Source organism: Pempheris klunzingeri, chromosome 24 (genome assembly GCF_042242105.1).
Source record: "Pempheris klunzingeri isolate RE-2024b chromosome 24, fPemKlu1.hap1, whole genome shotgun sequence".
Classification (NCBI taxonomy): domain Eukaryota; kingdom Metazoa; phylum Chordata; class Actinopteri; order Acropomatiformes; family Pempheridae; genus Pempheris; species Pempheris klunzingeri.
This window is the reverse complement of record NC_092035.1, coordinates 8,576,864-8,679,775: the sequence shown is the minus strand read 5'-3', so window position 1 is coordinate 8,679,775 and position 102,912 is coordinate 8,576,864. Positions and strand designations below refer to the sequence as shown.

Below are 102,912 nucleotides of genomic sequence, written 5' to 3'. Positions count from 1 at the left end.
CCCAGTCCCTGCAGCCCCCACCCACCCACCCACACTCCTTTTTCCAGTGGAGAGGCGTATGAATACATGAATGACAATAGCGTGTGGGAGACAGCTGAGATTTGCAGGCACAAGCACTGTCCGAGAGAGGTTTACAGGTGGGGGGAGAGGTGGCAGCAGTTCGTCTTGCAGACAGACAATTGGCATACAAAAATCCCCAACAGAGACCGACTTGTACAAATTTCATCTGGCGGCCTCCAGTCTGGGTGTGCTTTTTAATTAAGACAGGAGACAATGAACGATTTCCATACTTTTGCTTTTTGGATTCAGTCACGATTTTTCACTCTTTCACCTTCCATTGAATTTGTATTTATGCAAATATTTGGTAATCATCAAAATGGAGCCTCTTGTTTAATGAAATACAAACTGTTAGCTATGATTATTTTACATACTGAGTATGAAGAATGAAGATAAGCCTCTTAATGCTGAGTTGGTCTTACAAGTTAGAAAAATAAACATGTGGTGAAGCAGGATCAGGGATCTTACTACAAGAAGTTCAAGTGCAACTAATTTCCTCACTCACTTGAGTCACACTGGAGATTACAACTAGTCCAAAGTTAAGAAGCCTACCCTCCAGCACCTCTAGGCTCAATTATCATCATGTGACAGCTTGTTTGTTCCGTCAAAAAGGTGTAAAAATGGCAAGTTATGGTGTTACACAGGTATATTTGGATATTGGATATTCTTTTTAGTCTGTCAGGCGAGCTGTTTCTTCTGACTTCCAGTCAAGCTAAGCTACCAGCTGCTGGTTTTTCGCTAAATATGAAACTACAAAATTTAGATATGGATCAGACAAGTCAAATTCAGGTTAATTAAAAGGCTTTAGATGTTGTCATGAGCTATGTTACTGGGTTTGTTTTCTGAAACTATAACAGCAGAGGTGGTGAGTGCTTTAATGGACTAGTTTGGCACTTAAATCCCATAAACAAGCCAACTATCTGCTGGCTCTAGTTTCATTTAGCCTACAGACATGAAAGTGGCATCAGTCTTTTCATGCAACTCTTGGCAAGAAGGCATATTTCCCACAACACTGAACCATTCCTTTAAGGCTATACGGAGCACTTCCACTACTATAAGTCTCTGCTCAGTGTCCTGAAACATCGATTTTTACCATAACACAGTAAGTTTACAGACTCTTGCTGCTCCAGGGGATGAGAAATCTAATTTTTACCCTGTTCCCACAACAATACCTGATGCAAATTGAAAGCGAAATGAGATGGAGGCATGTGACAAGTTTTTCCTCTTATCTCTACCTTCCTCAGCAATCCCATTAGGTGTTTCAGGCGGCGCGAGGAGGAAAACACAGCAAACCTAATTTGCCTCCTTTGCCCCGCACAAAAAACGTGGAACACACTTTGATCAACTACAAAAAAAGTAGCGACAGCACAAACTATGAACTGCCATGTCATCTTTCACTTTTCTGGCTGTGAAATAGTAACCTCTGTATTTGTGATGACTCATTTGTGCTCTCTGAAAAGAAGCAGGCATGTCACACATACCTCTGTGCCACTTTCCAAAGCTATAAATCAAATTCCTGCTCATTTTATAGCTTCTACGAGCACAAAGTAATAGATTTGACAGAGAACGCGCTCCAAGGTGCTGATTATGATTTTGCTCACCCCTCATTTGGAGGATTTTCATGCTTTCTGTTTAACTTTCTGTGGAAAGCCTGCTTACCTTGAGCTTAGAAAATCCCCACTCACAATTGCTACAAGCAAAGCTGCTGAAAAGTTGAGTGCAGGGAGACACAAGATTTTTAGCCAGCAGCAAACAGTAACAAAGGCATTCATAAGTAAATTAGAAGTAGTTCATCAACTATTTATAATGGCTACCTGGAGGACGGCTGCGAGTGAAATGTGCCTCTGCTGGATTTTTAGTTCTCTTCTTCTGCAGAATAATTAATAAATTGCAAAGACAGATTTTTGTGGTTTCGCCTCAGGCTCAGAATGAAATATTTTGTTTTGGCCCTCAGGTTTTGCACTTGAGTATTTCTAAGAAACATGAGTTGTTGCTCTCATCCACTCCTTTTCATGTTCATTTTTCGCTCTGCCTTATAGAATACGTCCTTGTTAAAAAAAAAAAGGGAAAAATGTGTCTGAAGTGGCTTTTTTTCTGCTCCCATTCCTTCTCAAAAAAGGTTGGAGTTAAGGGACGAGTTGTTCTTTTCAACACCCTTTGAGGGAGCTTAAGTGTTCACATGTAAGTCAAGTCAAAGTGTCAGCTTTAGAGGGGAAAAAAAAAGAAACTGCACAAGTAAACAGAAGGCGAGATGCTGAGGTGAAGAGCAGGTGCAGAGATGAGTTTGTGACCTCGTACAGTATATTTAGCTCTTATTAGCATAGGAAACACTTCTGATGGTGAAGCTGTTTGTGTTTGTGCGTCTACATGCGATAAATGTTTACCAAGAGCAGTCTCCAGGTCTGCTGAAACCTTCTTAAACTCTTGCCACATCTGGTGCCTGCTTGTGCTACATTGTAATACTATAAAATGTGTAATTGTCTGTTAGTTGAAACAGGACCGGGAGGTCTGAAGGTTATTGATGTTTGTGATGTTTTGCTTTCACTGTATCTCCAGTATGTAATTATTATAACAGTCTTTTTTCATGGTTTGGGTCATGGTTACTGGCCACACGTACAGTATTTTACCATGCCAAATGTCCATTATTTAACAAAAATAAATAAATATTGGGGAAAATATTACCTCCTTATGTTATGTGTGATCATTTCAATGAAAAGTAGGTTTGTGGTATGAAATCTACTGGATGATAAGTAGCATTTGCCTCCATATTAGTCATTGCACACTGAAGTTTGAAACACTTTCTCAGCGAGCAGAGGAGAGCAGGACTGAAACATGAAAAATAATTTGGAATAATAAGATAGCAGCGAACAATGGCTAGTCCGCTTCCCCAGCGAATACACTCTGGAATGATTCAAAGTCCTCTGGGGACGAGAGGCCCCCGGGAAGTTCAAACTCACATTTCACGGACCGGGATGAGGAAGAGGCTGGATGCTCGCCATAGCAACGAGCCGGGCCACAACTAATATCTGTCGTCTTGGACCAGAGAACTGAGAAAATACGCATTTCTTTGTTTCCCCCCCAAAGTTATCCTTCAGAGACGAGGATCTTGCCCTGTGTGAAAGCAGCAGCACATTTGTTTTTCCTCCGGCGGTGCAGACGTCCATGAGGCTTTTTAAATATTTTACACAGTCAGTCAGAGCGCACAGTGAAATATGTCATACATTTCCTGAATATTAATGATAGCGAGGCTGTTTGCTGTTGTAATGGATATCAGTTATAGGCAGCTCTCTGCTCTGAAAAAAAAAAAAAACTATAATGGGTTTGAGGAATTGCAAAACCTTATATTTCCATCAGTTATAGATTTTAGTTTTTACAGCTTAAAAAACACATACTTGTCATTTTAGTCTTCTGGTTTTTCTTTAATCACCAGCCATAGCAAGAAGAGGTGTTTGGAAATGTCAGCTAATTAATACCAGGCGTGCTCAGACGCATTTCTTAAAAAAAAACTTAAGCAGCTAAATGGAACTCAGCCGCCATTAATTCTATCATTCACACCTATGCTTTTCTTTCTGTGACATCATGAGCTTAATTGACCAGCTGGCACATCTGGTGTTAAATAGCAGTTGACACGTCTACCTGCTTCTGATGATGGTTTTAAAAGCTGCTGTAATCAGCTCAGCTCAGTCTACAGGTCCCCTTAGCTCTGCAGAGCATTGGCTTCTTTCACCTCATTGTTTTCTGGTTTTCTGCAATTCTAATGTTTCACTTCACTCTCTCAGCATTGCCTCCAGATCTTCTCAGCATAGAAACACTAAAAACCCTGTTGTGGACAAAGGGAAGGGACCAGATTTGCACCATAAATCTTCTTGACTGCAAAATGGGATTCACTCTCTCATTGACTGCAAGCAAGTGACAGTACACTGATCACTTTCAGAATCAATGTTACTCAGCTATTCACCACCTGTGCGGCTGCAGTGTCATCTGTGATTCCAGCCAACAATGTGCTCGGTCCTGCACGCTGCACGCGCCCATACTGTGTTTAGTATGCCATTAGCCCCCTGTTTCCTGCGCCATTTGTCATGGCCGCCTTCCGCCACAGGGTTCGTAATGGAAGTCAACAGTGGAGAGAGTGGTAAATGGACCTAGCTTCTCCGGTGCGGCCCGCTCCGTCCCGTCCACCAACATCCCCCCCAACAGGGCAAACACAGACAGCTCATTTATCTTCTTTCAGGTATTCTAATGGCCTATCCCCACCGCTGGCACATTTCTCTTCATCCCCAGATCTTCCTCTTCCTTCTTCCCATATTGACTTACAGCACAAAATGGAGGATACGCTGGCTTTTCCCATGAAAAACCTGTGGGTCAAAGCTATGATGTGCCCTGTTGCTTCTATTTATATGGACAGGATTTATTTCATGTCAGACCCAAAAGAAAATACAGCATTAGACAGCACGGCAAAATCCCTGTATCCAATTTTATCCAGGAATAAAAGAAATCCTAGAAATGCATCTCCCTTTTACATTTCATCTTGTGTTGTACAAGGAATCCATGTGTGTTATGGATGTTGCTGCATAGGCTGACTCAATGCAGCATTTAAGTAATGTTTCCAGTTCCAGAGGCTGGTGCACATGTAGATATTTTCAGCTCCATGCAATGAGTAATTTTATAGAAAGAAGCCAATGTGAACTGCAAAAGCCTCCAGGCCATGTATTACTCTTTTCTGTGAAATTCACACACCTTCCAGTGCAAGCAAAACATGGTGCCATCAAACTCACTGCATCCTTAAAGGCTAATTCAAATCTAATGAGAGGGTGAGTGGTGCACTGTGAAAGGTCACCTGTCAGAGAGGTGGGGAAAGAATTTTTTAGTTTTAATGTGTTGAAAACTCCAACCCAGGCTGATAAAAACTAGTAGTAATAATGCGGTTTGTTCCATTTACTCTAATAATCACAGCATAGTGAGTCTTTGGGGACCTGGCTCTATATTACACCCTCCTCAAACTATTTGTCTTTGACAGAGATTGGGTGTTTATGTTTGAGAGTTACATTTTTTATTGAGAGTATCCTGAATGCTAGTGGCGTTTTGCAGGTAATGTGTGGGGGAGCAGCAATAGAGCGAGAGTGAATGGGATGGCTGATCTTAAATGCATTCTGGGTAGACTGGCCAGGTGCACCCAGTTACACAAATGAAAACTCCGCCCACCCGCACCTGAATTGAGTTGCAATACGTAACCCTACAGGCCACTGTGGAATCATGGTCACATCTCACTGCCACTGTGAATAAATACAAACAACGATGAAAAAAATATGTTTATTCTAGCTTCCTGCCAAAATAACCTAATGGTGCAGCACCTGGGTGTTAGGACTTGTCTGATCCGGAGCAGCAGGGTCTGTCATGTTGGAGGGTTTTTGGTGACAGCAGCTGTGTAGTTGATGGTTTACCATCCCAGAACCCCAGGAAGCCAAGATTATTAAAAAGCAGAACTGAAGCATGAACAATTACACTTGTGTGAAATACTTTTGCTGAGAGCTAAGATAAGGAAAAAATATCTTAAAGAATAATAAACATAAATAAAGAATAAATAGAAATAGATCATTGTCGTGCAAATAATAAATATAAAAACAATATCCTGTAAATATAAGGCAATACAGGTGGACCAACAATAAAAAGGTATAAATGCAAGAAAGATGTAGAAATAAAACCAACCATATTGCCTCAAATGAAGCATAAAAACAGAATGAAAGCAATAAAGCAATGGCTTAATCTATGTTATATAAGACCAGAGGTATGCAGGAATGAGGATATTGTAAACTAAACGCTGTTTTTAGTTTCCCATGGGGTTTGTTGCAGAAATAACAATCCTTGCTAAACAACTCCTCTCCTCTCAAGTTAACTCAATTAACATTCCTGGCTGGCACTGTTGGCGAGCAGCATGATGAATGGCAGTGGAAGATGCCAAAATTAATCAATGATTGACAACAGAGGTGTCATCACGTCCTGCAACTCCGAACTTTGATAGCTTTAACGACTCCCATTACCAAAAAAAGGAAAGTGCTAACAGCTCTTATGGTGGGAGGGAAAACCCGAAGTCAACACTCCCACCTTGAACACGTCGGCCCAGAGGAGACAGATTTATCACGACAATCACTGCGATGTCCTTCTGTTTTTCAAAGTTTTCTCACCTCTGAGGGTTCAGGATTTTATTTCTGTGATATGCCATTTAGTTGCTAAGTAACTGAACTGAAAAGAGCAGTCTTTCCACGGTACAAAAGCTGACATATTTCTTATAAAAAACACATGGGCTGGCTGGCTGGGTTTGAGAGCTGTGGAGAGCAGCGAGGGGGTGGTTATATTGGGAGTTATAATTTGGAGCATGTGGCTTGGGGTGCATGGGAATGAAACCCTGCAAGGCGTGTATGTGTATGCATATACCATTCCAATTTTCCATGTCACAGCCTCTGGACAGTACATGGACTCCCAATATGACAACTTGTGGGAATCCCCCCCCAGCAATTTTCTGCTTGCTGATGGGCTTGGCAGGGTTGCATTTTGCTGCAGAGAGTAATCACTTGGCCTATGCGATGGGAGCTAATAGTAATCGATTTACCTACTTTCATTTCGTGTTATCTGTCCTGGTCATCTCTGAGCCAGAACCAACAGCTTACTGTGCTTGGCAAGTGTTGTGCATTCATTTCCTTCACCAGAGGGAAGTGAGAGGAAGTGTCACTGTGACAGGTTTCTCCTCTCATCTTTGGCATGGCGCAGATCTGCTCCTTTCTGCGTCGGTTCAAGATGTTGTGTGTTTGCGCGGACTCGTGCCGAGCAGCAAAAGACAGTTCAACCTTACACCGTTTCTTTGAGAATCACACTTTAACTCTAATCATTGTGAGACTCTGCCTAACAGATGGGGGATGTCCTCTTGAGAAAATCTATTTATTTCTGTGATTGATGCTTTCCAGCTTGAGTCTTGAAACCAGTGAAAAATTAAATGGAGTGAAAATCTTCGGATGCACAGGAACCTTTTCTTACACCAACATTTCCCGTGTCAGACACGAAGCACTCATGCATGTGGACTTTGAAGTTTTACTGTGAAGGAAAATGGATTCAAGTGCAGCACTGTGTGGCAGAAGAAGGGAAAAAGATACTTAATGTAAAGAGCCCCAAGGGTGTCTAACACCCCCCCACTGTCATCCTGACTTTGCTATAAAAAAACTCATCATTCTGCTGTCTAATTCAAACCCAACTTTAAAACCAATCTGGATGCTTTAAGACTCTTTTCTGCATGTTTATGATCTATGAATAATAAAGCAAAGTGTAGTTTGTACCATATTGCTAACATGGCAAACGGAGGCTGCTTGGTTGGATATTGATGTTGAGGTTTTGGTTATTTTTCTAAATTTACAAAGCATAATCAATGCAAAGCATTTAAAAAGTCACTGGCAACCAAGAAGCATCAGAACATTAACAGAAACACGTAGATAAACATAGAAATATGTTTTAAAAAATCAGAAGAAATCAACCCGTAGATTCACAACATTCGTAGTTGCACAACATTTCAAGGACTTGTGTGCAATTTGTTATATGGTGCTCTACATTTCACGCCCAGTATTTTATTGTCCACCACAATGGAATGAAAAAAGCACCCATGGCCTACTAACAATGCCACAAAAAATACAGCTGGAGTCTGGTATGCGCTGTATAAAATTTGTATGCACCGTATCTCAAACCCAGCTGATACAGGGTCATGAAATGTGTTTAGCTGGTTAGAAGCAGTTTATCTGAAGTGTAAATCAGTCACTGGGGACAGTGTGGAGCTCAGTCGGTGCAGATGAAGCAAGGAGAAAGAAACATGAACAGGAAAAATCCAGTCGCTGGCAAACAAATCAATACTCATGATGGGCCATCAGCTCATTATACCCAAAGTAACTGCGCTCCGTTGAGGGACTATTTTGTCAATAACTGATAATAAGTGTTGTTGTCGATGCCTTCATTTATATAGTCATCACAGCACCGGTAATCATTGCCATGACAACAAGCGGCGCATCAGGGGCCTCATTTGTAAAATGATCTCCTGCTTAATTTGTTCATACTAATATTTCATTCGTAAGGTTCAGGAGCGTCATGTCTGTTATTCATGAAGTTACATTTAATTTCATCTCCATCCTGACATCAGGATGATTTTCTAATTAGGAACACCCGACTGGATAAAATAATTAGTGAACGCAGCTCCACACCCAACTCTATCACACATCTGAGTGTGAGAGACTGAGCGCACATCAAACAACACCAGTTCCTTCACAGTTCACAGTGGGAACACCTCCAGTTTATATACACAGCCATAATTGGTTAGTAATTTGATAATTTCTTATCTCATTTTGATTATCATAATGAAATTCAGGTCATACATGTCAGGGCTGGAAGCATGGCTGGATTCAAACTGGATTATTATTTTTTTATTATTTTGGCTGTGTTAACACTGCGATTTCAATTCTGTTTGTTTTAATGAAGCTGTGTGTTGACCCACAGGTGAGGTGGTGTAGCTACATCTGATTATTCACATGGGTGTTATGTTTCCACATAAGGCCACGACCCATTAGGAGCTGATCTAGTCACTGTGTAACAGCCCTGTTAGGGTATATCACTCAGTGAAATAATATCATTGATACAGTTTTAAATCCCTAATCACATTGCTTTGGATGGTTTGTCTCCGTGTGCTGTGTGGGCGTGTCTGCTCGTTCTCTCCACACCTGTTCTGCGTCACCTTTGTTAGCCTGCTTTGCTCCCAGTGTTTCCCCAACCAATCAGCTCTTTGCTCGTCATCTATTCTCACATGTTCTCCATTCCCACATTAGTGCAGCCTTTGTTCCTTTTGGTTCATTCAGTTTTTTTTTTACATTTTTTTATTAAGTTGTTCTTCATTTGAGTCTGAAAACATAGATACGTTTCTCCTCTGTCTTGCAATTGGCTCCATCTTCTGCAACTTACTGTGACACTGAAACATCACAACAACTCATAGCTGTGTAGTTTTGTACAGACATTCTTAATGTCCATGTCTCAATGAGTCCATGTCTCCTGCCTTTATAGGCCAAGTTGGCACCTTCAGTGCTGCTGACTATTTTAAATTAAAAGTAGCTGAAACCTGAGGTGACACTAATTTGCATGTCAGTAATATTGTTACATACACAAGTTTTGAAGTCAGGCCATATGTAACCAACTCCAATGAGCTTTATCATCAGCTATTATTATTATTTAGGCTCCTAATGCCAATATGCATCCAAATCAACTTAAATGCAGAAACTGCCCATATGTTACTTTTGAAAAACAAATGTCACTGAAGAGGTCTGAAAAGATGCAAAATCTAGTGCGAAATCAGCTACACTAGTAACACTGATTGGGTTTTTCTATACACTGCACTATCATGTTAAAATAAAGTAAACCTTGTACCTGCTAAACATCAGCATGTTACCTGCTGTGCCTTAGGACAGCCTCACAGAGGCTGCAGCATGGCTGCAGAGGCTGAGTGGTCAAACAGACCACGTATCCCTGGGCTTCATGAGGCGACATTCAGAGACAAGAGGAAAAGAGTCAAAGACTGATCACGGGCCTTTTTCTCTCTGCACCTTCGGAAATTATTTAATTATCATAACTTGTATTTTGTGTATGATATCTTTCTACATGGCATCATCATGCAACACACACCTGTAGCTAAAACATATCTGGAATTGATGAAAACATTTATGGAGCATGTAGTGACTCAAAGACAGCAGGGTGGTTGAGGAGTTGGCAGTGACACAGCATAATCTACAGTTAATTCAAATGGAACTACACATAATTATACCAGCCCACAGCATAAAGTAATCATACTAGAATTCAAGGTGTTGATTAATGCCAGTGACTTAGTGGGAATCAGTAGAATAGCACATCAGACAGATCCTGGCAGTAATATCTGGGACTGTGGCACTTCTTCGCACTTGCGTCACAGCTGATGTCTTTGTTAATGGGAGAGATGGAAAAACACGCAATTCAGTCACGCTGCCCACATCTCCCACATTTCCTCTGCTCGCAGATTTCCCTCTAGCTGCTGTTTGCCAAGTCTCTGCACCTTGGAGTCCAAACCGAGGAGGAGAGGACCGACATCATCCGTCATCCTAGTTGACACCTCGTTATGAAAATGGTGATCTCCGAGGCCACACCACATGGCACAGTGGCACGAGACCGCCTGCTGCTGGCTCAGATCCCTGAAAGAGTCTGTAAGCCAACGGAGGCGGTCAGAGGAGGCTGCTTTGGCCTCGGTAATGTGAAAGAATGTGTGTGATGACAGAAAGCAAGAGGAGAATATGAAAAGGTGAACAAACTTCTGCACTATTCAGTCTGAAATGACATGGCTGTGGCCTACAAATGCATACGGGCAGGCATAGAGGCTGAAAACATCACACATGCTTCCAGAAGATTGAGTCTAAGGCACCCCCCCCCCTCAATGCACCGAATGTGCCCTTCAATGTGACATCAAAGCAGTAGGATTAGGTGTCAATTAAGCTCGACATGAATGAAAAGAATGAAAAAGAAGCTTCAGTCTGAGCACATCAGAGATCTCTGACGCCACAAAAAACTTCAATGACAAACATACAGATGGAAAGATGCATTTTTGGGGGGATCAACATTGTTGAAATCTGTGTAAACTATAGACAATGATGTGGATTCTCTATTCAGCTCCATTGTATTGAGCTCTGATTCTGAAAACGCTGTTGGCATCACATATTCAGTTCCACTCATCTACAAACCCACAACACTTGGACAAAAACATAAACTATCTGAATGGATAGACACCAGTCCCATGATACCCCAAATAATGAACATATATCATTCCAAATACACTGTCTGTTGGTAGTAAAATCTCATTAGTTGAATTTATGATTTTCAAAACAAATAAATTATCCACAGGTAAAGATGATTTAACTCCAGTAACTGATGATTTGTGTCTTGTGTATGGGAACACATCCATATGCACAGTAATAAAACTAGTGCAGTTACTGTGAGACTTTTACAATTACAAAAATAGACATGGAACAAATGAGTGGACCTTTGTCAATAAACTTGGAAACTGTGTGTGTGTGAGACAGTTGGAAGTGTAGAAAAGTACAATTTGCAGTCAGATAAGGACAGAGCCTGTCTAATCATGAATAATTACAAGACATTAATGAAGTTAACCACTGCTGTGCCATGTGCTCTCCCACTGAGCCAAAGGCAGGGTGGGTCATCCACTAATTGGAAGATCAGCGGCTTGATTCCCGGCTCCTCCAGTTCGCATGCTGATGTATAGTTGATTTACTTACTGAACAGCAATTGCTCCCATGTGAATGTAGTCATGTGCAGAAGTCTTGGGCAGGTGTGGAAAAAATGCTATAAAGTAAAAATACTTCCAAAAGTATAAAATTCATTTGTATTGATTTACAAAATGCAAAGTGAGCAAACGAATGAGAAATCTGAATCAAATCAACATTGTGTGACCCCCTTCAAAACAGCATCAATGCATCTAGGTACACTTGCACAAAGTCAGGGATTTAGTAGGATCACAGTCAGGTGTAAGATTAACCAGTTATACCAAACAGGTGCTAATGATCATCAATTTCATATGTAGGTTGAAACACAATAATTATCTGAAACAGAAACAGCTGTAGGAGGCGTCACAGCTGCCTAAGACTGCACAGCACTCTACATGTGAATGTTTAGCCTGCATGTTGGTACCCAATGGGTATATGAATGAAATATATGAATGGGTGAATGGAGTCTTGTGTTACAGCACTTTGAGTGGTCAAAGAAGACTAGAAAGGGGTATAGTCCATTTTCTGGGCACACAACTCTTGATCACATGAACTGTGCTACAGTGTGTCATAAACTCAGAGGACAGAATCCTACAAATAGCTGTAAGAAACGAATAAAACGTCAGTGGGTCTATGAGAGATTACATAGACACCAGGAGACACTGCTGATGAGCCTCATTAGTCTAACCCTCTGTCTTCATCGCATTCAAATTTGTTTGTCAGACAAAAAATTGCAGCGCAAAGTGTCAAAGTTGCAATTTCGACTCTCACTCACTAAGTTTCCTCACATTAACTAACAAAGCATTAGCAGCACAACCACTGAATGTGCTGCGTGTGCGTGGGTGTGTTTTATTGCTCATGAATTTAGCCTGTAAGAGGGTGATCATGTTATTTCTTCTTTCAAAAGTTGCATTGTCTCACTTTAAAGACTCCCACGTTTAGATGGAGGACAAACTTGAACATTACAGCCCCAGTTTGAGTTTTGGACCCAGTAAACGAGACCAAACACAGACTGTTCCTTCTTAGTGACTAATTAGTTTTACTTTTAAATATGTTGATAAATCCCAAGTCCGTGAGAACATTCATATAACACCTACTGTAGTTCTTTTCTTATCCTTTGCATAGGAAAGTAGAGACCTTTTCAAGTATTTTTACCTCCCTTCAATGTCTCATTAAGTAAAATGTCACAAATATGGCAGTATGTCAGCCTGACTGAGATTTTGGCACTTTTCTTAGTGGCACATGAAATATGACAGGTAACATAATTTAAGTCCCTTGAGAGAAACGTCTTCTGTCTTTTGACATGAGCTGCCTGGTGGGATGCTGTCAATCATCCTGACAGGCACAGGGCTCAGGGGACTGACGGTGAGCAGGAGGCACATGAGCAGAGGGTGGAGTGTTTACTGGGTTCACAGCACCTGAAACGGCAGAGGGTGAAGGTGCAGCACTCCTTCCATCTTCTGATGTTCATCCACCACCTATTTATAGTTCTCTAAAATATCATACATTTGAATAATTGTAAAATTCCATGTGCAGTATCCCTCTTGTCTCTTATTCCCCTGAGAGACATGACAGGGTTTTCGGTAAATGAGTCAATCAGCTACAATCTCAGTTTTAGCAACAGTCTGGAAAACATCCTCTGAGATTCAAAGTCCAGTTACAGGAGGCTGAAACCATTCATCAAACATTTAGATTTAGATTTAATATGTACAAAACTACTGCTGAAAAAGACTGATGACACTCGTGTCTACAGCCAGTAGCTGGTTAGCACAGCTTAGCTTAAAGACTGGAAATGGGGCCAAAAAGAGAGCCTGGCTTTATCCAATTGTAACAAAAGCCCCTCTTAAAGTTATTAATTACCATGTTTTATCTCTGGACCAGTTCTTGGAGGGTAGGTGACATCATCACCTCAGGATATCACTGCACCCAGCCAAGAAATAGTCCGGATCATAGCTCTGCAATATTTTTCTTTTTTCTAGTGTGTTACTAGTGAGCTGTGGAGGCGCTGGTAGGAAAGCATGGCAAGCCGTTTCCCCGTTTCTAGTCCAATTGCTAAGCTAACCACCTGCAGGCTGTAGCTCTCAGACTAGCTCAATAAGGAATCAGCGTATTTCACAAAGTGTCAAACTAAAGAGGAGCTTTGCTGTTCTCAGCCTATTAGTTTCTCTCTGAGCGTGTTCCTGCTAACAGCAGTATTAGCAGTTGACACCTGATGAGTCACATGCCGGAGCTCTTGTTTCACTATGCAAATGCTTTTGTGCCTTTTAGCTTGAAGGAGGATGATGCCAAAGGTGAAGTATGAAAGCACAAACATTTGAGTTGGTTTATTATTCAACAAGTCATACAATGTGCAAAAGCCTTGAGTCAATACACCTTGTTTGCTTAAAAGATCACAGGTATTATAATTCTTCCCCAGTGGTCTTGTGGTTTTTTTTTTTCTACAACAAGCACGGCAGGTTACGATGTGTCTTAGTCAGTTTCTCCATTACACCACCACATAACACCAGGTGTTATATGCATGCCGTCCATACCTAACCAAACATAGTTCTGCATTTGATTTGTTGGGAGAATTAAGGGAAAGTTAAGTACCAGTTGCTGCTTGCTTTTTAATTATCTACGTGGAAAAAGAAACCTCTCAATGCAAATATGGACCCTTGAACTGCACTTTTTCATTTCTGCTCAATTTGCAACTTCCAAACAAGCTGCAGTGAGTCTTTAAACTCGATTTAAAAAATATCCAGTACTTTCATTTCTTTTAAAATGTTTGGGCTGCACCAAAGGTCTCCAGTGAAGTGAAGGCCAGAGTTAAAATGAGCCCAGGCTTCATAATTAGCTTTTTAGAAGATTTGGGTAAACGTGTGACAGCTTCACAGATGCAGGGAGATCAGTCTGACAATAACAAAGCATGAAATAAAGGTTGTAACACCCACTTTTTTTGTGAAACTCTCTTCATCTGCACCTTTTCATGCATGTAACTTATTGTCCTAAAACTGTTCAGTGCATTCAGTAATAAAAATTCAGTGTTACCTGTAGGGAAACTGGGTTTCCAGTGATAAGAGACAGAATATGAATATAGGAATATTAAATTGTATAATGGACAAGTGCATAGAGCAATTGTGTGCAGGCTAATGAGAAATATTAAGATGCAAGTAATTCACAATAATGAATGAGGATATGTTTTGCAATGTTCATTTTCAGCAGGCAAGTACAGGCGTAAAAAATGATCCATTTACCATGTTGCTTTGTACTCTATGTCCAGATACTGTATATGCATCACTCGCTGTTCACAAGCTCAAACCTCCAGATGGAAGTGCCATATGTAAAGGGACTTCTTTTATACGTGACGTCTCTTCAGTACAGGAGGCAGACCAGACACTGCATCCCCAGTGTCACTGCTGTCGAAGTAAAGTGCCTCTAGATGACTAGTTCCTTTCACAGTTCAAAGAAATATGATGATTACCTCAAATTTCAAAGAGCAAATAATGGCTCTGTCTTCAAATGTTTGCACAGTTTACTTGGAAAAAGAGACAGGTACACAGTCTGTATGGGCCTTTTCAGCTTGAATTCTCTCGCTTGAATCATCCTGATTTAAGGCTCCTGCATTCTGCTGCTTCCTTTTCATCTTTCTTCTGCTGTTCAGTGTTTGATTGTAAGCCTGGCTTGTTTTCTTCGCATCTTGGAAGAAATAAATCATAATCAGCCAGCGAGCTGAAACAAAGGAGAAACCAGTCAAGTGAGAAGCTTTGTTTTACTGTCAACTGGTTACCAAGCAAAGCCACAAAGAAGTCTCATTTGAAGCAAAATGTTTTTTCCTTCCTGCCTTTAGGAGACAAAATCCTGAGATCTGACATTTATTGCAGTGATTCACTGATGGGACTTTCATCAGGCAGGAATGAGACATCACAGTGTCGGGGGGTTATTGGTCATAAGTAGCCTACAGAATGCCTGATTCTAGCGATGGCCTACTTGATCACATGTTGACACACCCACAGTGTATCTTTTCCATCAGATGCACCTGACATGGACGACTGACCGACTGTGCAAACAGCCTCAGATTATAGCACCAAGTCTCACAAATGAATTAACTTGTTGACAACAAGCTAAGCTATCATGTCATGCTCACAACATGGTCAACCCTTCTGACCACACAGGACCCTTTGGTCAGTTACATTTACTCCCCCATGACCGCTAAAGATCACCGTCTAACATGTAACAGGTTAGTTGCAACGAGCAGCCTCACAGAGCCATAAACATGGCTGTAAGCTCTTCTCCTCTTTTAGCCTCTGAACTTTTGACCATTTCATATGTGGATTTCCTTTCTTATGTTTAAACCCCACAATTTCATAACACCTATCTCAAACCATCTGGCTGTGAAACACAGAAGAATTTCATGACAAAGACGCACAAGGAGGACATGAGGCTTAATTACAGTAAATGCTGTCGCCATCTGCTCCATGTGTGACTATGGCTACTGGCATTATTGCGTTAATTGTAGCTGTCCCATATGCTTTATTTGTAATTGCCGTATTTCAATTTATTCCTATGTTTTAGTTGTACACTGGCTGTGTGTGCAAAGAGCGTGGGAGTGTGAGTGTGTGTGTGTGGGGGGGGCTAATGGTTAAACCTGCCACTTGGGAGCAGCAAAGACGAGCAGAAACAACAAAACACTGCTAAATTATCAGCAGCAAATGGCTATCTGTTCACTTACATGCTGGCAGATGTGGGGACACAACAACACTGATAAGAATTTGTGTTTCTGGTGACCTGATGAATGTAAGTGGGTTTACCCTCCTTTTTTTTAGCTCTGTTTTGTTCTCCACCAACTCCTGAAGGAAATATCTGCCTGTTTAGCGGCTAAATGCCCCACTATGTTCAGCAGCTAGTTGCTAAATGTCTATCTTCTGGGTTTTCAGCTTTTTTGTTCGAATGTGCAGGTGAGAGACTGAAAACAAAAACCAACCAAAAAGAGCTGTAGAGCCAAAGGGAACTACAAAGCTGGTGATAATTCTCTGTGGGTTCATCACCAGAAGCACAAATTCACACAAGTTGTGATTTGATCAAATGTTATTATAAAAAGTATTATTAAATTGATTAGAGCAGCTTTAAATGACTGAATGTTTTAGTTGCACAAAATGGCTCCACACTGCAAGTCTTGTGAGGAATGCTGCTTTTAGAATGTCTCCATTGTAATTATTTCCACATTTTTACACATGTAAATTTCCCTTTTGGCAAATAGTTACGTCAAGTTCGAGTGTTTGTCCACATTTGTGATGGGCCAAGGTTTGTTATAGACGCCATCTGGCCATGCTGCCATCATGCTAATTTTGCAATAACACCTGCAACAAAGCAAATCCACACAAACGCAAAGGGAGGGAGGCATAACTCTTCAGTACTCACGCCTATAAACTCTGCACACCTGTTCACAAAAGGCTGTCAGGTTATCATGATGCTAATTCTCTTCAAATAGCACCACCATTATGGTAATGTCAGGGACAATTTCACCTGCAATTTAATGTCTTAGTGGATGTTTCTGTCCTTGAGATGCAGGACTTGCACTGAATGAATGAGGATGTGCTGAATCAGGCTGATGTTCCCGCTGTCACATCTCTTGCTTTCTCTGCCTTGACCTCAATAAATGCTGTTTTTATTTTCAGGTGTGTGTTTGCAGTAAAATATCTTTCAACAGGAAATGATTGTGGCTATAATACTGACACAAGTTCAATACGTCAAGAAGGAATTGGCTTTTCTAAGAGTCCTTTTCCCGAAATGTATTCATACCACGTGGCTCTAAAGAATAGGCCTTTATGGAAATGAGGCAGAGCTGAGTTTATTCCTCCATTACTCCACCTAACCGTGAAATATTCTGGTCTGAGAGTCGGGCCTGAATGAATTATACTCCACTCAAAGAAAATACTTTTAAACACAAAGTTTCTTAAGCCTTATGGCTCTTTCAACTTTGTCTGTCTGTCAGGCTGCTTTCATTACACATTTACATGACACAGAATTTGTGGGAACACAGTATTTAGATATTTCATCACTAAGAGACTATTTACAGTTTATTTATCCTACAAATAGACTTTATACCTGCTTGTTAATCTGTTTTCATTGCCTGTGTTTCATGATGCCCTCCTCTAGACATAAGGGTGCCTTCTCCTTTTTCATTCAGTTTTTCACGGAGGGCTTCAGAAAAGCATTGCCTTCCAAAGCCGGCCTGTTGTGTGATGATTTAATTTAATCTTATTCCTTTTGTGTCTTTAGACACAGTTTCATTAATGAGCTTCTTTTGAAAAAACACTAAGGCAGCAGCTTTCTGAGCCTCCATGCCTGTAGCACTACCAATAGTACCCCACTGATTACTAAATAATGATGACTAAAATCATTCTAAGGTGTTAATCTGAGTTAAGGGAGCGTGCTGGATGTATTGATACTGAAGGGTTGTTTGACACAATACCAAATAGGCCTTTCACCCTTGGTTACCTGTCTTTGTCTCACCTTCTTAAGCTGTGCTCTCACTGAAAGAGTACTCCAAACCAACCAGACTGTGACGAGAACATCCTCAAGGAAGAGCTTTTGGACCCGAGTGAGCCGCTTTGCTACTTTTACTTTGTACCTGAAATTGACTGGATCCTTCAGCAGAGCTGCTTTTAAACACATTAGCACAGCCAGGCTTTTGACATTTTTGTATATGCGCTGATTCACTGTGTTGCAGCAAGTTAGATGGAAACATTAACACCCAATAAATATGAAACTAGAGCAAGCTCAGGAAATTAGCTTAGCATAAAGACTGGAACTATTTAACTTGTTTGTTTTAATCCATATAAAACTTTGTATGGCTTGTAAATTGTCTCATAATTTTGGTTTGTGTTTGACTTAAACACAGTATATAATGCGTTGTGTGTTTTACCTCTTTGGATGGAGTCAGGTTATCCTCCTGGCTCTAGCCTCACATTTAGACATGATCAACTGTTTCCTCTAATTCTTAGCAAGGAAGTGAAAGAGCATAAATATCAACCTATTCCTTTAAGGGTTACTAGGTAAAAGCTAGAAACTTCAGATAGGTGACATTTGTCTGTTGTTCAGCGTTAAAGCTCATTGTTATCAGACTTCCTACGGTCTTCGAAGTTCTGCCTGAATTACTTTAGTGATGACTGTAAAATATCCCTAATGTATTCTCTGCTGTACGACTGTTATTAAAGAGAAACCATTTGACTGCGCCACAAAGAGGGCGCTGTGATTATTTTGGAGTTGAAGACCAATCTCCTCCATCTGCCTCGAGGCCAAAGAGCTCAGTGATTCATTTGGAGTCGGCTTTATTTTAGCCCTGAAAGAAAATTCAAATTATTTCAAGATTAATGGGTAATTTACCACCAGCAGTTATGTGGAGAAGATGTCATGGATGCAGAGAGCGGGTGAAGAATTTAAGTAACTCCACACACACTTACACTGACACACGTACTGTAGCTTCATATTCAAAGCACAGAAACAGCAGCAGGCTGTGATTCACAACAGCCACTTGACTCTCAGACATGAAAAAGGAGCTTTTTGTTTTTTTCTTGTCGTCTTGTCTTTCCAGAACAAACTACTCTTAAGTCCTTCCCTGATTATAATCAATGTGTGTGGGTGATGTGGGCTTTTTTTTTTTTTTTTTTAAAGTGTTTGCACCCCCTAATTTCTGCGTCCCTTCTAGGTAATCAGATAGCTGACAGCATCGATTCGCCCTTGGCACCACACTTCACGCTGTCCTGCACGCCGTCGCCCTCACTGTGTGGGAGGAACGCGTTGATTTGACATGGCCGGGGGGGGTGTGTGTATGTGTTTAATGCTGGTTTTGCCTTTTATGTATCATAATCACAGAAAAAGCTTTTTGCCATTTTGGAGACATTTTTCATTTAGTTTCATTTCTTGTACATGAATATAATAGCTGTAATTGCCCCCAAGTTACAGCCTGCTCATTGGCATTTGATTGGTGCGAGCCTGAGTGTTAACATTTCGACCAAAAGTCATTTACCCCAATTTCAAATCAAATGTCGGTTAACGAAAGCTGCTACAGGTGCTCATGCCAGGTTTCTTTTCATTCTCGCACAGACTGACTGAAGTTCACCCAGAAGTCTTAACATCAGTGTGGATTTTCCAGAATAAAACACTTCAGACACTCCAGGTGGACATGCTGAGTGGTGGTCTGGTCTTAACGTTGTGTGTATTTCTATTGTATAACCATATAAACTGACTGATTGGGAAATGTACTTTATATACTATATCTTTCAGGCAGAGTTGGATGAGAAGATCAATACCACTGTTTTGCTTGTATGCTCAAGCTTAGCTTTGCACAAGTTGAAACATCATGTCAGTTCATTTCATGATGCCTTGAGCAAATGTTTCACACAGTGATATTGCCTTTTTTATTGCGAGCTGTAAACAGTGTTCTGTGTATTTTGGGACTGAGCAACAGCAAAAAAAGCAGCTAGCCTGCAGAATTAGACCTGTCAGCCCTCTAATCAGCGAGGCGTCTGTATCACAGCAGAGATAAGCAACACGGCTCGTCAGGCTACCTGGGTTAGACTGTAAATACAGTAAGAGTCAGCCTGTAAAATAGTAAATGAGAGATATGTGGGGCCAAATGATGACGAGGAGAATATCACGGACTATTGTCTTATTATGCAAAATGCAATTTGTAATATTTTCAACATAAACATGTGTCCCCAGTTTGCCTACAGACTGCCAAACTGTGAGCACAGACCATCCCCTCCCTCTTTCTCCTGCTCCATCTTTCAGTAAATGTTGCATTTGGGATTTGGCTCCCATATGGTGCACATATATCTAGATATCTAGAGAGCGGATCAGCAGGTGGTTCTGTTCTTCTAAAACAGAGCGTTCAGACAGAGGATGAACAAAGCTGTGAAAAATAATGTGTTTTTTGAACATGTTTTAGTAGGACCTTCAAATACAAGTATGACCTTTAAAATGGGCAGAATATGGGACCTTTTTAAATGTGTTTTGTATAGATAACCAGTTATTAAGTGTGTTGCACTAGTGTGGGTTTTATTTAGCCTGAGGCCTTTTTAACTGTCCAAAACTGCATCCTGCATGTTGAAAATTAAATTAAATGTCACACTGGAAAAAGACATCAAAGCAAAGTACAGCTTGTCACTTCTGTCTGCCAGGCGATCTAACTCCTTGCGACTGACCTTTTATAATGCATTTCTCGCTGAGTGTCTTGATTGTGCGTATGCAGTTCTGCTTCTTAATGCTGAGATTTGCTTTCCCTGAGTAGGAGTTGGGTGATAATATCAGCTTTAATTAAGCAAAATGGCAAAGGGCTTAGTTATTTGTTCACAGCATTATGTTGAAGTGTAATAAATGTCACCCTGCACAGTAGATCAGACTGATTAACAGACACAGATGTGTGTTGGTGTCCTCCACTGTGGCGATGAACACTGGCTGTCCTGTTGTCTCGATGTTAGAGACAAAGAAAACAGCAGAGATTAATGGGCAATAAACCAAAGTGATAAGTGCGCATTCAAGGCAAACTTTCCTATGACGTTTCAGCGGCTCTTCCAGCTCAGCTACACCGTCGTAAATGCTTCATGTGGTGAAATGCTTGATGCAGACGTGAAGAATAAGAAGCTAGAGAGTGATATCTGCTAAATGTGTGATGCAGCCGGGAGCGTCTCACAAGCCATCTGGCAATTGTGACTTTATACAGATTCTTGGACACAGAAGAGAATGTCCTCCGTGCATTACTCACATCACATACTGCAGTCAGTTTACTATTTGGAGATTCAGAGAGACTTGTTCGCCTCAGAAATTGGAGCCAACGATCAGAAAGGGAATATTTCCAGCTTGCCAGATTTCATAAAGTCAGTTCATGTGGTGCTCATGTATCCACGTCATCTTTAACTGCAGTGAAATTAAAAAAAACATCCAATAGTTCATACTGTACAACACCCAGGCTGACAATCATTCTGTCGTCATTTAGCCTACATTTCACCATAATTGCTGCTTTAAACCGTCTAAAACAAAAAGGGGGCGGCTCCCTCATCAGTGAGACAAGGCACTACAAAGAAAGTTCAACCTCAATGTCCTCCTTTAGCTTTGTGACACTCACTGTCTGCAGCAATGAAGACAGAGTGACAACCATGAATTATTCATGCACATACTGGGTTTGAAATATTATTATCTGCTGAAATGCACAGCACTGAGGAAAACCTGCAGCTATTGAAGGAGACACCTGTGAAGCAACACTGAGAGAAAACCAACTGCCTTCAGTGTGTTTCTCAACAACGTGACCTCTGCCTGCTGCGAGGCTGCCTGCATCACAACCAACAGGAACAGCAGTGGCCCGAGGCCAACGCATCACACGTACCTCAGGGATGTCGCCAGTGTGTCAGCACGTGATCGCTTTGTATTTGTGTTTTTGTCTTTGTGGAGCAACTGAAATCGTGATTCAAGAGAAGTGAAGACGATATTACCTGTTAGATCTACTGATCCATCTGGGCTGCAGCTGTTCTAACCAAGACTTCAACCTGAAATAATGGAAGCACATGGAGTCATGATAATTAGAATCTTAAAAGCAGCTGAGAGGGAGGGAGGGAGGGGACTTTATGTAGATGTTGCACACTTGGACTCACTGGGACTGCCATGAGTGGGTGGGTTATGAACACAGATCACAAGCACACCTAAAACACACCTGTGCACCCTAAAACACAAAGCAATAGATGTACGCTGGCACACGTAAATATTCTACAGGCTAGCACAGTCACTATTAAAGCAGGATAAGTGTTACAGTTTCTGACCTCCTAGCTAGCAAACAGCACGTCGGCACTTCGTAGAGAATCGGCTAACTTCGACACATTACTTTATTTACAATAACAGGTTTCTCTCACACACTCATTACACAGTTGTGTCGCTACATCGTCTCATCACTTCTGCTCACCTGGAAGTACAAAGATCACAAACACACCTGCTCAGCGCGGCCGCGCACGGTCCGGTGTGCTGGGACACGTGTGCTACCTGTGCGCCCTAAAGACCCCTGAGCTGCCCCAGAGGTGCCTGAGTGAGCCAACTCACTATATCCTCCTATAGGCCTACTAAAACTATGACTGGGGGGGTCCCACATAAATACTAGTAGAGTGTATTTAAGTATTTTATTATTTATTAGTATTAAATTCTCCTCTTTATGTCTAAAGATTAATTAAATGTATTAAAATGGTCTATGGCTAATGCTAACATGGCAACATTCTCATGATCTTCATTATTCAGTGTTCAAAGTCAAATATTTCCCTGTATAAACTCAGGACAATTTAATTATCAAGTAATTAAGTTAATATCCAGTAGTGGTTAAATTTCAGCTCAAAGCTGCTGATAACTTCTTACTTTGGCTCTTATTTGCTTCCATACCATGTATCCCTGTAGGAAAACATACCAAAAACTATGTTTTCAAATGCAATTAAACACATGAAGGAACTCGTACTGTAGCATTAAAAGTTAATGTGGTTCTCCGGTTCTAGATTGAAAGCACAATGGCTCCAGGAGCTTGTTCGACACAGTGCACAAGACAGATGGGAAGTGACATGTGTGTCTGGAGGGCACCATACAAGACTGCAGAGTCACTGGACTCCATCAGTGGGAGCGTGTGTGTGTGTGTGTGTGTGTGTGTGTGTGTGTGTGTGTGTGTACCTTGCTCCTGCACTTCCATCAGACAAAAAGCATCATGTAAACACATTATTCTCCTTCACTCTCATGTCAAACTGCCTAACTCCTCATGTACAGTAGTAACTCCAGCTGTTCTCCCTCAGGCAGCGGCAGCAAATGCACCCTGTCAGGACTTCTCTTCATCAGCCCTCCAACTTGCAGAGGGGCCTTTGATACAGACGAGCCCGGGCGTCGGATGGATGGTGTGCTGGGCGATGGTGGCTGAGGTGTCAAGTCACTGAAGCGTTTCGGGCGAGCTGGATGCCAGTTTGTTCAGGAAATCCACTCCGACCGGAGAAGAAAGTGGGCAGCAAGAGGAGGAGATGTGGGAGGGATGCTGGCATCTCCGATTTGTGTGACAGCAAGAACACGGTGTTTTGGTGTTGATTGGTTGGTGGGCTGAGTTAACCACAAGCACTGCACGCACACACATGATCTCTGTTTGAGAAACTAAAAGGAGGAGGAAGAAGCATGTGTGTTTTGCTTGTTAGCATTTCTGTGTTACAATCTCTGTGTTTACTTGGCCTGAATAAAGTGTCCAATAACTTTGGTGCATTAAGACCTCAAGATGAAAGCTGCAATCTCCAAATGTTGTCCATCCTGTTATCTATTTCAGACTTTTAAAAGTAACAGCTGCTGAAATCTTTTTGTGAGAGTGCACAGCATAAGCAACACGTGTCACCACTGACTTGTGTAGCTGAATTTTAAAGCCTCTGAAAACAATCTTCTCAAACAGCTTCCTACTGTGGACACTGTGGTCCCACTGTCAATATCTTCTACCAAAGTTAGAACAGTTTGGTTATTTTAAATGAGAGATTTCTATATTTTCTATGTGCTTGTCCAACTGGTCTAAAGTGCTTATTTAATGTTATATAAGTTGTGTCACATGCTTGAGCCAGCATGTGTTGAGTTTCTGAGCAGTAATCTCTAAACTCACCACCCTGTTTAATCTCGAATGGGAATCCAAACAATGAACTTGGGACCCTGACTCAACTTTGAACTGTTAACTTAGCGTCAGCTTAGCGAGGCCTCAGAAAATGCAGCAGAGTGACAGGATAGGGGATGTATATGGGTGGTTATTCTAGACTGTAACGAGAGAATTATGAGAGGCTTGGTTTCTTTTGTTTTTTTACATACTGACTAAGTTTTGAAATACCAAATCAGATGAGCAGTATGTTGGCAAAAAGACTGTGCAGCCAGCCACAGTAATAAAGCAGATGGCTTTAAATCAAATTCTCATCAACAACAGAAATATATACAGTACATCTACTTAATTTGTTTGTTGTGTAGGCGTCCAAGGATATCAAACAGAAAAAGAGGGCATGAGAAAATGAATGGCTGCAGACCCATGAGAACGTTTTTAGCATAGGCAATCATAAGGCTAATCTTATTATACAGCGGATATGTGCGGTTTATTGTGTCTGACATGGTATGCAGGCACAGAGGCCATATAGCTGCAGTATTAAAGAGAAATGCATGAAGAAAGTTCCACATTGAAGTTTCCACAGTGGACACACAATTAGGATGTCTGATTTTTTTCCTTTTTTGTCAGAGTTCATGAAGTGTCTCCTCTCTTCCCACCTCCTGTACAAAGGTCTGACAGTCTGCAAGGCGAAAAAAAAAGCCCATGAGATGAGGAAATGTCAGGTCAGTTGACACGTAGTTCAGAGAGAAAAGGAAAAAGGAAAATGAGCTGTAAATGTGTGCGCTGTGCTCTGGGAGACTGCAGGAAAAGGCACAGAGAGGGAAGTGAAAGCTTGTTAATCTGCGGTAAAGATGAGCTGGCAGGTTTGTGTGTCCACGTCGTCACAATGTTACAGGCTGAGTATGAGGACATGATGTTGTTTACATTCTAGTGAATTTATATTCCTGTAACACCTCTATGGAATATTTCTTATTGTATTAGATGCATCATGTGGACACATTCTGCCCTCTGTAGACTGTAATAGGAAAACAAGCACACTGAGCTACATTATACTGTATAAATATCCTGTTATTTTCAGATGTTGTTCGATTTTACATTCTGACATTTCTCATCGGGGATCTTTGGGTCCTTTGTATGCAGTGAATTTTATTTTATATATTTTTCACCTTTTTTATTATTTTCTTACACTTTGTATTTTTCAACCTCTTAAAGGATTCAAGCCAGACTTCCCTCTAAAGACCATCTTTATATTTAAACTCTTCTAATTCTAAATATTAGTCACATTGGTTGTATTCATTTTTTTCCTGTGCTTTTAGCCATAAAAAGAGAAACTGGTCTTAGGGTGCCACCTTGTGGCCACATAATGGTATTGCTTCTCATCTCCATTAGGGAGGATGGCAGTGCACTCAGATCAGAGATCCTGCATTAGTGATGAAGATAATAAGAACATCTTTCATGTATATTGCACTTTTCAAAGAGGACACTGAGGGCTCTGAGATCCCATCACTTCAGTTTTAACAGCATTTCACATCAAAACATCCAAGACCTTTATTCTGCAGACATTAAACTGCATACCCAGGTTTGCATGTCGATACTGGTCGTGCTGCTCCACTCCTCATTAGACCTGTCAGGAAGTTCAGTTTTCACACCGACTGTGTTGCATCTGAGAGTTTCTCCAACAGCTTTATTTTACACACGACCATTACGCAGGGCTGTGGCTATTTATAGCGTCTAATTCATCACCTGTAAATCATCACTGTGGAACATCACAGGGATGATTCATTTATAGAGCTCGTACTGAAACAGGCTTTTTTTTGGGGGTGGGGGGGTGCCACATCCCAAAGCTCCAGAAATCACTCCTCCTGTCTGCCCCGGTGCCATCATGTCCCCTGCTCTTTTTGTCAACAAACAGGCCTTTTGTTCTTTGTTTCTTTGGGTGGCTAACCTGCACTCACAAATGTGTGTTTCTTGGCTCTGACGGTGTTGAACTGAATCAGTGTGATTAGTATTCCTTCTGCAACAGCATCAACAGTGTGTGTATGATTAAAACTACATTCTGTGAGGAGCATTTTCACATGACTACCAGCTTCACGCACTATGTAGGCCAGTCACTGCAATGACATGGTCGGTCATGGTCAGGACTTCAGAGAGGTGCACCCCCATGAGGAGAACTCACACATGAATCACATGGCCTCATACTGTCTGATCAGGGCCTGTCGGTGTGATCATCCCACTGCCACAGCCTCAACTCAGTACAGGCGGGGGCTCTGCTGCTGCAGCCTTACCTGAGTCTGTAGTTGCTGGAGTCAGCAGCTTAGCTTAGCTTAGCATAAAGACAGAAAACAGCCAGTGTGGCTCTGTTGGAAGGTAACAAAATCCACCTAACAGCACTTCTAAAGCTACCTGATTAACACATTGAATCGTGTTTGATTGATCTGTACAAAAATCAAAGAGTGAAATGTGCTAAGAGGGATTATAGACAGTGATTTGTGAAGGACAGACACAGTAAATCATATTCATATTGATCATATATTTTCCCAGTTTGCAGAAACACTTTCTGTTCAGTTAGGTTAGGTCTTGTTTAATAAAGTCAACCAGAGATGGTTGATCATTAAATTTGATGTTTTGCCTGTAAAAGTCATTATAACATCATCATGTTGATGATGCCCACAAGTCAAGTGAGAAATCAGCTTTCAGGACCCCACAAGACTAAATGATGTTTCACACTTGATGTAGCACTCGGGGTGAGAAAACACCTGACGAATCCTGAGAGGAAGAAAGAAAATGAGCCGTTTAGCTCCGGTCTGAGAGCAAACCGGATCAGAGAGCGAGTGGTAATGAGCCGTGACTGATGTTCAGGTTGAGAGGTGAGCGGGCATACACAGTAGGTGATCATCAAAGCGCTCCATGAGGGCAGTCAGGGGGGTCTGAGTCCTGGGATGTGATGCTGCCCTCCTCTGGTCAGCAGGAGCAGCTGCCTGCAGATCCTTTAATCTGTGGAGCTCCAAAGTGTTCAATGTTAAATGAACTAATGTGTGATAGATCATTAATACAGTTTGTAAAATATGTTAACTTTCCATCAGCATCTTATTTTCATAATAAAACTTCCAAAAGCACTTTTATTTCATGCCACTTTTGATGTCAGTGGTTTAACCAGTCACATGCCCACTGCTTCTCAGCAATTGCAATTAAATTTAGCCAGTTAGCTCATGAAACAACAACAACATGTAACAAGGCTGCACATGCTACTACCTAGCCGGCTAATTATTATTAATATATCTATTAAGAAAAAGGTGAGAGGGCAGTGACACAGCTACTGTCATGAAAAGTGGCGTGAAAAAAAAAAGTTAATCGAATTGTATCCATTAGATTTCAATTATGAAATGATGGAATAACATTTGATGAGTTGAGTTTTAATGGTTTCTAAATTTTCACAAATTGTTGGGTCATTATTTCAATGCGTTTACTATTTGACACTTTGGGCTTCCATAACTATCACTTTCTGAGACACTGAGTGAAAAAAACACAAACACCAGTAATGTTTAACATAATTTATATTTATTTTCTTTTGAACAAAATGTTAATAAATGTATTTGTTTTACGTCCAAAAAAGATCATGACTCGTGGGACGCATTTTATAAATAATTTCATCCAAGTCTTTTGTAGAAAAAAAAGAAAGTAAATTAGCAAACTAAAGCATCTCTAGTATGACAATATGACAACTTTATCATAATTTTTTCTCTATATTTGAACCCTTTTCTCAATTCAAGCTTCATTTTTTTGTATATTTTTCTGAAGACCTCTTTATCTCGTCTTTTTAACATCCAACTTAGTCCTACTCATCAACTCACACCACTGCTTTAGACAACAGAAAAATGCGGCAAAAATCTCAAAAAACAGACAAAAACCAAGGAGGCGAACAGAAAACACAGTGAGATTCCAACAGTGGGGGGTGGGTAGGGGGGGTCTGGGAAGGGCGGAGGGCAGCCATTTTGGGATCCCACATCCTCAGGACATATTTACAACAGAAAGGACAAGGGGGTGGTGGCGGTGGTTGTGGAGGGGGTTCAATTGCGGTGGGGTTCATCTGCATAGATCCACAGGACTCAGATCATGAACAGCTAGAGATAGAAGGGACGGAGCACAAAGCGTGGGCCCATTACATCCGCTGCTGTCTTCGAGGGAATGTAGTTCTCTTCATCACAGTTTGTCAAGGAAAACAAACGAACGAAACAACACGTCACAGGAGAATATCAAGCAAAAAGGGGCTGGAGAGGAAGGGGGGGTAAATTCGGAGGAGAGGGAGGAGGGGAGGCTTGAAAATCCAGAGGCAAGTGTAGACCTGACTTCCATGTGACATCCCACTCTGATGAGTGTGTGAAGAGCAAACCAGTGGTCGTTGCTTGATGTGAGGCGAGGTAAGGTCAAGCTGTTAATGGGGAAGGGGAAGTGGTAGGGGAGGGTGGGGGCACTGATACCACGTTTTCACAGCCAAGAACATTGTGGAGGCGAAGTTAAATCTCCAATCTGTCTTTGACTGACCATCTGAGGACAAAAAACAGCCTCATTAAAGAGATTTAGTGTCCTTAGCTTTAGTTTTTGGTATATCACTAGTTGCTCGTGGTATCAGATGTTGATACGGGGTAAATCTTGTTTTCTGTCCATTTGCGTGCTGAAAACTACCCTTAATCCCTGCGTGACCCGTCCTCGTGTCAATGTGCACTTTACGGACAGCAGCATGCAAAAAAACTGAACAAAATCAGATGGATCAGCCCTTGAAAACTCCTCACACTCCTTGCACGCTGACACTAGCACAGCCCTTTGCTAGTCTGTGAAAGATAGCAGTTGATCAGCTCGTCTAAGGGTACTTAAGAGTCGACGGATTGATTGATTGACTGACTGATTGGTTGGCCGGTCGATCACACCAACTCTACAATACAGAAAAGCCGAGCCTAAAGTAGTGAATATGCCACAAAGTAGGACATTAACACTGGCTGTTTGTTTTCTATATTGCTCCATTGCCAGTATCTGCCTCACTGGGCGTACGCAGCAGAGAGGCACTCAAAGATCTGGGGCCTCATTTATCAAAGCAAGCGTAGGACAAGTTCTAAACGTGTGTGTAGGAACAGTCTAAATGGACAAGAAGATTGGTACTTATCAACGTGTAGCTTACATTAGTATTCCTGTGTGTTCCCACATGGATGCTGGTTTTGTTCACGTTACATTGGGATGTATGTTTCCACAATTTTCACATTAAATGACTGAATATGATTAGACTGTGAGTGATGAGGAGCGCGCAGTCCATCAATATCTTCCTACCAACCAAACGTGTGTGTGTGTGTATGTGTGGTTGTAAGAGTATTGCGCCTCGGCTTGTGCCAGTTGACGATCAGATTGACTATCAATGTCTTAAGAGACGACAGCCGATTGTTTTTTTTCCCTGCCGATATTAAGGAATTTCAATCTTGTAGCAAATAAAGTCTAAAATCTGCTCCCCACTGTGCATCTACTGTACAGGAGATGTTTCTGGTGGCCTGACTCTAAAATCATCTCTCTCTCTCTCTCTCTCTCTCTCTCTCTCTCTCTGATCAGTTGTTCTCATGTACATGCTTTTCTGTTTCTGTTGTCAGACGTTGGAAGTGGTGTGAAATTTGATCACTGCTCATAAATACTACCTTAACCAGCAGCCGTTACCAAGCTGCTGCACTGCAGATAAAGTCATTACTTCATGATCACTAGGTTTTCAGACAAAATGAGCAAAAATACAGCTGCTGTGAGGTCGGCTTTATGGACGTTTTAAAAGAGAAAGTTAGAAAAAGATCTGATCCTGCGTCAATTATTCATTTATCTCCTGTTAAGTGCTAAAATTGTGTCAAAAAAAGCATGTAATCACTACATTCATATCAAAATCCTTCTTTTCCTACAAATAGTTTTAATAAATAATCTTCAACTCGGCAGCAGTTACATAGACTCAGCCATCATATAAAACCACACGACCGCTAGCTAGTGGGCAGCTGGCAGAGCAACATCTCAGTAGGAGGTGTGTGTTTGGATTTCAGCTGGAAAAAAAAACTTTGTTTACATTTCCAAAGAATGTGGTTGAGGTTTATTTTATTCATTTAACTTCTACTCTCCCTGTCCTGATGTAACAAAATGGGTGAGGGAGGTGTAGGTGGAGGCCGGCAGTCCGGTATCCCCCATCCTCCGTATTGCTCTGAGGCTAAAGACGGCCTTCAGGAATGATAGTGTGTAGTTTATCAGTAATGCAGTAGTGTCGATTTGTGTGTTTTTAGTTTAGGAGTCAGGGGTTTTGTTGGTACACGCGGTCAGGAGAGGTTCTAAATGTGCGCACATTCTCGAGCATGAGGAAAAAATCTGATTCAGTGCGTAGAAACAAGCTTACGCTCGTCTGATAAATGAGGCCCCTGGTGTTTTGGCATCATGCGACTGTTCTCTGGTGTCCCTGGGTTGTCCCTGCAGTCTACTCTAAATACTCTCCGTCTGTCTGTAACACCGCCACTACTGTACGAGGTAAACTGAACACTTTAGAGACCAGAGAACACCACTTCCTGTCCAGGAGCACTGCATGGCGAACCGTCACCACGTCTGCCACTTCATCACTCCTAACTTGCTCAATGGCCCAACAAGTTAGAAGAGTAAGCGGCCCGGTCTCAGAGCACTTAAGGTCCTAAAATGTGTAGGCATGTACCGTCGTAAGGGGTTGAAAAAAAAGATCTAGTGGGACGAAATACAAGCTGAACAGTAGAATATAGAAGAATCACATACATTTTGTTTTCAGAGAAACAAGACCCACATGAATGATGGATGAGCTGGTCCTGGCAGGCCCTCGAGCAACATCACATACAAGGTAGTAAGACGATACCTCAGAGGTGAAGGAGAGGAGGAAGGGGAACACAGCTGATATGTCAAAACATTCTGGCACCTGAAAAAGAATGCAGCAAAAAATGTCCATTTTTCCTCTGACGTGCCATCCATACACACACCGCAAACGTCAGGAAGAGAGGGTGGAGGGGAGGAAGGGAGGGAGAGAGGAGAAGAGAGGAGAGGAGAGGAGGGACGATATGCTAGAAAACATTTGGATGGAATAGAAACAATGAGCAGGTTTCAAGTGGCAAGAGGTCAGTTCTTTAGGGGGGTGGTTCTCAAACATCTCGGTTCGGTCGATGTCCAATCCCAGCACCCTTAGCTCCAGTTAAAACCCTCCCACTTCCTGTGGTTGATGGTTCATCGGCGGCAGATTGTAGAGGCATTTCCAGCATGTCTCGCCAGATGTGTCCCTGGCAGCCATGACAGTGTAAAAGCCATAATCCTCTCGAGCGACATCACTCTTTACAAGCACCAGATTCAACCCCAAGGTTCACTCCTCGTTAGAAGCACTCTCCTCTGGCGAGAAAATGGCAGCCACGCCCACCAACGTAGAATTATGGGAGGCTGAAATGATGATGACAGTGTGTAGGAGGACGAGGGCCAGCAGGCAGATCTTCAGTCGCCCGCTGCACAGTCTCGGGGTGGCAGCGGAGGTGACAGAGGCCCCCTCGGGCTGGCAGGAAGAAGCAGTCCTTTTTAGTGTCCCTCCTGAAGGGTTGTCCATTTTGGAGTCCCATCGGACGTCGCAGCACTCCGCCTCACTGTCTGATAGATGATCTTCGAGGAGCCCTGAGAAAGAGATGACACGAGAGAAAACTGCTGACTTTTCCCTGCTGTACAGTTTGTATCTATTAGGGAACCAGAGGTTTGCTGACAGCTGATACCAATAAATATCATTTCTGAATGAACCAATAAATAATGCTCATAGCACAGCTTTCAGATGACTCTCTGTAGAGCTGAAGAATATTTGAGTCGGCATTAAAGCAACACTGGTTACTAACAGGAAACTACCGACCAGTACAATTCTGGGATGATGGTAAATTTAGTGTTACAGTAGTATAATAGTAGGGCTTCCCCTTTGATGGTTGAGTACATTTTCATTGGCTCGTTGCTAAAACTCCACTCAGGAACTGTTCCTTCAGGGCAAAATCTAAATGGCTGGATCACGCATAAAACGATAAACGGCATTTATTTTGAAACAACGGATACAGGAAGTGGCGACACTTAGTAGAGTGTATAACCGGGTGACTGGTTCAGTGACGCCTGTTCTACACAAGTGTTGAAGGATTGTTTACGGTGTCCACTGGTCAAACAAGGCTGCATCTGCAGAGTGCAGAGTGCAGAGTGCCTTTAACTGCTCATGAATATGCTGTTCATTGGTGAGAGGAGGAATGTTAGTCTTCTGTTAAAAATGACATTGCCTCACTTTACGTTCTCCAGAATAACATTATACTTCCTTCAGTAAGGGTGCAGCTCTTTAAAAGCCCCTAAAACTTGAAATCTTAAAGGATAAGTTCACATTTTTTCCAGTCAGTCTTGAAACAACTGTCAGGTGCAGTTTGGTCAATTACAAAATCTGACATAGACAAATGTATATTGTGTCATTATTGTGTACGTGTACATCATTTATGGCTTGTTAATTTAGGTCCAAGACTGAATAACAATATAATCTAATACAGCCCGTCTTCAGGAGTAATGATGGAAGTAGGGCATCTGAATGAAGCCTGAAACACTCTACCAGTACAGTTAAAAACAGCATCTGTTAATAACAAGAAGCAAATCTGCACTGAATAGTTTAATTGCAGCACAGTGAAGGTCATCTCTTCACCAGTGGCCGCCCTTTTACACATTCTTCAGCTCTGTAGACAGATCAAGACCACTGGACCTCAGTTTGTAGCTGTTATCACGACGCCGAGGACCAGACACAGTGACCCACAGCTGAACTCAAATTAAAGTCCACGACCACACTGAGGGTGACGCATCACTGCATCAGTTGATGACTCTGGAAGTCTTAACTCGGCAGCGTGTAAAAGGAGCTGTCAGTGCACAGGGAGCGCTAGGCGGCTGAGGGAAAAGCTCACTTTGCTCTCACTGAACTAAAGTAGAGGGAGAGAGAGGCTGAGGGAAAAAATAACCAAAGCTCTTTATTTAACGACATTAAATTCTCAAATTCCCAGAATGGGAGACTTAGTAGGTCTTTGGATAAACAAAGCATGAACAGCTTGTTATTAACTTATTCAAAACCCCTCACACCCACAGCTCACCTGCACAGGTGTTTCCACTTACTCTGCCTAATCAGACCTCTTCTCAGGACTGTTTGGGCATGTACACACTGTCTTTGATACACACCTCCCTGACTCCCCTAATGGTTCTGCTGTATTTGGATTTGGGGCTGTAGGATAATGATTGGGGTTGAGGGTTTGAAATTGTATGTTCATTTCTTAAAAAAGCAAGACTCCTTTTCTTTGTGCCTTTTGTTTCACTTAGAGAAAAAACCTGCAAATTTTGTGTGGTCTAATAGAAAGCATTATCTATTAACAGATATGAATCATCAATTAATTCTCACAATAGCCATCAATACCTACGTTAGAAGTGAAATTATAAATTAAATTAAATAAACTTAATTTATAGCAAACGTAAAATAATGAATACTCCAGCGTCTCTCTGTTTTAGACTAACTAAGTTTTTGTTATGATGCAGACTAAAGTGAAAGAGGAAACAATGTTAACATGTAATCACTAATATATGTAATTCATAAATGATCAATATTCTGTGTTTTGTATAACTCAAATTCTGGTCCTATTACCAAGTTGACTGATAAGAAGAGTGACTGGATTACTGTCTTCTTTTAAAGCACACCTTTATAACCCACTGTGTATGCTGAAGCCATCTTTTGTGACTATTTGATCCATTTTTAAATTCATCTTGCTGAAAGCTAAAATATAAATCTTATAAAATAAATGCTGAGTAAGAACCAGAAATAAAACGGACCAAAAAAAGAAATTACCCTCCCTGATTCCTGACTACTCCTTCCCCAACACTAATAATCCTTCTACAGCCTCTTAGCTCAGAACATTTTCGTGGCCTCAGATAATTCCCAGCACAGGTCCACCCAGAGACACCAGCCAGAATAACTGAGACCACCGGTGTGGCTGTCTGTTATTGCGCTCAGCTCTTCCAGATAACTTGTTTGTTGGCGTGCAGCCAGCGTCTGGTCCTCTGAGGCTGAGTCCTTGGTGAGTACTACTGTATAAACTGCAGTAAATATTGAGAGACAAGCCAAATTCAATTCATCAATGCATTGTTAAAATGTCCTTGTCTGAGCTCGGCTGTGCTCAAAGACACCACTAGATGTCATCAGAAAGCCTTCGGAGGAGTAACATCCAGTCAGTACGGAGACACACACTGTGGATGAATTAATACTGTGCACCCTTTTCTAAAAAAAAAACGCTATGCACTGGCATGAATCAAATTAGGAGGTTTGCACAGAATGCAAGACCACACATGCAAACAGGCAGCCCTAAACAGGAAGTGACGTTGGACAGTGAGTCGGTATTAACCTGTACAGATGAAGCTGGGGCTGCCGCCGTGGATCAAGTCGTCATTGTCGGGTAGGATGAACGGACAGCTCTGCTGGACCTCCAGGCAGAACTGGTGGCACGGTACCCTCTTCTGACAGGATTGCTGGGTGGTGGGGAAATACTGAGCGCACAGCCAGGGCTTGTAGGCCATCTGAGGAGGAGGAGGAGGAGGAAGAAGAGAAGATGACATTAGATGCTGGTTTATGATCCACTTGAGGATTGGTGAGACTTGTTTGGCTCTGCTGGGTCTTAGGCCTCCCTCTGTTAGTAGTAGATTCATTTCTCATCCTAACATCTTGTCCTGTAAAGTAATTACCTGTATATTTAATCCACAGAGGATCAGATACAAACACTTTTCCAAAATGGAGACCCAGCACTTCATGCAATCATGAAAGCTCAGCACATATTGGGCAAGGCTCGTCTGCTCGCTGAGCCACTGGGATTCTGGATCAATCTCACTGCAGAGCAACAGCTAACGGAAAGTAAACCACGCCAGATACAGTGTAAAGATTTGCTTATTTATGGGATATGGATTATAACAGGCTGCTGCAGCAGGCAAATGATGCAGAGCTTTAGACCAAACCTTTCATAATGACGAAGGTTAAAGGTGCTTTAACAGCGGATCATATAAGGTAAATAAAAACGCCAAGTCTTTGAATGTGATGGCTGCAACTAACCGGAACTTAGTTTTTGAGTTTGTCCAGGTATAACAAACAATTCAACATCAAGTGGCACCAAATAACTTAATCAGATTCAGGTTTCTGTCCTCTTCCAAGATAAATTCACTGTAGTTCACAGAGAGGCAGAATGAAATATGAAATGCACAAACGTATGTGCATAAGGAGACAGATGGTGACATGTAATAGCCAAAGCCTCAGGCTTGGAAAGCTTAGCAAAACAAAATGAACCAAGGGCAAACCACAGTCTGGAGTTATCCTGATTTTTAGCTATTTCTTTGTGTGCTTTTACTAGGATTAACACCGGAGAAGGGAAATTACAGCAGAAAGCACAGACAATCCATCGCCCAGAGAGTGTAATCGGGTTTGTTTAGAAAGCCCTCCTGCTGCCAAAAACTCTCCGCCGTGGTGGGATGAAAGGTCATCAGAAACCGCCCGGCAAATAGCCTAAATTTAAGTTCATTTGACTTTTGCTCCAGGGGCTGGTTTTCTTGTAAATGAACAGCGTGACCCCAAATTAAGTTTATAAAAAAGGGCTACAAGCGAATAATGATCAACCACACTGAGTCAGGATGGATCAGACGAGAGGCAATCGATACTTTGTGCCAATAGAATATATGACCCCTAAAAGAAATTAGAGCCTGAGTGAAACCAATATGGATGGCATTTGATATTGATATGCTTTTTTTTGTTTTTTAAACTAGTATCCTTTAGTCCTTTAGTTTTTAAAAATGAAAAATATGTAATGGAAATGTAATATCATTCATAGCCTGTTAGCATGCTAACAGGCTAATTATGAACCACAAAGTACAAATGGGGCTGCTGATTGACAAACATGTTTAATTAGCATTAAAACATTCTAGCTTAGTGCTAATTAACCACATTTGCTAGAACTACACTGCATGCATGGATAAAAAGTCACCAACAACTGATGAATTTTTATGTATTCATTTATCGTTCCTTTACAAATATTTAGGTTTTTCTTATGATACAAACTACAGAAAATGTATGTCAACAGATTAACTTCAGCACACATTTGTGGTTACCTATTGGTGGACATATATAGAGGTATACAGTGTATATAAAGGCTAATGGCTAGTAATGTCATACATCAGTCATACTCCCTTTAAAAATGTTTGGGTTTGGACACTATCATCTGTTGCTGTAGGTGTCACATGTTCTGTGATGTTAACATGGAGATGGTACAAGGTTTAAAGTCAACACGTCATTCTGTGCCAACAAGTCATGTGCACAGTGATGCAGAGCCTCAACATGTGCAGCCCACACAAGGTTACTCTATTGTCAGCATCATCGACATCAACGAGTGCTTGCGTAGCAGCTCCTATCAGTCAACTGTGTCCCCTCCATCTGGATGGCAACACAGTATGTCACCTATTGTCCTGCAGAAGTCAGTAAGACGTGTGAGGGAGAGGTGTGTCCATTAAATAACAGCGAAAAATGTCCTGCTATTATGTGCTGGAGGGTGTTAAGAGAGTCATTACCTGACACATTCAAGCAATTGGGGCAAAACAGCCATTTCCAAGTAGCAATGAATCACGGACAAAACAAACCGTTAACTGCAATCAGGTGATTACCAAGTAGGAGAATGATGAAATGTTCAGCATTAAGAGAGATTTACACATAGAAAAGCAATATTAAGTGGCTGTAATAAAGTAAATTAAAAAAAACAATCAAAGTAAAATGTTTGAAAAAAAGATCTTATTCGTCAGGAGTTAAAGATTTGGCTGAAAGTGATCAAACCCACCAACTGAAGTCTGGTTGGTGCACTGAATCACCTTTTTCCACCTGAGCCCCACCCACTTCTAATACCCAAACCTGTGATGTGAAATAACCCAAACTTTGTCCAACCTTTGTCATAAGACTTTGTGTACATGTAGGTCGTTCGTAGATAGAAGATAACTGAGAAAACAGGATTTAGGGCCTTTATAGTAATAATATGAGAAATTAGGATGAAACACTTTTTTTCTTGCCGTTTACTAGAGTTTGATCACAGAAATTTTCCTTTTTGTTGCTAAAGTTTAGCATGTGCACTGCTATCCACCAACAGAAACAGGTCCCCAACACACATCCCAAGGAGAAAGACGTCACAGTAGAGAACACACTGAACACACATCTATGTCTTGGTGGGGGGAAGATAACTGTCATATTTTAAAAATGACTTGGTTATGCTTGGTTAAATTGCACCCAGGACCTCCACAAGGCTAAAAAGGTAAATCTGCACCTCTTCTGTGCTCCCCTGTGTTTTTAAATGCTGTAATGTCACATGGGGGTCTGATGTGTTTCCTGTTTAGAGCGACATACGGAGATAACTAACGCTGCAAAGGCAATTATAATAATTATAATAATCTGATTATGGTGATGAGAAAGATAATGATGAGAACAGTGTGGACCCAAATCAAATATATTATGAATATATAAATATATATAAACACGTATAACTTCATGTTATACAGTATGTGTGTAGAATAGTCTGTCCTGGAGGGGTTAAGTCCTCATACCTGTTTGCCAGGATCATCCTTCAAAAAAAGGTCAACACTGTGGTTTTAGTGCCTTGATGGGAGATCGGTCTCTATTTTAATCCAGGTTATGCTCATGGTGCAGTATGAAAAATGTTTTTCTCTAGATATTCTGTCATAATAAAAATATTCATTCAAACTGTAGTGGCTACACCTCTTTGTATGTTAGATGGTAATTTAGATAAATCACACCCACAGTTTAATTCCCATGATCCTCTGCTTTTGGCAGCAGTGCTCTCACCATGGAGGGGCTCTACGGCTGAATGCGTAGAGGAGAAACTGGCTCAAGGCCAAGATAAAAATCCCTCAGATCACTGATTACAGCAGTGTTTTTAAGAGTTTGTGGTATTCTGACGGAGTGGGAGGTGTTAAATCCATGACTGAGGATTTTCAGTGTGGCGGCTTCCTGTCTGCACAAATGGCTGCGGCTTCATTTGCGATGATTTAGCATAAATTTTTGCCAGCGGTGAGATAATCCGTCTAGGGATGCTGCAGCTATCAAAAGAGAACCAAAACAATACGATCGCAGTCAGACAGGAAATCTGGGTCCTCCTGAAGATGTATGCTGGCAGTTGCCAAGGTAACGGCTTTTTCTGCTTTTCATTAGAGCTCAATGGGTACTGCCCCACTCTCTGTTGGTTTTCTGTTTGTGCGCACATGTTTGAGCGTTCATCCTGGTCTGTGTGTGTGTGTGTGTGTGTGTGTGTGTGTGTGTGTGTGTGCGTGCGTGTGCTCAGCGTGAAAAGGGAAGCGTATGAGAGCAAATTGAGTTAGTCAGGAAGCAGGCCTGGGGTCTGATTTGATCAGTCTAATGTGTGATCAGTGTGAATGGGAACCTGGCACTCAAGATGCCTCTGTCGCCATGCAGCGTGGTCTGCTTCAAACAGCGTACTGAAGCCCAGAGACACCAGGCTGGCAACCGTTTCCACCAGGACATTTGTATATGCTGCGTTTCACCCCCCCTTCAGTTGTTACATCGGCCAACACTGCAAATTGTGATCTCAAGGATGAATTCTAGGAGACGTGGTCCTGATGTTTTGGACGTCTATATTAACGTAGAGATGTAAAATACGCCACTATCACATCTTCTGTCAGCGCCTGCATGCAAATCTTTTGAAGCCTAAAAATAAGATTTAAAAATTAAGATTCAAACGCTGACGCTTTGGCAGATAAGTGTCAGCAGCACTGGCATCTGAAACTCACCACAGTGATTACTATTATATAAGAAGCAGACTGTAGAACAAGCCAGCGACTGCTTCTTATTTTCTGTAGCTTGTAGTCCTCATGCTCTGGGGCCAGCTGCTACACCAGGCAGAACATACTGTTAACAAGTTTATTTAAAAGGGTAAATGACTCTTGGTTGGCAGCGTATACAGCTTTTTCTTTTATTTTCTGTTAATTAACATCAAACCTCGACATTTTGTCTCTCAGAAACACGTGAAGAATGTATCTGAACCAGAGCAGATGCATCAAGGAGGTGTGAAATGTTAAAGTCAAACTTGAATTCTCCTAATTTTTTGTGGAAAGAACCGTTGATACAGACTTTTTTTCAACAAGCCCACAGGGCTTTGTTGTGTACCAGTAACATCTGTTCCTTTGCAACATGCAACATTTAGGAGCACCTGTTGTGCTGCAGAGTTTGTATTGCACCAGTAAAGCTAGTTAGCACTGATTCTCACAAGAGAGCACTTTTTATTCACATTATCTAAACACACGCTCAGTGTTGTGTCTCTTCCACATTATAGAAGCTTTACTGTTCTTCAATGGATCCAGATGTGGTGACTGTCAAACCTCACAGCAACGTGTAGTCCTGCTTTGTACGTTATTCTATAATTCAAATGACAACATGGACGAACGCAGGGAGGGTTTGAATCACAGATGGCACTGAGCAGCAGCTACGTCAGCTAACAACCAACACCATGTTACACCAATCAAATCACCAGCACAAACATCAGTCAGAGCCACAGATCCATGTCCCCTGGAGAACACTACTACTGCAAAAAATGTGTACAATTTAAATTTCTTCCTTTTGGTAAATACAAATTCAATCAAATAACTACACACAGCTAACACCAAGGCTACGTATGCTGCTTTCTTTTTTTTTTTTTGCAAGACTGAATTTTAATTTCAGTTCAATTTAAATGCTTCGGATTTGTGTTTCTGTGAGTTTCTAAAATAATTGGCAGGTTGGAAAAGGTGCATTTGATGCCTTCGGGGGGTGGTAGCAGTGGTGGTGGGTGGGGGGGCGGGGCTTCCGCTTCAGCTGTGATGTAGCATCAATCAATCTGAGAGTGAAAAACATTCTCATATTGAACAGTGGAGCAAATGTGTCAACAGAGACATTGTGTGTTTGTGTGTGTGTGTGTGTGTGTGTGTGTGTGTGGGAGAGGGGTCACACTATTTCATTATATATTCGTTGCAACCAGCAGGTAGCGAGCCACATGTAAAAGGATGAGAGGGGCTATTTTGATGCTCAATGTAATATAAATTAGCTACAGCAGAGACACAAATGTCATGTTTAAGATGTAACAAGATGACCCTTCTTTAATACAACAAAGAATTTCTTGGCTTCAGGGGAATCCAAAGCTCAACTCAGACGGATAACAACCCCCCCTGTGGCTTCTGTGCTGTAAAAGAGGGTCATTTTTGGTCATTCCAGCAGCAGTTCACAGGCAGCAGTCAGGCTGACAGCTCGTGTAAATCTGACATGCAAAGCAGCTCTTCCTCCATTCTGCCTCGCCGCGGCGCAGGGCTTCCCCTCACAATTCCCATTCACACGCCTGTCATCTGACACAGAGGACAGTGGGAGAGCTTGTCTGCGGACAAGAGGAACCACTAAGCAGCAGAGAAACAGGAACGTTTGTTCATTCAGTAGCGAAATGAGCACCACCAAGAGGAAATGTCAAGCTAAAAGTGTGCCTACGCAGCAGCCATGACATGAAATCTCACAAGAATTATTAAAGTAATTCTGAAGAAACCCTGAACAACCAGAACTCTCCTGATCCACCCTAAAACACAAACGAGATGGGTGAAATAATTTGCCCTGTCAAGGCTGATTACTGGTTCTGATTATTTGTTTTGTATTTCATTTGTTTTATTGTGATATTTTCTTCCTTATCTAAAGATACTGATGTATTTCAAAGGCACAAGTTTCAGCTTCCAGTGATAATCTTTTAGTTTTTTCAGGGAAAAACCAAAATAAAACTGTGGACTTGAATGTTTGGCATGAATATAAATAGCGTTAGTGGCCTTAAACCTGCAATGATTGATTTTTTTTGGCTTCTTGGCCACTGGCAGCAAGCAATATACTGACATACAACCACCTTATAAAGCTTTAATGGCAAATACATTAGCAAACACTGGCCTACTTACTCATGCCGAAGACACAACATCGGCATTCAGCTGGTGTCGTGTTCCTACCCATCAAATGAATGTAGGTCCAATATTCACTCTCCTTTCAGCTCTGTTTTGGTCTTACATGCAATTTAATGTTTCTGTGTCTTGTTTTTATTGTGTATTATGTCCCTGTAAAGCACCTTGAATCACCTTGTGTCTGAAAGGTGCTATATAAATACATTTGCCTTGCCTCAGATAATAAAAAGGAGGTTTCAATATGTTCACAAACTATCAGCTAACTTCTGAATTAGCATGTGGTATCTCCACTGTTTATCAGTAAAAATCCAAAGCATAGACAGGTTAGCTGTTTACCCATTTCCAGTCTTTATGCAAAGCTCCGGCCGCCACCAACTTCATGTTTAGGCTACAGACGAAAGAGCAGTATCGATTCTTCTGCTCTAATTCTTGTCAACAAGGAGTTTGTGCTCCTCTGGTCTTTAAAAGACTGGTCCAAATGCTTTTAGTAAACTGTGTGTATTAATCAGAGGCCATAATTATGTTTATCACCCCTGAACTGTTCTTCCTAAATCAAGCGCCAAGTGAACTGTACTCATGTTGCTTTAAGCTCCCGGGTATGTAAACTTTAAGCCAACAGTATCAACACTCTTTTTTTTTTCTTCCCAGCAGGACTGTGTTGTCGCACACACACACACACACACACAGACACACACAGCAGCTATAAAGTGGAATGACAGAGACTGCTATAAAAAGCATATGAGTCAGCTGCAGAGTGAGATCCCAGTTAGAAGCTGAATGACACAGATCATTACCACTCACAAATCACAGGCTGCTGCAGAACAGGAAGCTGCTCTCACACTACCTGGGCTATTTTCAGTCGCGTTTCTTTGTTTGATGAGACGTATTTTTTTTAGCACCAAAATGTACTGAGTGTGCAAAATATTAAAAACCCGTGCCTTAAACTAAAACTGTCAAATTAGGACATTTTTCAGGTGGAAATCAAGATGGGGTCACCTGGTCTGTTGTATGGGACTAGGTGGTCCAAAAATTAAAAGAGCATTTTTTATTATTCTGCACACACAACATGAAAGACGTCCAGTCAATCCAGACAAAATGTTGTTGACAGGACTTTGATGCGCCCACAACTGAAATCTCAGTGGCCGCCTCAGGTCTCTGATGCAACCGTGGGATAATCCAGCAGGACAGGGGACACATAGTGGTGTCTGTCCTCCTGCACTGATGTCCACAGTTATTATATCCCATTCCCTGGTGATGTAACGTATCCAAGCGCTGTATGTGTGCTTCTGGAGAATGGCACTCTGAGGCAGAGCGCTCTCATCAAATTAGATGGTTTGCAATTTCAGTGCAACCCTTGTTTGTACGTTCACCGTGCCATCATCTGCTCCCAACGAGTGCGCTCTTGAAAAAAGAGGGTCAAAGAGGGGCTGTGGTGGAGGACTACAAATTTGACTGAGCTTAAAAATGGTTCCATGTGACAGTTTCTTTTCTGAACAGTATTCTGGCAAGCAAAGGACATATGAGGGCTCAAAGCTGGAGAGTGAAAGTCCAAGCTATAGCTGTCACTAATATGAATGACACCCCTAACAGGCAGGCTGACTGACAGTGAAAAGGGACGGCGTATGACGGTTTAGCCACAATAAGAGTCTGGGAAGCAGCAGCATGAATATGTGGCGATTCACAAATTTATTTACAGGTTCAATGTTATCTGAAATGGGTTTTTCTCAATTCTAACAGAGTTGTTTAAGAATTTTAGTTTATGAAACAGGCCAAACGGCACAATTTCAGTTATAATCCTTAATATTTTCATGAACTCTGACCACAATTTTAAACTATTTATGGTCTGCACGTTTTCTGCAACAGCCATTCATGTATTTGCGTTCTGTAATTACGTCTCTATGTGGTAGCTTTCATTGTTAGTCCACCACTATATGGAGGTCAGAGGTGGAGACAAATGTGTTTTTACAAATGTTTGACAATTTGTGAGCAAATCACGGTGTTCACATATACGTTTTCCTTCTCTTCTTGTAAAGACCTCAAGACTGTTAAACAACATAAGCATAAATGAAGCCATAAAATCCTTATTTTATATCATACTGGAACAGTATCTGTGATGCTAACTCAGTAGGAGACACTTATTTTTCACAAGCTCCCAAATAACAGATCTTTTGTTTTTTGTGAAGTGGTTATGAAACACATGCTCCCCTGGCTCCACAATACTAAAGCCCAGTGTCTGTGCAACCGTGAAATATTTTTTTTGGTCGACATTTCTTTGTTTCAAATCTCAGGTTCATAACACCAATCAGAACTCCTTTTATTTGTGCAAATTGCTATAAATAAATATCCACGATGCAGACAGCAACACAAAAACAACGGCCAAAGAGTCATGTCAATTTCCTTGAAGCAAACATGTCTGAGAGGACAATGTGTAACGGTGAAAACAGTAAACAGAGGCCTTGATTAGTGATCCATCGATGGTATTGACAAGCTTCCAGAACTTGTGTTGCTGTTACACAATGTTTTCGCTTTTTAAGTGCACCTTGTGGCCACAGTGGCTGCTGATCAAGTAAAGCTACACAGTTTTAAAAAGAAATTAATATGCTACATTTAAAATTATAATTTAAAATCAAATAAGACAAAAAGCTGCCATTTGTGAATTATGTCTAGAACCATGGCCATCAATGTGTACTGAAGGTCCTTACTGCTACAGTGATTCTTTAATTCTGTGTTTTTTTTTCTATTTGCGAACACTAAGACCAGTTTTAGATACTTGAAAATATTTTATATCATCTGTTGTTGAGTTTAATGTGTCATATAACTTTATTCATAAAGGTTTGGTTTATAATTAAAACGGTGAAAACATGAAGATGCACATTCTTATCTTGAGATGATTAGTGATCCATCAATAGTATTGACAGGCTTCCAGAAACCCTGAACCTTTTAATTGGAAATGCCCTGTAGAGCATGCGGCGTTATGGGACGTCATGAGGTCTGGCTGACCAAGTGGATCCACCTATCAGGACATGACGATAAAGATGGCATCATTTCCCTGAACCATGTTTTGTATAACAGTTCTGAGAAAACATGGTCATGAATGTGTATGGCAGCATTTGTTTTCAGTCTGGATTACCACGCAGGCGCAGCAATGAGTCGTTACATTAAAAAACACGTAGATCGAAGAATTTGCCCTCTGCTGTGGGAAAAGTATTTCTAGCACATACAAGGTTGTTTCCCAGGTTTTTGTTTCATGTTTAGTTGATTAAGCCCTGCTCTGGTCGTAGGATCCCTCTTGGCTCTGCTCCAGCTCTGCAGCTCTCTCCTCCAAACGTCAACAGAATTCATTTTCAGCTGGATCTCAGCTCTGGGGGGCTGCTGAATGGGTCAGGGTGGCTCTGGTTTCTCTATCGATGCAGAGCCTGCAGACTGCAGGAGGCCTGACCGAAGCCCAGGACATATTGACTAAACCCCAAATGGATGTCGCTCCATGATGAACACAGCCGGATATATGCTGAGTGGGGGCTTTGACACAAGAACCAAAACAACCTGGACTGAGCTCAGCTGTACTGCTGAAGTTACACATTTCATTCCCCAGATCATACTGAAATAAACCTGAATTCAAGGCCTCACATCATAGTACCAAACTGACGCAATGTAAATATGGTGCAGAGCAGAGGTACACATGACTGCTTTCCTGATTGATTTGTGCTTGCACTGGTGTGTTCACCTCACCTCATCTTTCAGGCCCAGATCACACCTGAAGGTCCAGAAACTTTTTTTTTCTATCATAATCCCACAAGATAATATTGAGTGAACTTTATAATCTTTTGCAACAAGATGACTTGACTTCAGGGGCTTTCCTGTCAGTATTGTTGCGAAAAATGACAACTTTATCTTCCCTCTTAGTACAAAGTGTCCTTACAAAGATCCTAGCATACGCAGCTTTACACAACTGCAACTGCCGCTCTAACTCAAAACACCTATGTGGGTGTACAGGACTTTAATCTATACTAATGCACCGTAACGAATTACGAAAGCAGTTAAACAAATGTAGTGGAATAAAAAGTAGAATTTCAGTTTCCCACTGAAATGTACTGGAGAAGAAGTAAAGCGGCATGAAAACGAAATACTAGCGTACATGTAGTTCAAAATTGTTTTACTTTTTTACAGGCCCTGATTCAGGCCTTGTGCCTGCCATTTTAAAGGAAATGTTTGACATTTTGGGAAATACGCTTATTTGCTCTCTTGCTGAGAGTTAGATCGATACACATTCATGTCTGCGCATGAAAGAAGTTGTTTCCCCTGCTGGAAAGATGGTCTTTTCATAAAACCAGGCTGTCTATGCATTAGAAAGGCACAAATACTTTTTGAAATTGGTGCTACATGACAAGAAGAAAACACAGAACGAGGGCTGTGGTGTGCCCTTTAGCTCAAATGGTAGAAAACGTACAACAACCAGAATGCACTTCATCTCTATCCTTACTGGCTGCCGGTGCTTGGCTCTGGTGTTCTCTTCCTGCTCCATGCACTGTAATTCCTCCAAACTTGCTCTAAGTAGGACCAAATGTCTGATTCCAGCATTAAACTATTAAAATCATGTTCTAACGGAGGGGATACCAAAAATTCTGATGTACAATCTGCAGTTCAAACAACCCCAGAGGTGGGAAATAAGTGGGGAGCTTTGGCTGCAGGCAAAATGGAGGAAAGTTAAACATTGTTCATTTGCATGTGTTATCATCTTTGTAATGATACAAAGCTGGTTGAAAACCTGCACAGTCCCTCTTTAACTATGAATTTAAAGCTGGGTTAGCTTAGCACAAAGACTCCAAACGCTTCTCTCTCCAAACTTAAAAAATACATAAAAAGAAATGTTTGTTTTCATCCACAGTGTGCTGGAAATAATATGAGGGGAATGACGTCACAAATGATCACTTTTCAGAGTAAAAACTGTGAATCATTATGAGCCAAGTGTTGGGTGATAATAACGGTGAGGGAATGAGGAGGAATGAGCGGCCAAAGGGGGGAGAGCAATCAGCATATAGATTTATTAGCCTGAAAGGGAGTGAAAATGTGAAGGGTCACTGTGCGAGTGATGGAGGGCAGATAACTGCGGTCAAGACTGCAATCCTTATGTAACGCTGTCAGAGTGAACGTTCCCCTTAGTGCGGGTGTCATTATCATTTATAAAGGTCTGTTCAGGAAACCGAAACAAGGGGAAAAGAGTGAAAGAGTAGTGTATAGGAGAAAATGATGTGTTTATTTAGAGGTATTCTTTGACAGAAAATGCTGTTCATGTAAGATTGTATCATTCACGGTGAGAAAATGTTATAAGTAGGTTATTCCCCTACTTGATTTTGAGATATTAGGACATTAAAAAGGTACGTATGATATGTGGAGCTCTGATATATTAGAGGTGTTACTGAAGCTATCCAGGAATGTAGGATTAATATACAAGGACAAAATGGAAGTTAAACAGCCAAGAGGCCTCCCAGTCCGCCCACTAGCTCCTCTGATGCTACACCCCCACCTCCTCCATCTCCCCCACCTCTGCAGTCAACATCACGGCCTTGAAGAGCAAACTCCTCGCATCACTGTAAAAGAACTCTCATATTGTCTGTGGGACATATTAGGACTGTTTTGGAGTGCGAAGCAGAGAGAGTCCAGGATTGAGCGTCCCCATTTGACACCTACTGTACTGTTCTAACAGCGCTGAACGCTGCCGAAGAGACGGCCTCTCAGTGAAACAGCTCTCAACTCAGGTGGCCACTCGGCAGATCAGATGTGAGGAGGATTTTGGAGGAGAGGTCACGCAGGAGCAACAGCAGGACCGTGGGTGTATCAGGTGGCTCGGATAATTGTTCAACATCCTTTGTCTCTTCTCTGTTCGCGCTAAATGGAGCAGCTCTCTTAGACGGATCACTGCAGACCACAGAACCCTATCGCCAGACAAGGACGCTGATATTATTATCACTGATCTGCTACTACATCACAACAGCCCTGCAGTTTTACACCAGAGTGCACAGACGAACTCGAGAGAACATGTTTTCTGATTCACCACCCAGTTAAACATAGTGGATTTGTATTAACTACACGTGTGATTAGACTAGAAACAACTAGAAAGTATAGTTTGATGTCAGATTCGTTCACATATTTTCCATTTTCCCTAAAACACTCAGGCTGATAAATCATTTCTACAAATTATGAGAAATCCTAATCAAAACCTGGATTATTTTTTAATGATTTAAAAAACAGGATATCGATAAATACAGGCTCAGGTAATTAGTAAATTAAAATACCTTCAAATGCCTCAAAGCCCCACACGCTGTGGTTGGACTGTTCTGTGCAGTCGAAAATGAAGAACGCAGGTTTGTGCAGGTGTTTGTTAAAAGAGTTTATTCTAACTCTCCACAAACCGCTGCTGTTAGATGTTAAATACTGCATAAAGACTCACTGTGAAGCAGCTTTTAACAGAAAGCCCAAATTAACACAGACTATATATTTCAAACACATACATGGGTTTGGTTTGGTTCCAACAATATGGTCTCTGGAGTGCAAGTCAGTAATGGAGAGATGATGCAGTTCAGGAGTCTGAATGCATCCGAGACACCAATGAAAGTCTTCACATTGCAAAGCTTTCATCATTGAAATATGTCCAACATACTTTGGATTTCATGTCATATTTTGAAAAGACCAAAGCCAACAATAAATGTTTTCTACCAACAAGTATTGTGTGTGTATCAAAGCCTGAGATATCTTCTTCCTCTGTGCCGCAGAGCTCCAGTGTTGTCCAAAAACTATTTAAAACACATCAGTAAGCCACACTGTTGCACTGGGTGACATGTTCTGTCTTTACTATGAACACAAACACACTGTTGTTTATTTTGACTCAGTCCTGCTGCCCCAAATACTCACTCCAGCATCAAATGTGGATTAGTCCGCACCTGAAAATAGTCCCCCAGCAGTGCACTGTTTCCTCCTGTTTGAGCAATATTTGTAAAAACTACAGTGACCAGCTGTTTTAGCTGAGACTTTTTAGACAATAAAGTTATGTATTTGTGAGCCATTTCCAGGGATTTATGTCTCAGTAAGAACCCGTGGGCTCAGCGCTGAGTGCCACACACAGAGTGGAGAAGTCAGTGTTAAGAGAGGCACTAACACATGGGATTTGTTGACAATATTGCTTACATGCACCCAAACATCAAACAGGTCGACTGTGGTGAACTTTCACATACAAATTCTCATGCTGGCCAATGACAAAGGGAACTGAGAGCCATAGACTCCAATCTGGAGTAAACTACCATAGATTATTAGCTGTGTTGCACCATTCACTTCTATTTAAACTCTCTCTATGGTGTGGCCTAAAATGCTCCCTGAACGAGGCATGGAAGGAGGATGTTGTAAATCTGATCACTCTGTGTGTGTCTGTGCACTGAATGTTTATTTCTTTCTATCATAATGTGTTATGTTGCTGCAGGTAGCAAACATAAGTTCATTTGGTTTTACAGTAGCCTGGGGTGGTGCATTTTTACACTAAAACGCTTAAACAATCCTATAAATCTTATGCTGGCAGTGCAGCAGACTGTCATACTGTAAATCAATTTATTGCATAAGACAGCAGCGTGCATCATGCATTAAACAACTTAATGGAAAAAACTGGAAGTGTAGAGCAGCTTTTTTTATCTTAAGAAGAGAGTGCTGTTAGGCAAACCGTCGCACTGCGTTCCCATAAACAAAACTCACGTCCAGAGACTGACAATTCATTTATCAGGACGAACATCATCCTCAATCATCCTAATGGGCCACATGGAGCTTAACAGAGATTCAAACATAACCTTTTACCTAGTCCACTGTATACATGCAGACCTAGTTTGAAAAAGCTTTTCAAAAGGGCACAAGAAAGAGGTGCCTTACTGGGGAATAAGGGGAAGGCAGATAATCCCATTAGTGCCAAGTGGTAGGGAATTTAGATGCGATCGTCTGAAGGCAGCACACAGGATATTTGAGTTATACCTAGTCATCAGTTTTCATATCTGACACCAACAGCGACAGCCAGCGCTGCAGAGTTCCCCCTGAACAAGGGCACAAACCTCCAATCTGCTCCTGTATTTTCTACATTAGTTAAATCCTAAAATTCAATACAGCACACAGCAGCTGGGACATGCATTCAGGCTTACATCTGTCCCTGTAAAAATAATCCATTCAAATACCTATGCAGACAATAGGACTGTTAGACTAATTGATGTCGTGCCCATGAATGAATGGAGATATTAGTCTGACCCTTAGGTGTTTCACAGAAAAAAAAAACACATCCTGCTTGCAACATCTTAATTTTCTCACAATTACAAAGCCAAAGTAATGAATGTTTTTACTATAATTAAATTTGGCTGGTTTCATTACTGCATAAACAGGAGAACAGCTTGGCAACAGCATGCAATTCATCTCCACGGAGGATATATGTTTTTGAAAGTGTCATTTTAACGTGTGTGTGTGTGTTCTTTGGGGAAACATACACTGTTTTAATTGCACAAAATAAAGAAAAAAGGGACACTTTACACATGAAGATCAGTTTCCTTGTCACAGAAACTAGAAAAATTTGAAGTCCACATAACCCTGATGACGTCATCAGGGTTATCGACTTTGACTTATCTGAATTGGGCAGCCAAATTTGTGTTACAAAGTTGAGGGTGGTGAGGACCGTTTGCAAAGCAGGAAGGTCTAATGAAAGAGACCAGTGATTTGCATCATGGGAAATGTAGGTTTGGCCTCTGATTATTTGCTTAAACTGCCTCTTGTGAGCCCCTAAACGTCATGGAAGTGCAATGCTAAATCACTGGAGTGCCCCCTTAACATGCACTGCAATAAACATACAGTATATTTAAGTGACATGATGACATGTGTTCATAAACACATTTTGATCAAATTTAGCAAGAAAGCAGAGGTGCACATAGGTGCTTATCATTGTCATGTGCTCTGGTTATGTGATAAGTGAACATACCCTGGATAGATGTGCATGTGCAGCCTTGAGAGACATTTTAAGTGATGAGATCCCTGAACAGCTGAAAAGGTGGTTCATCGTGCAGCCCAGGACACACATGCGTAAACACTGCTGTGGCCCAGACCACCTCTGAATGTGGTCTGAGAGACGATGATGATTTCTTTCATGAACTATACATACGTTTCTAAATACATTGGTGAAATATACTTCTGTCTGGACAAACACTGAAGGCTGCCGTCCCTAGAGCCACACTGCTAGCATGGCCTAAAATGAAAAGGCTCATTAGATGAAAAAAATCTAGTTTCCTTAATGGAATCATTCCTACACACAGAGACAATGTAGCTTTAATTACACCTTCACCCTTGATTGACAACATTACTGTTTGCCAGAGAAATGACTTCACATGTCACCTATAATGGAAACGCCACAAAGGTTAAATGAGGCCTATTAATTGAGTAACCCACTTTAACCCCCTTTTGCCTGGTGTGGTTTCCCTCCCTCCTCGAGCCCTGCTGTTATTTCATGTGATGTGATCTGCTAACAGTACAGCAGTTCACAGTTAAAGCAATATGGAAGCACTGCTGTACACTGCAGCAACTAGCATCCCCTCTCTCCTTCCTGCTTCATTAGCATGCTACTCAGGGATCTGCCCATTCATAAAAGGGCTGCCGTGGAGTGGGCCAGGCATCTTGAGGGGACAAAACCCTCTCCAAGGTCAGCATTCACAACTGCAGCAGGACGACACAATGGTGGAAATCCCATGTGAGCGCTTCTGTGTGCAACTCTCATGCAGTCTAGAAGAGTGAACAATGCAATGCCCTGCAACAATCTGTCATTCACTAGTGCACACAAGGCTCCGTCAGACTGGAACGCAACACACACACACATACACAGAGCTGGTAATATGAATAATGTATAAAAGGCTAACAAAGGCAGCAATTAAAAGAAGCATAGGTGATTACAGGAGATTGATGCAGATGAGATGAACCACATTAAGACTGTATCATAACTGATAGACTTGGGAATGACAGTCTGTGTATCTACTGTATGTGACGTTGTCAAGCAGGCACTATGAGTCCAGGAGCAAATAAAAGCTAGAGTGGTACCCGTATTCCACCATATGAGCCATCATAATCACTGCTGGTTTAATGACACACACACACGAAACACTCAAATACAGAGACTACAGCTCTAAACCAAGTCAAACCAATTACACTCATACATGACTGATGGATCTGCGTGCCAATATTGGCCCTTCACTGATGAAAGGACATCAGGTATGCTATGAAAGCCTTTTACTGATACTGGTACTGATTTTAGTACATGTTGACCAGTTTTTATGATTTGCACTCAACATCAACAACAATAACCAATAACACAATAGAGTTATTGGTGTTTCGTGGTAGTTAAATGGAGTATGTTTGTGTCCCACTGAAAAACCAACCAATAAAACTAAAAAAAACATTGCCCAAAATGGTTTAATACATTCAGAGATAACTTAGCCTTACAGGCTCTTTAGCTGCTAAACATACACATATTGTCTTCACCATCACCCAATTCTAGACTAGAAAGGCCACTATGAATAATTAACATGTAACACAGTATTGCAATATAACATTAACACTATACAATATTAAGCTGTCTCCACTTTCAACGGTTGAAGTTATAAGAATTAATAGCTTTGTCATAATAACACACATTAGGAGGGAGGTGGGACTAACTGCAGCATCAGACTGATTGTGGGGCTGGAATGATTAGACAATTAATCTATTAGTCGATCAACAGAAAATTAACAGAGAAACTGTGATGGATATTTTTCATTATTTTCTGACATTTTTTGGCGTAACAATTAATCACTTGAATTTTGACAAGACTGAGAGTCTACAGCCATAACAGCAGCTCTGTGAGGCTGTACTTCGGCATAGCGGCGCTTTGAGCTAAATGCTAACATGCTCACAATGAGGATGCAGGTGTAACATCAACCATTTTAGATTAATATGTCAGCACGCTAACATTTGCTAATTAGCAGCCACACATCCAGTGGTTGCAGAGATATTTCAGCCTATACCATGCTGCTGGCTAAAATCGAAAACAATCATTATTGCAGCGCTAACTGGTTTAACTTACACTAACTTGTTACACGCTGTCAGGATCTTGGTAAGATTTTGTTGAAACGACAGATTTGTTCTTCCAAATGTGGAGCTCAAGCATCGTCCAGACACTCAGAGGAAAATGTATTGCTTCACAAAGCTCCATCTGTGTTTAGATTTAGTTTCAGGGCACCCCATCTGAGAACTGATATCCTTGTTGTTACACATCATTTACTGCAGAATTGCATAACAGTTCATATTGTAGGTAGGGAGATAACAGATGAAGAGTGTACAACTTTAACACACTACCTAAACTGTATCTCAAACACACACAAAAACACTCCCCGGTCTTGTGGCACAATCAAACGGGTTAAGATAGCAACATGATGTCTTCACTGAGCTCAAGCGCTGCCCTATTTCGGCCGGAGGAGTTGCCCAGTATCAAATGAAGGACGAGTGAACGCGGAGGGCTGGGTGCAAATCAATAGGGATCAACCTCTTGGTATTGCTGCCACCCGTCCCTCCGGCTCAAAAAGAGCTCAGATCAATGCAGATGTGTGCGGTTGACAAGGATCTAAAGAGGGAGCACGCTGTGGACGGTGTCCTCCTTTCCACTTGCACACAACACCGGCTAAGATTAGACATTAGAGGGTAGGGGAGGAGACGGATTTGTGCACAGACTTGTCAGTGATTGTGTTTTGAAATGATTTTACATCACAGTGGTGGTGGAAAGAGGAGAACAAGAAGTAGCAGGACTGGTAGCAGTAGCACTCGGAGTAGAGGTCGTTGGGGGTCAAAGAGGGAGAAGTAACGGAGTTGTTCTAGAGACTTCGGGATTGCTCTGCTGGGTGTTGACAGCTCTTTCAAATTCACAAATGAGTGCAATTAAGGGGGGGACAAAGATGCAGACACCTTTTGCAGCTCATTTGTTATTCTTTTCTAACCATTTTCAGTGTGGTTTTGTGAACAATTGCTGATGTTTTTGTCTTGCTATGATCACAGCAACCAGTTTCTTAACGGCCCTGGAAACTTGGTTTCAAGTTTGAAGTATCAAGTCTCTCTAAAATTAAATGTTCATTACAAAAGTTAATAAAAGGTATTTAGGTATTATTCATTAAATGTTTAACACTTAAAGCAGATTATCTGAGTTTTTAATCAGCAAAAAAGCAATACAGAAATCTCTCATTTAAAAAATCCCAATCTGTTCGGACCATCATTCATACTTGGAGGCTGATTGAGAAACTAAGTTTTCAGGGCCTTTAAATGTGAATATCTGCCTATTATCGTATGATAGGTAATTAAATATCTTTTGTTTTCGACCTGCTGCTCGTTCACTTGGTTGGTTTCTGACATTTTAGACCAAAAATTAAGAGATTATAGAGAAAATAACGAGCAGATTTATCGATACTGAAAATAATCAGCAGTTGCAGCCCTCATAACAACAAATGCAGACTTTCTGGGTTGTTTTGGTACGACAAAAAACATTTTTGACATTTACCATATAACATGATGAAACTTGGTAATCGATGACTGAAAGCAGCCAGAAAAACAAATTCCTTTTGCTCGTCCATTTACTTCCCACCTCAGCCTCTTGAGCTCTCTGAAGTGAGAAGAGGACAGTTCTGGAAACCTAATTAATATGAATGTATTATTATTATTAATGTATAATGGTCATGGCCAAAATTCACTTACAAAATGCTTTAGAGGTTACCTGTAGTGCACCTGCATTGGAGATTCTACATATGTGTACTCAAACATTCCTTCCTGTGAACACGTGATAATAATAGTTCTACAATTATACTGCAGACTTGTGCTATAACAGAGAGGAAACCCTGTGATTACAGTGTGATTACAGACCTCAGGGCTTTGACAGCTGACAGTCTGCAGGTATGTTCTGGCGTTACTGTTTCCTGTGAAACTACTACCGAGTCTGACATTTTGGTTCATACTCTGGATAAAGAAATAAATGTTGCTTCCAAGCTGACATTAGTGCTTCGGCCCAGGTTTAAATGTTTCGAGCCCGGCCCCGCTGTCAGGATGAATGGTGGGTTTTCACAGAGTCAGATGATGGAGAATCCCATTGTGAGGAAGAGCACGCTGGCCGTGTCCACTGTGTGATGTTTCACCTCAGGCTACAGGGATCAAAGCACCACCTGCGGACCACAGGAGGCACTTCTGCACAACAAACGCTACTCTCCATGTCAAATAGCCTCACTTGAAATGTCAGAGATTCTCCTCTGGCTGTGGGTAACCAAACTCTGGCTATACCTGCCTCCACTGTTTCCCAGCATGCTGAAATGAGACTATGATGCAGGAATCTGTTTGGTTAATGTTTTCACACTTGCCAGCTCAGTGTAACCTATAATCTTGCCATATTTATATAGGTTACACATACGTCTGTCTGAACCGGCACACAACTCGCACTGCTTCTCCAAGGCAGGTAGCCATTAACTCAACAACAGCTCTACATTATCGTTTGAGTCACGCTGCTCTTTGCGTGCCATTGCTGTCAGTGTACACAGGACTTGAACAAACCTATAATCAAGAAGGTGACAAAGAGGGGTCACTGTGGAAGAAATTAGAAGCTTGACTAGATGACTGTTTTCTCTTCAAATGCCAAGAGGTGAGCTCAAAGAACGGGGCCTCAGGCTGGCAGCGGATAAAACAGAAAATCGTGTGTGGGGCTTCAGTTCAGCTGAGGAAAAGAAAGAATGTCACACACTGAGGCTTCAGTGTAGCGCACAGCTGGGCCATCTCCAGTTAGGATCAATGGGAGTTCGTCAGTGGCTGATTTGATGGCAAAGCTGGCCATCGCCTTCCTTCCTGTGTAGCATGACAGCATACGCTGAAGCTGACCACCAACCAACCAGCCGTGAAGTAAAACTCTGAGGGAGCTTAGGTCAGGCTTTACCAACTCAACGTGAGACAGTGTTTTAGCTATCAGAGCTGGGATATGGGCTAAAGCATCCAGCAATGATGATTCATGGGAAATATCAGAGCTTAATTAGAGCTGAATTAGTCATTCAGTCCGTAAAATGTCAAAAAGTGTGTAAAAGTACCCACGAGAAGTTCCCAGAGCCAACGGTGATGTCTTCCAATGTCATCTTTTGTTTGTCCAAATCAAAAGATGTTCACTTTACAACAATAAGGATGAGAGCAGCAAAACGCAGCGAATGTTTTGCATTTTTTGGCTTGAAAAACGACTGAGACAATTAATCGATTATCATTATAGTTGCCAATTATTTTTCTGTCTATCGACTAATCGTTTCAGCTCTGTCTGGGCCAGAAGAATAAAAACACATAGATAGTTTTAATAACTTGTCCTTCATATTGATTGTGATACTAAAACCAACAAAAACTAAACTATTTAAAACTGTATATCACCAGAATACAAGTTCTGAGTATATGATGAATGAAAGTGCAGCAGCCTGCAGCTCCTGCCTGTACACAACGAGTGTGTGTGTGTGTGTGTGTGTGTGTGAGCGTTTACACAAGAATGAATGTGAGGTACAACCATATGAATGCTGGAATTATCCTGCCTGAAAAGGATGTGTTGTCGTTGTCTGGATTAAGACACCCGACAGCAAAGAGAATACAAAAGAAAGTGAATCACTGTTTGATGAATCCAAACACACATGCACACAAAGGGATTCACTTAGTCTTCCTCCTCTAAATTCAAACTAGCCCTGCAAACTAGGCCCAGCTCACGTGAATATGGGTCCGTCTAGATGCATTGGGTCTGTATAAGCAGGCAGATGGCCTTATTAGATTGGTGTTCTTGACGCCTGTGCTTGTGTCTCTGCCTCTGGTTGGCTGAATGGAAGCCATCTGGGATTGGCCAGGGCTTCTGTGAATGGAGCCGGGGAGCGCCATTCAGCACCGCGGACAGCTCCGCCGCCTCGGAGCTCTCCGCGGTGCTGAATGGCGCCTTTACGGCTCCCAGCTGCCGCTCGCAGCAGCGCCGGCTCTCAGCGGGGCCCCCGACACCCATTACAGCCCACTTTGACCCACCTTGGCCTGTTATACGCTTGTAAACTTGCTTGCATGGTAATCAAGCAGCGAGCCCGGGCCTGCAGCCGAAGCGAGGCCTACGTACGGGCCTGGTAATGTGCAAACACAAGTCGAGGCGGAAAAAAAAGCCTTCCGCCACATTAGGCAAGGAAACCACCTCTTGACTTTAATGAAACGCTCTCGATATGGAGTGGGCGGCCATGATGAACACCTGGCGGACTGCGACAGCACACACAGGACACACAGGCTCCCAGAGTTGTTTGCACATGCCAGCAGCAGCAGCAGCAGCCTCCTGCATGCAGAGATGCTCCACACGCTAAGCGATGAGAGCTCCATCAGCCCCATCTAGGGTATCGATGGCTGATCAGGAGGACTGTGGTCTTCAATGTCAAAGAACGGAGCGTGGACTAGAGGAGGGGGGCAGAAAAACACACACACACACACACACTAGCAAGGGCCTCCATCTGCACATTAGCATGGGGCCTAAACACAATGAGGAGATGAATGAACATGAGGCCTGGAGCCGGGAGTCTCCTTGAATCTGTCATCCGTCTCCATGGCGACAGGAGGAGGAGGAGGAGGAGGAGGAGGACCAAAACTGGCATCTATCCGGGCCCAAATCAACAGATGGCCACCACATCACCCCCCCACCACCACCACCATCCCCACCCACCCCCCCTTCCCTTCCCTCCTGCATCCTACCTTGCACTGCTCCATGCACGTCCTCACCGAATATGCCCCCGGCTCATATTTCTGAGTCAGGAGCTCAAAGTCCTCGTATTTCTCCTGGGCGTGCTGGTCGTAGCGCTGGTACGCCTGGACGCACAGGCTGCATCTGGCGGTGTCGCCATCGCCGAGCACGTCGAGGCTGCAGTTCAAATTGTCCGGACTTGTCGACCCGTAAAACAAATCCAGCAGAGAGTAGGAGTTACAAAAGGAAAGGTACAAATCGCTCATATTTACAGCCCGCGTCCCCTCTCTGTCGGAGAGGCCCTTGCACAAATGGTCGGCATCTGCGAAAGTAAAGCAGTCTTTAGATAAACTATCCTGGTGGCAAGTTTCACGCCGCCACAAATGTTTGGTAGAGTTTCCTATAAAAATATCTTCTGGGTTTCCTCTGAGGCTGCTGTGTGCTGAGTGGGTCTGGGGTGAGAGGAGGTGGGAGGATGCGAACTTGACCCGGGTCCGGGCCTCGGCGCAGAACCACAGGTGATCAGAGAGGAGGATGGTTAAGAACAAGAGGGATGCCAAGGACAGTCGCCATCTCTGCGCCCTCTCTGAGTCGGTGAATGGCTTTTGGTTGTCGCGGGGGGGCTCTAGCCAGATTTGGAAGCCGTCGTCGTCTTCTTGCTGCCAACACGTCCCAGCACCCCTGGTCATATTTTGGGAACCGGCCGACTCCACCGTGGGGGCTCCTCTGCCGCAACAGTCATTGACGTGGGGTCCCCTTTGCGTTTTCCTCCCCTCAAATGTCAGGTGGTGGCTTGTCCCGGCTCGCCTCACCGTTCAGCGGTAATTCCCATTAAAATGAGCGTGGGCCGGATGGCAAATTAGACGCAGGCGACCACGGGCCGCATCCTCCATGGCTGACCGGTGAAGCCGCTGTCCTCCCGTCCGCCCTGAGCTCCGCACCGCGCCGCTCCGCTCCTCTGCGTAGCCTCGACTCCGTTTTTAGAAACACTCACCGACGCGTTTACGTTTTCCCCGGCCTCGGTCGTGCAGGGACAAGGGCGCTATCCTCTTCCAACATGGCGAAGCTGTCTGCCTTTGTGTTGGCGGATGGGCCTGCAGCCTGTAACAGACCTCTTTTCTTTTTCAAGCCCTCGCCGTCTTCATCTCGCTGCCGTTGTCAAGTTGCCGCCATGTTCGCCGAGAGACGGTGTGTGTTTGCAGAAAGCTGCGTCAAGTGAGCGGTGATAACAGCAGCACTTCCGGTTCTGACCTTCAGAATAAAAGTCACAGGCTGGCGTGTGTTGGCTTGTGCAGCTGCCCCTGTGGGATTTTGGAAATAAAAATGTGTTGTTGTTTTTTTTAACCCCGTGTCCTCTCACATTCACATTCAAAATGAAGCCATATCTACTTGTGAGTCTTCAACTGAAACAAAAGTGGGAAAATTACACTTTGGTTTAGTGACTCACAATCTGTGATGAAGGTTTTTTTGAGGAGGTGAACATTTTCAGTATTCACAGAGAAAAAGTTCAGACAGGTGCTAGAAAATATATAAAATATCACAGAGAACATATTTTCCTGTTTTATCTCCTTCACCTGCTTATGAGCCGTCAGACTTATCTTACCCCCTGACTCCACAGTTAGGAGCCACTGATCGAAGCCATACCAGGCCTCAGAGAACTACAATACAGTTAAACAAACGTGGAAGCTATTTTCATTTAACAGATTCTCAGAAAAACGGTTTACAAATGTGCAATATTTATCTCAATAAAGCACAGAAAAATAACAATCACTGTGTTTATTGCGTTTATTGTATTATCTTAAGATACATAGTGCAGCTGTTTGTTTTATTTTGAAGGTATAATCGCTCACTATTCGGTATTGTGCTGACTAATTTCGCCACCTTCATAAAACTTCTCCATCTCTGACGTTATGCGCGCGCACCGCAGCCACCACATCCTTCGGCACTGAGGTGCGTCAAGTCAGAGAGAGTCCGCAACAACATCACCAGAAATGTGACTTCAGCATGAAAGCCCATGATGGCAGCCCCCAAAATAAACACTGTCTCAACTGTAGTATGAAATATAAAGTTCAAACAAGCACTAAAGTCAGAAGCATCCGGCTGCACAGGAGATACTGAACAACAGAAGCTGCTGGCTGGATAAACAGAGCTTGTGATGACTGTTTTATTTTGAAGATTTCCAGCAGCAGACTTATTACAGTCTATACTGTGGTTGGCTTGACTCTGGGCCAGTCAGACAGGTTGGTGCTCACCTGGTTTCAGCCTCAGGCAAGATGTTCTGATCAAAAGAATGGATCCAGTCCCTTCTTTAAAGGTGTTTTTGCATGTTTAAGCCCGTTTCGAATCAAGTGCACTTCATAATTCAGCCACCGGTCTTCAAAAGCACCTGCAGCTGTCGTGTTTTAGTCATTTGAATGAGATTTTCCAGACAAACACTTATCTTCATTTATTTCTATAATCATTACATACATAAAAAAAAACAACCCGCCGAGACTCTTGGGTACTTGAGATAGGTAATCCGTAACAGTGAACAGCTCTCCTGCTTTTCTTTTGGTCAAAGTTGTGTTATTGTTGGACCATTATGCAATGCAGGTGTTTAATTCAACGAGCACTTACATCTCCACGACCACTCAGAGACGGCCTTCACAACAACCAAATAGACATGTTGTTTATTGTGATAGGTGATTTAGGTGATAAACAGCCTCGAGCCTCTCCAAGCAGATCCCAACACACTGGTGAAAAGTTGAACATCAGCAGGGTGGAAATGTCTGACACACTCCAGCAAACTGGCTCACACTTTTGTCATAAAGTTGCTAAAACAAGCAAAAGCAGAAGAGTGGTCCTTCAATTTAACTGGTGTTCATGAGGGGGAATAATCTGCTGCTTCCAGTAAAGTTGAAGCACTGGCTTTAACCATTGAGCTTGTGATTAAAGGTTCAACAGCTAACAGGGCTACAGTAAACCAGTGGTTCCCAACCTAGGGTCTGACCCCCCACAATTCTCATAAGTGTTTTGCTTTGGAGCAAATGGGAGCTTTTGCAAACATGCTAGACTGAAGCAGAGCAAAGAGTGATAGAGATAAAAGACTGATTCAGGACCAGAGTGGTGTGTATATTATAGACAGTATATACATGTTGGTCAGATATATGTATTAATAGACTCTATGATGACTTATTTATGAGGCACAAAATGAGTTGATTCTGTTGTTTTTGGCTGAATGTCTTCATTGAGGGTGGGCTGTGCTAATTGCTGCAGACAAACCTTCCCTGCAGCCACGAGCCCCTGTTTGGTCTCTATAGGAGCTCATTTATTTCAGCTGAGTGCATGCTTGCACTGGTTGTCTGGGGGCAGCCTCCAAACCATTTGTTTCTGCTCGTGTCCAGCGTGCTCGCCGGCGCCATCTCTCCAATAGCCACGACCAGCCTAATTAGAGCATTTATCCCATTAGGATGTGGTATTTCTGCAATGCTCGCTCTCAGCGGCTGTTTGCGCGGCTGCTGTTTTCATCTCCAGATCCTTAGGACTGATCATCTGCTCCTGCGCGTCCTTTATGAGGACCAGCAGTTAGAGTTTTTTTGAGACCGTCGGTTGAGCTGCAGCGACACAAGCCTCACACACTGGAATAAGCACAAGTTGGGCACCTCTAATTAAAGCCTGTCACTCAAACACTCACTCCGCATCACCTGGAAATAGTCCAGAGTGGGCGACAGGTTACAGAGTGCACTTTTTTTTAAACCAGTAATGAAGCTCACTTTGCTCTCAACCATTTTATGCTTTTGTGTTTGTTTTTGGCCGTGAGTGTCACACAGGTACAATTTTAATTAATTTATCTAACAGTGAAAAAAAACTGAACCCCACAAACCCTACAGGGAACATTACAACTTGTCAATGAGAGCCATTATTCACAGTATATGATTAGGAACAGGTGCCTCATCACTTTTACTTTGAAAATGTATTCATGCGGCATTTATGAACAACAATGCCCAGGACACCACAGGCAGCTACCCGCACCCCAGAGGCGATTGTGATGAAGGTTATAACATATCAATGAGTCCCAAGGCACATTGGTGACATTTTTGAAGACAGGAAAACATGGAGACATCTTTGTTGGAGGGCCTTGAGCTGAACCGGTTTTAACGTACCCCTGTGGTGTCCCTCAGTCTCCCTCTGCCAGCTGCAGAGTGCGCGCTGAAGAGCCGAGGCAAAGGCCATCACTTCACACAGATGAGCATTTCACTTAATTACCAATTTTGAAGACAAATTTGTTACTCCAGTCACAACCTGCGTTTTAAACCAATTCAAGACGTTTATTAGAGATGTGCTTAATATGTAATTAAACACAAGTAAAAGCACAAAGGCACAGATGCACTAATTATCCAATAATCCCCCTTTTTTCACACATGAAGCTCAGTTTGTCACCAAAATTACTACTAAGCCAGATATTCACAGAAATGATAGCTTTTAGAAAAAACCCTCAGTTTTTGGAAAAGTGGAAAACCTCTCTTCCTTTCCATAAGATGTATTGATTTGTAATGATTTGTTCATACTGGACTCCACTCTCATTAAAATGCTTAAATACTGATTACATGTATTAATAACTGCTCTGATACAAATTGAAAGGGGGGGCAGAAGCCTGTCAGCTTAAAAACTATTAACAAGCAGCCTTAATCACTCATTAAGAACACAAAAAATAAAATTCATAGTTTGCATGAAACCCCTGAGAGGTAACAACCCTGTTCAGTGCTGTATAAAATCACTTATATCACCCTAAATGTTGATTGGACTGCTTATTTTTTGACTTTTAATATATAGCTCATGACTAATTTTATTAGGAATTAAAATGTTAAATCCTGTTTATATCAGCAGAGGCCTCTTCAGACTAAGTAGTCAGTGTCGTTCATCAGATACCCTGCTTCGATTGAATCAGTGACCCATGAGTCGCTTACAATCTTAAACTTTCTCCTAAAGCAGCGCCTCAGAGTCCTTAAGTCTAGGAGTCTCGTTTCCTCTGCGATAATGACATGAGAGACTCCTTCCTTCAACTTCTGCACCACCGTCCCTCCGTGGTAGCGGAACTCCAGCGCCCTGATGTCCAAACAGGTGGCAGGTATGGCGGTTTTCGGGTCTCCGATGTCAGCGTAGCTGTCCATGTAGACCCTGAAAGGTCTGAACATGCTGGTGGGAAGGTCCTCCCAGCCGTAACGCTGCTCCACCTGGCCGACGTCCACGGCCGCAGACGCGTCTGCGCTGCCAATCCGGCCAAAAACCTCCTGCAGCTGCCGCTCATCTGTCTCCACAAAGTAGCTGTCGCCGTAGCTGTCGTACTCCTTTGCAAAGTGCTCCTTGGTAGCGGGCGACATGTGGATCATGTGACGTGGTTGCCATGGGATCACTTCCTTCTGGCTCAGGCAATCCAGGAGCCAGGCCGCCCACACCACGTCATGCTGGTTGGACGAAATCAGGTTCTTCACGCGCATGTTCTCCACACCGGCAATGACGCAGTAGGTGTCTCGCCCTGGGTTTTGAACCACAATCCCTCCGCACCTAAAGAGAGAATGACATCATTTATCCATTATTTGTCGCAAGATACTTAAGTAACTTTTGAAAGAAGAGATAACTCAGTGGATCACAGGACTTTGTGGGTTCATCACTACGATCAACCTCTTTCACATTACACAAAGATTTATCATCAAACTCTGCAGTTCCCCTCAGCTCTTATCTTCAGCGGCTTTCAGCTTATTGTTTGGGTTTACCAGCCTGTAACTTTAATGTTTTGGTTCACTGTCATTGCTCTCATCACAGCTGGTTTCAGACGCAACAGATTCTCAGCAAACAAGCTCTGACAAACCCTCTGTGTGCAACCTGTCCCAGCACAAAACAGCCAACAGAGTAGGTTAGCGACTAGCTGTTGAACATAGTGGACCATTTAGCAGCAACAGAGCCAGGGATTTCCCTCTGGAGTAGGAGATCAAAACATAGCTGAAAGGAAAGCGAACATTGGACTGACATTCATCAGGTGGACACAAACAAGACTCGAAATGAATGCTAGTGTTGCTGTGTGTCTGCTGGATGTGTCAATAAGCAACTGTGTGCTAACATGTTTGGCAAAATTCACTTAAAAGTTGAGAGGTCAGTGCTGAGCTCACAGCTTGTCTGCACTGCCCCCAAGTGGCCGCTCATCCTCATTCTATCTCCTAATTCAATAACAATTAATAAGGGCTTTTTTAACATCATGATACCTGGCCACGCCCTTTTCCAGTTCAGCCTTGGGGTGGTCCTCTGTGCCATTCAGGATGCAGAACTCCACATCCTCAAACATATCCGTCTCCTTGGTAACCCCGGAGAGGTCCTGCGGCTTGAAGTGGTCGATGATCCCGACCACCTTCTTGGGTTTGGCCGGCAGCTTGCGCTTCTTCTTCTGTGGTTCGTCGTCATCGATGCGAAGGTGCCGGGAGGCGAGTTTTCCAGACGCCTTGCTGCGAAACTCATCCAGCTCTGCCAGAGTCATGCACTGGTGCCACTCCTTGTCATCACGGATCTTCTCGATCCTGGGGAAGCGCAGGGTGCAGTTGGTTTTATACATGTCGCTTCCGACTATTTCAGCCGCCTTGACCTGGATGATGACTGAGTTGCAGGGTTCGATGTAAACTTCTGGTCTCTCTGTTCCACATAAGATGGATGCTGGTGGGTCATTTTTTCGATAGACTTTCCAGTGCTTGGCTAGCTTTAAACCAAGGTCATACAGCTCCTTCATGGTGTAGCCAGAGCCGATGCGGCAGAGAGTGTGGAAAACCGAGGGTTTCTCGCCAGGCTTTGGAGCTTCAGCAACGGCGCATAAGAAATGGGACATCATGCCCCCCCGTCTCCCTTTCCCCCAGTAGCCACCGACAATCAGCAGGTCGAGCTCATCCATCAAGCCATCCATATATTCTGGCTTTATTTTTAGCCATCCCTCCCCTCGCTTGTCAGGTTTGTAGATGGATGAAGGATCCTTCACCATGATCCCCTCTTCTCTGTTGTCAATGGCGTCGTTGAGTGCGTTCACCACCTCCTGCATGGTTCGGCCATCAGTCTTTGGCACCAGGTGTATCCTTCCTTTGACTGGGTTGAAAACTGTCTGAAGGGTCTCATAGCGCTTCTTCAGTGTTTCCTTGCCGAGTTTCTGGTCATTGACTAACAGCACATCAAACACGCAGAAGCACGTCTGTAGCTCAGAGTCGTCCACGAGTCTCTTGATGTCGAATTTGCTCCCTTTCTGCATGAAGGTCTCTGTGGTCGGGCTGAACGCCATCATCTCGCCATCGAGGATGCAGTTTACAACGTGGCTTTTAAAAACGTTGTGGATGTGAGGTGTCAGTGAGCCCTCGAGTGGGGATCCTCCAAACTGCTGGGTGTATTCAAAAGCATTTCGGCTAAAGTACTTGTACACATCCCCGTCTTTGTGCAGTTGTATACGCTCCCCATCCAGCTTGGTCTGAATGTAGAAAGGGCTGTTTCCCATCTGTTTCTCCACATTGCGGATGTTCGCCACAGCTGCCAACATAGGCTTGAAAGCAGAGAAGAGTCCAATAGAGACCTCACTTAAAGAAACAGAGGGATTGTGGAGCTGCTGGCACACCTTGTTTAAGTCAGTGTTGACATTGTAGAAGTCAGCAGCATCCGGGTGGAAGACTTGGAGGACGATTTCTTTGCTGATCCCGAGCTTCATGTCCTTCAGGATCATTCTAATGAGCCATTTTTGCTCGAGAGCTGAGCTCTGAGTGATGAGGTGAAGCAGACTCTTTTTCACAAGATCCTTCTGCTTGCTGGCATTGTTCATGGCCACTGAGTCCAGAAAGTCATTGACCTCTTTGATGCTGAGGGTTCCCTGGCTGGTGCAACGTTTCTTCAGCACAAAGTACGCCATTCCGGCAAAGTCTCCAGCTTCTCCTTGGGACGTAGTGGGAGCACGGTAGTTCAGCAGTTTGTTGGCTTCTGGGCCATTCTTTGGGAGGCCTAATACATCGATGTAGAGTTTAGCTAGCATGTTCTCTTTGATGCCATACGCCATGCGCTCTCGTTCAAAGGCGGGGACTATGAGGCGTATCGCTGGGTAGAAAGAATCTGTGGTTCGGGGGTTGTCTTTGTGGAGGGCAGAGTGAAACTTCCTCCATGACTCTATGAAATCATGAAGGATCTTGGATTTATCTGGGCGGAGTTTAGACTTCTGGATTTTTTCTAAAGTGGTACACAGGTGGAGAAAAGGAACCTGAGCTGCAACAGAGGGCTGACCTTCAGTGCCGCTTTTGGAAGTTCCCTCCATGTTGAAATCTGTAAAACATGTCAGAGATAAAGATCAGCCTGGTAGAGGCAAATCAACAATGCACTTTGCAGTTTGGACATACTTCATTCTTTCCAATATAGAGCTGTAACCGTTGATTGATTCATTCATTAGTGGATCAACAGCTCTATTCAGCAAGTATTCTGATAACTGATTACCCGTTATGTCATTTTTCAAACAAATACCAAATAATTTGAAATTTAATTAACAAATTAAATTTGTTGCTTTCCTTTGCCTTGTGTAATAGTAAAGAGAATATATATGGGCTTTGGTCTTCAAAAGTATTTGTGAAAAAAGTTAAAATTCAAAGATTTGAATATCAACAATCAGCAGCATCCGTGTGAAAACATCAGTGTTTTCACCCCAAAGGGCTTATGTGCCATTTGTTTGTCTGTTTATCAGCAGAATTACAGAATTGTATAGTTTTTAATTTCAACAGTGAAAACTACCTTTTGATAGTGAAAATAAGAGTTAGTTGCAGCCCTACAATCATATCAGTGACAGTATTTAATGTAATCCCTTAAACAATGAACTGACCAAAGTAACATTAGATCATAATATGAACATAGAATTGAGAATTGGGCAAAGATTGACAAGTAAAGCACCACTTTATGTACAATACAAAACTAAAATAAACGATTAGGAGACAAACATAAATACAATAAAGTACACATTACTAAATTAAAAGTTTCCTCTCAATTCTTACTGTTCCAGGCTCCTTAGCTGCAGGTTACTGGTGCACAGGGTCAAACTTCAACATGTTCTGGCTTGTCTCACAACAACATGGGCTGTTTTATGAGCTAATAATAAAAACGGTCTAAACATGATGGCAGATATCTGATTTAATGCTATGTTTGACAATAATGTGAAGTAAAGCAGCTTGTACTAGTCATTAGTTACTAATAGTCCATTTAAATGTATATTTGTTAACATTTATTGCTGTTAAACAACACTACTGCTGACTCCGGTCATTTTCAAAATAAAAGTATCTGTTGACATAAGACGACTGTGCTGTACAGGCATGTTTATACAACAGGTAAAATATAAGGCAGTATTTCAGAGTATTTTTGTGATTTCAGTGGCACCTTAATGTGATATTCTGTTCACAGAAAACAAAAGGTGAATTAAAAGTTTAAAGCTCGTTGCGCCTTCACTTTGAAACCTAAGGCGGAAGTTTAGCTCTTCTATCTGAAGAAGAGTAAAGTTAACATGTTAGTCAAATAGTCAAAAATACCAGATTTTAGTCTTACCTTGTTCTTATCCTCCAAGTAAAGAGAAGTATTGACTCCTCATAGCGAGTTACATGTTAAACACTTCCTAGTCCTCCAAGCAGGGAGGGTCCTCCTGGCAAAACGGTCCCCCGGAAACAAGAGCGAAAGTCTTGTGTTCCTCTACAGTGTTGATTCGTGTCTAAAAAATTAGATATTAATCAACTAAACTGCAGTAAAGTGGAGCTGAAATCCAACAGTTGGCTTTGTGTATATTAAATCTGAAATTCCTTATTAGGCATAATGTTTATCTTATTCAAACATTCTGCCCTATTGTGCATGTGTTGTTTTAGATCCATTGTGCTGCATTTCCTTTGTTGTGTTTTTCCTTTTGTATATAAAATCTGATAAAGCAAACATGAACTTTTTCTGATTTAATCTGATTAAATCATAATATTGAGGAATGTGTATATGTCCCTGTGGACATATTATTGTTGCTCCGGTCTCCACCAGCAGAGGGACACTGGGATGCTGCAGTACTGAGGAAGTGCAGGCACAGAGCTGTTTACCATCCTGGGCCTGGAGCCTGTGAGTCAGTAGTAAGCTGGTAGTAAAACACAGGAATGAGTCCTTGTTGACCACAAGAAGGCGTTTCTCTTTACTACAATTGTTATGTAAGACTGGATTCCTCTGGTAGCAGGTAGTAACATTAATAAAACCTCCCTGCCCAGTCATTAATGCAGTAATAGTGCTGTGACAGGAACTATGACAGGGATGATGATTATGGTGAAGCAAAATGGATCTGGATTTTAAAGACATTTCAACTGATGTTTTTACAGACAAATTCTTTATGGTAAATCTAATTGTATCTCTCTTCTTATTTAAGGAGTAAATGGAAAACAACAAGGGTGATTTGTGCATGACAAGTTGTGGCTCTTTGTAGACAACACAACAGCAAAGTCAACCAGGAATCAGCAGAAAGTGACATTCTGGATGAGAGTTAATGATTTGAATGATGACACCTTGTCTGTTTCTCACCATTGCTCTAAGCTGCCACTAAAACCAGGCTATCCATATTTTTTCTGGAAAATAATGAGAGCTGCAGGAGACACTAATGCGCCTGATAAGACTTGCAAATTGGTTTCAGGCAACAACAAAAACTAATTGCTGGGCACTATCCAGCCTGTCATATACTTTGAATTGCTCTGATTTGCAAATGCAGGCACATTTGACCTGAGCTGACATGTAAGAGATTCTTTCATTTAAGACTGTTTGGATGACACCGTCACGGCTTTTAACCTCGTGCTGTGTTTTCATTACAAACTCGTTTTGACACACCATTAGGTGAAAGCTGGTGTGATTCCAAGTACACGCTATTACTTGTAAAGTGATGCCAAAACATTCCAGCGATGCTTTTCTCACGATCAAAAGCATGTGAGGCACCACGCCTCATGTTTTCTTTATCTTTTTTTTTGTAGTTTATTTCTTTATTTTAATGGCGGCTTCAGTGTCTTTGAGCAAGACTGTGAATCTTTTGCAGGACGGCTGCTCAGTCACTGACCTCAACCTTTGACCTGTGTGTGTGTGTGTGTGTGTTATGTTATATCAAATAGTATTCTTAACTTATGTATTAAGTTGTTTGTATAGGGAGGTGGGGGATGGACCCCTATGAGGTTCACGGATGAATTGATTAATAAATAGATACGATAATGATAGTCATCATCGTAGTTTCATCACTGGTAGTAATCAGTACAGATAACTCTGTGGACAAGAATGATTTCTAGTTTAAACATGTGAAAAACAAAATTGAGAAGGTAACACTTGCCATATTTATACAGTAAGTCTGTAGAGATGTAATGAGTGGTTTATAGCACACTATAATGTGGTTGTTAGCAGATACAAGTGGTTATTAATGTGTTTGTCCACACATATACTCCTGTGCTGTATAAACAGACAAAACAAAGGGATGCCTTTGTAATAATAGAGCAGCTGCAGTCTAATGGGGGGGGGGGGTTGATCTGAAAAACACAGTAGACTGGCTCCTCACTATAGCAGCTGCTTAAATGTGTGTTTATTGCCTCCTGCTGTCCAACAGGGGGCGGCCTGTGTCTGTGCAGGATGTCGCTGAGCCCTGAGTCACACAGCCAGAGTTGTTTACCTGTCTGCTGCTGCAGTGGAGGATTCTGGGATATGTGCGGGGAGGGATGAGGTCCATTTGGAGCCACTATGTGCTCCAGCAGCGAACCCGCTGTGTCTTCACCTCACACACAATGCAGTGCGATGGAGAGGAAAGCTGGCTGAATGGCTGTTTATACTGTATGTCTGTGTACAGTGTGCATGCACCTGTGCCTATGTGGGAGTGGGTGATGCTGCACAGGCTGCAGTGCAAGGGCCCACCCCCGCCCTACACACATACGCACACAGTGTCTCTGCAGTAAACTGAGCCTGTCATGCTGTCATGCAGCAGGCAGTGGAGTTACATAAGCCCTGCTGGATGTGCTGCTGCACTACAACGAGCAGAGACCTAAAAGACAGTAAACAACTGACGTCACTGCTTCCGTGGCATGCATCAGCTCGCACTGGGACTGAGAGGGAAAGGAGGGAGGAGGAGGAGGAGGAGGAGGAAGGGGGTGTTTATAGTGTGTTGGTGTAGGACTGAGTGAGATTTTGGCATGGAGGCACAGAGGGAAGGAAGAGTATTGGGCAGAGTAATCGAGCTAAAATCCCCCCTCGACATGGCTGATGATTAAGCGCCGCATCAGCCTCCTCGCTCAGAGCGACTTGTTGGTGATGTGTGGCTGCAGAGACAGTCATAAACACTTCCTGTCTCTTGCTGGCCGCTGACACACTGAGAAATGTGTTGTGCCAAAAAGCTTCCCATTGATTATCTGCACTGATTGTACAACTTTTAGTAAAGGACACTGATGTGGTGAGATAAAAGAGAAAAGATGTTTAACCAGTCAAAGGGGGTTTAATGAAGACATATATCATATTATATTATATACTTTTATAGTAGTGTGTAATATATTGCGCTTATGCTTACAAACAAACACAATATTTGATTACATTATTTAACTGACATAATATAATAGATGTAGTACAATATGTTGTATGTGATCCTCTATCATGCTACACAGCATATGGTGCCCTATTATAAGATACTTTGCTGACTTTGCTTTTACTTATTACTGCACTATTAGTGTATGGGCCAACACTGGTCATGTTCTCTGTAAGTAGTATTTCTTGCCAAGAAATTTTGACTTGAGTTGCTCTTGTATAGTTACTTTACTATACTATTACTAATATCTGATGCTGCTCATGTGGGAATTCTTGAATCCTTAATTTTGAATTCCTGAATCGTTGGGTCTCTCTCTAATTAAAGAGTTTGGTCTAGACCTGCTCTTCATGTAAAGCGTCTTGAGATAACGCTGTTGTGAATTGGCGCTATATAAACAAAGATTGATTGATTGATTGATTGATTGATTACTTACTTCTTAATTATTACTTCCTAATTATTTCTTTGCTGATCTGTAGTTCTCAGATTTTGCACAGTTACGACATATTTTCCTCTCTGGGGATTAATAAAGTCTTACCTCATGTTATCTAATTTGCTAGATTAAGTGAGACAACTATAAAATGAGGTATGGCATGAATGCAGTGTTTGGCTGTTTTCAGGTAGTATAGCGCACCAGGTGCAGATGGTAGCCCGAAGGCTAAAGCTGGCATACATTACCCACAAACACAACTACGTTGCACATATGGGTGTGTGCTTTCAGTACAGTATGTACTCACTTGTACGGTGCCTAATGTGTGTTCCCAGCAGTTGTTTTATAAACAGAATGAAGGAAAAAAAATCTGCGCACATGCCAAAGCCGCTTTTGATGCACGGCTGCCTTAAGGCAAGATTGAACTCCTCACCACATAATCGAGGACAGGGAGATCCTGTTCACCTAAATTGCAGAGCACAAAATATTGTGCTAGGCTTTCTTTCAGCTGGCAGAGCGAGCCAGACAGTACCCAGTGACCTTCGACTAAAATTAGATCAGCTTCACACATCATTGCCATTCCACACTGCGATCTGCCCTCTTTAATAGCTTTCTATTTTTCTGTCTCTCCCCTTGAATCTCTGTCATAACGCGCTGTGTCATAACAGCTCTTACTCTGTCTCTCTGTTATGAAATTGAATTTCCGATAAAATCCCGGATCGCTCTGTGTTTTCATGAGACTGACTGGACAGCCAGCTGACCTGTGCAGAGGTCTTGCTCAGTTACATCATGTGGCATCATAGCAGAGGGATGGAGAGGTCGCCATAGCAGCCCTTCAGTGACCCCGACTCGGCCTTGGTTTGGGTTATAGCATGAGATAATAGCCCCTGCAGCAATAAAGTGAAGCAGATGGACTCACAAAGAAGGTCAGGGTTAGATTATGAGCATCTAGTAAAAAGCGCAAAAGTGCACTGTAGGGGTTTAACCAGTGAGTTTACTAATATGTAACTGAAGTTAGTGTTGTTCTTCAGTGACCAGATGGAGGTTTTCCAACTAAAGCTGCATAAAAGTAGTCTGTTACTTTTTAATAACATTTTATTTATTAAGTTATTTATTCAAGGGAGAACTAATCATAAACCAGAAATCACCAGAACATGTATTTTCTTGTGCTCCTTGTATCACTATGCCTAGTTAAATGAACTACAATCTAGAAAGGCTCAGGTGTCACTGGGCCTAATTAAGGCATGGAAAGTCATAAACGTCGTTGTTGGGTCCATCATCAGCAGTATTGCATCTGTGTTTGAAGGGACGTGTCGGCTTGATGCCATACACCTTCACCCATGCTTCTTTCCACTGACACATAAGCCCTTCTGGATTGGCAGTTGCCCATTTTGCTGGCTAAAATTAAATGCTGCTTTTGACACCTCTGATCACGCCACGGTGATATTTGGCCACAGTTATTTGTTCAAGCCATAGGCCGACACATCAGGATCTGCATCTGATTGGCCCTCCTCTTACTTGTCTCACAGGAAATTTGTAGTTTCCAAAGTGAACTATATTTCTTCTTGTGCTGTGGGATGCGGTGTGCCTCAGGGCTTCTCTTGGGCATCATTATTCACAGCTTTGACTGAATATTCTATTATTTGTATGTGGATGATACACAACTTTATATAATAGTCATCTTGCATCATCTCACATGTGGTAATTACTTAAATTGGGTAGTTGATCTACAGAAATTAATAGCCAATAACTTTGATAATCAATTCATTGTTTCAGTTACTGTGTTGCAAAACACCTGTGACCTTGAGACATCACTGTTGAGTATTTTCTGACATTTTATATCAATACATTACATCAAGCAATCAACATATCAGCAGCAAACACTCCTACAAAGACCCCATCTAAACCTGCTTTGTGTAACCGAAACACATTGCGTTTTGCATTGTTGTATATTCACGTTATTAAGCATGATTCAATCCATTCACAAATTTGTTTAAAGTTACCATTCAGCTATATTTGACAGCTAAACCTTGAATGAGTCATTGACAAGTCTGTCAGCTCATTGTCATGTACAAACCAGAGGTACCTGCCCTCGAAATAAACATAGAGTGCTACTGTATACATTGTTATCCAAATAGCCTTTCAGCCTCTTAAGTGTTTGTGTGACTAGCTAAAGCAGAAAGGATGTCATGGATTATCCTGGGAAATGCAAATTTCTTTTTATGTAAACAATGAATATCTGTAGCAATTTTCACAGCAATCCATTGTCCATCCAGTAGTCGAGACATCAAAAACACCCATGCTAACTTCATGGAAAAGTCAGTAGAATTATTTGTCTGGGAATCAGTTGATATTATGCTTATATGGTGCATATCTTTCAAGACATTTGTAGTTTAACAAATTATCATAAATTGAGTGACAGGCAGAAAAGTAGTGGTGGTCTTCCATCGTGAAGTTTGAAAACATTAGTGTGGGACAAGGTTATTATATTTGCTAAACTAACTAAAAACTAAGTCAGCTCACAAGGTGTTATGTTTGTAATACCAATGCTGAACTTCTTAAATCTGCCCCTGACACATACCCCTCAAATTATAATAACAAAAAAACTAAAAGCTAATACTGCAATCAATAAAAAGTAAACTAAAACTAAAATGTTTTAAGCAATAAAAACTAAACTGAAACAAGCAAACCAAATCTGGAAACAAACTGAAACTAAACCAAAGTGAAAGCAAAAATTAAAAATTAAACAAAAGAAACTAATGAAATATACAAAACGATAATTACACTGGTTTGAGGGGGCACATAGCTCATCGTGGCCCCCAGACCTGCAAATGAGTGAATCCAGCCCTGCTGTTGACTCTGTTCAGCTGAGTGTCTCTGCAGTGTGAACATGCAGGGAAAAGGCCTCACAGCAGGTCATTTAAAGTCCTCCTTTAAAACATGCACTTGCAGTGTTGGCATTTATATTACCAGACGTCTCTTCCAGTAAGGTCATATTATCGATCACATTGTGTTCTGAACACTGTGGCTGCTGTAGCTGTTATCCTTTGCAGTGTCATTATCCGGGTGTTTTCTTTGAACTCTGTGACTGATAACTGCTCCTTCAGATGCTGTACACAGACGCTATCAGCAGCCCTGCAGAACACAACAAGACAGCACCCTCTGATGCATCTTACACAACATCATGCTCTCACCGGCCCTGCTTTAAGATACAGAACTCTGCTCAAAAACATTACATAACTGTCAAATTGGTAGCGGTGCAATGTTCTGAGGGAGTGTGACATCTTGTTGCACACCGGGGTCAAACTTTGATTCAAACCAGGGAATGGTGCCACGGCAGTAGGCTTTGAAGTTTGATCTTAGATACTGTTCAGTGGGACATGAAGTCTGAATTGTCCCATTCAGTACATTACTGCTAGGTCATTTACCTTTATTAATCTATTCATTGCCATTCTTTCGCAGCAGAGTCGCAGCTGATGAAGCAGGGACCAAACATACAATCACACCGGTGTTTCACCACAAAAACATCAATTAAGATCATTTATGCTCCTTTGAAACTTTAATGACAGGGCAGGATTGATTTCTTTATCTCAGCATTAAAATTGCCCACAGGGACCATTAATCAATCACAGTTATGCTCCCTTTTATGTTGTTTACTTCTCCGTGTTATCGGCATGTTTTTTTTCGTTTTCCTCAGGCCAGGACTTTGGTCCTTGGTGTGCGGTGCCAATCTGAGACTTGGCACAGTCCATAATCCAATGAGCAAGTGGAGCAGCTACAGTCTGGTCATTAGTAAACAAACATTTACTCACTGCCTCTCTCTGCTCAGACTGGCTGTGAGGCTTGGAGCAGAGCTGTCTGAATGTCTGAATTATCTGCATTTTGGAGGTGCAAGACTGTGCACGTCTGACACTGTGTTTAAAGTCATTAATAATTTGACTCTCTTGATCAGGGCCTGCACCAACTCATGAGGCAGTGTGTCATAACCACATAAACATTTAGCTGCTTTAAGTGAATGAAATAAAAGTTCACTTTCTGATATAAAGCGCTTGCAAGCTATGACTAATACTTTATTAATGGTTGATAAATCATGTACTCATTTGGTACAGATCAGTTAAAAACAACATTTGGGTTACCAGGTTGTTTCTCCTCCTCATTAATAAAGGTTAATGGGCTCTAACCTTTTAATTAGGCATCAATTGATCGCTCAGTAAACCCCTCTCCTGAGGGGAGATTGTCCAATCACAGCTTAGCAACCGTAACCAAGCTCTGGTGCTTTTTAGGTGTAAGAGTTGGGTTTCTCAGGGTGTTTACTCTAATGCTCTAATGTAAGCCAATTGTTAGCACGTCTAGCTAACTAACTTACAACCTACAGCGGTAACCAAATGTTGACTGCATTAGCTTTTGGGGTTATATTATATAGTTTACTGTTTCTATAAGAATAAGCGTTACGACACCCTGTTCACCTCCCATCTCTGCTTTACACATCAGTAGGACAAAACCATGCATCAAGTCCATTTTTTGTTGGAAAAAGGAGAACTTTGACTGCACAACAGCCATCTAACAGCTCTTCTCATAACACAGGCAGGCGTGTCTTATTTAGTTGTGTAAGCATGAGGCATGTAATGAAAGGTCACGCTCTGTTTACAGCACACTTGCCAATAATACTGAGATAATTTCATGTTTATTTTGTTTGTTGGACACCTTGGTGCAGCCTGTCACAGCTACCCAAAGCAAGTTGTTCCTTTGTTCCATCGCTGCTCATCTGGTTTTTAAGTTTTCTGCACCTGCTGCTGATTTCAGGGCAGTTTGGATCTTCGTTCTCTGCTATATTTGTGTGTTTGTAAAGCACAGAGTACACGCAGGCCTCTTGCACAGGGTCATTGCTGGATTTGGACGGAAAGTTTTGGGTGCAGCATCTTTGCGTGTCACCGCTCTCCATTAAGCCCCTCTGAATGTGTGTCTCCAACTTTGTCCTGTTCTTTAAGCTTTAGCCCCGTGGCTGGCATGTTTGACGGATGATTTACTTGGCTGCTGAGCACGCAAACCTGCCCCTGGTGTGACCTCTGTTTGGTGGGTGTTGTGCTGCTGACTAGAATTCCTATAGGTACTAACCCAGTCCAATTAATAGGATTGGGCCTGGTTTCAAACTCCTGCAGACGGCTGCTGGGCATATGGGAAGCAGTTGCACCGTGGAATGGCATTCCTGTGTACATGCTGCAAAAACTTTCAACTCATACAGAAAGTAGGCAATTCAAGTCCTTGATTGACTAAATGAACAGAAGCTCTGTAGAGTTGCTCTCACATAAAACTTTCCAAAAAGAACGACTATAAATCTTGTTTCATACAACCTCATATGACCATTTAATCTTTCACTTGAATGTAGCTCCAAGTAACACCAACATAAGAATGAATGTCAGAGAAATATCTTATTCAAACAAAAGGTTTTAGCTGTACAGGAAGTTGAACTGGGACTCTGCACACAAAGCAAAATGGTTGCAACACCTCTTTTATTGTGTTTAACAGCAGGTGTATACATATGATTGTCACACATGTGCTTTTTGTGTGCAGGCGTCTATTTTTACTTTCAACACACTGATATGTTTATGTGCAAACCGTGACCCAGTCCCACACCAGCATGAGGCCGCAGAGGAGATGCATGGTGGCAGCGCACAATTGGAACTGGATGGGTTCCATGAATAGAAACCTTTGGAAAGAAATATTGACCTCGTCTGTGCGTCAATAACGCACAGACATGTAACAGAAACACGTCAGTGCTCCATTTTCAGCAAACATGAGGGGGAATTTCCATAGATGGAGCTGACTCTAAAATGGTGTGTGTGTGTGTGTTCAGCATGCACAAGCTGAGTGGGTCTTTATCTTTGTTGTGTGAAGGTAAAAGCCCGGTTATTGGTCATAAAAGTGCACACGTCAGAACACAGTGAGCTCAGACCATGTGTGTAAAGCTTAGCTTTTGGTTGCGTTTCTTTATTCGAGCACAGTTTGGATGTGTGTGTGTGTGTGTGTGTGTGTGTGTGTTTGTGTGTGTTCCCCTATGGCCCAGGTAACACTGGGACATGTACTTTCTGATAGATTAAGCCTTACATAACTCCACATTCCTCTAAGCAGGTAAACAAGCACCAGGACTAAGGTCGAAAACAGCGAGACACCGGCTCCAGTAGGGAGCCAGACACGGCAGGCTGAGCAGATCCGAGCCTCAGTGACCCACATGCACACAATCTCAAGCTGTCATTAAAATCTGCATGGTTTAGAAAGCTCAGCTATCAACAAGAACTGTAGGCATCCATTTGTGCAGTCAGTTAATTGCCAGTGTAGTACAGTGACAGTCTCCATCGAAGGTCAAGCAATGCTAAAAGAATGTTTGGAAGACTGAAATATGCTGCAAACATGCCAAAAAGCCCTACACGGTTCCATTGTAGTTGAAATGCCTTCAGTCATATAAGGAGATACTGGTGCTCGGAGAAATGCTGCACGTAATAGAAAGAACTGGAGTCTTTCTTTATATTCAAAGTCAGCAGCTAGTGCAAGCATCTTATCATCTTCTCACAGGACAAATGTTAAGTGACAGAAAGCCAAACTCATATGTATGATGTGCAAGCAGTATTTAGTTACAGTTAAATATTTCATGCTAATTTATACCCCCACCACACACTTCAGAGGAAAATATTGTACATTTATCTGATATCTGTAGTTTTTATTCTCTTTGCAAATTTATATTTTTATTTACAACATGCAAGGTCTCTTTATAAAATGATGTACAGACTAATTCTAAGCTTGCTTTGACCTAGGCTGGCTGTTTCCCTCTGCAACTAAGCTAACCACCTGCTGGCTTCATACCTTATTTTGACAACAGAGTGTTGCTTCTTGAAAAAAATTATGTGTAATTTATCAATATACATATTACATTATGGTATTTTTCATTGTACTAGCATCCTGTGGCCGGAAGTGTGGCTAGTAAAAGGTTAAATGCCAGAATGTTGGACTTTAAGTAGATGGATTTAGATAGTTTTCCTCATTTGGCAATGCAGTGAGTGCCAAATGTTTAGAGCAAAGTTCACAAAAGTCTGGGTTCAAAAAGGAATTTGAGGGAAGCACAAGGAGCCTGCAGTGTAACAGGAGTGAGCATGAAATAATTCTTCTCTTCATTCATCCACAGGCCACACACTTACGCTAATGGAAAGATAAGATAAGATAAACTTTACTGTACCCTGAGGTAAAACTTGGCTCACAGCCTCAGAGCTACGGCTGTTTAAAGAAACCCAAAAACAGGCTTTGACAGATGCAGACAGACAGGTTACATTACACGACATCAAGCCGACTGCATTAATGTGAAATACGCACATGATTGTCATGCAACCTCCACGTTGAAGCATTACCCAGACTGTTAATTAAGGCTTTAATTGCATACTGACACATGTAGTATTTGTAGCTGTTGAACCTACAGGCTGAGAGGCAGCTATGGTGTTCGTTTCATCACTCTTCTTTTCCCGTTACGGGAGCAGGAGCCTCGCTAATACATCTACAGAGATGAGATTAGAAGAATGTATAGAAGGAAAAGAAGATTTGGACTCTGGGTAACATGAGTCTCTCAGGCTGCTTTAATTCTATTTTAAAGCAAATTCACATAATATCATTGCATTCTAAATTATTCAATACAGTTGGAAATAAAGCTTTTATAGTTCAAATTCAATTCAAGTTCATAGGTTTGTTCTGGGACCAATAGCTTTTTACTAGCTATATGCATAAGTTCCTGACATAGTCTACATACAGTTTGGCCACTATATCACCAATCTAACACAAGTTGGAAAACTTGTGGGTATCAAACAAGCATTTTCTATCGTTAGCTTGCCAACACACACACACACACACACACACACACACACACACACACACAAGCTAATCTGCCATCATTTCTTCTGGCATCACAAAACTATGTTCTTGATGTTTATTGTTATTCTTGTGATATTCTGTTGATTAATTGTTGAAGGTGAAATATTTGGATTATAGCTGCAGGTCATTAAAGGCCCCATATTGTGCAAAATGCACTTTTTTAATGTCTTTTCAACATAAATTTGTGTCCTCAGTGTACCTCTTATGATATCCTAAGGGGATCTGTTAATCATGTGACCTCATCCAGCCCTTTAGCAGGCTGATTGTCTCTATTCACTGAAAACCTCCTAACTAAGGCTGAAAACAGCTGCAGCAGCCACGTCTATATGAGAAAAATAACATGTTTTTTGAACTGTTAGACCATGTAAACCTGTTCTAGTAGGACCTCCAAACATAGAAATGTCTCTTTAATATCTTGTGCTTATATTGATTATGTTTAAATTTGGCTATTTTGATGGAGAAACAATCAGGATAAAAGTAGAGCTAATGATACTACTGCAGCTAACAATGCACTATAAAATGTAGATGGAATTAGGTTTTTGCACGATTCTGTAAAAAAAACAATGAGGTAAACAATGCAACAGTTTGAATGTGTGTTTCGTAGCTTTTAGGTCACCCGCAGTATCATCCTAAATCCAGTGAGTCAGATTGGTTGGTTGCTGAGGGCCGCCCTCGATGTTAAACTGCCATGCTTGGCATTATAGGCTTAAGCTAATGCCTCATTAGCATCAGTGTCTCACTGACTCTGCTCTGAAACAGCATTCTCCTCCACTACAGAGGACCTGTTAGCTTCACTGCCAACCACGCAGAGCCGCAGGAGACTGAGGCATGAGACGCACACAACAAAGGCATGTCAAATGCAAAAGATGTATCACTAGTATAGTATGTGCACAGTGAGAAACAGAGCACATAAAAATCAACAGTGCAGGGATGTAGGACTACATTACCTCACACCTAAATACTGTAGTAGGCCTATGTTAAACGTGAGAACATAATATAAGCCAACTACAGGAAATAACTCAAAATACTTGATTTAATAGGTCTATGTGACTTTTTTTTTTCAAGGTCTTTAACACCGAGAACAAGCTGTGATCACACATAGTAAGGTGTCTTTAGTAATTACTTGCTCTCAAAGGATGTCTGCAGAGCTCTGTGTCTTTAATTTGGTTTGCTCTCAGTAAAGGTCAGACGCACACAGATGGAAGCATGGGAAGACGACAGGGTTTACGTGCATGACTGCATGTGTGCATCACTGTCACCATAACTCCTAATCTGGCCTTGCGTGTTTCACTTTTTGATTGTGACAGAGAACGCTGCGCTTAAAACTCAGATGTCATGCAGAGGCGGCGTTTCCTGACATGTGGATTATGTGTCAGGGGCAAACAGTATTAAATGGATTTTTGCATTCGTATGCTGCATTTCCACAGAATTTAAAGAGATTTGTATAATTACAGGAAAGTCTGCTTTTCGTGATAAATAATGAAGTGGAGTGACATAAAAACAAATGTGGTCCTCAACTCTAGGGATGGCAATGTCTGATGGTCTCCAAATTAGAAATTCAGATGGGTTTCACAATCTTAAGGTAATATTGGATTCTCTGGAGGAAGAAAAAGCAATTATCTTTCAAAGGCCTGTAGCTGCAAGCCATCAAATATCCATTAGGATCCCTTTTAAGCAAGCTGTCAACTAAATTGCTCAGAAAACTTCATCCTCTCAACATCTAAATGTCATACACACTCTGTAGGCCTATATGCAAACCAGAGTAAAGGTGACACCACTGTTGTCACATTGTGGATTTGCATATTAGGTGTTAGCAAGCATTTCATTGGTCCACGTCATCAATGTGTGTTTACATGTTCAGCCTGAGGCCTGCAGTCGCTCATGTAGGCTGTTGTGAAATATATGAGTAAGAGCATGTAGGTTTTATGGGGGCAAATTTGGATAGAGCTAGGCCAGCTGTTTCCACCTGCTTCCAGTTATTGTGCTAAGCTAAGCTAATACAAAGCTTCTGATTTCCACACCACCACAATGAACTTAGTTAAATCTTTTTAAATCATTCGAAGATTCTGGATCAATTCAATTGATCTCTGGATCAAGTTAGCATGTTAGCCTAGCTGACTGAGGGTACCTCAGTGTAGCAATGCTAGCTTTTAGCTTCCCAGACACATTTTGTCGCACCCTCTGAGGTTTAACTCAACCAATGACAGGAATCCTGCAGACCTGCTTTGCATGTGAGAAACTAAAATCCCAAGGTAAAGGTTTCCAGCATGATGTAATCAGGCAAAGGTCATGTTTTCCAAAGAACAGAAGCAGGGGAGCATGGGAGAATACCACCCTGCCTGCTTGTCAGATGACTCCAAAATAGTAAACAGACATGTACAATGCTCCCTGTATGACTTGCTTTCAGCCCACAAGACATCATCAGCTCATCAGAGACATAAAAATATGGGCCGACTTATGTTTGGCTCTTTTACAGCAGCGTTTTCCCAGAGAATTTCCTTTGCAAAACATGTTTACGAGCTGTGCGAGAGTGACGGCTGATAAGACAGCATGTGGACCAGGCTGGAGTCTTCCACTCCGCTGCCAGCGTGGTAAACAGCAGCAGGAGTGTTTGTGAGCAGTGGGCGGGACGAGGGCTCCACATGCTGTCAGAACACGTGGAGTCTGAATGCCTTCGACCAAGAGAGACAGAGCTGCAGAAACTTGAACTTTCCACTGACACACACTCACAAACTCACATGCACATACAGGCTCCTTCACAGACAAAATTGTGCAGAGTATTTGTTCTCTCACTGAGAGCAGCAGGAAAAAAAGAGAAGCAAATAATATTAATAGATCATCACTGATCATTAAATTCACTCTGTTCCAACTTAAACCACCTTGGCTTATTCAAACTGAGCTGGCACAAGCCCAAGACAAGACCAGTGTTATCACACATGGTCCATAAAGCTCTTAAGACATTTGAAAATGGCAGGAAACTCAGCCTAGAAATGCTGTAGTGATGTGAGAAGCGCTTCTTGATAGTGTCCTGAATCATTAGTGTCAGTGTATTTTAAAAGATTAGTTCAAAAGATTAATTGACATAATAGTTCAGTGGTTGATTGGAGCTGTGTAATCCCACTTAGTGAAGTGAAACACCACCACTGCTTTGACAAACACGCCAAACTCTGTTTAAAATAAATGATATAAGTTTCCTGTCTAATATCAGACATGAACGGTAGTTTTTAAGAATTTTTAACACTTTCTAAGTGATCTACAATTCGGCATTCGTGTTGAACTTGCTGGGCCTGGTTACAGCAGTTTGACACACAGCTCTCTCGTACCTAATGTTGACTGTATGGTACATTCAGTGAATGAATCACTGGCCATGCAGCGAGAACCTCACAGTGAAAGGATCTGAGACAGTCTTCAGCCACACGTTGTTTTTGTCATATTGCAGGTTTCACCACGCATTGTAAACTGTGAATATTGGCACATTCGCCCACTCTGTGAGTAAGTGTATCCTTCTGCATGTTTGCTCTCAACCGAACTTAGAAATAAACAAATCATCTCAGGAGGTTGATTCAGTTCAATCCCTTCATCTAAAAGATTTGTTCTTTTGAATGAATCATTCGCGAAGGACACATCATTTTTTTGCCGCAAGAATGCCATGAACAAAAATGACTGCTCAAAATGAAAAATGTCCAGTCTTCAGATACTAATCCACGAATCTAGATTTTGGCCTTGAGGCACCTTTCTGTGTGGGCAGGCATGTAAAAGTAGTGGCTGATAAAAGCCAAAAAGGTTTGGAGAGAGTGCATCAGGGCTGACTGACCTGTTGACCATCATGTAACTTTAAGTGCTGCCGTTGCTTCAGGAGAAAGACCTACAGCGAGTGCAGGCTGTTACTTAACAAAGATAAAGGTAGTTGCTGGCCATATGACCTCTTAGTTCCTCAAGGTCTCTTCCTGATTTTTGACAAGCTAGAAACAAACAAATCATAAAAGCAGAAGTAAAGAGCCATGTTAATAATGACTAATAATGACCTTTTCTGACTTGATAACCAGCAACCCGGTGTTTCCCATAACCATAACTTTTAAAAACCTCATAAAGATTGATACAATAAATATTGGTGGTTTTGAGTGAAATTACCCAACAGCTATTGGGTGGATTGCTGTGAAATTTGCTACACAAGTTCATGTTCCCCTCAGGGTGAATTGCACCAACTCAACTTTAAGGAACTTGTCCAAGAACAGCGGGAAAAGAAATCTGAAACATGCCAATGCTCGTACACATTACAGTGCATTTTAAGTCAACGACTTTTAGCTGAATTCATGCAGCAATGGATGCATGCAGCTCTGCAGTATATCATATATCACTGCGTGGATTGTGTCTTAACAGCCTCCCAGGATCTCAGAAGCTTACAAAACATGCAAAATATAGAAAACACTGTCTACACAGGAGGAAGTACTTCTTCTATACAGTTGGCAGTGATGATATTTACTGTGGAATGGAGCAAACATACAGTAGCATATAGCACATTTAAGTTTAAGAACTTACAACATACACAACAACATGACAGCAATGTGACACTCTGATGCAGGTTAAAGCACCTTTTTACATGACAAAATCAATATATTATCATTTGCATTTGATTTAGTGTGGTATTTCTAAAATATATGTCAGTATGTTATGTTTTCATGTGGGATCACCAGCGCTGTGTGCCTCTGTTGTCTCCTCTGTGGAGAGCCGGAGCTGGCTACTGTAAGTGGGTCACAGCTCCGCCCTGCTGCTACGCGGCGTAGTTCAATGAGCCTGGCTGAAGCCGTCCTTAGGCTGATTCAGGGAGAAATAATGGGGCCAGCGACTCCCAATCCCCTCAAGAGCAGCAGCACAGCACGGCAGCAAGCTGGCAAGGAGGCCCAGTGGAGCGCAGGGTGAACGAGGTTGCCAAAGGAGAAGCTATTTTGCTCTTTAAGCCCCCAACCTACAGTACATACCACACATACTGTTCTAATGTACAGTACAGCGGGTGCATCGGGTTCATACTGTACGTAAGGGTATTTGCTGTTTTAAGTTCATTTTTACATGATTTTTTCCTGCTTGGCGGCTCTCTGCAGATACAGGCATTACGGCCTGGGTCATAAGTGTGGATGACCTCTTTATCTAACCAATTTACTGTAAATGATTTCATACGCTGACGTACTGGTGTTGCATGATTATTAGAATGCAGTCCTGCAGAAAACTTGATTTGCTTAATAGTGGAAATCAGATAAAATATGTAATAAAATAATGGGTGTCATGTGCAAAATAGTGCATGGAGTATATTCCCATGTGCTGGTGTCTAATTAAATTACCAAAGCCACTTAAAGCAGCTTATTTTGTTTATATGTTTCTAACTGTCTTTACATGATCCTCTTTGGAGAGTCATGTGGGCCACTTGATGTCACTCAAAATCAGAAACGTCCTTACTCGCAGGCACAAGAAACGTGAAAAGAAATCAAGCCTCCGAATAGTTTGATTGTGCATGACTGCGAATGATGGATTCTTTCTTGCTCGTCTGCGTGTGTGTACAAGCATGTGATTGCGAATGTGGTTCTAAATTTGGGAATAATTGAGGGCATCCAGGAATAGACCAGATAGACACACACACACACACAGACACACAATTACTTCAAAGGAAAATCCTGTAAACTGTATTTTAGGAACCCTTAGCTGTTGTTGCACAGGCTTGAGAAATTCACTTCCCTGACACACTTTATTCAGCAAGCTGTCCTTTATGTTGAGGAAAACAACCAGCAACAACTAAAGCATCGTGCAGCAGAGACTTCTGCTTTCAGTGTCCTTTTCCTGTGGTTTTCCTTCAGAGCAGAAATGTGCCCTTACAGATTTTGAATAGAAAAAGGGAAGCAAAACGTTTTTTTCTTCAGACAGACAGTGGAGAGAGGGGTGAGGAACACTGTGTCCCTCCTGGTGGCTTGGTGGTGGGCTCTTATGTAAGGCTGGTTTCTACCTGGCAGCAGAGCAGAGCCCCACTGACAGTGTCACACTGCTAATTAATACACACCAGCTAGAGGTGTGCCCTCACTGACTGCTTGTGTGTGTGTGTGTGTGTTCATTTTGTGTCAGCGCTGGAGAGCAGGAAAGTTATCGAAGGGATGCCCATGAAGAATATTCATTATAATCACATTGTGAGTGTGAGAAATAATCAGAGGGATCTGTGCCTCGAGGGGGGCTCACTGGGTCAGACCCAGGGCAACTAATTAAATTGATAAATGTAGAATGAGAGTAGCAGTAGCCTGAATGCTGCTCACTGTTTTACGCCTCTGTGTTGGCAATATCTGTGGCTGGAGGCATCATCTTTTCAGATTGTCCATCCATCTGTCCATCCCATTCCCATGAACACGATATCTCGGGAACACCTTGAAGGAATTTCTCTTTTTTTTATTTTCTTTTTTTGGGCTTCAAAGGTCAAAGGTCGCTGTGGGGGTGGGGGTGGGGGTTTTGCGTGAGCCTTATGCCAATGAGCACCTGAGTACCTCTGTAAAAATAGTTTCTTAGTTAAGTCAATGTGAACTGTAAACCGATTAAGCTACTATGCCTTGTTGTATCCAACAACAACCAATGATAAGAAATGTACCCGTGCCAATGAAATTGATAATAATAATCCAATATGTTACAAAGTACAGCATGTGTAATGAGATTACTGCACAGTAAAGAAACACTCATGTGAGACACGTCCTCGTATCTGCATGTGAGTGTGTGGGAGATAAAAACATGTTGTTCCCTTCATGTTTTGAACCTGCTGCCCTCCCAACTCTGACTACATTGTCTTTTCTGGAGACGCGTGGTTTAGCAGGAAGTCATTGGCTCAGAATGAGCTTCCTGCCTCGGCCTTTGTCTGAAATAAAAACACATCAGGGAGAGAAAGTTTTGGCCGGAGAGTTCAGCTCCCCGTTCCCCAGGACGGAGAAAGGATATCCTCCTCTCTTAACACATAGTCAGGAAGCTATTAGACTTTGTGCCAAATGCGTGATATTCCAGCGGGTGAGGGAGGAGGTGCAGGATGGGATTTGCAGTTTTGAGGTTTATTATTGATTACTAATTTAGAGGAGGACGAACTCATTTAAAATCAGAAATCATAGTTGGTTCCTATCAAAATGACATTAAATCAATGTAAATCTTCAGAAGAATAAGTGACACTATGTAACATTTGAATTTCTAAGCAATACAACAAACCATTGCTCAGTTCAATACACTCAGGGGTTTCACTGCTGCAGCCTTACTTGGTCTGGTCTGACCACTAGCTTACGGTGGCTAATGTTAGCTAAAGTTGGTCAGTCCTGATTCAGTTTGCTGATTTTTTGACTCTTCTCTACTTTTTATTGCATGCTGTCCCTTAAATGTTACCTATGTGGCCATAAGTAACATTTAGCAGACAGCAAAGTTACATAGTCTCACTCAACATTTGTGAGGTTCAAATGAATGACTTTCTAACATTATTGTATTCAGGAAGTATTGATGCTACAGCACAGCCATACTTATTGTCCTTCGAGCTGCATGTGATATTAATTATGTGAAAAAATGGATACGAAGTTGAATCTGTTTAAATAAATTCATTTATTTCTGTAGGTTGCTATCCATAATCAATACAGACAAAAGCAATACTCAACTACCAGAATTTATAAATCATTATAATCATCTCTTGTGAGCATCACAATAAACAGTATATTTAATTATGTACAATGGAAGACAACGACACATTCAGACTGAGTCAATCCAAGATCAATCTGTAAAAAGAGGAGTCTGTCCATGGACACAGAAATGGGGAAAGCGCTTTGGGACATGTCAAGAACAAAGTTCCCAGCGACAAAAACAAAACACTTGGCAGAAAGAGAAATGTACAAGGAGCAAAACAGCTTCTGCTCGTCACAAAAAGAAAAAAAAAAAAAATCAATGCAATGTTACATTTGGTTCCACGGTTGTAAACTAGATTGTATTCATGTCACTATTGCATATGCCATTAGGTGTGTTGACAAGGCAAAGAGATCTCTATAATAAAATAGACAGAGTATTTTTTCATATAGTCACAGAGACTGTGAGGGAGAAAGCATACAATACACTGTACAACCCCAAAGCAAAAACCCCGTCCCCTTTTTAAAAATCTGTAGCCAAAGTCTTTACACAGGAATATCATTGCAACATAAGTAAAATCTAAGTACTCTATGTATTTTCAATAGATTTTTTTAGTTAAACTCTTTTTCTATGTACACAATATACACATTCAAGACTCTGAAGATAAATAGATACCACAACTTAGCGTGGCACAGCTCCAATATTATTCAACTCTGTCAAAACCGTTTCCCACATTTTGTTTTTGTGGTGTTCCCACCAGCTCAGCAATACATTCAGACAAGGTTAAAAGTTTTACAATCCACTGTACACTAAAGGGGTTGTGAGCCAGTTGGTGTCAACACAGTGGGCCACGCAAAGATCCCAAAGTCGGGGTATCAACAGAGGGCCTTCATTAGCGAACCATCTGGCAGCCATTTTGGAGGTTCACAGCTCTTAGGAAGCAGCAGAATTTTCTAAAAAAATTTAAAAGAAGGAATTACACATTTCTACTCTCACAAATTCCTAAGAAATAAACCACTGTTGTTCTTTTTATTACACTCAGGGGTTTTGCAGCTACTCTACTTGGTCTGGTATGACCAATAGCTAATGTCAGCCAGTAGCTGATGGTGGCTAATGTATAGGTTTATGTTTCCATCATGATTTAGCATTTAACATTATCTTGTAATTGTTACATAATTTGTTGTCACAGTTACACAGCCCTGCTTTAACATTACATAATTGTGCTCAGCCAGATCAAGCTTTTTTATGCCGTCTGCCATAAAGTTACATTTTCCAGACATCTGCTTCTCCAGTGAACATCCATGATGATACCAGATGTGGCTCTTGGCCTTTCTTATTCTGCTTTTTCTGTGTTACAGAGCCCTCCTCATGGCCCCTTTCACCCTCTCTTCAGCCCTCTTATCGACTTTGCCCCAAGCTTGACATTTTTCACTGGCTCGACCCCTCCACCGTCACCTCAACTAGACATTTGTACCATCAAATGATATCACAGCAGGGCGGCCTGCATCGAGCTTCACAGCAGGCCGTAGGTTTGAAGGTAGGAGTGTGTGAGGTTTTCAGGCTGAAGTGACTGAGGAACTGTGGGAGGTACAGTGCATTCAGATGCCTGGTGATGTGGGGTCTGAGCGGAGTTATAAAGACATGCATAACTCTTAAAGACATTTAGAAATATATTTCTTTAACTCCAGAGCTTTGATTGGACAAAAATAAACTAGGTTAGAATAAATAAGAAATTAGTAATTAAGAAAATACTTTAATATCAGTACCATAAATCAGATCTCAAGCAGCCCCACTGTACTGTACATTTCTGAAATAATATTTTTAATGGTAAGCTAGGCGTTTTACCTTCCACAACAGAATAACAATATAGAGATGTAGGTCCAAACAGACATACCGAAATAGAATATTTATCTCTTATTTCATAGAAAACATAAGGACAGTATAGACATTAAGGCATTGGGTAAGTCTTATCAGACATTCATCTTCCAAAAATAAATAAAATGTATATATAATATAGTTATGTACTCAGTGTACCTTGGTATCCTCGCTCCCTGGGCCAACTCTATAGTAGGTTTCACTGTTCACTGCTCACAGTTGGTCGTACTTTGTCTCAGAAACACACACTCGCACGCATACAAGCAGTCATAAAACTACCCTCAAGTAAATAAATACTATCTGGGAACCATTAGAGCTTTGTTATTGTCTGACTATCTTCGCTTCTGTGCTTGCGCCAAAATTTGGGTCAAAGGAGAAACGGCCTCTGAAAGCGCAGGGAACATGAGACTCACTGATACACAACACACACATCCACACACACACACACACACACACACACACACACACACACATCCACGAACACACCTGTCCGGCCTCCAGCGAATTCATGACATGCATAGATGGTGACCTGCTTGTCTCTTAAGTGTGTGTGAGTGTGAGTGTGAGTGTGAGTGTCACTGAGGGCCCAGACAGTCTTTCAGGGCCACAGGGCCCAGTGGAAGGGCAAAGCTGATTTCTTTTTGTCCAGCAGCAGGTCGGTGGAGACACCAAGTCAGAGGATAGAGGAGTCCCTCAGTCTGAAAGAAGCAACAAGAGAGAGAAAGAGGGAGTTAGTGAAAATATCTCATAATTCAAAACACTCTTTTGTTAAGTTATTTCACCCAATGACAACAGACATTTGACTGGTGCACTTAATCCTATACTCTAACAATCACAATAATATCTGCCATGGAATGAGCATTTACAGTGATGAAATACACGAGGAGAATTTTATGTTTACATTCATTATTTGTCACTACAGCTCTACAGTGTAAGGTCTAAGAAAAGTGTGAAAATCATTTCCAGGTTTGCTTCTCAACAAAAGCTGGACACCCTCAGACAAACATTGCTACATGTGGTCAAAACTCCACAGGGCACCTTTAATATTTCAGAAAATCCAATGACAATAAACCATTTAAGCGTACCAAGTCTGCGAAATGCAGTTAATGTAGAAACGGATCGGACTGTAAATAAGTGAGTAAACCCCAGTTTGTGGTCTGATTATTTCCCCACAAACAACACCTGTGCTAACAATGCAGACCTTTCAGACAGCAGACAGGTTTGAGAGAACAGAGTCTTATACTGTACAGTGTGAACTCATGACATTTACAGACTCAGATTAGACTGTTGTAGAATGTTTCTGTGCCACAATAACAAGGAGACATTGGGAAATGCAGCTTGAATAACAACAGTGAATGCTGCACACACATGGAGGGATTTGAGATGTGTGAAGTTGCTGTTTTAATGTGTATTATTTGTGTTTAATGACAATACTTGTTCATTATAGCCATAATGTGGCCTTATACATACATATGTTGTGTGATAGTATGTGCATTGTTTCTGGTGGCAGTACAGCCAGCCTCTGGATCTTAGTTTGCTCCACGTGGACTGGTTACCCCTCCACCAGAACCCATCCCAATCATGCTGTGGTTAGATGGCGTGTGTCATTTCTTAACACACCAGCTGTTTTGCCCGGGAACCGCTTGAAGGACGGTGGGGGGAGGCTGTTCGGCAACGGTCGTTATTACATAATCTGGGATGTAGAGTGATGGGGGTTGGGGTCTCCTGTCGCGCTGCCGTGTTGCTATGGACACACACTGAGCAGAGGAAGACCAGCAAGCAGCCCAGTAGCTGATGCAGAGAAAGACACTGTGGTTGCATTTCTATTGAAATAGATATTTATAATTATGTGGGATTTTGTGGGTTTTAGCATGTTTTAAAATCCACTGTTGACAGTTTTGATTGTGTGGAGGATGGGCAGGGAGCACTGCAAGGCGAAAGAAGGAAGGATTTGCTTGAAATCAAGAGTGGTGGTCAGGGGGAGGGAAGATGGAAGCTTCCAGGAAGAGCAGGAGTCCAGCGGCAAAGAGATGCACAACTAGATGTGTGTGGGCAGTGGGAGTGGGGACTAAGCCGCAGAGACACTCGGGCACTGGCTTCCAGGAGGCCAACTTCCTCCTTGTAGTCATGTGTTATGAAACCACACATGGAGTACATGGTTGTCTTTGAGCTGGGAAATTAATATCAGAGCAGGGCAGATGAAACGCTTTAAAAAGATATCGGATAACCTCAAAAATGCACAGCCCTCAGGCACAAAGCAAAGGCTGTTTTTTTTTTTTTATTTCCTGAAAAGTTGCCATTTGCAGAAACAACCTTGGAAAAAAACACTTATCTTAATTCTATGTTAACACGATAATATGATAAACAGAAAGGGATGGGGCATAGTTAAGGACGTTATATCACTAAATCCATAGATAAGTCCCTGTATCTTATATAATTTACTATGAACACATCCAAAAGTCACTTATAAACACTGACTCAATTCCCAGGGACAATGTGCGTGGATCAACATCTGATAACTGAGAAGATACTAGTTTGGCTGATATGAGGGAACATTTGTGTTCAGTGCCACCCAGATATGATTTTATAGCCAATTTCCAAATAGATTTCTGATGATTTTAGTTTGACTTGGACAGGCTGAAGCAAACAAATGCGCACACCTTGCATTACGTATTACCCAGCTGCTGTCCGTGGAGTAGCCGCTGGCTCTCACTGATCTACCCCTGGCCGTCTAATCTCGCCTGCAGAGGCTGTAATCTCATCTGGAGCCGTGGCTGGCTAAATGTGGGGAACGCTGGCCACGCAGTTATCTAGCAGCTAGCGCTTCTGTCTGGAACATCCCGGCCTACTTTAGCCCCCCTCCTCCCCGTGCCACACACACACACACACACACACACACACACACACACACACACACACACACACACACACACACACACACACACACACACACACACACACACACACACACACACACACACACACACACACACACACACACACACACACACACACACAGGAAACTCTGACACAAGAGCCTGCAGTGTTACATGCACGTTTGTTCTCTATATATCAAGTAACATGGCATTTCTGGATTTCCTGCCATTACTATTTGCACTGCTTTGTTATGTTTGCAAGTTCTCAGCTTCAACGCAGGTCTGATGCGGATGTAAATACACTATTCTAACAGCATGCGCGTATGTGTGTGTTTGAGCCGGCAATGGATTGGGCAATCACGCTGATGGCTACAATCAGGTGTCACCTTTACGAGCAAATCCACAAATGCCAGAACAAAATGTGACACGTAGGGAAACCAAAATAAAGCCACAAGGGCTCCACAAGGTAATGATGTTGGCCAAAATTCCAGCAGTGGAAAAAGTGGCATCATTGCAGCCCTTATACAAATGTCCAAGTCTCAGTGTGTGTGAGCTAAAAGAAAAAAAACAACAACTGATGATTGTTTTCATTCACTAATTAATAATATTAATAACTCCAGCTCTGATTTAAAAGTGAAAGAAAGTGTGTAGTTGGGTTGAGGCTTAAAAAACAAATCAGTTTCCTCTTCTTCCACACCTTGTTATGACAGTCGTATCTACTGGGCATGCTCAGAGCGAGTTAGTGATGCATGGCTGTGCAACTAGACCTCTTTCGCTCGCTGCACCCTCCAACACACACATCACAGGAAATGTAAGTATATACTTAACAGGCTCTGGGTGCATTCGCATCTACCCAGCACATCGTCTCTCGATGACATCACTCATAATACTACGGACTGAATGACGTTAAGAGGAAGTGGGATTTGAGTAGATGGGCACGAATGCTTCTAATCTGCCTGATGAATTACACACACACACACACACACACACACACTCAGTGCTGATGGTCATGCTCTCTGCAGCCCATGGGTGCAGCAGATGGTGTGCTGTCATTAGCGGAGGGGTAGTGAGTAGGCAGGGATGTGTGTGTGTGCATAAGAGAAACATATAGTTGTATGTATATGTTTACATGCTAGTGTGAGCATGGGCAAGGAAATCAGTGTAATGAGTGCATGTGTGTGAAGATAGTGCAGAGTGGCAGGTGTTTGAACCCCCCCCCCCTCCCATTGCACACACACACACACACACACACACACACACACACACACACACACTCTCTCACACACTTGCCTTCCGGAGAGTGACCATCTGCCACTAGCACTCAAGAGGGACGCGGACTGTCACAGCAGGGCTCCTCAGGTCTTAGAGCCCCCTTAATATTTCTTCTGTGTGCTATGATGCCTGATATTAAAATGATTCTGAGCCCTCCCAGTAAAAGGCAATCAAATCAATACACAGAGGAGGCGGCCGTCAGATGAAAGTATTAGTCAGATGAGGAGGTGGGAACAGAGACGGCTGACTTGGCTAATCTGAGTCTGGTACAGAACATCCACCTGGCTGAGCTGCGGCTAGCCAGGGCCGCGAGAGGAGACGGGCGGCTTGGGTTTGGGAGGTAAACACCACCTCCGGGTCACATGGACCGGCCCGTTGACAGCACAAGATGTAAACAAACACCTGACCCTTGTGCCGGGCATTAAGACGTCTAAGATGACACTGAGTGAAGCACCAAAGAAACATATCCAGCTGTCAAATTCTCATGACTTCAGGGTTTTGTTGACTAGAAGTAGTGCAATCACGTTTCTCACCAAGGGGGTTGTCACATGGGTCTGGGGGGCAAACGCTAAATTCCAAGGGGCAGTTGAGGCTGGTTTAGTGGTACTTTGATCCTGACAAACAGCCACATGTTCCTCCACAGCGTTGGTATTCAACCAGAAGTTTCCCTGGCCCCAAGAGTCAGCAGGTTTTCATTCAAGCCAAACTACATTTCACTGAGAGGGTAAACTAATCAGCAGGAGTCAAGGCTCGGAGGTGTTAAGCTGGAACGAAAACCTGCAGACTTTTGGGTCAGGATGGCTCACGGTCCAGGAGCTCAGCGTGACGTCCTGATAAACACGAAATCAAAGCCCTCGGCCAGTGGGGCCCGGCGCCAGAGAAACGCCCGTAGCGCACTGTGACCTCCTTCACCCCGCCTCGCCACACAGCAGTGGAACTGAGTGTTCGGTAAACAAGCCATCAGGTCTGCCATCCTGGCCCCTGTGCTCCCAGAATGCACCTTGGTTGAAGGGGGCCTCACCAATGAGTTTGTTTGTTGCTTTAAAAAGTCCAAGCCCTTCCCCTCCTCTTTCTACTGAGCATACAAGGCTGCGCTCCATCCCCCCCTCTCTGCTTGTCTTACTTCTGCTAAGTGAACAGCCTAATGAGGCAGAAGGGCAGCGGAGTGCACGTGCCGTCCTGCCCCATTATGCACGCATTCATTCACGCTCCCACAAACACTCAGGCAAGCAGCACTGGAAAACAAAACAGGCGACTCTCTCTCTCTCTCTCTCTCTCTGCACATCTCTGCCAAGTGTTCACGGATGCAGGCAACGCCACTGGAAAAAAAGATCCCTGAGAGAGAGAGAGAGAGAGAAAAACCGCCCCTGACTGTTCTGCATGTGTACGTGCTAGAGTCCACATGTATGTGCTTGACTCTTTTCCCCTCCCTCTCCCCAGTCAGTTACATTCAACAAGCTTTATTAGCACCATAAAAAAATATTGGTACTCCATCAAAACACGAGTGTGGAATATGTGCTAAGCAACAACATCTTGGATGAAAATGAACACATGAGCACACGTTAATAGTTCTTTGACCTCAAAAGAAATGCAGCAGACCACTATTAACGCAGTTCACTGCCTGTTTAACTGAAAAACAGCCCTTTGACATCAGTCATGTTCACGTCACTGTCATAAAAGTGTCACACAGAATGCATTAAGGCGTCTCTGTTAATGCAATAGATTTCTCCCATACTGTGGGGGCTGCTGTGTGTTGTTACACTCCTCTTTATTTACCACAACACTAATAACGTAGCAACTTTTAAAGCAGTTTTCGGTCCTGTGTGTTAAGAGTGAAACATAATGTATCTCCTCTCTCCGTACACAGGGGCCTTGTGGTGAAATAAAAGCCACATTCTATTCAAACGGTCTGGAGCCGGGACAAAAACAGGCCCCTCTCACAGCAACTTTTCAAACCAGTTCCGCCAGGAATGTGGACCGTGACATCCAGTTACCTGATGGCCGCATAGCAACTCGCCCACTTTGTTGTTTTCCCTTGCTGCCTACAAGGACACGCACACAAACACATATCCACTTGTGCTGGGCCTCACATGTCAGCATGCAAACCCCCTCCACTCTCTACCACTTCTACGTGCTCGTAAACACACGTGAGCTCACTGTGTCCAATAAACGGCGTGGGGAGTTAAACTTGGCGTCAACATTCTGCCGTCCCTGTGCTCCTTGTTTACACCGTCTGCCATCCCACGCCGCAGCTTCATTCTGGCCATCGGGATATTCTGGGACACTATTGATCACGGGATGGTGGGAATAAAGGGTCTATAGAGGTCACATTGATGTGCAACACATCCTAAAGCTTACCCAACTGAAAAATAACAGCCGGAAATGCCCACGGCTCGGTGTGACATTACAAGTGACAGGCAGCGTACCTATCAGCTCTGAGGCATTCCTTTGGCATTACCAACAACACTGCCACTAACCAACCAAAGAAAACCTGTTCTATAGACCAGATAAGGGAACTATTTAATACCTCTGTCTCCATATTGATTATAGACTTGTGTCTGATGCTTCATAATGAATCTCTATCTTCTCATTTTTGCTTTTTGTAGAAAACAGCCTCCATTCATAATAAGCGTTGGTGGAATCCCGAAATCTGCTTGTGTATTTTTAGTATCTGCAGCCCACGACAGCAGCAGCAAGGCAGCATCCTGCTCTGTCATGGTGCTTGTTTACTTCAGAGCTCTCAGCCTGGTCACGTTACATAGCAGCTTCGTGCTGCGTTCACATGTTGTGGGAAATATTGGGATTAGCACACATGAATCATTTTAAGAAACAAACAGTAAAAGCCTGATTGAATGCAACTAAAATTAAGATGTCACTCCTCCTCACTTTGACACTCCCAGCATTCAGTGCCGCTCTGTTGTTTAACTGCAAAAGCTGCCACACAAACACGACTCATGTTACAGGATCTGCGAGTACTCAGAAGTAGGAGCTTCAGAGGAGCGCCTGAAGGCCACACCGGTACCACCTACTTGTGTACTTTGAAATCCACACAGCCAGTTTCAATTTGAATCTAGAGGAAATGCAAGTTTGCCTTCATCTTTGTTTTGATTCTCTTCCATCCGTTTCCTTCAAAAAAATAAAGAGCTACCTCTCACATTCCTAAAAACACTTTACTCCCTCCTTCAAAACACCTGCAGGACATTATGATGAAAGTGTAGATGAATTATTTTGCAGTAACACATCTGACATCCACCTCACTCACCTTTGGCAGTGGTTGCAGCCTCCTTGAATCCCAAACAGACATATGGTGTGCTGTGTAATCCATTGATACCCCCCTTGCAGCTGCTGGTGGGTTTGAAGCCAGCCAGGTCCTCGCATTTCTCCACGCCCCTGCTGTCCAGCAGGTTCAAGGCAATGTAGTTCAGTCTGTTGGGGTAGCCGGCCGAGCTCTGCCGGTTCACTGGGCTGCCGTACTCTTCGTCTGAGCCCTCGCTGCTCCGGGATGAGATGTTCTCCACCGAGCTGTGCCTCTTCACCATGTCGCCGCGGGCGAACGAGGGGAAGACCGGCGTCACAGTGGCGGTAGAGGAGAAGGTCTCTGAGCTGTGGCGCCGACGTCCCTGCGGATTGGCCCGGATCACCTTGGCGGAGCAGTCGGGGTCCACCGTGGAGGAAGGGGTGGCCCCAAGCAGGAAGACCCCAATGCCTTCTGGGACTCCCTGGTCCTCCAGAGAGAGCCTCCTCTCCCTGATGCCCTGGCTGTTGGAGAACAATGTTCAAAATATGAGATATTTAGTCAGCAAGTAGACTTTATTTTCATCCTGGTTAAAAACATAAATCATTAATCCATTAACTTAAGATTTAAAGTGGCTTAATATTTGATATTTACTTTATCATGAACATAATTCACATCCCAAAAGTATAAAAACTTGAAAATCATCTGCCTCTTGCCGCCACTCTCTCTGTGATGATCAGTGCATCAGTATCAGTAAATGTGTTAAAGGAAATCAACCAAGTACAATGGTTCATATCTGGGTTCACATTATCAGTGTTGACAATGTTGATTATCAGACACTTTCTATTACACGTTGTACAATAATTCAATAAGTGAAAAACTTACTGTTCATTTGATAATTGAGAGTAATTAAAATCATGCAGTACAAGCTGTTCACTACTGTTGCCTTTGCTTGGGATCAGTCACACAGACTGTTGACATAGATGACTGCTCCCTCCCACCACAGACACACTCACCTTGCTGTGTTCTGAGGAACAAGCTGCGGAGGCGAGCTGGTCATCCCAAACGTCATCTCATTGTAGTCATTTTTCACCTCAGAGCCTTTCTCGCCATTCAGATGGTACACATCCTCCACTGAGCAGGGGCACATGGACAACACTGGGAGTGTGTCCAAGTGCTCAGCGGGGGTGTCAGCCTCCTTGGGTGAGTGTGAGCCCAGCTCCAGGTTAATGTAGTCTGTCAGAGAGGACCTCCCCGGGCCCCCGCCGCTGGAACCCAGTGATGAAGACTGGCTCTCTGTTGATACAGTGGAGGGCGGGGAGAGTCTGGTGCCGCTGAAGTCAATGTTAATGTACTCTCCGGGGCTGCGGGGTTCGCCAGGCAGGGGGTGCTCGTTCATGCTGGGCAGGGTCCTCAGGGTGTCCAGGGAAAGCCTGTTAGGCCTGCCCAGCCTCCCTCTGTAGGGCAGGCTGTCCGCCCGGCCGTGTCGAACAGGAGAGGGTACAGAGGGGCTCAGAGGGGTCTGAGCTGCACTCGGCTGCATCACAGAGTAGTAGTCTGACTCCCCCACCTTCTGCCTCAAACTCTGAGGGCTCATCAACACATACTGGCTGCTTTCCTCACTCTTGGAGGCCTGAAGTTTAGCGGGGAGTGTCAGGGAGCCGGCCTGGTAGGCTGGCCTCACTGATGCAGGTTCACTGGCCAGCAGGCCCAAGTAGTAGTCAGGGGGGGTCTGGAGTGGAGGTGGGTTTCCAGGTGACATGTTCATGTATTCACCATGTCTGTCTGGGCTCTCCATGGAGGATTTGGAGCCACACCACATTCTCATGTAGCCGTTGTCCTCCAGAGAGCTGCTGCAGGGGGAGTTGGTCTTGTAACCACCGCTGGCAGCTGCCTGAGGGTGCACCCTAGGGTTCACAATCTGCTTGGGTGCTGAGACGCACATGGGGCTCATGGGCATGTAGTTGTCGACCTTGCCAGACTGGGCTGCTACACCTGGAGTCATTGGCATGTAGCCATCGTCGCCGAGGTTACTACTGGAGCTTCTGGATGAACCGATCTCAATGTCTCCATAATCCTCTGGGTAGCACACTTTAGGGGAGGCGGAGTGAGAGTTCTGTCCGTGGGCCATCCTCATGAGTGTGTACTCATCCAAGGAGGCCGAGGACAGCGGCGCCACCACCCTCTGCTGACGTGGTGTGGTCAGGGAGTGCGTCCGCTTCCTGTAAGCCTTGTCTTGACCCTCTCCACAAGCCCCAGACCTGCTCCCACCGGCCCCCTCCATTATCATGTAGCCACAAGGGTCGCTGATGTCACGAGATGGAGGCGTGCTGGACAGAGAGTCGGGGGTGTCGCTGCGGGTCAGGGGGAGGAATTTGGGATCACCTGGACTGGAGCTGTAGTCGTCGCACAGCATGAAGCCAGTGTCGCTGAGGGAGCCAGAGATGGAGGCGCTGCAGCTGAAAGGCCGCCGGGCTTTGTCAGGAGTGCAGATACTACCCCCCCCTCTGGGAGACATGCTGATGGGGCTGGAGGCGGCCGGAGGGGAGTTGGACACCGGCATGGACCGGCTATGATGCAGGTTGGAGGAGGACTCTAGCATCCTGCAGGTGCGCCCACTGCTGAGGGTGTGAGACCTGCTGAGGTTCCCAGAGTTTGGACTGGTGGGACTCCCGCTCACGGATATGGACATGGACACAGGCCGGGTCACGCTGCCGTCTCCCTCGCTGGCCGTTCTTATCCGACAGGACGTGAACTTCCTCCCTGGAGAGGTGGCTGCTATGCTGTCTGTTCGGGATTTCCTCACCAGGCCCGTCTGACTGGGGGGGAGGTTGTTGAGGTTGCGCCGTGTGGGCACAGAGATGGGGTTAGTGCTGGCGGACTGGCTCTTGCTGCGAGGCCTGAACTCGGACAGCTCCTTCATGGCCTTCATGGCCTCTAGGATGGTCTCGTGGATGTTCTGCGCCACCACTGAGTCCTCTGCCTGCATCCAGAACTCCCCAGGCCCGGTGACCGCCGAGCGGCCCACCTCTATGAAGAAGAAGCTGTCTGAGTGGCCACATCTCCGGATGTTCATGAGCTGCAAAGTGACAGCAGCTGTTTCTGAGTTCAGTTTGACAAAGCTGATGGTCCTGCTGGACAAACACAGCCTGTACACTCCCGTCAGGTTCTTGATCTGACCCAAGCCTTTGGCTTTCAAGTTGACCTGCCATACCTCCTTATAGACGGCGTTTGCAGGACTGATGAGTCCGTAGCTGGCCTCCTCGAAGCCCACTAACGAGGAGGTGGAAGCGGGGCTGTCGTACACTTTCCCCTCGGCGATCAGATCCGTCAGGACCGTGAACCAGCTCTCCTGCTCCTGCTCGTTGTCCGCAGCCACAGCGAAGTACTCGTCCTTGGTGTAGAGGGCGATCAGGTGCTTGTGTTTGGCGTCGGCTCGTTTGTTTACGCACAGACAGGAGTCCAAAGTTATGACCCGTTTGGCGGCGGACTTGTTCCTCCATTTCTTCTCGCTCTCGTAATACTCCAGCCGGGCAGGGCAGCGCTCCGTCGGCTCTCTCAGCACGAAGAAGCGCCTGTGTCCGTGTTTCTGCTTCCTCAGGTAGCCGCACTTCTTCACACCATTCGTCCCATTAGATAACAGGTGTCCTCCTGTCGCGGGAGGACTGGCCATCTCTCCACACTTCTCTTTTAAAGTTCCAGATAAGCAAAGTCCTTTATAATGATAAGAATAAAAAAGCTGCAAAATAAAACTTTAAAGGGAACCCGTTTCTAATCCATAGCAGACACCGATGGCTGTGTCCGCTGTCCAGAGGCAACAGTGCAGGCGGACCAGACCAGGGACTGATCTGATCCTGGAGAAAAACAACATGTGACGCTGCTGCTCTAAAAACAGAATAAAACACGGAGTCATAGGGGGGCGGTGCGTCCTGCAGGGGCCGTGCCTGTCCATCACATGGCTCCGACGCTGCCCATTGGCTCAGTAAATAATTCAAGCCAGCCAAGCCCCGCCCCCTGCCTCTCCAGCAGCTCTGCCATGTAGAAACACTAGTGATCAGAAGTGATCAGAAGTGATCAGAGGCCCATTGAACAACACCGATCCCTGCAGAGTGGACTGTGAAGTAAAGGTGTCGAGCAGAAAACACCAACTCTCGTGTTATCTGTCTCAATGCATGAGTTACAATAAATGTTAAATCAATCAATATGCTGTTATAGATTTTTTTCTAAAGTCTGGTTTGGATCAGGAAGGATTTGAAATGTGCACATAATGCAGGATTGGAGCCACTCACTTCTGAGGCAGCAGCAGTGTAAACAACCCTGATGTCCCACTTGTTATATAAGGAGTGTTGTGGCCTATTTTTAAACCTGTGGGTATTCCTCTCCAACTGGAACCTTGCGTTTCCTATTTCAGTACCCTCACCATTTATTCTGCCATCCAACGCTCCAGCTGCGTCCACATTTGGTAATGATTATGATCATTATCTCATGAAGATGTAGCTGTTATTTTTTTGTGTTATTTTTAAAAACAAACAAAAGCTGAATCATGTTTTGTTTGTGGTTTGATGTTCCTTTATGCTTATGCTGCACTTTGCTGCGTATTTATTTAAGTGTTCATGCTGAATGAAAAACAACCATCTCACAGAGGGGGTGACTAAAGCAAGTGCGTCAGAGGCTTCAGTGTAAAAACAAGCTGCAGAAATGCTGCCATCATCTGGCTGCTAAGGTTCATCTCTGCGTCTCTGCACAAGCACAACTCTTCCCACACATAAATTAAGCAAAGAAAAACTTTCTTCCTGAGTGTAGATCACAATCAGAGGCAAACAGAGGGCACCAAAGGTGGTGCAGAATAACAGGCGCTTAGGGCGACCACTTAGGGCTGTGAAGGGCCTCTCACATGACAGGAGGAAGCTCTCAGACATCTGTTCATCAGATCATCTCGCTAATTATCTTAGTAATTCTCAGTGGGATCTTCATGGTCATTAGTCGTGTCCGTGGGGGGGCAGGGCAGCCGTTCAGCCCCAACCTAAACACACACATTGATAGCTTTTTATAATCCCCCCAACAAGCAGATTACACCTCTGTCACAGAGGTGTCAGTGCGCTTTAGATGGAGGGAGGCTATCCTGCTTTAACTCCTTCTTAATGAGCATATCTGGCCCTTATCAAACACATAGATACTGCAGATTAAGGGTAATCCCTGCCTCCTCTAATCACTATTGTTCTCATTATTGTTATTGCTGATGCCGGTGTGTTTGTGTGTGTTGTTTTTTTGAGTGTGTGTGTGTGTGATCCTGCTGACATTTGGCCGCTGCCTATTTTTCTGTTTTTGTACAAGTGTTAATTCATCGTGGTTAAGGCGCTGCCGTAGCATGTGTTTTCAGCATTAGCCGCCACCTATAATCTGAGTTATGAGCAAAAACAGAAACACCTCTACCAGGATTTAGTAACACACAGCATTGGAGCACTGATATAAACAGCCTGGGGCAACAACAAAGGAACAAAGAGATTGTTGTTGACATTTAACTGGCAAAGACGTACAATAAATTGGCAACAATACTGAGGGAATATTGCTGAATGCTGAATATTGTTGTTTTACTGCTCCATGTTTCATGAGATGTGGCGCACTGATACGTTCCCACAGGGTTTATTTCAGCACTAATCGGGGTGTTTTCTGCCTGAACCCTGGGATCTTTTATTTGTGCTGATGTCCAGGTGTGTCACAACTGTCCTAAAAAACTTGACACCATTTTTACTTCATGATTCTGGAGATAGAGATTGTTTTTCAATATTAACATACTGCTAATTTATTAGTCACACTCCTATTGTTAGTGCTGTAGTAGCTGTTAGTATGATGGTTGCTGTTTGTCTTGTCTCTCTCTCTCTCTGTCTCTCTCTTTTTCCTCCCTCTCTCTGTCTCTCTCTCTCCACCCAACACGGACCTTGACAGAAGCTGCACACACTGAGCCTGGGTCTGTTCCTGTTAAAGGGGAGTTCTTCCTGCCTCTGATGCTCAATATAATATCTGATGCTGCTCATGTGGGGATTCTTGAATCCTTAATGTTGAATTCCTGAATCGTTGGGTCTCTCTCTTATTAAAGAGTTCGGTTTTAGACCTGCTCTTTATGTAAAGCGTATTGAGATAATGCTTTTATGAATTGGCGCTCTATGAATAAAGATTGATTGATTGATTGATGAGCCGCTGACTGAATGAGCTGCCACAGCTCATCATGGAGGGGGTGAGGGGGGGTTTTCAGGATGACCTTGATCTTGTCCTTTGTCCTCCTCTCTGCCACTGTCTCCAGGCTGTCCAGCTCCAGTCCAACCACTGAGCTGGCCTTCCTCACCAGCTCGTTCACCTCGTTGGCATCACCAGTCGACCACTGGGACGACTATTCTTTGGCACCGGGACAACGCAGGAGGTCTTCCACAGTTCGGGCACTGTCCTCAGCCTCAGAGAGAGATTGAAGAGGAGCTGCCAGCTGCCCAGCGCTCACTTTCAGCATCCTGGGGTTGATGTTGTCAGGTCCGCTAGCTTTGCTCCTGTTAAGCCTGAAGCGCTCCTGCTGAACCTGGCTGGTGGTGAAGGTGAGGCTGAGTGGGTGTCGATGGGGAGGGGAACACAGTCTTCAGCAGATGTGTGGATGGTAGCAGGGGTGTTGGGGGGGTGGGGGACCTAGACATGGTGTCTGAGCTCACATGGATGGGGGTTGTGCTGAACCTATTGAAAAATGAGCTCAGTTGCTAACTTCTGGTCCCCCTGTACTCCAGATGGAGTCACACTGCAGCCAGTCATTTGCTTCATCCCATCTTTTCCTCAATCCTCTCCCTGTATTTGTGTTTTGCCTCTCAGCTTCCCGCGTCAACAGAGTGGATGACGTCACTCGCTGTCCTCGCCACCGCAGATGGGGGGATGAAAACAATGACAACGATGGCGTGAGAGAACTCCCATGGCAGATACAGTAGTTTGCAAAAGTATTCAGCCCCCTTGAACTTTTCCACATTTTGTCACGTTACGACCACAAACATAAATATTTTTTATTGGAATTTTATGTGAAAGAGCAACACAAAGTGGCACACAATTGTGAAGTAGAATGAAAATTATAGATGATTTTTTTTTTACAAATAAAAAACTGAAAAGTGCAGTGTTGCATTTACATTGCAATTTCTTCAGGAATTGCAATTTCTCTAGTTAATTAGTAGAGTTTGACTGTAGTGATGTGCAGAACAAAGTGCTGCGTACAGGTGAGCTATTTTTCAGTCTTTGTACGAGTTGATATATTTATAATATATAAATTAAAAATATAAAGTATTGTTGGAGCTAACTTGTGATTCCATGACCTGATTAACATCTTTCACCTCTAAAGTGTTGTGCCCTCTTTATTTCAGCTGGTTTTCCCAAATGAAGATGTCAAATACAACCTGAGCACTTCTTCTAGTGCGACAGGGCTTGTGGTGTGGTGGGATAAGTCGCTGCCATACAAGGCACTGAAGAATCAGAGGTGCCAGGTTCGATCCCCGCTGTCGGCATGAGTGCCTGTCGCGTACGAGAAGGGACTTGCGAGGGCAAGACTGGGGGGGGCGGTCTATCTCCCTGGCTTTTCCAAAGGCTCAAATAAAGGGTTATGCAGCTTTTTTATTTGAAAACCCCAAAAAACACTATTTCCCCCATTTTTAGAGAGTTAATTTGAAGAGGAGAAAATATTACTAAGTATTTACTTAGTAATATTTTTCTCTCTACAAATTTTACCAAGTATTTTCTATTGTAATAGAGAGAAGGTAAAAAATATACACTAAGTGTTTTTTGCCTCTAAATCAAGTGCAAAATCACTGAAAATGTTTTCTACCTGCTTACAGTCCTAAAGTGAGTTTTTTTTAGGGTTCACAAATGATCAATTCCACATTAAACTGAATCCATGACCAGTAAAACACAGGATTCTGCCCAAAAATTGGGTCAGCAGAAGGTTCAATCCCCAGCTCCTATGGGTCAATGAGGAGGTCATGTAAAAGGCACTACACAAATACTGACCAGAGGTGGATTCACAGCAGTTAAGCCAATGCAAAAATCACTCGCAATATCAAAGACATAGGAAACAATATGTAGACAAAACCTCTTTTTATTTAAGAAAAGTGAAGGTGCTGCTTGGCTCACTGGACATCCAGCAGGAACATGGAGGCAGATCCTGTGAGACAGAAGAAGACAATGATTAAGACCAATACAAACATGTCAGAGGAGCTGCTGCTCTACTTTTACCTCAAATCAGTTTGTCTATTAACTCTTTGCATA

General features: G+C 42.8%; 3 protein-coding genes across 3 annotated transcripts; all 3 read right to left on the bottom strand.

The window, feature by feature from the left end:
* Positions 1-31,346: 31,346 nt before the first annotated feature.
* nalf1a (NALCN channel auxiliary factor 1a) lies at positions 31,347-57,592 on the bottom strand. The gene is made up of 3 exons (XM_070855858.1): positions 56,845-57,592; positions 34,443-34,614; positions 31,347-31,671 (listed from the first exon to the last, which is right to left on the bottom strand). Exons 1-3 carry the CDS (start codon positions 57,520-57,522, stop codon positions 31,373-31,375), a joined length of 1,149 nt encoding a protein of 382 aa, XP_070711959.1. The 5' UTR covers positions 57,523-57,592; the 3' UTR covers positions 31,347-31,372.
* A 3,483-nt stretch (positions 57,593-61,075) lies between these two features.
* lig4 (ligase IV, DNA, ATP-dependent) lies at positions 61,076-66,487 on the bottom strand. The gene is made up of 3 exons (XM_070855715.1): positions 66,404-66,487; positions 63,073-65,143; positions 61,076-62,377 (listed from the first exon to the last, which is right to left on the bottom strand). The coding sequence occupies exons 2-3, from the start codon at positions 65,133-65,135 to the stop codon at positions 61,708-61,710; spliced, it is 2,733 nt and encodes a 910-aa protein (XP_070711816.1). The 5' UTR covers positions 65,136-65,143; positions 66,404-66,487; the 3' UTR covers positions 61,076-61,707.
* Positions 66,488-85,343: 18,856 nt separating this feature from the next.
* LOC139223773 (insulin receptor substrate 2-like) lies at positions 85,344-98,302 on the bottom strand. Its single transcript, XM_070855764.1, has 3 exons — positions 95,646-98,302; positions 94,657-95,153; positions 85,344-87,944 (listed from the first exon to the last, which is right to left on the bottom strand). Exons 1-3 carry the CDS (start codon positions 98,300-98,302, stop codon positions 87,940-87,942), a joined length of 3,159 nt encoding a protein of 1,052 aa, XP_070711865.1. The 3' UTR covers positions 85,344-87,939.
* Positions 98,303-102,912: the final 4,610 nt, after the last annotated feature.

Excerpts from the sequence above, each read along its gene's own strand:
- nalf1a (XM_070855858.1), bottom strand. The coding sequence starts at position 57,522 with ATGACCAGGGGTGCTGGGACGTGTTGGCAGCAAGAAGACGACGACGGC. Across the intron at positions 34,615-56,844 it reads CGTGCATGGAGCAGTGCAAG|ATGGCCTACAAGCCCTGGCT; the intron begins GTAGGATGCAGG and ends CCTCCTCCTCAG. Across the intron at positions 31,672-34,442 it reads CCCCAGCTTCATCTGTACAG|GGCTCCTCGAAGATCATCTA; the intron begins GTTAATACCGAC and ends TCTCTTTCTCAG.
- lig4 (XM_070855715.1), bottom strand. The coding sequence starts at position 65,135 with ATGGAGGGAACTTCCAAAAGCGGCACTGAAGGTCAGCCCTCTGTTGCA. Across the intron at positions 62,378-63,072 it reads CTGGAAAAGGGCGTGGCCAG|GTGCGGAGGGATTGTGGTTC; the intron begins GTATCATGATGT and ends TTCTCTCTTTAG.
- LOC139223773 (XM_070855764.1), bottom strand. The coding sequence starts at position 98,302 with ATGGCCAGTCCTCCCGCGACAGGAGGACACCTGTTATCTAATGGGACG. Across the intron at positions 95,154-95,645 it reads GTTCCTCAGAACACAGCAAG|CCAGGGCATCAGGGAGAGGA; the intron begins GTGAGTGTGTCT and ends GTTCTCCAACAG.